Source organism: Falco rusticolus, chromosome 8 (assembly GCF_015220075.1).
Source record: "Falco rusticolus isolate bFalRus1 chromosome 8, bFalRus1.pri, whole genome shotgun sequence".
Lineage (NCBI taxonomy): Eukaryota > Metazoa > Chordata > Aves > Falconiformes > Falconidae > Falco > Falco rusticolus.
Window position 1 is genome coordinate 38,662,467 of NC_051194.1, and position 141,806 is coordinate 38,804,272.

The window sequence follows — 141,806 nt, forward strand, 5'->3', positions numbered from 1 at the left end:
ATTTCCTCTTCAGGGCACCCCCAGCCTCCCGTGCGCCAGCCCCAGACCTCCCGGAGCCTGATGCCCTCTCCCTGTGGGGCAGCCCCCCTTCTCCCCTCCGGGGCAGCCCCGACCCCCGCGGGGGGGCGGGCGCGGGGGCGGCTCTAGGACCCGGCGGCGCCGCGGCGCGCCCGGCCCCGCTCCGCTCCGCGCCGCGCCGTGCCGCGCCGTGCCGTGCCGTGCCGTGCTGTGCCGTGCCGCGCCGTGCCGTTCGGCTCCGCGCCGCGCCGCCGGGAGGCCGAGCGGCGTGTCCACCTGCCGGCCCCGCCGCCCGTCAGTCCCGCCATGGCGCTCGGCGCGGTCGGTCACGGCGGCGCGGCGCGGGCCGCCTGGCCGCGGCTGCTGGTGGCGGCGGCGGCGGCGGCGCTGGCGCTGGCGGGGCCGGCGCTGCCCGAGGTGCTGTTCCGCTGCCCGCCCTGCACGGCGGAGCGCCTGGCCGCCTGCCCCCCGGCCGCCCGCCCGCCCTGCCCCGAGCTGGTGCGGGAGCCGGGCTGCGGCTGCTGCCCGGTGTGCGCCCGCCTGGAGGCCGAGGCGTGCGGTGTCTACACGCCGCGCTGCGCCGCCGGCTTGCGCTGCTACCCCGACCCCGGCGCCGAGCTGCCCCTGCAAGCCCTGGTGCAGGGGCAGGGCACCTGCGCCCGCCGCCGCGACACGGCCGAGTACGGCGCCAGCGCCGAGCGCCCCGCAGGTGAGAGCGCCCGGCACCGCGCCGCCGGCACCGGGGAGCGCGGGCCGGGCGGGGGGCTCGCGCAGCCGCGCGCGGAGGACGGGGCAGCGCGCGCCCTGCGAGCGAGGGAGCGGACGCCGCGCACCGGGAGCGGGCGGCGGCGCCGGGGTGCTGGGCGCCGCGCTCCGGGCACCGGGGACCCTCTGCATTGCGCACCGGCCGTGCGGCACTGGCACCGGGCACCGCGCTCCCGGGACCGAGCGCCGGGGCAGCGGAGCGCCGGCACGTCCCGGGGACAAAAGGGTCCTGAAGGGTGGCCTAAAGGGGGTGCCGCCGGGGCAGAGGGACCCCTCGAGAGGGCAGGGAAGGGGGATTCCGGCGGGAAAGGAGGGAGAGGGCGTCCGGGGAGGGACAGAGGGGGCAGGAATGAGAGGGGCGCTGGAGGGGGGAGGAAGGACCGTGAGCGCATCCCTGGGCGTGAGGGGGAATGGGGATTTGGGGGGTACATCTGCCCCGGGGGTCGGAGGGGTTTCCTGCTGGCACGGGGCAGGAAGCCCAGGGGTGGGGTGTCACAGGGGGAATGCAGGGACTGTCCGGGGCGGGGGCAGGGCAGGGTGGAGGTTGGGGACTCGTAGAGAAGAAAACCCACGGGGGAAGCTAAGGGTGAAGTTTGGGGGGGATGCAGCTGAAGGGAGGGGGAGCTCTTCGGGGAGCAGAGGGAGGTGGAGGTTCGCATTTGGGTTTGGCGCCGGACTGAAATTACCCCGGAGGGTGACGGATGCCCCAAAGACACGGGGAGAGGCGGTGCGGGAGGACCGTGTGCTGCCTGGTGGGAAGGGGGTGGCTGGGGGACTGCGGGGGCCCTGCTGTGCCGGGAGCCCGCTCCCTGTGGCTGCTTTCCCGGCAGAGCCCACCCTGGAGTTGGGGTGGCCGCTGCCGGCTGCCGTGGGGGTCCTGGCCCCCTCTGGTCCCCCTGGTCCGGGCACTGGGTCCTGGGGGAAGAGGAGAGTCCCCCGAGGGCACAGCCCCGAGGACGGGGATGCAAACAGGCTCCTGACCTGTTGCTGCGCCTGCTGTGGGAGGCAGCGCTCCAGGGGGTGCCGATACAGCAGAGATTGGTTTATTGATGCCTCCTCTCCCTTGCGATCCGCCGCAAGCTCTTTCCCTTTTCGTGGCATGTTGAAAATTGCCGAATCAGGTCTGGGAGTAGAAACCAGCACTTTCTCCTTTGAAATCACCCCTCCTTGGCTCCTGCCTCCTTGCTGGTTTTGCTTCCTTGGCTATGACTGGGGCTCTGACCCTGTTTGCATAACTAGTTCAGCAGCACGACTTTGAATTCCTTCCCTTCCCTCTTGTTGAGGCTTTATTTAAAAGCGCTCTGAACCGGGCTGTACCTCTTGGCTTCACTCACCGAGAAGGATGCGAGTGCAGCTGGGTACCTGCGCATGCTGCTACACTTGAGGGGGAGAGATGGAGAGAGGGGAGTGAAATAACAACAGCAGCAGGGAAAACTTCAGACGTTGCAAGGTGCTGCTTCTGTGCACCCAGGCTGCCATGCTGTGGTCCCCACTCCTGCCCCCCTCCTTTGCCCAGCTGCGAAGGGCTGTGGAGAGCCGGGAGTCTGGAGAACACGTTGATGTGAAATCTTGCTTGACTACGGAATATGGGTGTCAAGGGAATGAATTTTACACTCTCCAGAAGAAGCCAAGGGCGTTCAGATTTAAGGAATCTGGCGCTGACTTCCAGGCTTATGCTTTTACAAGAAGTTGGGGGGGGGGGGGGCACGGAGAGCATTGCAGTGATGGGCTGAAAGGTGATTTTCTGAATTAATGCTGCTTTTATGGACTTCATTTCAGAATTATGTTACTTCACTGGGTATTTTGCTTGATTTTATTATCTTTATTCCTTTACAATGGATGTTATTTATTTGTATCTCTGTGTGTGATACACACACATAAATAGCAAGTTTAAGAACATTTTAATGTATTAGGTGCTCTGTAATGTCCATAGGGGGTGAATAATAATACTAGCACAACCTTAACGAGCGTGATGTGAAACATGCAGCTGGAATATTCACAGTTGAGCATGTCTTGGCAGAGGAGCTTGGACATCCAGAAAAGGGTTTGCTGTCTTCAGATTACAAAACTTTTAACAGGTTGTTGTACCCATTAGAAAAAACAAAACAAAACAAATCAAAACACCAAAGCAACCGAACCCACAACAAAAACAAAATCCAAATCTGCCAGCTTCGCTTGATACTCTTCTGTTCAGACTCACATCCTCGCTTCCATCTGTAGGGTGCCTGCAAAACATGTACGAGGGAGAGTTTGCTTTTCTTTTAAAGCAGTGACAGGGAAAGCAGTCTGGCACCCAAAAGAGCAGGGATTGGAATTTGCTTTCAAATGCTGATGTTGAGCTAGTTTCAAGAGTGCCCGAGAGCAGTTTTTTGCCTGCAAAAGGCAGGTGTTGAGGCTTTTTTTTTTTTTTAAATGTACTTAAAGGTATTTGCCCATTTTCCCCTTTCCAACTTGAAAAGGCTCTTTTGGCTAATTCAGGACTGGAATGCAGAGCTCGTGCTATTTCTGAATTAAGAGGTTGGCAATTTTTTTTGTCCCTGATGAGAGGCAGAAGGATTGCCCAAATGAAACAAGGAATAAAACTCTGCAAATTCTCCTGCTGTGGCTCCAGCATTGTTTAGTCTTCCACATAGGTCTGTAAAGCCAATCCTGAAATGGTTGTAGATGGAAAGTAACATAAACCACCATGTAGCTAGGAAGCAGGGGATGTTGCTCATTGCACAAGAGGCTTTGGGTATTTTGAAGATGTTGGGAATGTTGGAACAAAATAGCAGCAGTCTGTGGAAATCAGTCTGAGAACTTCTACCCCCTCCCCGGGGAGAGGAGTGCAGGAACTCCCACCGGTGGTGGGAGCGAGGTGGAGGCTCAGCACCTCCAGGGATCAGGGCCTCTGGAATAGTTTTGATGCCACTGGACCACGCTCCTTTACAGTTTATTTCAGGTCATTGCGTAACAAGCTTTACGTACTGCTGGCTGGAACTGCCTGAACTGGGGACAGAGGGTTGTTACTGTGCATGCAGAGCTCGCAGAGTTCATGCCAATCTCGAGTGTGTTTATTCTTTCAGCCCCTCAGCGAGATTGGCATGCTGTTTTGCAGATGGACTAAATGATGTGCCCGAGGTCGACCAGGACACAGGGAGCAGGGTGAGGGATGTCTGTGCATGGTGTTAGCAGTCTGCATCCTGGCAGATAATGTCCCAGTCCCTGAGAGCCATCTTCTCTCCAAGCAGATCTGAATGGGTCCTGGAGACACAGTGTGCTTTGAGAGGTGTTGAAACATCAGGTACCGTTAGGGTCTCTCAACCTCTCCAGTCTCAGCTGGAGGGTGGGGATGCTGCCTTCTGCTGTGGCTATCATGAACTGGAATCGGGGGCCTTGCATGGTCTTGTCCAGCTCTCAGCTGCCATGTCCTTCTCCCTTCCTTCTGCTGGGTTTACTCTAACCTTGTGTCAGAGTAGGCTGGTTCAGGAGCTAATCCTGCAGAAAGCCAGCCCCAGGAAACAAGTCAACGGTTTTCTGTCAGATCATTGACCTGAACTGGCTCAGAGTGCAGCAGGGTGCCGGTGCTGTTCCAAGGTGGGAACTTATGCTAGGAGGTGGAGCAGAGCAGACCTGAGCGGTCAGCAAATGTCCTAAATTGTCTTGCCCAAATTATGAGCATAGCTCATAACATCTATTTTCTCCTAATGGAGACAAGGCCCTTGGAATAAAACTTGTTCCACTCTGAAAAAAAGGTTCCTGAGCGACTGCTCAGAGCTGACCAGTTAAGGGAATTTTTTTCCCTTTTGCCAGTGCAGTTCAGTTGGGTTTGTAGTATTGTTTTATTTTGTTGTTGAGATATTTGTGCTAATTCAGTGGTATCTGCCTCAGAACCCACTGCTGGCTATTAAGTCCTGCCTTGGAATCTCACTTCTTTATTAAAACAAATGTGGTTTTTTTTTAATTCCTTGCCAGTGCAAAGTAACCTTTCCAAATGGAAAGAGAGCTGTGCAAAGAATGTGGCTCCAGGCAAACTTGAACTTGCAGGGCTGGGTTTGCCTCATTCACCTGGTCAGGGACTCCGCTTTGAACTCCCATGATAAAAAAACAGCGTCAAAATAGTTAACTGTTAAAAACACAGCTTGCTTTAGCATCCAACTAAAATCCTTATTTGGGTAGCCCCAAATGCCACACATCCTTCCTTATGGGTCAAATGTCAAAACCTCCATTTCCCCTTGGCAGGCAGCTGCTAAAAGACAGTTTAATGTATTGCTGCAAAACACAGAAGACTCTGAGGTTGGAGGTAGCATAATATAAGTGGAATTTTAACAGCAACTTGAAAACCATGCCAGTAATGCTATGAGTGCATTTTTCATGTCCACTGAATTGCCAGGAAGACTTCTGCTTTCCTCCTGCTTTTGTAAGGAAATAAAGCATCCATCATGATCTGCATGTGCACGCGTGTATCTGTCCTTCTGCCCCCACAACTTCTGACCCTGTCAGTCAAGTTGACCAGATCTAACAGAGCAGTTAACGTTCTGAGGGGGCTGTGTGGCTAAAAAGTGGGCGAAGGGTAGAGGAGAGCCAGGCTATGAGTGTCCCCCTTGTCCTGTGTGAGATGCCTTTTGAGGCAAAAGCACACGACCAAGAGGGAGGTTATTTACAAGTGCTGCAACCAGGCATTCAGCCTGGCTTATGGAAGCTTGGACATTGCTAGGCACCAGCGGAGCCAACGGCAAGAACCAGATCCACAGGAGTGTGTTTATAGGTCCACGGCCACTGCAGCGGCTCTGCCCAGCATAAACTGAATGTCTGCAGAGCTCCTTGCCTTGGAAGAAATTATTAAAAGTGAAATGCAATTAATAATAATAACAGCTCTAAGGATGATATGTGAGTGAAAAAACCACACAGCTCATCTGTCCTCACTGCCTCTGGGGCTCTGCCAGTAGGTGGGCCAGGTCTCCAAGCAATTTTGCGGCAGCTGTGTCGGGTTAAGAGCTAACCTGGTCGGGCCCTGGGCTGGCTGTCGTCTTTAACTATTGAGACAATAAATAGCACCTTGTGGAGCAGCTTCTTGAAAATAATGCTACCCCCTGCTCCAGTCCCACTAGTGTCTGCTGTGGTGGGGTTGATGGTGGTGTGAAAATGGTGGTTTGGAGGGAGGGGGAAGCTTGGGAAGATTTCAAGGCTCTGGCCCAAAGGAGAAATGTGTTTTCATGCCGTCCCTTGGCAAATGATCCGTTTCCTTCTTGCCCTTCGCAGTTGTTTCCTTTCCTCTGGGTTTCAGGCTCATTCTCGCTGAGCATGGTATTTGTCAAGCGAACAGCAAGAAGCCCTGTCTGTGAGAAAGTCCATCTCGTTTGTTTTATCCACATCCAGGAATTGAGCCGAGGTAAACAATTCAGGAGGCAAAACAGTGAAAACTGGAATGTGAGAGGTATGTTTGTGTATGGCTCTGTACGAGACCTGGCTGCAGCGTTAGTTGAGGTTAATTTATCTGCCCGATGGGCAGCTGTTGCTGTTACCTACAAATGCACCTGGATTTGTGAAGCCAGGGTTTCACCCCAGTGGCCAGCAGCACTTCTGGACCTGCTTTTCCTGGTTGCGTGTTCAGCACCAAGGAGCTAGGAGAAAGAGCTGTTTCCCTGGTGACTTTTGGACTGGGCAATTCCAGCTTTCTCAGCATTGTTTTATCTGCCTTCCCCCCTGGTGCTGATTCCTGCAGGGAGGATCTTTTGCTCTAGGCAGACAGAGTAAGAGGAAGGCTAAGGTAAAATGCAAAGATGCTTTTAAAGCATTTCTGTTACCAGAGGAGGGCTGAGCTTTGTGGTGGTTTCCAGGTGTAAGAATTCCTGTTTTCTTTTCTTGAATCAGGATAAAATATATAATTTTGATCCAGTGGCTGCTTAGCAGACGCCTTCCATATCAGAGGGTGCCAAGCTGTTGGCCATTGCATGCGCTTCACTATTGCTTCCACCCTTCTTCAGCCCTGGCTCCTCCTTGGGGAGGTGCTGCCTGAATGAGTGTGCGTGTGACTGCTTTTGAGGGTGTCCTTTAGCAGCGCATACCGAACACAGTGGACTTGGCTTTCCCTTGTCCTTGCTGACTGTTTGCATTTGCCAGAAGAGGCAGGTTTGGCCTCGGTGGAAGAGTGAGCGAGGCTTTACCCGATGGCATTAGCCTTGTGGGGAAAGCTGTGTTAGTGCCCTGTGTCTGTCTAGGGGAGGGAGTTGCCTTGTCTCCCTTTGCTGTGTACCACGCAACAGCATGCTGCCTCATGGGTGCTGAGTGTGCTATGGGGTTTGGAGACTAACCATGGTGCATGGGCCTGGTGTGGACTTCAGAGAGAAGGAAAGATCCTTGCTGGGGGTCCTGATGTGCAGCTTATTCTTAGCTGTGTTTCATCCCTGCTGAGCTGATTTCGTGGCAGTTACGCCCAACTCCCCCCCCCCCCCCCCGGTCCTGGCGCAGATCCTTGTGCTCCATCATACAGGTCTTGGTCCTCGTCTGGACCCTGGGTGAGCCATGATAGGGAGTTAACCCAGCGAGACCTTCACTTTTCTGGAAGCATGAGTTTTCTGCCAGTTTAGCAGATTGCAAGTCCAGTCTTACTATCATTTCCACAAAGATAAACTACCTTCAGCAGACTGAGTCTGACTGAAACATCTTTGCCTACTTTCAGCAGTCATTGCCAGCAAGCTGGGAGGTGTTTCTCATTCACGAACTGGCCAAGCATGACCTCATTAGACGTGCGAGTTGACACCTAATTATGAGGGAACGTGATGGGGTGGCTTTCCTAGGCAAAGGCTTAAGAGAAAGGGGTTTGTGCAATTATCAGAGCTTTGCTGCAGCCCAGCATTTGACAGCTTGTTGTAACTGCGTTATTGATTGTCTTCTGTTCAGCGTTCTGCCCTACACGTAATTTAGCTGGATACCAGTGGGAAGATAAAAGTCTCTTGCTGCATCAGCTTATGGTAGAAATACATTTTTTTAGAAAGGAAAGGGTCAGTAATCTCTTGCCTTTTACAGACCAGAATACTGGGAAACATCAGGTCACTTTTATAAGCCTTAAACTATCCTTTGACATTGCAGCTTTTATTCTGAAGAAAGCTGCACTGTGCCTCTTGGCTGGTAAGGGAACAAGTTCACTGCCTGGTGCTCCTGTAGTCAAAGATCCCATTAATTCTGCCGGCCGCAAGGAACGATTTCTTGGTAGTTCATTCTGGACTGTAATTGAGAGTGACACAAAGCACTGCTGGGAATTGGACCGTGTTGAAATCCCAGCTTTTCCTTACAATTTTCTGCAGACAAACTAGCTCAGGTGGGATGAGGGGATTTCTAATGCTCTGCCCTTGAAATTAATAATGTTTCCAATACCTTACTGGCTGGAAGCAATTTTAGAGAGGAGTTTTTGTGCCTCCTTGCAGCTTGTCCTTGTAGCCAGGTGATGCAGGATGCCTACAACAGTGACATGCTGTTGCAGTCACTTGCACGGCATCATCTATGGGAGGGACATGTAGTCCTATAATGTCTGGAAAATTCATGAAGCTTTTGCAGTATTTTTGCTCAAGACCACAGCAAGATTTCCATGTAAGAACTTGCTTTTCAGACCTCAGCCAGGGTAACCTGTTGTCAGCATTTCTGGCTAGCTGGAGAAGACCTAGTCCACGCTAATAGACTTCTCTTGGCTTGGTGAGAAAGTTGTCTGATAACCTTCCCATATTTTCCTCTTGCTGTTTTAAAACTGGAAAAGGGTGGGTGCCAGATGTCCACGTCCCAGGAGTGCTCGCTGTTCAGTCTGGGGGAAGTGGTGGGTGAGTTGTTGAAGGTGTCTTTGCAGGTTTGGGTGTCCTCCAAGACCTTTTTGTACCTCCAAAGATCAGGTGTATGTGTCCCAGTGTGAGGTGTCTCCTGCAGGGTAGGGAGTGCCCTTGTATTTTAGAAGTTCCAAATTTTGCTCTTGAGGGGAGCAGGACAGATCTTGAGTGGCTGCAGTGAAGGCAGAAGAGTAGAAACAGTGAAACTGGATAGAATCTGACCTTTATTTGCATTTGGAAAGTTGCTCAGGGGTCATTTTCTGTATGAATCCAGGAGATTTTGTCTGTGGTGCTCAGCGCGCCGTTCGGCTGCAAGCTGAGCTGGGGGGAGACGCAGGGTTTGCGACCGGCACGATGGCAGCCCTCCCACACAGCCCATGTGGAAACGCTCGTCTCCCGTTGCTTTCAGCGGGTGAGTGGCTCGCCTCCATCTGGTGCTGTTTCATCTGGCACTTCAAAAGCAAGCAGAAATGGGGAGAGGAACTCAGGTTTAGCAAAGAGGAATGGCATGAGGAGGAGGAGGAGGAGCAGGAGGGGCGACCGGCATGGGGCTCCATCCTGCCGCGCTGTTGGAGCCCAGAGCTGGTGCTGGTGCTCGGCCTTGCAGCCCTGGCAGGGATGTGTAGCTACAGAGGCTGTGGGTAATCCAGGGCAGCTGGCTCAGGGGCTCCTCGGGACGCCTGGTGTGTGTCCTGTGGGTCCTGGCTGCCGGGGGCGTTCGGTGTGGAGGTTGTAGGGTCAGAGTGGTTGGCCACCATGGTGTTGCTGTTCCCAGTGAAGCTAACCTAAGAGTTCCAGGGTTTTCCGTGACTGTTGTTTGTACCTCCTGGTCCCCCTCACTCACTCCACAGTGCCTGTGCTAAAGACAAATTCCAGTTATATTGGTGAATTATGTCCTGCTTCTTGGGGACAGTTGTCAGGGGTGCTGCAATCCACCCTCCACGTGGTAGCTGCTTTGCTCTTCTAGGTTTGCAGCTGAACCAGCGTGAGGAAAATGCTGAACAATAACATTATAACAAGTCTTACCACTGCTTTCTGAAGGCTTGAAGAACTGCTCCAGACTCCATCCCAGGCTCTGAAAAGGCACCTCTTAGTCCAGCTGGTCAAGGACAATGTTCTTGTGCTGGAACCTTCTTGCACTCTGCACTGCTGAGCTCCAACAGCTGTTCTTTTTCTAGCATAGTACCCACCACTAATCAAGGGCCATGAGTCTGATACAATCCCTGATGTGCAGAGGGCACTGTCCTTTCTTCTGAACGTCATATGAACCAGGTTGATATAATGGCAGGGAAATCACTGCTGCACCATCTTGATCTGACTGTGGTGTGAATGGACAGGTAAATCATCTGCCGTGATGGAAACTGGGATGAGGAGCCCTAAAGCAGTGACTGGCTGTGGTAGGGGACCTCTTCCTTTGGCCATGGTGAACAGTGCTGCCTCCATGGCTTGTGCACAGGTGGTTTTGGGAGGATTTTCGGTTAGACTGTTAGAAATCCAAGTTGTTACAGACAGTCCATTACATAGGACGTTTGGGGCAAAGGTCTGGAATTCTAGTGGTCTTCAGGGAATATTGCCATTCCTGGGACTGGATGGTGGGACAGCACTAGAGGTACTATTTAGAGGCTAATGCTCTGATCCATCCCTGAATTTAAAGACCAGTCCAGAACTGGGAGGGAGAAATGAGTCTATGGCAAAATGGTGTCTTCTTACAGTAACAGGTCAGCCCTCTGTGGGTATGCTGAGTAATTCTGTTGTTGTTGATTTTAGTGGCTAAAATAAGTTTATTCCATGCTTTTTTTTCCTGCCAGGCCCCACAGACCTGTCACCCCCATCTTGCAGGGAGCGAGACAGATTCCATTAATTCTTGTGCATTATTGAGGGATTTCAGTCCATGAGGTTCTGGCCTGGAATTTCTCTGTGGAGGAGCCTGGCTTCCCACTGCCTGCAGAAGGGACCTGAAAAGCTCAGCTTCATAGCATGCCCAGCTGGGTGGTGGGAATAGAACTTCTGATGTCTCCAGGACAAATTCGGTACCCTGCTCCCTCAGGGCACCTGTCACTGAAAGCATGGCCAAGGCTAGGCAGGTAGAAATGGTTGGTCCACAGACCTTTGAATAATGCTGAAACGGCTGATTCAGGCTGATTTTGGAGGTCTAGGAAGGTCTAGACCTCTGTGCACATGACTGGGGCATGCTTGGTCTGGGGGCACTGGGAAGAATTTGGCACGGAGCCCTCTGACGCAACTCTCTTGTTTAGTAAAACCCGGGCTGTGGGAGTCGGTGTGAGGAAATAACAACATCCACTTTGGTTTCTGGATCTGGAGTCTCTGTCCCAGGGGCCGGTGGGGTGTTGCAGAAGGCCACAGGAATCCTGCTCATGACCACAGCCAGATTAATAGCCATTTTGGCAGCTTTTCAGGAGTGAGGAATTTGGCCACTTTCACAATAATGGCTAGAAATTCCACATGAAATAATTAGTTTTATTACAGGACATGTCCTTCCTGCTCCTCCAGGGCTGCCTGAAACACTGAACTCATTACATGAAGAAATGAATACAGTACTAAAAATAAGATCTGGTATCCCAAGCCTTTGTGAGGAAACACTCAGAGTGTACCAACATCCTCTACCAGACGTGCTTCCCAGGCTGTGGCTTTTGGCCAGATGAGATCTAAACCAAGTTGGAGATCAACTGCAGCCACTGAAACACCCCAGCCTGCTCCGTGAGGGTGCCTTCTCTCAGCCTCTTGGCCCCTGCTCAGATTTAGCCATTCATCTAGGCTTCTTAATTACCTCCATGGTTTCAGTTTGATGCAGTGTTCAGGTCTGAACCTTGGTTGTCGTGCAGTGGAGGCTGCAAACCTTCAGCCTCCTCTCGCCATAGGCTGGGTTTCTGTAGCACTGTTCCTGTCTTGCAAGGACACCCTTTGCTTCTGTGGCAGTAAAATGCAAAGAAATACCCTTGAGAAAGGGTGCTCTGCATTTGAGTTTTGGTCAAGGGTATGCCATAAAAATGACAGCATGGGACTTTGAAAAGGTCTGCTCGAGTGTAGTCAGAATAACATTAGACTGAGTAAATATTCTGGGAGCCCAGAGCTCATAACTTTCCCTTGCTTACTTTTGCAGGGAGTCAGCCTGTAGAAACTTATCGGTTCTCACATGGCTTTTAAACAAAGGTTGACCATGGACTCAGTGTGCTTTTATTTTAATCCCTTTTTAGAAGTGCTGATGTTGTCTTGACATTTGCCTGCTGGTAAGGGGCAGGTGTGCAAAATGCACACTGCTTGACGGTCGTTCCACTGTTTGCTTTATGAATATTGCTTCAGATACTTGTGTTTGGACAGGGGGTTCTCCTTTTGAGTCCAGCCCCTCCTTTCTGCTCAACCCCACCTTTGTGAACCAGGGCTTGCCTTATTTGCTTTTTTCCCCCCCTTGTTTTTGATGAAGTGAGTTCAACATGGCAAAGCAGACTGGGGAAGTGGTAAAGTTCCTGCAGGTCCCACTGCACAAAGCATGGTTTGGTTGGTGCTCAGCCCTCCTGAGAATCGTGGTCTTCATCCTGCAGGGACTAAGGCCAGATGAGCTGACAAAGGGCTGATTTTCAGCGTTGACAAAGTATGCCTGGTAAAAAAGAGGAAAAAAATGATAATTAAGAGATAGATTCTTCTCATCTCAGACAACTGGAAAGCTTCTGTCTTTCTAGTAATGTTTGTTACTGATTTCAGTCATTGCTTTACTCCATCTTTGTGTTTATTTTTTTTATCAGGCCAGTTTTGAGGATTTGTTACCTTAACCCCTGGCCATTAGGCTGGTCCTTCATGTGCTGAAACTGACCTTTGCAAATTCAGACCATGCTGAAAGTGCTTGGGCAGTGCAGATATGACCAGGCAGCAGACCAACCTGGCCAAAGGTCCATCAAGCCCATAATCTTGCCTTCGGTGGTAGTCAGCAGTGCACAAATTTGGAATTTATGAAGAGTATGGAGTGAGCCTTGCAAGGTGGTAACAGTGCTGTGGAAACCCATCATGCTGCTGACGCCACTGAGCCTGCGATTAAGGGATTTCTAGAGCACAGACCTGTCTGCTGGCTGCTCACAGAGGTACCTTCTTTGTTGGGTGAGGTGCCCTCCTGAGTTCTAGAAGTGAGGCTTCAAGTGCTGGAGGAGGCAAACAAACCCTCAGCTGTGTACATCACTGCGGTGTGTTGAAGCTTTGGGATAGGAAGATCCGCACGTACGAGACCAATTTGGGATTGCTCTTACAAATCCAGTTTGCTACCTGTTCACACCTCCTGGCGCCTCATGTATCCAGGAGCAACAGCCATGATGAGAAGGCAGGTCCCATTACTTGGGCTGTGCCCAGTGGAAGCACAGCCTTGCCCAGATCAGGTTTTTCCCTGAGTTATGTGCTAGGAGAGTTCAGCCTCCAGGTTGTGATTGCTGGCACTGTCCTGTCCCCTGGAGCTGATCAACCCTAGCAGAGCTGAAATGTGTCTCAGCTGACCTGAAAAACTGCTTATGATTGAAATGTGGTGGCCCCCTATAAATATTTAACTAAGCCTGTGTTTGTTTTTTTTTCCCTAGTTCTTCTCTTTTCTTTTTCCCAGACTGTGGGGATAGTCAACTGAATGCATATCCCCTTCATTGCATCCCATGATGAAGCAGCATTTTTCACAGTGAAATTATGCATCTTGCTGTCTCCCATCATCATTACCCATGTTCAAGACTGACATTGAGCTCAGTGTTGAGTTTGTGAATGCTCTAGTGGGAGGGTTTACAACCCGCTGTGGGCTGCCCACTGCCATGTATATCATAAGAAACTCTGTAGAGTTGCCATATAAACTATATCCTAAGAAGCTCTGTAGAGTGTGCAGTAAGCTTTTGCAGCTCTCTTGAAGCAGTGAACTCCCATCAGATTTACGAAACATTTTAATGGGGGAAGTTCCCAAAATTTTGTCCACGAGAGTTGTGGATGGGTGGGACTTCAGGCTGTGTGTCAGAAAAGTGTCTGCAGTGCAAGGCTGGAATTAGTGCAGTAACATGGCAAAGAAGGTTCCTCTGTGAGCTGCTGGCAAACTGGGCTGTGCTTTGGAAATCCCTGAAATTGTGGGCTGAGCAGTGTCATCAGCATGACCTGAGCTGGGATGACTGCCTGAAGCTGGTACCTGGGGCTTGTTGTGCAAGGTGTGCAGCCTGCCCTGTACTGGAGTAATGCCGAGCTAGGTTGCTCTCGTCTCTTTCCAACCGTGTAAGCATGCATGGTGCCTGGAGGGCATGTAGCCACAGCCTGGCAACAGCTGGGACATGCTAGATCAGATTCTGACCCTGTGATGGAGTTGGGGAGTTCGGTGGGAGGTGCTGGCTTCGTTGCAGGAGCAATGCCATGAGGTAGGGTCACTCACCGTTGCAGCTCAACACGGAGCAAATGCAATCTCCCCATTGTGGTGGTGGTGAATGGCTGCATTTCAGAGCCAGAGACATGGTGTTGGTTCCCCTCTGCTGCAAAGCCGGCCTTGCACAGCGCAGGGCTGGTGCAGTGCGATGCAGTGTTGCCATCCTGTCCTGGTTTGCGTGTCAGAGAGCAGGGCTTTGCTGTTTTCTGCTGGTGTGTCAGACCCTGAGCCAGGGTTGCAGGTTTGCTTTTTTCCCACCTAGGCGCATGCATCTGTTTTAAGGCAGCCAAAGTGCACGTCGGGCAAGACTGAACCTCCCCGAACCCTCCCAGCTTCCCAAGGAGCCGGTGTGGGGACCTTGGAGCAGGTTTAGACACCAACTTTTGGGCAAACATATGTTGCAATGATGCCTGGAGGGACTTCTGTCCCGGGGGCTTTCCTGTAGAGAGACATACCCGGGAAGCAGCAATAGCAAGTGACTAAATGTCACGGTTACATTCTTGCCATCTGAAAAGAGCTCCCTATTTTCTTTTGGCTGTGAAAATTAACTTCCCTTTTCTCCTCCCCGAGCGGGCGAGCTGGCTCCCGGTGGCCGTGCCCTCGTGGCGGATACACAGGACAGTCCAGGTCAGGCTGAAAGGAAAACCCTCCTACTGGGGGCTTTTCACTGTTGTGCTCCTTTCTAAAGAAAATGTGCAGGGCTTTTCCTGGCCCTTGTGAAGGCCAAGATGCAGGTCTGTAGCTGGAATAGGGTAAGACTGGCCTCATTTGGGAGCTCTTCTGGGTTTTGAGCTGCTCTCTTCCCTCACACATCCCCTGTGCTGCTGTCTGAGCTGTGTGGGATGGGGGCTGGCATCCAGCTTTCTGTTATCCGTGTGATTAACCTCATCCCTCCCTGACTGTGGTTCTGCTGCCCCCAGGCACAGCCTGGCCATGGACACCTGCATTTGGCCCCTGCTGCACTGTAAAAGCCCTACCTGGAAGTTAAGGAAACTGAGGCAGGTACCACTGTGTCCATTCTTCTCGGGGGCTACTTATCCTTTTGTCCTGGAAGACTCAGTGATGGGATTGTATCTCAGGAGAGCAAGTTTCTTAGACTGAGCAGCTTGCTAGTTGCTCCAGTGATGAACACTACAGAAAACGTGATGGTGCCACGCGTCACCTAGTTTGAAGATGCCAAGGTGAGGAAAATATTGAAAAGGCTCCAAAGCAAAATTCCCTGGTATATTTCTGAGTTTATTTTAATACTCTTTCCAATACCAGAAGCCTGGACTTTTGTGGGATGGGAGCCCGACAGGTAAGGAATGATCCAGCAGCTGCTGCACCTAGGAAAAATCAAGAGCTTGCTCCTGATTTGCAAAAGGCTCTGGGATCTCCTTGGAGCCAAGAAGAGGATATGCACCAGTATACCCATGCTGACCATGTGCATTCAGACCAGCTTGTTCATCCCAGCCCCTCTTGCCTTCTTGCTTTGCTGCTCTTTTTTTCCCTAGAGCCCTGTACCTTCTTCCCATTGCATTTTTTTGATCAGCAAGGTTTTTTTTTTCCTGCTATAAAGTGCTGCTCTCTCTTTCTTCCTCTTGTTTTCTCTTGGTGCATTTCTGCCAGCCTCACCTTCTCTCCCCATGCCTGCTCTCAGATTTGAGTATTTTCAGCAGGTGCTAGCAGGCTCATTTTGACATGTCTGGCTCGGTGAAGACCTGTTGAAACCTGCTGTTGCTCCAGAGAGAGGAGCTGTCGGGGGCTACCCCGCCGGGGTGGGAGGGTCAGGTGCAGAGCTCTGCATGAGCACGTCTGGGAGCTGTGGAGGTGACACACTGGGTTTGGAGTACAATGGAGTCCACATGTTCGTTCCTGCTTGGGGCTGATAATTTCAGTTTGGCTGCCAAATCATAAAAAAAAAAAAAAAAGAGAGAGAGAAAAAAAAGGAAAAAGCAAAATCTAAGGTTTTGTTCAGGTAACTGAAATATTGGTGTTTCTCCTTGGGAGCACAAAAGAATCTCAAAAGAAGCTTGCAAAGATGTTGAGGGAGACCAGCCTCAAAAAAATGTTTACCATTTGAGCATCTTTAAAGAAAGCAAAGGGAATGAACTGAGAGCCAGACTCAAAAGTGGCCCCAAAGAGCATGCCACCAGTTTACCCAGTGACACAGGATGTGCAAAAAGTGGCCCCAAACTCTTCCTTTGCCTGAGACATGAATACAGACTGTCTGGGCTCCCATACTGCAACACTTGGGTCTCATGAAACGTTGATATTCCAGTTGGCATAAGCAGCTGGTGGTTTTTGGGGGAGAGCCTGGAGGAGTCTAGTGATCCTGCTTGGCTTGGTGAGAAGCAGCTGCAGGAGCCCCAGGATCTCTGGCTCAGTGGGTGTGGAAGAGTTTAGTTCCAAATGGCCAGGCTCTTGGTGGCTTGTACTTTCATTGCTCTTCCAGTTCTTGCTGAAATTGTGCAGTTAACGAACCTCTTGGTGGAGCTGCTGGTATGTAGGCTCCCCTCCACACAACCGGCCCCAGTACCACAATCCGCTATTTCTTTTCCGTCTAAAATGACCAAAAAGAAGCCTTGGGTTTGACCATAAGCAGACCTTTTTGACTTGGTTGCTGTTATTGCTGTGATTAAACCCAAACAAAACCAAAACCTGGAACATTTTCTATGTGTCCAGTTTTATTTCCTTCTTTTTTCCAGGTCATCAGCCAAACCAAAAGGCCCCAAACAGACACCAGGTGTTTGCACTGTCTTGGTTTTCATGCAAACATGCAGTTGCTTTATAAAAACGTGTGCAAGAATTCGAACTACTTTGGGGTTTTCCTACTCACTCTTTCTCAAGGGCTTTGGAAAGAACTTCTCTTTTCTGTTGCAGCTGTACTGAGATGTTTTACTCCTGGTGCTCTCCCTCCAAGACAGGGCAAGGAGTGGTCATCAAGAAGCTATGGAGAGAGCAGTGTGACTGTGAACCCAAGTGGACTTTGGAGCAAAGCCCTACAATGAAGTTTTCCGGGAGGTGGGGGGGTGGGTTGTTGTTGACCCTCAGGAAGGGTTAATTGTCTGCACCTGCAGCCACCCCTTTTCTCCCCTCCTGCAAAATGAACAGTTTTCCTGGAAGCCCATCCCAAAGCTGGGGATGGTGTCTTGCTGTCACATAAAGCAGTGCAAATCCATTGCCTGGACTACACCTGGACTGGTGCCAGTCCAATTTCCAGAGAGTTGGGGGGCGACTCTGCAAGGAAAGTTTTCCTAGGTTTCGGTAATTTGGGTGACCATCAGGGCATGCAGGCTGAGACATATGCGGACATTCACCTCTTAGCTCTTTTTTTTTTCCAGTGACCTGAGATGCTGTCTGTCTCTTCAGCATGCAAATTCCTCTCTGCTTTGCATCGCCCGCCCGTAATTCAAACCGGGGCAAATTGCTTTCCTCCTCTGCTGATATCCGTTTTCTGACTTAGCGTTTCTGCTGTCATTGAGTTTTGGCCTTCACCCTTTGGGGGCTGGCACCCACTGAACCCAGCTGAGAATGTGGCCCTTTGTGCCGGAGCTGTTTGCAGGAGCTGGGGAGCTTTGCCTTCCCTGCTGTGAGCCTTTTTGGCTGGCGAATGCATGCCCTTTTCTGGTGGGGAGGGATTTAGGGATGAGGAGGAGGTGAGAGCGCTCCTTGTGCTGGAAGAAAAATGATGAATGACTCTCTTGTGCTTCTGAACAAAACCAGGAAATCAGAGGGGGGGGTGTGTGTGAGCAAAAAAAGAGGAAATGAGAAACAGTACAGAGGCCTCCCCCGCCTTCATGTAAGCAATCACTCCACAGCATCTGGAGTCCAGTAAAAGGGCCGTTCCCAGGAGACGTAGCACTCGCCAGCCACACAGATCTCCTTTATTGCAAACTCCTGGGGTGTGCACCCCCGCCTGCCCCGTGCTGGCTTGGAGGGTGGCCCTGCACCCAAAAACAGCTTAACAAGGGCAAACCAAAGCTCAGTTTCCATGGCCGTCGGCACCGGAGACGCACATGTCTGGCTTAGCTGGCAGGTCATGGTCTGGAGCCGGCCCGAGGATATGGTTGCACTGCTGTCGAACCAGCCGGAGCACCCGGCACGGTGTTTGTGCTGGCGTGCTGCCTTGCAGCGGCGGCGCTGACGGTACCTGGCCAGCGTCGCGTTACAGCAGCGCAGACGATGCGGTGATACCCTGTCTGGCATGAAACCTGCTGGAGTGAAGTCGCCCCTCCTGCTCTCTCCCCCGAAGTTGTTTTGGACACAGTAGAAGCAGCAGGGATGAGCGCAGAGCAGGTCACTGGCCGTCGTGGTTTGGGTCTGATTTTAAGCACCCTCAGGACGGAGTTAGTATCTCAAGAAACCCTGACATAAGCTATTTATTTGATGCAGGAATACATAACTCTGGTGGGGTGGGAGGTGATGGCACTCCAGGACAAGCCATGGCCAATGAGGTCTGTATGAGGAGAGTGGTCCAGCCAAGCTTGGCTGTGGCTTGTTCTGATGTAGCCACATCCACCTCCATCCCTGTGAGGTGTTCCGAGCACACTGCAGTCCGGTGGCACAGTTTGAAGCGCCTTTGCTGCTGGTTAAAATATGTGTCTGGTAGGGACCTTAGCAGGCCAGACATCCTCAGTGTAATCTCGCTGGTGTTACTGATCCAGGCATTGTGGAAGGGGCTTGTCAGCAGTGGGGAAGCTATTCCTGAGCATAGCTTTAAAGTTGTAACACAGGTTTCAGAAGTAGAGACCCTGTGAGGAGAGTGGCTCTCACCTGTTTCCAGCTGCAGATGATCACAGCTGAAGCAGATGAGCATCTTAATTATCTCAGCCAAAACACCAGCTACTAGCTTGGTTGCAGCTCTTACAACTCTGTTGTCTCCATAAGTGTCACCTGAATTTAAATGTTGGGTGGGAGCAAGGTTGGCTGGCTGGCTCTTTCTCCTTCCCAGGGTGAGTAGAGCTGTTTTTCCCCTGGATGTAAGTCTCTTGGTGTGGTTTATCCTACTGTCCTCCAGTCTGAGAATGGTGAGTGTTTCTGAGATGGCATTTGGGTCTTGCTTGGGAATTTTCAATGTTCAGGGCTCTGTAGAAGAATTGCTAGTAACAGTAGTAATGCAGATACTATGGACCCACTGTGCTAATGGATGTTTTTATTTCTTATATTGAGAGACTATATCTTCAGCCAGGCTTTTAACGCAGTGCTTGCTCACCTGGTTGCATGACTCCACTTTCATCCTTACAAATCTGCAGGATTGAGTGTGTGTGTCCGAAAAATACATTTATTCTCCTGTGTGGGCATGAAGAGAAATTTTTCTGTTGTGAAAAGGTCAGTCTAAATCACCACCTTGAATATTTGCAGCTGCTTTTGAAGTCCCCTCTTGCCACCTTGTGAGCAGAAGAGGATCCTCATCCTGTTTCACAAATGCAGTGTGTCCTCAACGCGTATCTCTGCTTGGCATGTTCCCAAAGGAGCTTCTCCGTGAGGGACTGTGGGGAGAAATGTCTGGGCTTGTGGAAGGGGCTGTGAGCGCTCACGTGAAGGAAAGGCAGAAGCACCCTAATTGCAGAAGAGTCACAGACACCCTGCTGTGGGAAGAGACAGTGAATAAAATTTGGTTACATCCTTGCAAACTGGTATTTTCAGGTTTTCCATAACCAGTTAATGGTGGGGTTGGTGGTGATGCAAGGGATTTGGGCTGTTCATCTAGGGTAGCCTCCATGTAAATCTGCTGGATTCAAGAGGAAAAGCAACATTGCTCTTGAGTTTAATAGCAGCTCCCAGGGTTGCTGCATCTCTGGAGGAGTTTGCTAAGAGGGACAGTATTGCAAGAACTCTCAGCTCTTCTGTCCATACCCACTAGGGCAGCACCTTCCTGAGCTTACTCTGCCTCTCTGCTTGTGTCCTAGGCTCTGGGTGCTCTAGGAGGGTTGTAGGGAAACCAGAAAGTGCCTCCACTCTTCCCGCTGCCTGTGTGAACCACAGGGTCAGCTTTGGAGTGACCCCTGAATTGCACGCATCTGGGGGGAGTGATCGGAAAAGGCAGTCCTAAGCCCTGTCTGCAGGGTCTGAACTGTGCTGCTGTGGGCTTCTGAGCTGGAGAGTAATCGTGTGCCTGGCAGGTGGCAAGGCTAAGTTTTGTGTTTCATTTGATCGGGGACCGGCCTGGGAGCTGGATATCTTTTTTACCAGCAGTTATGTTAAAACATATGGGGAAAATGTAAGTCTTTGTCCTTGTGCCAGCAGTGCCCATAGGAGTCTGGTGAGGAGTGACCAGTCCCTAAAGGAGGGCAGCTTATGATTCATCCTATGCCCCCTTTTAGTTTTACACCAGCAATGCTTTAAAAGCAGGGTCCTTGGGTGGCCAGGGCAGGGGGGGTTACTGAGTCAGCACCTGTTGCTTCTGCTGTATCAGACCCTGGGCAGGGGCATGAAGTTTTGGGGAAAATCCAGAGTATTGCAGCCTCCTCCACTGGCTGCACCTGTGCAAGGGAGACCTCAGGCTCTCATTAGCATTTGAGCCTGGTGAGCTTACTTTCTTTGGAAGTCACTTGATTGGAAACCTCGGGCTGGTTGGCTGGATGACTGTTGTATTTTGGTCCTGAGCCCTTCAAATTAGCTGGGCCCACTCAAAGGGAGAGAAATCTTTGGTCTCATCTTCCTTGGGAAAAGCTCTTTAGGGAAGCCTGACTCCTTTGTGGTTTCCATAACACCACGCTGAGGTGTCTGTGCGTCCTGATGTCTTACTAATTTGCCAGTCATGATTTTTTTTGAGTTATTTTTAACAGGCGCATTGTGCAACTAATGGGCTTTTTATTGGTGGTAAACAAGCCAAGCTGCTAGGCAGAAATGCTGCTGAGGCTGGACTGGCAGGCGTGCCTGTCAGTACTGTAGAAATAACTTGTTTGCTTTTTTCCTTTTTAAAAAATTGAAAAAAGAACAAAACCCTGTGGCTCTACTGCAGCCTGATGTTACTGCTCCCACCAACCTCCCCCATGGAAGCGGCAGCACAGCAGCTGAGGTGCACGATCTGCGCCTCATGGACTGATTTCTGGGTCAAAACCTGCTCTCTGCTTTGGTTTAAGGGGCTGTAGCCTCTGGTGAGGAGGTAGTGGCTTTGCCCACCGTATTTGGATCATGCAGGGCCCACTTCTGCCCTGGCAAAAGGAGCTGCTTCCTACCAGGCTGTGGCCAGGATGCTTGGGGCTGAATGTGGTGGGGTCTTGGTGGGGGCTGCAGAAAACATCCTGTCTGTTATGATGCTTCTTACTTGATAAGCTCAAAACCAGCTGTGGGCACACAGCATTTCAAAACCCTCTTGGAATGGGAGCGATGTTGTATCAGAAACCCATATAATCAGGGGAAAAGCAGGTACCGCTGCGAAGCATGCGGCTGTTGCCTGAGCATGCCTGGTGATGCTCGGTGTGTGAGCCCTGGCCCGTCACCCCAGGCTGTGTGTGGGGCATGGGGGCTTGCACGGAGGTAGCAGCTACCCATGGGCTCAGCCTCTGTCCCTGCAGTATGTGTGCCACTGCTGTCCAGGCAGTGAAAAGTCCAGTCCAAGTGAAAAGTATCAAACTTGACTGGCCAAGAAAAGAGTGCTGACCTATTTTGGACACATTTATATTCAAGTTGCTTCTCTCTGTCTCTGAAAAAGCTGTCATGACTCCAATACTTTAAAAAAGAGTTTCCCCTCCCATAGCTTTTGTTTTTAACAGGATATAATCTAGAACTAACATCTGTATTTTCCAGTAGTTGGAATAATTGTCTTATCTTCTCTTTTCGTTTTCTTGCTGAAACAGCACTTTTGCAGAGCAAAGCCAGCTCTGAACTGTAATACAGCTAAACCTTCAGTTGCATTGCATCTTGGTTTCTACAGGTTCTCTTATTTTAAAGTCTTTGCTACACTTTGAAGTTTTCAGACCAAAATGGAAAAAAGTTGAAAATATGTTTCTGCTGTCTCTGATCATGAACAAAATGTCATCTAATGTAAGGTCACAAAAATTATGGAAAGCTGTTGGGTTTAGTTTCTGGGATTTTTAAAAGTATACTTTCCTTCTATAACTTACTGGCTATATGACTGCTGAAATCTTGGATCATTTCCTGAAAGGTCTTATGTTTGGGTTTTTTCTTTCTTGTTTTGACAGCTATGTTCTCTAGCTTTATGTGCTGCAGTTCATAGTTAATTTCTGATGTCTTTTAAATTGAAACTGTAATGTCTATGACAAAATTGTATCATTGGAATGATCGTAAAATTTGAACAGCTCAGACAGTGCAGCCATGTGCAGTAACCCTAGCTGGATACTTGTCATCCTGCATATTTTAGGACTTGCATTTCTTACTGTCTACAGTAGGAATGTAAGTCAGATACTTCACCAGCAGGAAAAAGAAAGGCAAGTGCTATGGTTCTGTTATCCATATGAATGAGTGATAGTTGTTTTAGTCTATTGTATTTCATTATTCCATGATTTTTCCTGCGTGAGTACATACAGGAATACTTGGCCATCAAAAGACCAGACTATGACCCCTGCAATACAAAATAATGTTTTTTTAATATATATATATATTTTACATGTGTATAAATAGTTGCAATGGACACCATGTCTTTGCTTTCAGTAGAGCAGTTCTAGGTGACCAATCACCCTAATGAGGAACATAACTTAGAGTAATGATGGGCTTCAGAAGAGACGCTTATTTTGTCTCCTGAGTACCTTCCATAAGCTGTAGCAGATGAGCAGTGCTGTTGACATTTCCTGGTCAAATCTGCTGGGGTGCTTCACATCAACAAGGAAATCAGGAGTTTACCAAATCCTTCCGGGATCTGCTGGATTAGGCATAATGGGAGGCTGGATGCCTAGGGACTCTCAGGAATTAATGATGTGTATATAGTCTGGATTAGTTTTATCTGTAGCAGGTTTAATGCAGTATACCTATTGAGAGTTGAAATGCTTTTTGTTCAAAGGAAGCAGAATTCTGCCTGCATATAAGGCGGCACACTCAAAGGAGGGATGCTCTGTATTAAGTTGGCGTGTTTAACACAGTTTAGCTACTCCACCGTGGAAGTGAATTCAGATTAAATTTTTCCTGTGTAAACAAGGCAGTTGCCAGATTTATTTGTGATGAATTGATGCAGTGAAGTGGATGTTGTAAAGAATGTCTGTCCTGAGCACAGGGAATGTTCCCGGAGCTGACATGAACTGTTGCTGGCTGGCAACACCAGCAGAGCTGGGGATGGAGAACACTTTGGGGAATGCCTTAGACCCTCCATTTCAGCACTTAGCCCTCATATATCCCATGCATGCTACATCAGGTCTCAAGCCACGGTTTTCCTGTACTTGCAGTACAGGAATGCAGCTCATGGAGAGGGTTTTTTCATTTTCCTTGAGTCCCCCAAAATTCAGTCCCTTGTACTTTGGCTTAGCTGTCTTCATGGTGCTAGTGGTCTTGTGCGCATGTGTGTTGGCTCTACACCTTGCATAACAGAAGGTCAGTAGGGGAAATTTTTGATAAAGTTACTGGGGAAAACTTCTGCTATTCTGGACTGTCAGTTTTCTGGAGAGGTTTGGATCTAGATCTGAGGCATGGGTGTTCTTTCCCTGTATTGCTGCCACCATATTTGTCTCTAATGAGGAAGACTGATTAAATTACAGTGCACCTCTGTTAGGGAGCTGCCATACTTGCACATTAAGTTTCATATTAGTTTCTATTTTTCATGTGGTGAGTAATCATGCTCACACATCCAGAGGGCTGAGGAAAGAGCAGCGCACAGCAATTGCTGGATATGCATTTCAAAATTCCCTGTGGAACGCTGTCTAATTAGATTTAATGAGCTGGCTGGTGAGCATGCACGTGCGTGTGTGCTTTCACCACCTCTCTAGCTAACAGGATCAGAAGTGCTCATGTGTGTTCGAGCACATGGGAGAGATGTTTTTTGCACTTGCAGAGAGCAGGTTTGAAGCAGACTTGTACCTGTGTTTGTCATGTCTGTGCTGTAATGAGAGACTCCGATTGTGGAGGTGAAGCATTTGATAATGCAGGTGGTAAATTGGAAGGGAGGCTTGCTGTGTTTTCAGCTGCTTAGGTGAGGAGGGATGGGAGCAGAGCATCTTTGATAGCTGATATCCCATCCTCTGTAACATACTTCAAAAAGCTACAGTAAGTCACGGTATGTGTGCCACCAAGCTATCAGGGGAAGGTTTTAATTTAACTGGAGACAAATGGTCCATGAGGCTGGGGTTTCAGTGGGTGAGGTGGGTAACAACCCTCAGGTTTGCACCTTGCTGCGTCTTGGTTCTGTTCCACTGGCTGGCTTCCCGTCCCTCCATTGCTGGAGACAGCCCTGAGTTGGCTGTGTGTAATTTGGCTTTTTTGGAGGGGTCACGGCCATGGGTCAGTGCCTCTGTTTCCAGGAAGGACCAGTCTAAGTAAAGAGCTCTCTGCTGGGAGGGTGGCCATTTTAATGAGGGGTTTCTCTTTGTGCTTTTTCTTTTTTTTTTTATTAATTAACCTTTGTTTTCTGTCAAGAAAGCTGTCCTGAGGCACAACTTAGCAAGGCAAACATGCCTGGACAAAGGGAGAATTAAGCCTGCACAGAGGGAGGGGAGAGGGTTACACCTCTAATTACTTTGTGTGCATGTAATTTTTTTTTTTTGCCCTCTAGTGATTGATGGGTCTTGAAAGGACTTGCCGGGATTGGTGTGTGATTCACTGGGCAGAGCGTGTTCTGGGCTGAAGCTGCGGGCTGTCTGGACCTGGATGCCAATGGCAGGCAGTGCCCCCGTGCTGGTGTTGCTCATGCCTGAGTCAGTGCTGGTGCAGCACAGCTGCTCCTGAGCTGGGGCTCAGGCTGTGCGTTTTGCTACTTGTGCCCCAGCTGAGCCAGACTGGAGGATGAAGAGGCTTGGTTCTGCCACGTGAGCACTGTCTTGAGTGGGGTGGGAGCATGTGGAGCAGCATCTCCTGGTAGTAGTGTGGGTGCTCAGAGCCATCCTGAGCAGATGTGAAGCACTGACCTGCAAAATTGCTTCTGCCAGCTAAGAGGCTAGAGAAGGAGGCAGTCCTGAACCCCTTCCATGCATCCATACTCCCAAATAGAGAGACAAGCAGGGAAAAAGGGATTGGTGCTGTCCCACCTTCCCAAGGAGCAGCAGCTTCCAAACCACCCAACCTGCCATCCTGTGACTTTCTCTGATCTCCATGCCTGGTCCTGGAGTTTATGGTAGATACCCAAGCTCTCCTGAGCAAAATGGGACCTGGGTTTGGCCAGGAGGGGAGTTAGGGCTCATGATCTTCTTGGGAGAAGCAAGAAGAGGGAAGAAGGGGAAGTGGGGTGGAGGTGAAACTTGGTGAATAAGCAGTTGTGGGGCTGGTGTTTAGGGAAGAGGAGGGGAAGCTGGGACTGCCTGGGAGGAGGAACTTGTGGAGTAGTAGGCTCCAGTCCTGGCCTTGAAGCCAGTGGATTAGGAGGACTTGTCAGGGTGCTGGGGGTCTGGTTTTGGGCAAACAGTGAAAATACGATGTGGAATTCAAGGATGGAACTCCAAAGCCAGTGCATTTGGCATCTAAAGATTCCACTGGAGGGAATGCATTTTAGCCTGATTTCTATAAAGGTGTTCCCTTTCCCACTAGTTTTTGGATCCATTGACCAACTCTGTGCAGGTGGGGTGGTGCAGAGGTCTGACCAGTGATTTCCTTCCTGAAAGTTTCCTGAAAATCTTTGGCTAGGTAGAGGAGGAAAAGCCCTGCCACTGCTCACTTGGAGAGGAAGGCTGTAGTGTGGGTTCAACTGGCATATTAGACATCAGGGCATCTACATGGGTGCCAGTGCCCAAGATGCACTCACGGGTAGCGCCGCTCCTGAGGTGGATGGCTCTCCCTTTGGGAAACAATGCACTTTAAGCACCAAAATCATGGTATCATTTCGGTTGGAAAAGACCCTTAAGATTGAGTTCAACTGTTAATCTAACACTGCCAAGTCCGCCACTAAACCGCGTCCCTGAGTGCCACATCTACACATCTTTTAAATACCTGCAGGGATGGTGACTCAGCCACCTCCCTGGGCAGCCTGTTCCAATGCTTGGCCAGCCTTTTGGTGAAGAAATTTTTCCTAATATCCAGTCTAAACCTGCACTGGCACAACTTGAGGCTGTTTCCTCTTGTCCTATCACTTGGAAGAAGAGGTTGACACCCACCACTCTACAACCTCCTTTCAGGTAGTTGTAGAGAGCAGTATGGTCTCCTGTCAGTTGAGGGGTGCCTTTACCCCCTTCTTCCACCTCCCAATTTCCTATTCTTACCAGGTGGAATGCTTTGGACACCCGCTCCTCCCCTCTTGGGGACTGCTGCCTTTGAGGAAGGGTCATTTTGGTGGTTGTTGCTGAGAGGATACTGTCAGCCCCAGGGGTCTGGGGTGGCTCTTGGTCCTGCAGGGTGTGGACCCTCCTGTGTATCTCAGTCGGTCCTGGTAGGAGACAGCATGCAGGGCAAAAATGGGCCTTTGGCCTGGGTCACTTTGGTTGCTTTTAGGATTGTATGGAAATACAGTGAGATCACTCTCACTTGGGGTGATGTGGCCAGAAGAGAGATTATTGCAGGGTTAAATTTTGCACATGGAATAAGCCTAACCCTGCCATGGCAGCTGGGAAATGCAGGGGAGGGGGCCCTTCCTTGTGCCGAATGGTTCCAGGTTTTCATCCTATAGCTCGAGAAGAGGGCTTACCCGCTACTGGGCATGCCACTCAATAACTTGAGTAGATCTTACTGTTGGGACTCTCCCCACACACCCCCACCCCCAGCTTTTCCAGCCTTCCCTTCTTTATTTAACCAATTCCTCTTTCCTGCTGGGAGGTCATCCCATGCTTTCTCTAAAACATTGAAATTTATTAAAATACTTGTCAGCAGATCTTTTCCTCCCCTCCTATGAATATGTCTTACATTGTTTTTGTTAACAAAAAATTGTCTCTAGCAAAAGGGAACGAACGTGTTTGCCATTTTGCGCAAATTTCTCTTCCAGTTGGGGGTGTGTGGGGAAATCAGTCTCCAGTGTCACCTGTTTGTTTGGTTCCCCCAGCTCTTTTCTGCTGATGAAGATCAGTTGCATCTTACAACTTGTGACAGGGTTATAAGAATTTTTGTTTTTAAACAACAAAACCACACAACTGTCTGGGGGTTCTTTTATTAAGCGGAGCTGAGGGACTGCAGCAAACTACCTCTTTTGCAGGAATCCCTTTTGACTTGAAAGGAATTATTCATGCAGTTACACAATCCATGTTGAATTTTCAATTTGTCACAGTTTTCCCCTGCCCCCTCCCTTTTGTCTGCCAGCCCAACTAGGCTCCTGCTGAGTCTCTACATTGACTGACATGCTTTAGGAAGAGTCCTAATGTGTAGGTGCAGTCCTGATCAGGCAGCCCTGCGTGCTCAGAGATCTCTGCTTGGAGCAAGTGGCTGCAGTGCAAAATGTGGGTCTAGAGTCTCTCCCAGTTAAAGGTTGTCCCTGCCAGGAGGGAAAGCCATAATTTTTCATCACAAATTCTTTTCTGAGAGGCTGTGGTTGCCTGGTGTCTCAGCTGCTCTTCTTGCATCTGTGTGGGAAAGCCGGTAGCATTTTCAAGCGGTTCACATTCCTTGCAGGAAGAAATCTCAGAGGACTGCGTGATCCTCTGCAGCTATAACCTGAACATGGTCCCAGCACAAAGGTTTTGGGAAAAGCCCTCTGTTCAGTAATAGTGGCTCAAATGGGTGGGCTGAGCTCACTGTTTTATTTTGCTCAAACAATTTCAGATGTGAGATGGTGTTCACTGCTTATCCTGATGTGGGAGAGCTGTGCCACCTGCAATAGCAACCTGAGATGCTGCTGGCACCTGTTAGATGTCAAGTAGGAGCCTACCTGTGCTACACATCTGACCTGTGCTGGGCTGACCCTGGCTGGGTGCTGGGAGCCCACCTCAGCTGCTCTGCCTGTCCCCTCCTCAGCTGGGCCCGGGAGGGAAAATACAGTGAAAGCTTTGTGGGTTGAGATAAGGACAGAGAGGTCCCTCTACAATTACAGTCACAGGCAAAACAGCCTCAACTTGGGGAAAGTAATTTATTACCAATCAAATCAGACTAGGATAATGTGAAATAAAACCGAATCTTAAACCACCTTCCCCCCTCCCCTCCCTCCCCCCGGGCACAGCCTCCCTCCCGGTGTCTCTCCTGGGGCCGGGGTCAGTCCCTCAGCCCTGGTCTCTGCCCCCCTTCCCCCTCGGGGGGGGCTCCTCACACCCTGCCCTGCCCCAGCCCGGGGTCCCCCCGCGGGGCGCAGCCCCTCAGGCACAGGCTGCTCCAGCCGGGGTCCCCCGCGGGGGCACAGGCCCTGCCAGCGACCCTGCCCCAGCCGGGGCTTCCCTTGGGCTGCGGGCACCCCCTGCCCCCGCGGGGCCCTGCCCGGGCTGCGGGGGGATCTGCTCCCCCGGTGCCCTCCATGGGCCGAGGGGACAGCCCGCCTCGCCGGGGGCTTCGCTGTGGCTGCCGGGGCATCTGCTCGGGCACACGGAGCCCCTCCTGCCCTCCTCCTCCATGGCCTTGCTGTCTGCAGAGTTGCTGCTCTCGCGCAATCTCCCTCCAGCCCCAACTGCTGTTACACAGGGGTTTCCCCATCATTAACTGTGTTACCCCAGAGGCGCTGCCATCACTGCTGATAGGCTTGGCCTTGGCCAGCGGCAGGTCTGTCTTGGAGCTGGCTGGCACGGGCTCCATCGCACATGGGAGAAACTTCTAGCAGCTTCTCACAGAAGCCACCCCTCTAGCCCCCCTGCTACCAAAACCTTGCCATGCAAACCCAATGCAGCATCAGTTTAAAATCATAGTTTGGCATGGGTTGTTGCTTCATCAGTTCCATGTAAAAATAATCCTCCACTTCCAAGGAACCTGCATGGGGTTTGAGCTTGTGTAGGCATGAGTATCAGCATCGTGCAGGGCAGGGGCTTCTCCTGTTGGTGCAAGCAGGGCCATTGAGCCCAAGCCTGCTCTGCCTCCAGCCGTGAAACAAAATGGCTTAGCCTCAATCGCCCCAGATGCCTGAATTTCTTATGAACTGACTAAAGTGGAAGCAAGGGGCTGGATGTGTTGAGCCTCCTGGGGACATGTGCAGTTGAGGCTCAACCTGCACACGCGGGTAGCTGCCATGGCTCAGCTTGTGGCCCAGGAGGCTGCTGAGCAGGGTGTGAGTGCCCTGTGCTGCCCCAAATGCGCTTGCACTAGTGCTGCTCTCAGGTCGGGGGGATCCTGTGCATGTGCACCCTGATGGGGTGGCAGGGAAGGCTCCTCCTGTGCCCTTGCTCTTGCTGCAGGGCCAATGGTTGCTAAGTGTGCAATAGTTGTCCTGAGGCAATGGTCAGTGTGGTTCCTGATAACCTTCGTGCCTGTGTGCTTCCCCCTGCTCTGGGATAGAGGGGGAGCTGTGGGATGGCCTCATGCTGAACAATCCGTGCAGTGGGCGATGCCCAGGCAGCACCAACGCACGTGTTGGCTCTGATTCACGGCGGTGGTGCAGATGTCTGTGGTATGTGGGCTGGAGCCAAACTGCTGTGAGACAGGGGTAACATGGATTATTATTTTCATTTTACTCCTTCCATTCAATACTTTGCAAGGATCAGTGGAAGGGACTGCAGATAACAAAGCTAGCTGTTGCCATTTATAAAAGTAATTTCTTTTGATTGCCTAAAAGCTCCAGCAGAGAAAATACTAAAAATTCACTTGTTCTTGTTTCCAGGGTGTTCATGCCTTGGAGATACACCAAGATGGTAGAATAGGAAGATGTAAGAGAGGGTATACATTTCCTGGGACTGTGGTCAGTAGTCTGAAGAACTGTTCACAGAAATGTAAAACAGAGCAGAATAAAGCCAGTCAGCCACTCCCTAGAGACCACTTTTGCTGCTCTCCCTTGGTACAGTACAGGCCTTGTACCTGACACCCTCATCTTTCCCTGTGCTGATTTCTGTTACTAATTTCTCTTGCTGCAACAAGTGTTAAAATCCCAGCTGCTAAGCAGCAGGCCTGGGCTGTGTTTCAACACCCCCCCCACCACCACCATCCCCCCTTTCCCAGGGGCTGTAGACGTGCCTGTGCTTGCATCCTCTGTGCTGTGTCCTCCATCCTGACACAGCTTTCTCCTTTCTCTCTCTTCTCCCTCTGCCTCCCGTTTTTGAAGGGTTGAGGTGGGAGATGTGATGCACAGTGGGGTTTTTAAAGGGGTATGCCTGAGGAGAGCACAAACCATGAGAATATTTGAATTGCTGACTAGTTTGATGGCCTCTTGGGTGATGTGGCACAGAAGCAAGTACTGCTCCTTGCTGGCACTGGCATTGGGAGGTCTCTCACCTGCAGCAGGTGCTCCTGAATTCCTCTGTTGCAGAGTGGCCAGCCCAGCCAGCTGGCAAGGTCCCCCTGACCTGCTGTATTTTGGTTGGGTCCTAAAATTGCTTTTAGTTAACTCAAACTTAATTCCTCCTGCTTAATCCAGCCCTGTCCCTGGGTTTCCTCCACATGGGATGTGCTGGACTCATGGAGATGTGGGAGCACCTCCAGGCCTGGACAGCGTTGGGAGTAAAACATCCCATCTCTGTGTGAGGCTGCCTATCTCTGCTCCTTCCCTGGGGTGCTGCCTTGCTGGCGTCGTGCATGCAGGGACCACGTTTCCTTGCCACAGCAGCTGGGGACAGGTGGTGAGCAAGCCTTGCCTGCAGGCTTTGCAAGGTGAACCACTGGCTTTCTGCTTCCCCACGGGCTGCTCCATTACATGTCCGTTCCTGCTTGTTCATGTTGCCTCCTGAGCCCCAGGGGTGGGGAGGGCAGGCAGGATCCCCTGCACTGCTCCAGGACCTGACGCTGAAGCTCTCGGCGTCTTCGCTTAGTGCAGACGAGTGTGTGCATGTGTTTTGTGAGGCTGGGTTCACTGTGCCTGTTCTTTGTCTCTCCCCCACCCGTTAAAATTCCCGAATCATACATTTTTGATCCCTGTCATGTGCATGCATACTTTGTGCATCCAGAGCACCTGCTACAGTCAAAATGCAGATCTTTTCCGCTGAACATCTCTGTGGTGTACCATGCCATATTAACTCTGCTGGGAGGGCATCTGGGTGTTAAAGTGCAAACATGGTCCTTGTTTAGCTCTTGCACTCAGTAAAGACTTCTCTTTCTTGTTTTAAAGCAATGTACTGCCTGTCCCATTTTGAGCCTGGCTTTCTTCCAAAGGAGCCTTGTGTGTGGGCACGTGTGGATTATCTTTGTCTCTATGGCTACCCTGAAAACTTTTGAACCAGAAAATTCACCAGAGGGAAGGAGCTCTAAAATACTGGTTTCCTACCGCTTTTATGAAAAGAGTTGCTGGATAGTGGGACTGCACCTTGTTCACCTCTCCTGATGGGTTTGTAGCAGAAACTCAGCCAGTATTAGACACTGGAGAACCAACAACCAAGCCCAGTCTCAGGAAAGAGCTACATTAAAAAACCCTTAAAAATCAAGCTTTAGTTAGTTCTGTCACTCAAGTGTATTAATATTAATTAGGTCATTTTACTAATTACCTGTTCATCTGTATGGAAGGGGCAATTGATAGCTTCCTGATGGGTCCCAGCTGGAAACTGTAGAACATAAGAAGCAGACCTTGAGAGTCATGTGTGGGCAAGAGGGGGTTGATCATCACCTCCAAGAGCTCTTGTTTGCTCGGGTTTTAAATAATTTTGGCAATTCCTAAGGTTTCATGTGGGATAGAGAAGTGCTCACTCTGATGAGGGTTAAACGTGCTTTTTAAGAGAGAATTAGTGCATGCAAGCTATTCACTGGTGCATACTTGCTAAAAGCTGCTGTCAACATTTTGAAAAGGTAGTAAGTAACAGCAGTTACAGGTATTGTCATTATTATGTTTTGGCTTTTTTCAGGCACCTCCCCAGTTGGGGATTTAAAGGTGTTTCTAATTAGTCAGTGTTTCTGGCTCTGGGAGATGACTTGCTGAGACTCCTGCCACAGGTGATATCTGTCTTCTGGGCCTTTCTGGAGCTTATCCTGGGGTGAGCATCGTCTCTGCTCCCCTTGTGAAGGTCACATGCTCTGCAGTGAGCATGGGAAGCTAAAGCAGAGGACTGGAAGGGGAGCCTTGTGGACCACCTTGAGTTACTCCATTTGCTGTAAGCATTAGGTCTCTTAGAGGGGAGACATTTATTAGAGACTCATTGGCTTTCTTGCATCATCAGTTGGATGTGCAAAGTCCTTTACTGTCTGGCACCAGGAATTCTTCCAGCCTCACCTTGACTCGGAGTATTTCCATGCTGGGCTGGACTTTGGGGATGGATTAATGCTCAGGAAGGAAAGACTTGGTGGTAAGCAAACATATAGTCTCTATCAATCTTTCTAGAGTGACTATGGGAATCAGGTCCTATGGGTGATTTTTTTTTTGGCATATTTTTAAATGTAAGTGGTGAAATCCCCCTTGTTTCAGTCTTTCTATTGCATGCCTGGTGTAATAATCTTTGAAGCCATTTAAATTATGTTACTAGTTTTGTGAAAATTGGCAGATGAGATCTTTTTAATACTATCAATTTGATGTCAGAGAACTGCATTGAAAGCATTCATTAGTGCTGGTCCCCTGGACAGCTGGCCTCCTTGGTTCTGCTCTCTGGAGGATCCACCAGTTCATTGTCATTTTGGGCAGAAGAGAGGCGAGAACTGGGCTCATCCTCCCCCAACCCAAGAGTTTTCCAGTAGAAATCCAGCAGTTGTTATTTTCTGGCTTGTCAAACCTTTTCTTTCTTATTCTCTGCATTCTCCCAATAGCTGCTGCTGCTTCTGTCCCTTTTGATGGGAGGCTGACATCTATCAGACCTTCCTGGTTCCTTCCTCAGCCCCCTGATCCCAGTTCCCTTTCTCCAGGTGTTTCTTGATCATGCAGCACAGCACAACTCTTGAGTTCAGACTGAGCTGCTACAGAAATTACTGTAGTCCCCAGAGGTTCATCCAGGTGGGATTCCTGATTATGGAATGGGTTTGAACTAGTGCTTATTTGGCATCAGAGCAGAAGGGAGGACAGGGTCACAAACTAATGTTGCTTTCAGAAGAGAGACAGCAAAGACTTGGTCCAAGATGCGGAAACATGGAGGGGAAACAAGGAGAAGAGGGAAGAGTGTCCTTCCCTGAAACAAGAGCTGTTTGCTTAAAGCAGGGATTCAAATAACATTGGATATAATTGATGTGGCATAAGTGGTGGAGACAAGGCAACAGAAACATGGAGGTAGCTGCCTCTGGACATCTGTACATGAATGAACAGCTGTCTCAGGAAGAAATTCATTTACCCTGGGAAGAAATTACTCTGGATGGGAGCTGGTTAGGGCAGGTTTACTTCAGCACAAGGTTGCATCTTGTAGCCTTTTTTCCCCTCCCGAAGGCCATCTGGGGATTTCCTGGCTGATCCTGCTCATGCTGCTTTCTCTGGGTGCTTGAGATCTCTAGTAGGTGCTTGTGAACAGCTGTGGTGGAAGAGCATAGATATGGCTTAGTTCATTAAGGGAAAATGGGTTCAGAGCAACTAAGGTGTTTTGGGGGGCATTAATCAGTGGAAGGCAAGGGCTGGGTTTTTTCTTTTCATTGCAGCAGCTTGCTTAAAGCACGATGGGATCTGGTGAGATAGGTAAATGGCTGCTATGTTCATGGAAGCAGTGAAATAAGATTCTCCACTGCCCTTGGCAAGGGTCCTTTGCCCTGCTGTGTTGCTTCAGCAAGGCACTCTCATCTTCCAGTCATTAGTCATCCTCTTGTTATTTCATTTTGTGGAAGATTATAACCAGCTGAGGAGACAGGACAACATGAGAGACCAGGCTGCTGTCTTATACTGCTGCATTGTTCCTTTGTCTCTGATTTGTCCTCCTTCCAAACCCATGGCCATCCAGACCATACAATGGAGAGCAGGCAAGAGCATTCTTTACAGTGGGAGGAGCAAACAGTTTGGATTTGTGCAAGTCAAGTTGCCTAATCCTGAAGTTACGCTATCCACTGTGGAAAAAACAAGGGCTGGAGTCCAGATCCTGGGACTCTATTCCCAGCTCTGCCACTGATGCCTGCATGATCTTGAGCAGATGACTCTCAGTTGCTCCAGCTTGCCCGATTGCCGCATGTAAGCATTGCGATGGTGCAGTGTTCATTTTGGAGAACTTAAAAACCTCAATGCATTCAAGGAGAGTGAAGGCTCTGAGCTGGAGGACTTCTCCGTAATGTGGCTGGTAACTGCAGCCAGGCCCCAGGAGATTCATCAGGAGCAGGTGGACTTCAGGGAGCTCAGCTTCAGGACCTGAACCTGAAGATCTGTATTAGCTAATCCAGTCATGAAGCAATGAGATTAGGGGTGCTCAGCTCTTCCCTTAAAGCCTGACTGGTTTTCTTTGATGAAGAAGTCTTTAGGAGACAAGATTATCTCTAAATGGGTTTGTTCAGCAAATTGTATGCTGGAAGTCTGTTGTCCTGAAGGGACCTCAGGTCAACGTGTTAATCTTAAGTGATAACAATAGCATTTGATAAGTGGCTCAGGTGTAGAATTAGATTTATCACTTCTAGGAGGCAGAATCTGACCTTTGCTCCTGGGGTCTTAGGGTTCATTCAGGACCAAACCTTGATTCCTCTGAAGCTGTTCACTGACTGGGAGCAACTTTTCTCCCTGTGAGTAAATAGCTCATTACTGCTTGACTTTTCTCAAGGGCAAGTTGGAGACTACTGTTGCCTCTTACGTGCCTAGGCTCACGTGTGTTTTGGCACGTACACCTCTTTGATATGAAAAATGACTGGGTTGAGAAAATGCAAATTGTTTCTGCAAAACTGCTGATTCTTGTATGGGAGAGGAAAAAAAAAAAGATGCACCCAAATCTTTCCTGAAAGTCTTGAGTTTGAGGAGTGTCCAGCCTCTGCCACATTTGGTAAACACAGTGTCTGGTGCCAAGCAAGAATAGAGTGGTTCAGCAGGTAACAAGGTGATGTGATTAGGTGGATTGTGTTTGGTGCTGTGGGGAAACAGCAGTGTCCCCCAGCCTGCTGGGTCGTTTGGTGGGAGCCATGTCAGGGGAAGCATCCAGAGGCAGCTGTCTCTCCTGGGCTTCTGCATGGGGTCAGCTTTGCTTAATCTGCATAGCCCAAGATAAAAAGCAAGTCGGATGCGCAGCTCGGGGTTAATGCCTGGGGTTGTCTCGGTTTGGGCAGCTGCAGTGCATGAGGGTTTTTTTTTTAATGAAAAGGCAATCTTTGGCATGAGGCAGGTGAGGTAATTAACCACAATCCTTTTCCTTTCAGATTTCACTATACAGCTCCAGCCTTTGCAGGGCTGAAGGGAGAAAGAAACCTGACTTTTTTCTTTCCCCCCTTTTCACTTTAACCTATATGTACAGAGATAATAGCATGCCAAAATAAAGTGGAATTATTTATGTGGCACTAAAAGCACAGCTGGTGTCAGAGCAAGGGACTTGCACATAAATACCTATTCAGTGTGGCTATATGGATGTCTTTGCCATAGTTACAAGGACTTCCTTCGATCCGCTGGCTTGATGCTAACAGTCATTTTGCCAAGGATGGGATTTTTTATGATCCCTTTTTTATAGATGTGTACTGCTGGAAAGAGTGATAAAATTACTTCTTCAAGGTCTTTTAAGGAGGGGGAAGCAGGGTAAGACCGCTTGAATCCAATTCTGTTGAATTCCAGTTCATGAACTTGGCCTTGAGATTGTTTATGGGACCTTCTTGGTATCAGGATTGACTTCCCTGAAGTCAGTTATATTGCCACCAGTGTAAACTGCCTTAAGCAGGCTATGGCCAGGGCCACGTTAGTTGCTTTCAAGGACCTTACTGTGAAATACTGCACAAAAAATTGGAGTGGGAGCAGGAACAAAGACAGTACTGAAAGCAAAGCTCTTTGGCCTCACAGTCAGTAACAAAATGGGCACTGGGACTTTCTTAGTTCACTAGAATCTAATTCATCCTCTTTCATTTGCATTTCCCCTCTTTTTGGATAACATTGGTTTTGATGAAGACACATGCCAGAGCCTGTGGCTTCCATGACAAGTCCATTCACAGTCCCTCACACTGAGACAACACTCCTGACTCCACCTCAAACAGACCAAAGATGAGAATACCAGCAAAAAAGACTTAAAAGATCTTCAGTGGAGGATTTTTATGGTGGTGTGTCCTCACACTGAGACAACACTCCTGACTCCACCTCAAACAGACCAAAGATGAGAATACCAGCAAAAAAGACTTAAAAGATCTTCAGTGGAGGATTTTTATGGTGGTGTGTTTTGTTTCTTCAATAGTATCCTCAGAAAGGAGGAGGGTCTGTGTGGCTGTGATCAGTAGTCAAGGGCCCCAAAGTTGGTGACACCACAAGCACTAGCATGTAGACTATGGGGACTGTAGTGGTGTTGTCCTAGCTGTAGTAGCCTAAAGACAGAGACAAGGCAAACTTTGTGGGGGCAGGTAACCAGGTAACCTCTCTTATTCAGCTGGTGGCCAAGCTTTCAGGTACATGAGTTGAAGTCTGGAACAGAGATGGCAGTCTTCAAAGCTATATTTAGTTTGAGAGCAAATACTACAAGTTTAATGAGGTAGGTTGTTGGAGAGAAGGGTAGTTAATACCTGCATGTAAGAGAGGTGTTAGCAAAAAAAAAAAAAAAAAAAAGGAAATTAAGGAAATTGAATCCTATGGGGAAGAAAGAGAGAACCTACCATCTGTTGAACATGGGATTAGCTGGGAAGAGGCAGGACAGCTACAGCAAGCAATAAAGCCAATCTCCCTGTTGAAACCAGGATTTCTAGTATTTAGCAGTTACAACTGCTTGTTTCCAAGCTTCAGGGTTTCTTATGGGCCACTTTGAGGATCACAGCTGAGGGATCAGAAACTGCCCAAATAAAGGGATGTGCCCTTTCATAGCATCAGTAGCTGAGCTGTTGGATTACTTTTCCAGAGGAATGCTATGAATGCTCAAAATTTCTGAGTGTAGAAGGGAGACTGGGGAAGTTACTGGGGGTTAAAATCCCCTCAAACAGTCACTGATCTCCCATCTACTTTTCTCTGCCGTAGGAGATGAGGCTGTTTGGACCTGTGGTCTGAGCTGATATGTTTTTTCCTGTGATGGACTGCTTGTTTTGAGAGACAACCTGGTGATAAGACCACTTTGACGATATTCACAAAATACCTTAGAAGACTGCAGTTCATCTAAGTACCTTGGGAAATAGCCATGGGAGGATAGATAGAGCCACAGACTGTGAAATGAGGGGTGGCAGGGGTTATGTGGACAGATCTCTCTGTACTGTTATTAGAAAGATAAACGTTACGAAAATAATATTGTTGTGGGAACTTAGGAATGTATCTTAATATCTAGGAATACACATTGGCAAACACGTTACATTAATAAGGTAAAACATAGATATTCCTGGATGTGATAGCCCAGATTTTTTTCATTAAATAGTAGCAGTACCAGCAAATGGAGGTGCTATTTTAGGTTTTGTTTTAGTAACTAGTGTTGATGTTACAGGAGGGCCTGGTTGTACAGAGGAATCTTGGACTTAGTGCTCATAAAATGGATTCCTTTTGAATTAAATGGAATCCTAAACAAAAGTAGGTCTGGAACTAGCATACTTGTCTTTGAAAGGACAAACTGAAAAATTAAAAAACCTGGTGGGTAAAGTCATCTGGGCAGAGACACATGAGAACCTGAGTGCAGAGCCTCTCTAATTCAGGGATGCAGAAACTGTCTGGACCAGGGATCCCAAGCAAAGGAGGAAAACATGGCAGGAAAGGGCTCCTTGCTGAAGCTAGTGAATAGCCACCTTAAAAAGGATAGTTGGGATTAAACGGAGAGTCTGTAAGGAATGGAAAAAAGGACTAATCGGCAAAAAAGGAATGTCTTAGAGGTCAGGAGGGGTAGGGATAAAATGAGAATTGCCAAAAGTCAAGCTGCGTTAGGCCTGGCAAAGGAAATTAAAACAAATAGCAACAGGTTTCTCAGCTATATAAATAAAAAGAGACTTGAAGCCGCTGTGCAGTGAGGACCAACTGGAGATTAAAGATGATCTAGGTATGGCTCCATTATTAACCAAACTTTGCTTCAGTGTTCAGTCCAGTTAGAGGGGATAAGAACATGAAAACCTTGAAAACTGAGGGGAAAACCCAAAAGTCTAAACATCAAAGTGACTGAAATCTGTCGGAGAGCAGAAGCCAGGAGCATTTGCCTCAGTTTCTGAAGGGACCAGGACAAAAAACCAAACCAAAACAAAAAAATCACTGTGTCATGTATAAAGATTTTTAGGTCATGGTGGGAAGTAGGAAACGGGAACCAGTATTTCAATCACCAGAGGTGGTGGAGGAGTGATTCAGATATATAACATTAATCCAGCCTTGGCCGTGGACAACACTGGCAGAGCTGGAGAACAGAGTAATAAATGACTTGAGGGTAAATGCCAAGCAGATGAAGCGAAGGTGGATCATGCCAGGCTGAGCTGATACTTTTGTCCAATATACTGCACTTTTCTGAAAAATCAGTTATCCGGTCTGTGTGGTCTCCCATAGAGCAGTAGATACAAACGCATGTGAGAAAATATTCCTTAAAATAGGGACAGAGGGACTCAGTTTGAGGATCGGTGAGGGAGTGACAGTTGCTTGTGTGTGGGTTGTAGGATTTGGCTGCAGAGGACACCAGGGGTAAGAACTGAGGTATACCTGGCTGTGGGTTTGCAGTGATGGCCCTGGTGGAAACCATAGGTGTGAAGGTGTTGAATACTCATGATTGTGCTGAGTTAGGTTCATTGTCATGGAGAGAAAGCTCAGGAAAACTCTTTAGGATAAGTGATGTATGTGGAGGGGTGACAGCATCAGGAATGGGTTAAAACAGAAGGTCACAGAGTGTTGGAATGGGTAGTAAAAGATCAGGTTGGAAAACTTGCTGAACGGGGCTTTTGCTAGCAAAATCTGTCACTGGACAGCTAAGAAAGTCCCAGGGTGAGGGTGGACTGCTACTGAGGTCCTGCTTTGCAAAAACTGCCCTATGTCCAGCGAGAGGTGTCTCACAGGGAAGGAAGCATTAAACCCTGTGAAAGCAGCTGGCAACCCCTTGGCCACAGTCATGAGCTGGAAAAAAAATGGATGTGGGCAGGCACAGGTGCAGGGACCAGCTCCAGGGGAGTGGGAGCATGTGCTATGGGGAGGGCTGGGCAGGGGAGGACTTGGCTGCTCCAGTGAGATACAGGAAGGAAACAAAAACAGGGAGGGGAAGGAGCAGCCTGAGCTGGAGAAGGGTGCTGGCATGAGAACAGCATACCATAACTCAGCCCTAATAATATCCTGTCTAGAAAACACAGCATCTTCTGCTGGCTGGAGTACTGTCCTTCTAGGGCATCTTTTCCAGGTGAAACCTTGAGGGCAGAGCACATGCTCTTCTGCTCCCAAGGAAAACTGGTGTGATGTGGCTGAATTAAAGTCCCATGTCGAGTGGCTCAGGAGGCCCTTGCACTAATCCTAGGGAGGATTTATTTTTTTCCTTAAACAAGAATTAAAAAATTTCTTTTTAGTTCTGTTCATAGGCCCAGCAGGTTTTGTCAGCGCACAGGGAAATAACGCTGACCTCGCAATGCTAATGTTCCTTCAGTATGGCAAAAGGGAAGTTTTGTCATGGGAGGGTGGTTGTTAAAAATCAGTATTTATCCACCAAATTGAGAATAAAATTGTGTTCTCAGAACTTGGGATCTGTTCAAAGTGCAGTTGGATCTAGGCTAAAGCAGTGTTCCTGTTTCACAGTAAGCTACTATAGTGAATTTTCGAAGGGAATGGAGATGTAGAGATTTTTTGCTGTCTTTGTTAATACTGTTCTCTAGGTGCAGGACCCCAGTCTGCCTGTCTGTTTTCTTTTTTTAAAATAGATTTTATTTTTAATTGTAGCATACTAAGCAGCATGACATACTCTGACCTAAGGCAGTTTTCGATGCATTTATTTATTTATGAGATTTTATTGCTCAGCATTTCAGGGTAACAGAAGCATCCTGTGTGTTTACTTTCTTTAGGCTCTTGAGTTTGCCCTGCAGCCAAGTCAAATGACTTCAGCTTTGGGGGGAACTGAAATGAGGAAATCTGTACTTTGTGACCTTAAACTTTCAATGAAAGGGGATTTGGGGAATGGAGAAATGGCAAGTGCTCAGAAAGGGAATATTTGCAATGGGGATATGGGGGAAGACTTTAAAACAAAGCCCTTGTACAATGCCAGTAATTAGATAATATGGTAAAGTTAGGAAGCCCTTGACAGAGAATTGGTTACTCAAGAGGAGGTATCAGGTATGTTGTCTGAGGCCAGCAGCCCCAACAGAAACAGGGAAAAGGATAGCTGGCATCTTTGACGCTTTAATTGCAAATGAAACAAAAGCTGGCAGCTGAGAAATTGAGAAGCATCACGTGCCTTTAAGATCTCCAGAAGGCTCTTCCCCAGCTTACAGTGGTCCTTTGTAAACTGCTGTGACTGATTTATTCCTGTGACTCAGTGAGGGTTGGATTTTAGGCATTTGCTTCTCCCAACCTCTGACCTCCTCCAGCATGGCCATACTGCCTTTGGGGCAGAGGAGCAAGATGCACTTCAGACTATTTATGGCTCATTCTACAGTTTCATTCTGGGAACATCCCAGGGAAGCTGATGGCTGTTTTGGTGCCAAATATTCATCAGCCTTCTGCCATTTTCCAGTTAATTTGTCTGGATGACTTCTCCCATGACTTCTCACATTTTCCACCACCTGATGCTCTATTAAGAGTTTGTTCCTTTGTCCGTCTCTGGGGCTGCTTCGTTGTGTCAACGCTGCCTTGTTTCCCGTCTGATTTAAGGATTTATGCTAACCTCATTAGTCGTGGCAGCTGATCAAGGCTGCTTTTGTAAGGAATCATCATCTGAAGACCTCTGTCCTATGCTCACCAGCTGCACAGTAGCAGGTCTGATCAGAGCACTGCCCTTTTCTTTGGCGGAGGCACTTGGTTTAGGGGTAAGCCCATGCGATATCAGGTCTTCTCCTAGGTGCATCCATCTCTGATGCTCCCAGGTTCATTTATCACAGCTCTAAGGCCAGAAGGGTGGTGTTCTGTCCTCAAACCTGCCTCCTGGTCCAGTTTAGACCACAGATTTTTGCTGTGTGACCTGCTGTTTTGACTACAGCGCTACAAAAGCCATTCACATTTGACTTCAAAATCACTCACAACAGGAGATGCTATTCACAATCCTTTTGTAACTGTGCTAGTGGCTAATTATTTGGATTGTCCATGTTTGCTTCATCCAGTAAATAGTCTTCAGCTCAGTAACAGTTGAGTATTTATAAGATTCTTTAATTCCTTTTTGGTCTTCATATACTTAACTGTAGGTGAAGTAAAATTTTCCCTGGCTGCTTTTTTTCCTTTCTAATATCTTATCTGAGCAATTTATCCTGCTTTCTTCTGTGGTGCTCCATTACAGTTGTACTCCAGGAATGAGTAAGAACCTTGTGGGGAAGTTTCTCAACAGGTTTTATTTGCTTTTGCTTTTCATTATTGATTAGCAGTTTCCATTCTCCTCTTCTCTTACACTTACTTAATAATAAATATTTATGCTGCCCCATCAATTTACATAGTATTCTGCAGACCTCCAAAGAGGCAGAGTGTTGCTCCACCGGTGTTTAGTCTTTCTCTGCATCTCCCATGCTGCTGTGGGGGCACTGGGAGCAGAGATGGTACAGCTTTGCTGGGGAGGACCCAAACACTGGAGGTGCTGGGTGCATTTTGCTCCTTTGGAGCTCCCTGGGAATGGAAGGACCTTCCTACTTCTCCTTCAAAGAGAGGGGAGGACATAGCTGCTGGTGATATTTATGTAGGGAAGTGGAAATACTCTGACAATTCACTTGGCATGTCTAGAAGAGGTGGCCCGTGCAGTGCATTATGCAGTCTGGTCTGTGTATGGAGACAATAAATTGCTGTCAAAAAGCCACTGATCTTCCATTCTTTGTGTGTTGGGGTGTTGCAAGATGAGACCCACTGATAAACTTTGTGGGGCTTGCTCAGCCTACTGCGTGTGATCCTCTTCTGCTGGGGCAGAGGACCCAGCTGCCTCCAGTGAACCTGGACCTACCAATTCTGCTGTCTCACCTGCTGTAACAAATCCTGCCTTTGAAGCTCTCTCCCTGCAGAATTTGCATTACAGTTCCTGTGAAGTGTTAAATGCCACCAGTAACTCTTCGCTACTGACTACAGACCCCTCCCTCCCGAGCTGCCTGTTTGCTGCTCCTCCAGGCACATGTTTTATGTGATGTAGGATGGAGTCATAGCTGTTGTAGCTTTAGGGGTGTCTCTGGTCTGGAAAAACTTGATGATGAACAGATCTGTGGTGGTGTAGGGACCAGCCCAGTGAGGCCAGTAGAAATGACATCAGCCCAAGGATTTTCTTACCTTAGTATTCAATAGGAAGAGTCAAATGCAAACATGATGATTGCAAGCACATATGGCTCTGGCTGTCCATCTTGAGGCCTGTTCAGTGAAAACTGGGCTTAACTGTTTGCCAAGAGCAACACGCTTTTCCCTTTAACCCTCAGCAAGCCTTCCAGCTTTAGCCCAGTCGACACCGTCATGGTTTATTTAGCAAGGCAAAGCACCGTGAGGCCGAGGGAGCAGTGTGAGAGGCCACAGCTGGGCCTTTGTGAAAGGCAGGTATGGGGCAAAGGAGAAAACAATTAGGAAAAAGCAAGTGTTCTGGTGTAGAGTTTTAGAGTAGGACTTGTAATGTTCAGTGGTAAATAGCTGGTTAATCAATGCCAGATTGTCTGTTGGACATCCTCTTAATTACTTCAGCCTGTGCCAGACACTGATATCCTTGAAACCCAAAAAATCCCATTAGAAGGTGCTTTCATTGGGGCTCAGCCAACATGCTTTGCAGGCTTTTGAGGAAGAGCAGCATGTGACCGAAGTGAGTGCGGAGGGGCTGGGGCCGTTGGGGCAGCAAAAGGGGTGGCACTGGAGGGGGCTCTGCCTGTGTTGGGGCACCCTGCATGGCTTGTCAGGAGCTTGCAATGAATCCCTCGCTCCAGGATGGCACCCCAGCTCTCCAGTTAGACAGGCAGCAGTAAGAGCTGCTGCTGCTGCTGTTTTCCATGTGCTTTGGCTTTGTTCCTGTGCCCTCAGCTTGTGCCAAGGCCTTCTGTATTTGTGAAAAGGCTGGGCATTTTTCTTTCTCTTTAAAGGAGAGGTGTCCTGGCTCCCAGCCCCTTGTGAGGGCTGCGGTTGATTTCAGAGGTGTGATGGAGGTGTGCATGGCACACAGCAGGTGCGTGTTGTTTTCTGAAGGTCACCCCTTGATTAAGGGGTCTTCAAACCCTGTCTCAACAGCATATGAAGACCTGCGCTTTGGCGTTTAGGTCTTTCTGCTGTCTTGTTCCAGTGGGCTGAGATGGAGAGCTATGAAATTATGAATGAGAGGGGAGAAATGAGAAGATCATTATTTTTCAGCTTAATTTGGCATCCCATGAAAAAGTCAAGCAGCACATCTGGGGGAGCAGGTAACACAATTGAATGATGGTAGTCATTGATGTAGGAAGTTGGAAATGCCCTTGATATAAATGGCTTCTAAAAGGAAGTATAGAAATTCATAGAGGGATGACTAGTTATGAAATATGAAGATCCATGTGCAGCCTCTGGCTCAGAAAGTCCCTATGCCACTGGTTTCCAGAAGCAGAAGCAAAGATCGGTCGTTACGCTCCTCCTAACATCTGCTGCTGACGACAGCTGTAGCTGCTTGGGGATCACAGAGATTGCAGCCTAGTGCTGGAGAAGCAGACTGGTGCTTTGGCAGGGAGACACGAAGAAGAGTCATGTGCTGGGGCCTCAAGATGTGTGCAGCTGGACAGGTCTGCTCTGCTCCTCCCTCAGCCTCTGTGTGGATGAGCCTCTGTGTCAAGGTCAGCTTGTGTTTTGGACTCGTGACTGGTTTGGTCTCTGTGCAAGGAGCTGCCATAGCCCGCTCCCTCCCTCCCTGGCAGGCCTTGCTGCAGATGCCCTCTACTGTCCCCTCTCCGTGGCCCTCAGCTGAAGAGGGATTAACAAGGGTATGGCAGTATCTAAATTCTCTGCCTTCCTCAACTTTGGAAGGTGGGGTGTCCTTATGAGGATGACTTGGGTTGGTCTTCCCATCGGTAAAGCCCAGCTGGGTTTGGTTGGAAAATCTAAAGAGGGATTTTTTGATATGAAAGATGTCTGTGCTTTGTGCATGTGAACCTTGCTGGAGGAAGGAAAGACAGGGAGAGGTTTAGAAATTGTGATTTGCTTACTGCCTTCCTCCCAAGGAATCCAGGAGAGCAGCCTTGTTAAATACGGCACTGTTTTGCTCTCCAGTGAAACAAGAGTGCCTGATTAACTCTCAAACCCACAACAGCACCCACTAACATTTTGGGATAGGAAGTACAGAACTTAATTACATTTTGACTCTCTTCCACTTCACTATTCAGATGTTTCTTCTACTGGACTTGAAGTCTTGTTGGACTGGGGCAGGAGGGACCAGGGGAGCTCATTCAGCTGCGGCTAGTACACCTGGCTTTTTGCTCACTTCAAGGGTGGGTTTTGTGTTTAGACATCTGAGAAAAGATATCAGGCAGTAGGTATAAAAGATAGTTGGACTCAACACTGTAGCATGAAATCAAACTGGAACACAGCACTGGGAAAGCTGACAATGCTTTGGGTATCTTACTCTCGTAGGAAGGGGGACAGGCAGGGCATCGACACCTGTTTCCTTTGGAAAAGTTGAAAGCCAGAGCTTACAAGGTGTGATGCTGGCTGAACAGGACTGCCTTGTGAGTGGGGGGCAGGAGAACATGTAGCTGACAGTCAGGGCAGCAGGTTTGGGAAGATGACTGGTGGAGCTGAGGAACATACCTGACGGGCTTGCAAAGTAAGCAGTGTAACTGAGGAGCTTGGTTCTGAGTGTCTGAAATGGGTTATGAGGATTGCTGCATTGCAGCCGTGATGTGTGGTGGTGTGGTCAGTCATCGCTTTTCCTCTAGCCACTTAGTCTGAAGCTGCAGTGGTCCTGGTTTCAGCAGGTCATCCTGCTTTTAGGAGGCATAAAGCTCCTGAGCTGCATGTGTGGGTTGCAGCCTGTGTTAACATCAACTAGCATAATGCATCCGCTGTGCGCTTGGCTACCTGCTGAGTGGTTCCAGCCTCAGTCTGCAGTGAGGAAAATACTGTCCAGGGCAGCGTTTTAAAGCCAGGTTTTGGAGACACTGCTGGTACTTGCTCATGCCAGATCATGGCCTGAAAGATGCTGGGTACAGGTCCCTGGGAGTATGCTGCAGCCCAGCAATGGTACCCCAGCTGCTTCCCACAGGAGGGACTGGTCCTGTTGTTCTCCCAATGGCTGGGAGGCACTCGGGGGCAAACAGCCAACTTTGCAGCCAGTACTCCTCTCTGTTTCCAGCTACTGTGTGCTTGGCTTCTCTTTTCACAGTGAAACACAAGCATATTCCAGCGCAGGAGCTGGCAAAGGGACTTGCAGGTAACTTTCTCTGTCTGGGGGAGTGGAGGACCTTTGAGCTTCCTGGAAGGGAATTCAAGTGTGTGCTGTGCATCGGATGCAGCTTTCCTGAGCTGGCCTTTTCTGTTGTTCAGGCCACCTGGAAGGATGTGTTAGAGGAGGCTTGCAGTGTGATTGTGAGTGGTAGCTGGCACTGGTGCAGGCTGTGCTGGGTGGATGGAGGGGGACGTGGGAGCTGTGTTTTGATTCTGCTTTTCCTGTTTGTTGTAACTTGGCAGAGGCAAAGTTTCAGAGACTGCAGGGGCAGCAAGATCCTTTTTATTTCTTTCTTTTCTCCCTGGCATGTACTGTGACACCTTCTGCCAGTAACTCTGATTTTTTTTATTTTTTTTCCAGGGGGGACAGAGGCAGAGTGGGAGGGGAGGATTGGTGTGTCAAGGCTCTGCAGCTTTGGAGCACATAAACCAGAATATTTAGGTTTGGGCTTATTGTCTAGAGGGGAGACTTTTGTAAAAGCAGTCTCCAGTGTGCAAGCAACTGTCACAGGGGCTTTTGACCCTGCTTCAGGTGGAATTTCAGGGGAAAAATTTTTCAAAGGAAGAAGAAAATGAAACCCGAACTGCGCAAAACTGTCTCCCCAAGGCCTGTTCAGAAAATGGAGATAAAGCAGTAGTAAAGTCAAGTGCTCAATTAAGCCAGATGTACGTGCTTTAAAGCGCTAACAGATGTGGCAACAGTGGCTCTGAAGAACTGGAGTTTATGGACAGAGTGCAGTGGAGACGGGTGTGTATGCCCATTGCTTCCCGATGGGGAATGGCACAGCAGTGCTTTTGTTCTGGGGCCTTTGAAGGCCCTCAGAGAGTAAGTGGGTGCTCAGGGCTGATGCTTCCCACTGTCTCCTCAGCTCCTTCCTTTGCCCCTAGGATGGCTGTGCTTACGGTGCTTTTCAGTTGTGGTGGCCTGTTAGAGAGCAATGAGGGTGGATTGGTTATAGCATCCCAGGGCAATTTTTCTAGTGACAGCCTCCCACCTTGATGCTCCCAGGAGGTTGTAGTGGCTACCTTGATGTGTTCCTTCCCCAGACCCTATAACTGGGGAGTTACATGCCCTTAAATAACTGCCACATACCATTTTGAAAATTTGGGTGTTCAAAAGTGCAGCAGAAAGCAGTGAGATGCTTTTGGCTGTAAGCAGATGGATAAAGGCCAGGTAAAACCTGTTATTCGCATGCTGTACAATACCTGCAACTTACAGTGTGAGTAATACTTGCCTGCAGAGCAACCGGCTGAATTTTGCCTGGGGAGGCTCAACTGGACCAGGTTTAGACCATGTGCAGAGTTGGTTTGGAGAAGGACTTAAACACCAGCATGTCACAAGCCAGCTGAAGCTGTCCAGTGCTTTGGGGTAAACTCTTATGTTAACGCCAATCCTTCTTGAAGCCAGGGGATTCCCTGGCATTTTCTTGCAGAAGCTCAGTGTTCTAACAATTTGGCTTAACACAGACATGGATGGTTTACTCTAACTTGGGGACCACCTCCACGTGTCTTCCAAGCCTTTAGGTGGTAGCCAGACCCTCCAACCAGGAAAAGGGTGCTGCGTAGATCAGGTGCACAGCAAACACACCAGGGCATTTGGTGCCGAGTATGCTGGCTGGATGTATGTGAAATGTTTTCTGGAGCTGTTCAAACAGCAAGCTGACTATCACACGGTCAAGCTTCCCTTCCAGTGGTTCAGCTGGCTTATCACATCTGTCTCCATCTCTGTGTTTTGTGGTGGTCTGGTTTTTAGGTTTTGTAATGCCTTCCTCCTCCTTGGGAATGCAGCTGACTGATGTTCCCCTTTCTTTTCTTCCTTCCTGTACCACAGTTTTATGACTCTTTCTTCCTGCCTTTTGCTCAGTGGGAGTCTGCATACTCCTGAGGCTGGAGCTTGGGCAGCTTCATGGGTGGCCCAAAATACAGTCGTTTGCAAACAAAGTGAGATCCAGCCCCTTTTTCTATAAAGGCAAGAGACCAAAGCAATGACAGCAGAGCGAAGCAGCAGGCTGCCTTGCACTGCTTCCCTCCCACCTGTGTGGGAGGAAACTTCCCCTTTTAAGGCCAAGTGACATTGATCTGGTCATGCTGTAGGCTCTGGAGGCTGGAAGTCGCTGAAGGACCATACAGGTAACTTGCATTACTTCCATATGCATGGTCATAGTATGCCACAAATAGTTATTACAGGTCAGCCAATCTGCAGTAAATTGCCTCCTTCTGGTAGCCTGTCCATGAGTCTCAGCCCTTCATGGCGTTACCGCATGTGTGCGTTTCATTCAGCAGTGGGACAAATCTGCAAATCTGAATTTTAGCAAAACTTTATTTCAGTAGCAGTGTTGTATCAATAAAGACTTCATGCCTGAGTGGCAGTTGCCTTATTTCAGTAAATGCACACAGTAAGAGAAATAGTAAGTGTGCATAATAAACACACATGCAAGAACAGTCCCTTCTCATGGTGTACTCTAACATGAAGGTTCAAATTGAGCTCTGCCCTTACCTTACCTGGGAGAAGCATAAAACAAGGGTTAAAGAAATCCAGCAAAGAGACTGCAAAACTGAATGAAATATTGCCCCAAGGACAGACGAACAAAGTGTTTTGACATAACCTGAAACAACTGCAATGATGTTTAGCTTGAACATTAAATGAGAAAAACCCATGATCTGTGAACAGCTCAACTCGGGTCTTAAATGTGGGATATGGCAACTCGGTAATAGCCCCCATAAGAAGGGATAGGTAATAATGTCTGTGAGTGATCTGTGTAGACAACTGGGAGGTGCTGGTGGACAGAGGAGACTCAACTAAATTACAGTGGGTGATACTGCCCCTTTCCACCTACAGTTCAGTACTCTGGTTTTATTTTGAGGCGCTTGTGCTTTGTGCCTGGGGAATGCAGGTTCCTGGGGAAAAAGCAGATGCAGGGTTGGCTTTGAGGGCTGGTGCTTGGCTAAGGGTCTGCATGGGGAAAGCAGGTTCAGCAGGCGTTGAGGTGGGCTCTGGCACAGTTTCTGAGGAGGAGGTGGGAAGGAATTACTGTAATAATAGCGAGTGAGTTTTGAAAAAGGCAGACTTTGAAGAAATGTGCAATGAGATTTGGGTGGGTGGTGAGGGGAGCCCTGGACTGAGCTGCTGTCTGGAAAATCGACTGTGGAAAAGTGAGATGTTATTTGAAAACTGGTAATACAAATGACTGAAGTTCATTCCATTTGCATGCAATAGTCATAATAACTGAAGAAGCCAATGTGGCTGAGAAGGGAGTGGAGCAATACCGGAGATAGGCGAGAGACAGCTCTCGCAGGCTGGGTGGGGCACTGCTCTGACCTTTTTGGGGTTTTAAGTCTTTTTTACTTGTAGTATTTTTTTCCTCCTGATTTTGAACCTTCTCCACCTTACTGCAGGGCAGAAGGTCAGACTTTGGCTGCTCTGCATGCAGCCTTCCCAGAAGGCATGCAGAAATACTCTGCTGTAGGCTTGTCTGGTCATGCCCTGTCCAGAGCTGCTTCCCCACCAGCCGTTGATTTTGGGGGGGTTCTGAACAAGCACTAAAGGGCACACTTGGGCTTCCAGAGCCAGTGTACATCTTTCTGGTGAGCTAAGCAATCCTCGAGGAGCCAGAACAGGCGGAGGGCTTTGCCAGAAACAACGCCTAGACTATCTGCCCTAGCTTCTTATATGATAAAGACCACAGAATTTCCCTCTGTCACCTCTCCTTGGAGCAACATGTCTTCGGCTAAAGCACCCTAGCTAAAAGGCATATAACCTGGGTTTGAAGACATTGATGGACAGATGTGGGCACTTTCTTCAGTAGCATATCTTTCCTTCATGCAGGTTCAAATTGATTTTTGACAGTCTGTCTGACTTGGTGTTTGCTTGTCACTGCCTGCACCTAGAAAGGTTATCATCTTAAAATAGCAGAAGAGTCTGAAGAGGTCCTGTATATTATACTTTTTCCAAAAATACATGAGGCAGAAGTGTTTAGTGTGAATTCAGAGAAGAGTTTCTTGTTTGTGGTTGTGCGTCCATCAGATCATCAGCCCTTTCTGGCAGGTTGCAAAGCACCATACCTGGGAGTCAGCCTTTTAAAGAATCGCAGCTCCTGTAACTCTGCGAGCCTCTGGCTGTCCTGCAGGAAAGAGAGGCGCAGCATCCCGATGCCAAACAAGAGATAATCTAGATAGCAAGTAACATGCAGGCACCCTCACAGAGGCTGTGGTAAGGAAAGCTCTTTTGTGCTTGCATGGTCTGGACTGTGGGATGCAAAAGCACCAGTTGGCTTGGACTCAGGGTTAGAGATGAGCCTGTGTGTCCTAACATGAAGTGGGGAAATCAGGGTAATTCAAACACTAGTAAAACGTGTAGGAAACAAGGTGGTTTTGTGGTCTGACTTCATTCTGGAAGTTCATAGGAACTGAGGATTTAAGAGCTAAGCTTATACTAGAAGTCAGTGCAGGCATTTTGGGGTGGCTGGGGTACTGAAGACCACACAGATGCATCTGAATGACCAGGAAAGGAGGGCAGAGGCCTGGCCTGGGAAGGTTAATAGCTTGTTTTAGTCAGGCAGAAGCCCCTAATGACTAAGTAGTAGCTGCTCTGGGGATTTTACAGATGGGGTCAAGGTCAAATCGGGAAGCTGAGGTGCAATTAATTTAAGCTTGGAAGTGCTTTCAAGTTAATTCATCTGGTTCTGCTAGGAAGGTTGCAGCTTTGTGGAGGGCTAATTGGAGAAGTGTGTTGAAAGGGCACAGTTGGGCTGCTGAAAGAGATGCGGTTCACTAAGAAGGGGCAATGCTTTTATGGTGGCAGGGAGCTTGGAGAGCCTCACTCGGGAAAACCGTCCAAACTTGTTAAGGTCTTTCCCCTGAGCAAGCTGCCTTCACACATGTTGAAGTTAAGCACACATGCAAAACCACTGTTACCAACCCCAAGATGAGACCCTGTGGCTCCTCAGCCTCAGCTTTTAGGTGAGTCCATGCAAGTCGCTGCTGTAGATGCACATTGGGATCTCAGCAGCCCCACAGTTGGGGGAAGAAGTAGGTGAAAGTAAACTAGGATTGGAAATGTAAGTTGGGTAAATGAGGGGGTTTGATGTGTTCCCCTGCATTTTTGAGGGACCTGAACAGCATTTTTCCTTATTCTTGGCACGCAGTGGACAGCTAGCACTGGAGGGAACGGGATGTTGCAAACCACTCTTGCAGGCTTGCTGTTGGCAGGAGGAGGGCTGGAACAGACCTTCCCCAGCAGTGGTTTGTCCTCTGCTGGGTCCACACAAAGTGGGCTGGTGAGGTGCTACATGGCCCATCAGTCAAATTGTTTGGAAAGAAAGCTAACAAAACAAACCCTGCTATTTTATCTCTTTTCAGCCCAGCCACATATTTCCATGAAATGCTGGAAACTTACTATTTTTGAGAATTGTGTTCCTGTTTTGAGATGTAGTTGGCATTTGCTGACGTGTTTGTAGATATATTGGGAGGTGGAGGGGGAGGAGGACTAATAGGGAGACAGGCAGTCATGCAAACACACGCATATGCAGAATTACATAGAGGCAGTCTGTGTTATTGCACAAGTCCTGTATCCTTGGGAAACCAGTGTACAAACATGATTTAAAAAAAAAATAAATAAAATCAACCCCCCCAAAAAAACAAACCTAACACCAAAACTGTTTAAAGAAAAACCCAGGGGAAGGGACATGTCAGTCCCTCTTCTTCCCTCATCTGACATCAGCTCCATTTCAGTATCGCTTCTGTGCTTTCTCCAGGTTGCCAGAGGAGTTTGTGTGCGATGGGGCACAGGTGCGCCCCATAGGGCACTATACAGTGAGTAAGAGGTTTTCCTCTGGCTCAGAACCCTAGGTGGTTGGAGGAGGGAAAGTTGCTCTCTCCAGCCACCAGGAATGGGCAGAGAAAAGAGAGTGAATCAGGCTGCTGAAAGCTGTGCTGCCCTGAGTCAATGTCCCCGGCACTTTGGAGGAGCATAAAGCATTTCCTGCAGGATGCCTGAGCCAAAGGAAGGCACTGGGTGCCCCTTGGATCACCCCTCGTGCCAGCCACTCAGGGCAGGGAGAGGAGCTTGCTAAGCAACCCCTGGCCAGAACATGCCGTTCCCTCCCTAGTCCTGCCCTCCCTGCTGGTAGAGATGGGCTGAAAAGATCTCACGGCAAAAATAAAGGGTGTTTGCAGAGCCCCAAGGCTCTCAACCCCAGGGGATCTCAGAGTGCTTTGTGGACAGCTTATCACAAGGGGTAAAACAAGCTTTTGGAGACTGATGCAGGAATTTTCTGGCTGTGGTATGAAATTGCCTCACTGTTACTGAGCAAGTTGTCATGATGAAATAACCCTGGAAAGTGCAGGCAGGCAGAGGATCCGGAGAACCTGCCCTGAAGGAGCTCCTTGGCAGGTGGAGAGATGCTCCAAGCTGATCTTCATCTCTGTCTCCCATGGGAGCCCGTGGCTCTGAGAGGTCTGGGAGGCCAGCTTTCCTGCCAGCCTTCCTAAAAGCTGGGTGGCATGGTCACTCCTGAGCTGCCGAGGCACCCTGGCTGTGTGTCCTTTGCAACCAACTCAAGTGTTCAAACATCCATGTGTTGCCTGTGCAGAACTGAGTGAGGCTAGGCAGAACAGGCTGTGGGCTGGGGCAGGGGGACCAGGGAGAGGTATGGGAGGGTCCCTGTAGTTGAATCCAGAAAGGGATTATGTATGACTCCTCCCCAGTTTGGCCCATCAGTGGCTATTAAACTCAGTCTAGATGCAACCTTTGGCTCCTGAACTGGTGACCGCTAGAAGAGCTGCGGAGGGATTGCTCTGTAATTGTGTCTTTTCTTATGCTCCTCCCCTGAGCATCCACGGTTGGCCTGTGTGAGAGATGTTCTGAGGCAAGGGGACTTCTCTGCTCTACACCCCTTCTGCATTCTTTCCCCTCCCATTACCCCCTCTCCTACTTGACCCATTGTCGTGCTTCTGTGGCATTTCCTAGCTGCGGGTTTTTTGGGTGTTTTTGGTGCGAAGTGAAGAGTGAAACTTGAGCAGCTGCTTTGTTTTCATCTGCCCCTGGAGAGGTGCATCCAGCCCAGCTTGATTACGCCTGGGGCCAGACCACATGCCGGTGCCCCCACGTTTCCCCTCCGCTGCCAGCTGAGTGCTGACAGATGCTGTGTCGTGGCTCAATGCAGTTTGGCAGCAGCAGTCAGCAAACCCTGGGTCCTTTTTGGGGTAGGATGGGCCAGAGGGCCTGGGGGGGACTTTGTTCTTGGCAACTCCTGTTGTGAGGAAATTGCAACGCTGGTATAATCCCTGCTGGCAAATTTTTCGAGGTATCCGAGCTCCAGGTCAACAACACCCACACCAGAACTATTGCACAGGAACCTTTGCCCAGGGCTCTCCTAGAAATGCTTTGCAGACTCATGAGGCAGAGGTCCCTGGGGCTGCAGTCAAGGTTTGTCTGCTCCTTGTCCACCGTCCTGCAAATAATTCTCTGGCCATGGCTGTTGTGTACGTTAAAGGTCAGGTTTAAAGGCCCTGTCTGCTCTCAGGCTGAGGACAAGTGCTGGGTTCCTGGCAGCTGAGGACAGGCAACTCTGCTCCTTAAAATAAAAAGTGGCAGGCAAAACCCATAACAGGCGCTTAAATCAATCCTGAAACGGTAGAACGCGCAGTGACAAGAAGTTAAAAGTAAAAGCTAGATGAGGCAGACAACACTGCTCCGGGTTAAAAATCACTCTCTGGATGCTGCATTCCTGCGGCCCCAAGTGTGTGCACTCCTCTGCAGTGCCAGGGCAGGAGCGCAGGCTCCTGGGTTTGCTCATCGATTACCTGCGTAGCTTTGGGCAACACTCTTAAATTTTTTCATGCCTTTGTTTTTTTACAGATGAATACATCTCTCTCCAGGGTAATTAATGAATGCAAAGCCCTTTGATGTCTTCAAAGGGAGCGTGCTGGCCAACAGAGGCTGCAGTCACTGTGGGAGGAAGATGTAAGCCCAGTCCAACAGCCGGGACCTGAGGATAGCAGGGCTCCAGGCAGGGTGTTGAAGGCCACTTGGGTGAAACTTTTGTGGGTCTGGGACCTTAATCAGCACTTATGCAAACACGCCGGGCAGATAAGCAAATGCATGTGAAGCCCTGGGCAAGCTGTCGTCAAAGGAAAGCAAGTGCAGAGAGAGAGCAGTGCTGGAGAGGGCGGCTGTGGTCCTTGGCATGGTGTGTTCTCCCCGTGATACAGGCTGGCCCTCTCGTGCTAAGTGAGTGCTACTGACTCGATCCCATCCTGCAGCCCAGATACACTTTGTGGCTCTTCAAAGGGATAAAGATGTATTTTTAACTTCAGGCAGCTGCCTTTTTCTGTGTGGTGCTTTTTCTTTTTGTAGTTCTGGAAGTGGCAGGTTGTTTTTAAGTCCCTCTGTTTCTCAGCTGTCTCAGCAGAGGTGCCTAGAGGTCTCAAACCAGATTCCCCAAAATTTCAGTGCTGGAAATTGGTAGCCGCTTTTGAAAATGCTGGCAAGACTGTGTAGCTCCCTACAGATGTTAGCTGATGGCCATCTGAACACGCTTTCACCTCAGCCAAGTCCTCGCCCCATTGAGGCCAATGGGAATTTTCCTTGAAAAAGGCCATAAAGAACACATTTTCTTGGCGTGGACAGAGGTGTTTCATGGGCTCCACATCAGTGTTCAGGAGAACTTCAGCTATCTGCTTTGATTCCTGCCACACTTGTTCCACCCTACACAAAGCTCTTTACCTTTTGATCCAAAATAGCACAGGAGATGTTTTCCACATGCCATAGGAAAATGGAAGAACTATAAAACATAATTGTTTTGGAGTTCGGCACTGCTTCGTTCACAGATATATTTAGTGAATTGAAATTGGTCAGTGAAAGGGCGTTTGCCAGGATGACAAACAGATTAGGGTTGTATATCTGAGGCAATTGCATACCTGCCCATCCCGTGCTGGTTGAGTTGGTGGGTGGCTTAATTGTTTCACTTATAGTCATAAGCAAGCACGCACAACTCACTCTTGGGCAGCATTAAAAAGCATTATCTGGCTCTAAAAGGTATTGTTTGGTTCACAGCATGCTCTGTGTTCTCCTGACCTCTTGTCATTACTACCCAGCCCATCTGCTCTTTGAAATGTGGTCCATCACACCTGATTCTCAGCCTCCTCTCACGCATGCAGCTTGTCTGTGAAGGCAGTGCTAGTGCTTGGCACATGGGGCCAACCTTTTCTGTCCCATTTCCCTTCCCCAATGACTGAGCCATCTCTGCAAGGCCCAGGTCAGGAGAGCTCCTCCTTAAAAGCAGCGCCAGATTTCAGAGAGGGAGAAGCTGTGATGGGGCTCTGGTATCAGCCCCAGATGGATCAGTCCAGCTTGGCAGCAGGGTGAAGGTATGGCTTGCCGTGGAAAGGTTGGCCTTAGAGAGGAGAGCTTGCGGTTGATAGCAGCTAGACCTCCCTGGCCTCTGCTCTAGGCTTACTCCTGTGATGGTGCCCAGGGAGCCAAGACCAATCTCTCCTGTCCCTGGGTGTGTTCATGCACATGGGCTTGCACACTCTGCTCCCATCAGTGGTTTTCTTTGGGCTGGTATTTGTTAGCATTGGAAAGTGAGAAAAATGAGTGAAAATATTATCAGAAGCAGGTTTTGTGAATGAATCAGCCGACAAGAGGCTTACCAGCTTGCCTTCATTTACTAGTGCAGTGCTTATTTGGGCAGTTGTCTATATATTTTAGTTGGAGGCAGGAAGTCGCGAGAATCCATTGGGGAAGGCACTGCTTCTAGTTTGCTGCTTTTCTGTCAGTTTGTACCATTGGTTTTCTGAATGAAACAGGGGACTGCAGCGTGTCTGAGATGCTGTGCTTGTTCTTCTGCCGTTCTTAACAGCTTGGTGGGATGCCGAGGAGAAGAGCACAAAAGACATTGGAGGGCTAAGACCCTCCCAAGTAGCTCGTTGAGGATCAGAGCCTGGCCAGCCTTGCCCATCTCTTGCACGGTGCTTTTTCATTTGATCCTGTCTGAAGGGCGGCCTCATGGCCTTCTCTCTTCTCACTATGTGTTTCTAATTAACAGGGAGACTGGTGTATAAACAGAAGATTCCTGCTCAAAATATTCCTTGTCCGGCTCCTAGGATGACAGCCAGACGGCAATCACCAGGCAGCAGCCCAGACTTTGAGCTTGCCCATCTGGCTATCAAACCTGGTCCCAGTTCTCATCTGGAACCAGTATTGAGGAAAGTCATGGACTTTGCCAGATTGGTTTTGCTCTGTGTTTGCTTTTCAGTTGCTACCTAAGCAGCTAAAAACCTGCAGACCAAACACATTCGGTATTTCTGGGAAGTGGGATGATCCCAGTATTGGGAGATACGAGGCCAAAATGGTGAGGCAGTTCAAAAGGGTATTGGACAAATCCGTTGAGGGATGGGTCTGTTGGTGGCTTTTAAATCCTGTGGGTCAGATGCAGTCTCCAGCCATGAAAGTGCTTTTACTGCTGATCTGCAGCACAGATTGGGAATGGTTCTTCTGACATGTGTCCCCAAGCAGCTGCTGGTGGTCTCTTGTGGATGGCATGCTGGGCTGGGGTGGCTCTTTGATCCAGCCCACTTGGGCATCCTCTTGCCGTCAGTCTGCAGGCAGCCATCCATTTGCTGAGTAAGTTCAGATGAAACTCTTCTTGCAGTTCCTCCTGTGTGAGCTTGGGGTTGCAACACCTGAAAAGAGTTTGGAAAGCTGTGGTAGAAATAAATACTTGCTGTTACTGTCATGGCAGTAGAGCTACGCCCTGACAAAACATCACAATGCATCTTCTGAAAAAAAGGAAATGTTAAAATCTATTAATTCTCTGTGTGCTTGGTCTTTCAAGAAGTAGAAGAGATCCATACATTAAACACTGTTACATGAGCTAAAGCATTACTTGCCCTTCATCATGCACAATTTGATGTGATTTCTTTTGTTTCTATGTAAGTGCCTGAGTTTTAGATTGTAGATGCCGGAGAGAATGCTGATGTTGGTAGGCTAGATGCTATAAGTTCCTCTTTGGCATATGCTAAAAGACATTTCATGTTTGTCACCACTGTAGGACCAGAATGGCCTGGTCTGTCACTGGTGTGGGACCTGTGGAGCTGCTGAAGAGCTCCTATATGCAGATAGATCTAGAAACATACCTAGCCTGGGTTATTGTGCTGAGAGGTGATGTGCGTGCATGGGTTGAATCATAGTTTGGGCTGGAAAAGATCTCTGGAGGTCTTGGTCCAAGCCCTTGCTTAAAGCAGGGCCAGCTTCCATGTTAGATCCAGCTACAGTGTTAGACATGCTTGCTCAGCCAGATCAGACCAGGCACCAAGGAGACATCAGGTGTGTCACCTTCTGGACTTCTGGAACGAGCAGGAGGAACTAAGATCTGTCCTCGTTGCCACTGCAAGGTCCAAAGGGACTGCTGTCTGCAGCATCGTGACTGTTGTGTCCTACTTTGGCAAGGATAGCTTTCAGGAGTGGCACCCAGTGAACTGGAATATACACAAAGTGGTGTGGAGGAGGTGGGAAAAGTACAGTGTTTATTCCCAGATTTCTGCTAACTGACTTTGAAATGACTGAATTAGCTGGGGGTCTGTGGCTTGCAGTAGTGGCAGAGTTGGACCCATGACATATGGGGCTGTTCCACGGTCAGTAGAAGTGCCTAAGTGCAGCACTAGGTAGAAGCTAAATGAGTAATGCACTGTATGACAAATTATGTGAAAGACGATACGGCAGGGACAATCACTGAAATGGCAGGTTCTCCAAGGGAAATTAGGGTGGCCATAAAACAGAGGCAAGGTATTTCTGAAAGCAGGCCTGAGAATTTATTTTAGCACACTAATATTGACTAAGTATTCCTGGAGATACTCTGGGGGATGATAGATGGACTCAAGGTATTGTTACTAATCACTGTGGTTTTAGGTTTTGGAGCCGAAGTACACTTGGCATCGCTAACCCAACTGGACTTCTGATGGGAAAATTACATTCTCCGGGAAGTAATTTAGAAGGTCAAATTAAACCCAGAAAGAACTTCTCCAGCAGCTATTTCCCCTGTTCTCTAAACTGTCTTTTAGTGTGGTAATAACTCCAGAATGAAAGGATCTATTCTCACCTTCCAGATGAAAGAGCTAATGCAGTTTAAAATTTTTGCATGCAAAGATTTTATGGCTTGGTAACCAGCCACGCTTGAAAGCGATCCAGGACAGGATGAATACGTGAGAGAGTGCCTGGCTGATCCTGACCCTTTCCTTGTCTGCCCTGTCTCCTGCAGATAATGGCGATGACCGGTCCGAGAGCATCCTTGCCGAGAACCATGTGGATGGCACCACGGGCATCCTAAGCGGAGCTGGCGGGAGGAAGCCCATGAAGACAGGCATGAAGGAGCTGGCAGTTATGAGGGAGAAGGTGAACGAGCAGCAGCGGCAGATGGGCAAAGTCGGCAAGCCCCATCACAACCATGAGGACTCGAAGAAGTCGCGGCTGTCGACGGGCAGGGTGAGGGGGCAAAGGGGCATGGGAGCTAATGGGGGCAGCTGTAGGCTTGCCAGGAAATGCTGAATGTCAAGCTGTAGTGACATCTGCAACAAACTGTCTTAAAAAAACCAACACAACAACAAACCTAAAGAGAAAGAAAAAAGGGGGGTGAGGGTAAGAGGAAAAAAAAAAAGGAAAAGCAAATGTTTGTTTTTGGCCTGAAGCTGGGGCCGAGCACACTATCTGATGAACTTTGATGTGCTGGCGAGGAGGCGTTATTTTCATTGCAGCTTCACCTCCTGACAGCAGGGCTGGGGAAGGGGGGTCCCGCTGGCTTGACACCTACCTCCGCAGGGGTGCGAGCGTGCCCTTTGCCTGCGGACTGGCTTTCTCACACCCTTTTTACCTAAGCAAGTGCCAGGGATGGCCTAAGGGGATTTGGGGACGGGGGACATGTCTGCCTGCTGCAGGGCAGCCCCAGTCCAGGGTGAGGCGTGGTCCCGAGGCCCCCGAGGGTGGACTGTGGGGCTGTCACATAGCTGGAAGAGTTCCTGGAGTCCTGCCTGTGCCCTTCTTCCTTGTCCGTGTTGCTCTGCCCTCCAGTCCTTGGCCGTGGTTTCCCTCTAGTGGGAAGCTTGGTCATGGCAACTGGATGGGATGGGGATGGAAAGGTACCTCAGAAGGTCTGTAATACGTATATCTCCATGAACGTATAGGGTATTTATATACGGTAGCGCAGGGACAGAAAGGGGATTTAAAAGAAAGTCCTCGTCCCCTCCAAGGACCAGGCAAAGCAGAGGTTCAAAGTAAGGTGCCGGCAATGTCATCTTAGAGAGCTCCCATGCCGCTGCAGCTCCTTTGGAAAAAAAAAACAAACCCAAACAACCAACAACTGCAAAAGGAGAGGTGTGGACTCGCTCCAGCTCACATCAGGTGCAATTCAGCCAGACTGCCTTGGTTGGGAGCCCTGGCTTGGGGCTGCTGTGCAGCAAAAGGGATGCCTCCAGAGGCTGCCTTTGCCGGGTGGTGTTGTTCCCAGGGCTTCGCCTCCACTCCCATGGGGTCTCACATGCTTTGAGTTGCACTTCTGGGTGTGGGATCTGGGCTATGCTCATGGAAACCCTCCTGGCCTGTCTGGATTAGATTAGTCCTGTTTCACATCACTTGTAATCACCAGTGGGACCCATGGGAGCATCTCTGCGGCTTCTCCTCCTCAAGGGGTGTCCTGTTGGGTCTTGGCCATGTGAGGCACATGGGAGAGATGTGCCTGTCTCCCTGTGTGGACCTCCACACATCGGCATGTGCAGGTGTGCAGCACTCTGATTTTCTGATTAACTTCAGGTTAAGTCTGCAGTGGGACCCGGTGGCAAAGCTGTGTCATGAGGAGGTGTACACAGGTGTTCATTCCTACTTGTCCAAAGTGTTGACATTGAATTGTCTCATTGTGCTGATTATTTTTGGTTTTGTTGTCTGCTTTCTTGGCTCTTTTCAGACCCCTTGTCAGCAGGAGCTAGATCAGGTTCTGGAACGCATCTCCACTATGCGGCTGCCGGACGAGCGAGGTCCCTTGGAGCACCTCTACTCCCTCCACATCCCCAACTGTGACAAGCATGGCTTGTACAATCTCAAACAGGTAGGTGGGGAGAGCCAGAGCCCTGGGGCTGGCTGCACTCCCAGCAGCAGTGCTCAGCTCAGCATGCGTCCCCACCATGTGCAGCTTGGGGCTGGGCTGATAGCTGCACACGTGGTGTGAGGTGTGGGGTAAACAGCAAGTATTGCACATGGCATGGACAGGTTTAGTAACACCTAGGTGCATCTGCAGCCACGGGCTAGGAAGAAGAGATGTGAGACTCGCATCCACTTGTGGCTGCAGGCAGCCCAGAGATGGAGAATCTGTTTAGTTCAGAGCCCCTTCTTCTCTGCAAGAGCTGCTTATCTGTCCAGGTCTATTTTCATGTGCTTTGAGCCAGGTCTTGTCCTGCTTGGGCCCCCACTACAGGGGGAAAGCCGAGAGGCCTTGAATGCTGGCCAGTCTTGCAGACAAAACAGAAAGCACTTCTCCTGTTTTTAGCGCACTTTACTAGTTTTCCTTTGCAAATCAAGGCTGGGCCCACAGCTCCAGGAGGCGTTCCTTCTAAGCAAGGTGGGGGTTGGGGTGCCGCATGCTTCTGAAAGTATTTGTGGGACTCAGAAGGACTCAAATGACTTAAAGTGTGTCTGAATTCTGATTTCTTTGCTTTATTCATGCAAAACCAGCAGGTGTCAGTGGCTAATGGGGGAAAAAATGCCAGGAAAAATCTCTTGGGCAGCAAAACACCAGCTTGTCCAGGGTTGACTAGCAGCCATGTGTGAATAGTACCTGGATATGAGCGCCCTTTATAGCTCTTTGGAGGGGACCCCAGAAAACCTGCTGTTTTCATGGCTAAGTGTTTTCTTAGGGCTACTTCTACCAATTGATCAGGAGCATTAAAAAAAGTAGGATGCTCTGAGATATAATCTCCCTCTGTCCCTTCTCTCTTCCCTGTCCTGCCTGGACCCTCACCCTCTGCCTCTCCCTGAAGAGCCCCATGGGCTGGCTGGATCCCCCAGCATGAGCACACTTGGAAGGGATGGATGGAGCAGAGCTGGCAAATTCCCTGTAAGGAGATGTGTCTGGGGAACGAGCCTGGGCAATGCAGCAATACATCGTGTGCTACAAAAGAAAAGACAGTTTCTGCTGCTCCTTCTGCCTGGGAAACAAGTCATCCTGCACTGAAGGGTGCAGATGAGTTACATGCTAGTCACTGCTGCAGAAAAAGAGAGGAGACAAACATTGCTTTCTCTTATCCCCACACCCTTGCCCTGGTTAAGGGCAAACAAGGCAAATGTGAAATGATACCCATTTCCCTCCATCTGGATTTCCAGAGCTGAGCATCAGCTCCTTTTCATTTGCTAGAAAGCAGATGCCAGCAAAAGCATTCCCAGTTGCTCCCACCTCCTGTGGGCCAGTGCATGGGTGGAGCGTGCCTGGATGCACTCTTCTGGATCCTCTCTTTTTGTGCTTTTTATTCCCATGAACAAGGCTGCATTTTGACCTCAGTCCAGCTGCAGAAAATGGCTTGAATTCAGCTTTACAGAGTGCACGCAGAGGCTGGTCTGATGGAGTAACCTCTGTATCTCCTACTACACCCTATTCAGAGATGTACGCTGGGGATGGAGGTCTGAGCATCAGGTTCAAAGTGCCTGTGCCCTTCCAGGCCAAGAGGTGGATGATAACCATTAGGGCAAGAAACTTGTCTCTAACCAGGCTGGGTGGGGACAGAGTCCAGGTCCAGATGCACCATAGTCCCTGGCTCTGTTCTGGGACAGAGTGAAACCCTGTTTGGAAAAATGTTTGTGTCTGGCTGTGGGGGCCTTGCGCTCATGTGCCAGTTTGTTTAGCCCAGTCTGCAGGTGAGAAGAAGCTTACGCAGTTCCTCTGTCAGCCTGTCTCATCCCTCTTGACTCTGGATGCTTTTCATCCACAGTTGGCAGAGCGCAATGCATCTCTGGGATAGTTAGGTGTTCTTGTGGTTCGTTAAAATTGGCTTCTTGGTCCCTGGCACAGCCCCTGCAGGAAGAAGTCCAGCCCTCAGCCTGGACTGCTGGACGAGTGCTGCTGGTGCAGTACAAACCCTTGGGTGTTCAAGTGCAGCATCCATGAATCTTGCCTAAATTCAAACTAGTGCCAGATCACTGGAGAAGCTGCAGCTCTGCCTGTGTTTGGGCTCTCTACTGTTGGGGCTGGGGAGGGGGTTGTTTTGTCCCCCCATTTCCTCCTTTGACACCTGCCCTGTCCCTCTCCATGCAGTGCAAGATGTCGGTGAACGGGCAGCGTGGCGAGTGTTGGTGCGTGGACCCCATCCACGGGAAGGTGATTCAGGGTGCACCCACCATCCGTGGGGACCCTGAGTGCCACCTCTTCTATACAGCCCACGAGCAGGAGGACCGGGGAGCACATGCCCTGCGGAGCCAGTAGAGAGACGCTATCCTGCTCATTGGAGGCAGCTTGCCGTGGCCCCAGTGCTGGATTTTACATGGGTTTCAGCGTGTCTCTTTAGGCTCTGGAAGAGACTGGGGTTGGGTCCTGAGTGCTGCCCTCCTTCCCCTGCTGCCCAGCTCCTGGGGAGGGGAGGGATACTGGGAGGGGAAGGGCGGTGGGGGGTGGGTGGGGGGGTTGCAAGGAGAAGGGACTGCTTTCTTATAGTCTTTCACCCAGTGTAAGCCAGAGAACTGGTCTTTTTTGCTCCTCGCCCCGCGGCCCTGCCCTCCCTGCTGCTTTGCGGCATCTTCCCACACCCTCCAGCACAGAGCGCTTGTGCTCCCCAACACCTCCCAGGGGGAAAAAAACCCTTGCCATGGGTGGGAGTGGGACAAAAAACAAAGAAATTTCCCCACCCTTTCCCTCTCTTTCCCTCCCTTCCCCAAGACCAAAGACTGTAAATACTGTGTCGCCTGCCTCTTGCGTCCTGCCGGTCCCCTGTGCCCCAGCCTGGCCTTCGGTCCTGGCATGGGATGCGGTGTGGGAGGGAGGGAAGGAGGAAAGCCCCTGGCTTCCCAGCTGGAACATGGCAGCATGGTTGGGATGCATCCCCCAAGGAGGCATCAGTGAGGGAAAGGGCTAAAGATGAGGTAGCTTCCCCCCTGCCCAAAATACCCCTGGGTGCTTCCCTTCCTGGTGCTGGGGCACAGCCAGCCCCACAGGGACCTGGCTTCAGCCAGTGGTCCAGGAGGATGGGGCCTTTGGGTGACGGTGAAGCTAAGCGCTTGTTTTTCTGGGGGATTTGAAGAGCTATTGCCCAGTATTTCTTTAGGATCAGCTTATGCTGAGGGAGCTAAAGTGAACTTGCTGGGGCTGGGTGGAAGGATGCCTGTGTAGATTTAGGATAACAAGCCAGGGAGTCTCTCTTTCTCTCCCTCTCATTCATTTTTTCTTTGTTTCTAGATAGGAAAAAACCCATCTAAAACCTGCACTCCCAAGCAGCTGCCCTTGTCCCTCCATTTTTGCTTGGGACTGGAGTGAGCATCTGCTATTCAGCACACACTTCTTGGTGTTTGGTTTTTTGGTTTTTTTTGTTGGTTTTTTTTTTTTAAAGTAAATTACAGTATATATCTTGCTTTGTAAAGACCCTGACACACACGCACCCCTCTGCCCACACACACATTTGTATAGATGAAATCCAAGTGATTCCAAGTGCTCTGAGAGGTTTTGAGCTGGACATGCCACTCTGAGGAGAGATGTGTCTCTGCTGTTATTTCACCTGTTGATTTCTTTCTGTACAGAACACACCGATGCTGAGAATAAATAACTTCCCCGTCGCCTAAGGAAGGAGAATTTATTATTTTCTTCCCTTTTTTCAACCCCCCCTTTTTTTTTAATATGAATACCAATTGCAGAGTAAATGCAAAAATTCTCTCCTTACAGTAAAAGTCTTAGGCTTCCCTTAAATGCAATCAAGGTGGGGTGGGGGAGGGAGATAAAGCATCTCCCAATTTCAGGCAAATCCTTCTAAGCAGCAAACATCCTTCAGATCCTAGGGCCTCCACATGGTTAGGTTGAATATGGCTGAGGAAAGGGGTTCCTTGGTGAGTATGGGTGCTGGCGGGGGACACCTTGTGCCTGCATGGTGGGGGCCAGGCAGCAGAGCTACTTGACCATGACCTGCAGGGACAGGACTAGCCTCTGGTGGCACAACCCAGAAACACCAAATGGTAGTGGAGAAACACCGCAGCTGGGGTCCACACTGCTGATACCTCCTCATCTGGGGACTTGAATCTGGAGAAGGAAAAGCAAAAAGCCAAATGGCTTCTGGAGGAAGGAGAGCACTGAGGTTTATTGCTTTTTTCCCTGCCTTGGCCTCACATTTCAGATCCCAAGTGTGAAGGGCACAGGTGGTCTCTGTAAATTCAGCCCCTCATGACTTTGAAGGGGTTTGGATGTGGCAGTGGAGGAGACAGGGAAAGGACCTGCTTTGGCAAGTCAGGGGTGGGAGTGCATGCATGTGAATGTGTATGAGAGGGAGCAAGAGTACACAAGAGAGAGAAAACATACCTCCATGCAAAGCCAAGTAACTGTAAAAGTGATGCTGCCTGTTTTCTGTTAACATCCGAGGGTGTTCTGCTTTTTCATGTAAACCTTGCACACGCTGGCTGTCATCTGCAGTTTGTACTTTGTTTTGTTTGTTTAGGAATCAGGAAGTTTTCTTTTGTGTTTTTCTTTTTCTCTTTTGGAAAAGCTCAGCTGCATAAAGTTGGAATAAATTAAATGGGATGCCAGAAAAATGCCATCTTCCCCCTCCCTGCTCCCCTCTGTTCATAGGACACATTTCATTGCCTGATGCATCACATGCAAATTTGAGCTTGTTCTGCTTTTGTCCAGGGAGTGTTGTGAACGCTGGGATGATAAGCAGAAGTGGAACTTGGGCCTTTCATCGTTACTGGTCCTAGTTGTGTGAACAGGGAGGAACTGGTGTCGCTTGTCTGCTGGCCTGCTGTGTTCCTGCTCCAGATGTGCTACCTTGTGAGCCTGCAAAACGCAGCTGTGCCCTCAAGTCAGCATCCGGTCAGCATGTGTGCAGAGACCATCTCCTCACCTGACGGCAGCTAAATTTGTCAGAAAAGGGTGTTTGTGTCCCGCTTTGCTAGGTGGAGAGGTGGCACTGTGAATGCCCTGTCTGACATGATGCTTGTGGAGCTTCCTGAGCTGCCGAGGGGCTGTGTGATAGTGGTGGTTTCCTGCTCCTTGAGCAGGGGAGCAGCTTTGCAAAGGAAGGTCCCTCCTACCCAGCGTAGGGACCTGAAGGGCCTTGGCAGATGCTTGGGCAAAGGCTACAAGGACAAGTGAGCTCTGTTTTTTCCAGCTTCCCAACCTTGGTATTTCAGGGGCTGCTTGAGTTGGCAGCTGTACCCAGCTATGCTGTTTATCAGCTGGTAGATGGGCCTGTTCCCCATGAATTATCTGGGCTCCTTTAGGTGTCCCGCTATGGTTTGGTCTCCACTGTACCCCATTAAAGAGTTCCTCTGCTGAGCAGGATGATGCATGGATTTCCATGGAGGACCTTCCAAGGACTGTCCCCTTTGCTTGTGCAAGGAGAGCAAATTTTGAACGGGCTGAAAAGCCACTTTAGTGTTTCCATGGAAGTCTTTCCCCAGAGCGGGCCGCTGGAAGGTGCAGGAGGCCTGGGCTGTGTGTGAGGCCTGGCATTGGCAGAGCTGCTCCGCACACGGGCCGTGGAGCGCGTCCCTTGAATGTTCTGCACTTTCTACTAAGGTGAGAGGTGCGGCCAAAGGGAGCGTGACAGCACAGCTCGTGGCTTGGGGCACCGTGGGGAGGCAAAGCATAACAACACAAAAAAAACCCACCCAAACCCATGCTGTTCAATTAAAGTTGCAGCACTGGAGAGGGCCCCATGTGGTCCTGCCAGCCCATATGCAGGTGGCTGTGGTTTCCCTTTGACCTCCTCAAAGGAAGGCAAAACCACCGGGCAGTTCCCTGTCTGTTTTTTCCTACCCCATGACAGGACTCTGAGTGGGACCGATGTGTGCCAAGGGGCTGGGCAGTGGTGGGGAGCACCAGGAAGTTGCGTGGGGACAGGAGGCGGTGAGTGCATGAGGCTGCAGGGGAGCGAGAGAGGGCAGGCGGGATGAGGGGGTGGGTAAGGCTGGAGAACGTGGGAGAAGGAACAAAATTAACATTTAATGCCATCCTGTTTTGTGTCGCTGGGGAGAACCGAAGGCAGCTCAGGAGATGCAAGGAGAGGGACGGGGGTGCCAAGTAGCACTGTGGGGCACAAGGGTGCTCCAAGCCAGGTGCTGCCCAGGGAGGGCTGAAGGTGGCAGAAATGCCTGAGCCCAGTCCAGCCATGCCTGGGGGCCACCATATCGTTCAAGGGCTGCAGGGGAACAGGAGCCCTTAGCCCAGCAAAGGCAGCTTGCAGCTGTCCAGGCACCTTACAGAGAGGCAGAGGGACAGCAGTAAGGCAAAAGGAGCAAAGAGCTCCTGGTTAGGTTTCCCCAGGGCTGCAGTGTAGCCTTAAAGACTGCATGTATGTCACTGCTTGGATCCTGGCTCTGGTGTTTTGTCTGGGCCAGCTTTGTGCCTCCTGTGCTCTGGGTAATCAGGTGTGATCAAGCACTGGGACCTGGCCAGCTGCACGTAGGGTCATAGCTGAAACCTCAGCAGCTCTGGTGTACACACACAAAACTATCTACACTGTCAAACTACAATTTTACTATAGCTTAAAAATTATACACTAGTATAATACAAATAATAATACTTAATATAAAGACCATAATTAGTGTAAGACTGTATGACTCTATTTATGTACAGCTGTAGCTATCTACATACGTGTATGTAGCCATAGCTTGTGGGTAAGGGTATGATTTATTAGCCCATCAGCTGGGGGCAGGGAGGGAGAGCACTAACATTTTGGGTGGAAAGCCCATTTTCAGTGACTGTGTGGCTGAAAGCAGCAGCAATGCCTCCCTGCCCAGCTGTGCAGGCAGGGTGCACACCACAGGCAGGGCGCGCAGCATGGGCAGGATCGGCATGCCGCCTGGTGCCACCTGCGGACCCCAGTGGCTCCAGCACCTGGGGGCTGGGCTGGGGTGGGGCTGTGCCCAGGAGGAGTGGGCCCAGCCTTGCGGGGTGGCATGGCAGGGCAGTGTGGTGCAGACCTCCACTACCTTGCTAACTTGGGGCAGCAGGTTTGGCCCCAGTTGTGCTAATGGGGTGAGAAGAGCAGCAGGCACCGGGTGGCTGTGCCAGCCCTGGGTGGTGCAAATAGGCTGGGGGATACATGTTAGCAAACCCTTGGCAACCCATGAGTCCCTACTGGGGGCCAAAGGGAACAATTTCCCCACACCCTACTCTGGGAACATGAAGTGATGCTGGCAGCCACGCGAATGGCAGGGATGGGGCACACAGGAGGAGGGAGATGTGAGGAGTGAGCACGAGGGTGAAGGGTGATGCCTGCGTGGGCAGAGGGTGGGCTCTGTGTGTGTGTGTCAGATCCGGCACTGGGGAGGACACAGGGCAGTGAGAAGGGCCGCCATGAGGTGTCTGAGGACCACTGTCTGTCTGGGCTGCCTCAGGGATGGCACATGGATGCTCCTGCGCTCTGGGGTAAATCTTCCAGCTGCCTGGAGAGGTCTGAGGCTCAAATATCACGTCTGTTTCCAAACTGTAGGGCTGAGTTTGGGATATCGTCTAGGAGCTTAGCATCACTAGCTGCCAGGCCCTCTCCCCTTATAAGATGGCTGAATGCATTTGCTTGGCCCCACTGGCACATCCACACAAAGAAATTTCAAAAAAAAATAGGGCAGCTCTGCTTTAAGGATGCTCTAAACTCAAACCTGCAATTTTACCACTGACCTAGTGATTGTTCCAGTATCAAAATCTCTCCTAAACCATTGCCACCATGCTACTCCATGCCCTGTACCTTCCTCAGCACCCCTGTGGAGCTGGCTGATCCCCCCAGGGGTGCAGCGCAGCTGGCCAGAGGATGCTTGGGGCCGGAGCAGCTCACTGGCAGGCCCTGGCACACAGATGCTCCATGAGGGTCAGGCACAAGCTAACTGAATGCATAACTTTATTAAATAAATGCTTTGTCATGAGAAAAGACAAAGATCAAAGAGTAACATAAATTATAAGTTGAATAAATAGTATACAGCAATCTTCACTTTTTAATAAAATGTGAGATTTTTTTTAAGTACAAAATGCTAAACAGAGCATTAAGCTCTTCTTCCATTGTCAGTTTTTCACAAACTGTTTTGTTTTTTTTCCCCACCAGTAAGATTATGAGTATTTCTTGTTTACTGAAAAAAAAACCCAAAACAATAAAAACAAAACAAAATGAAACAACAGAGCTACCGTATGTATGTAAAGCTATAAAAAGCTACCGTAAAATGTGTAGTGAGTATTGCTTAAAGATAAAAACCAGGCAGGAAACTCGGAATCTGGTGTGTTTTATCAACTGTGTTACAATGGTGGGTAACGTGCATGGTGATGTCTGTCCCAGTGGCAGTGGCGGGGGGCTGGCGGGGCTGGGGAGGGGGGCACAGTCGGCAGGGCTCCTAGCCAGGGCCAGGATAGCAGTCTGGAAGCAAGGTGAACTGTCAGTCGTTAAATATACAATGCTCCGTTCGGGAAAAAAATAAATCATCATCAACAACAAAAACTCCAACAGCAAAAAAGAGATTTCATGGGGAAGGGGGAGAAAAAGAGAAGGGGGAGAGAGCAGAGAAATAGTGCAAAATGCTCTTGTACTAGTGGTTTTCAAAGTCCACTGCAGTACAGACAAGGGGTAGCCCAGCTGCTGAGTGCCACTCCCCAGGGAGATGTGGCGGAAGGGCTGTCCTGACCCCTGCGCCATCCTTGTCCTCTCCTTCCCAGCTTGCATCCTGGATACTGACACAGCTTTGATGCAAGTACTGTGGCCAGAGACCCCCAGGCCTCACACCTCCCCTTGATGCATGAATCACCAGCATCGCCCCATGTGCCTCAACCCCCCACCTTCCCCAGCTCCCACATCTGCCCCTTTTGGTTTTCCCACCCTAAATGGAAAGAAGTGCTGCTGGGTGCTGAAAATGGGAGCACCTCGTCACTGCCACTCCAGGAGGTGGCCAACACCTCCTGAAGCTGCTCTCACCCCCAGCCTGACTCAGGCTCTAACCCCGGTCCTAAATATTAGTGCAGCCTGCAAACAGCCTCGTCCTGCCGGGGATCTGTGAGGGAGTGGGCAGCCAGGGGGTTGCTCGGTGCCCCATCCCGGGAGCCAAGCTGGTCTGTGGGGTGAGGGTGGTGCAACCCCCTCCTTGCATCCTCCTCCCCCCAGGTTGGTGGGGACAGGACAGGCAGTGCCACCCCACCACTGGATGCGTAGGGGGAGGGGAGGCTGTGTGGGATGAATTTTGGTGCTCTGGTCTCCCAGGGCCATGGCTGAAACTCGCTTTGTAGGGAAAGGTTGGGGATGCCCCCTGTGTCCCCCTCCCAGTATCATCATGGTGGCCATGTCATGAAACCATCACTGGGCCCTGTGAGCAGACCCTCACCGTGCAAAAGCATCAGCCCCGAAAGGCAAGGTCCATGGGGAGCTGCTGTCCCTCTGCCCACTCCCATCCTGCCCTGGTAGCATGTCTCTTTTCCCTGCAGCCAAAGGCTTTCAAGTTTTGGGAAGTTAAACAACAAAATAAACAACAAACAAAAAAGCAAGAAATAGGAAGAGAGAAGAAGGGAAGGGTCTTGGGGAAGGTGGTACTGGCCTATAACAGGAGGTTTTGCACAGGGATTGGCAAGTGGCGGAGACGGGAACAGTGTCGACAATGGCGACCAGTGGCCCCTGGGGTTAGCATGAGCGCCTCTCCTCCTGCCTCTGCACCCCATTCTTCACCTTCACCACACCATTAACCCACCACCCTGGTCAAACTGACCCTGCCCCATCAGCCCTGCAAAGCCCAGAGGGGTCCCTCCCTTGGCCCCAGCACACACCATGCTCCCCTTCAGCAACATGGGGGTCACCCTGCTCCAGCATTTTTTTTTTTTGTGGGGCAGATCTGCATTTGGTGGCACCCTCTGTTCTTTTCAGTAAGGAAAGAAGCCTTGTCCCCAGTTCCAAACATGCTCCACTGGGTCTCTGTGGAAGTCCATTGGCAAAACTTTCCCCCACCCTAACTCCGAGGGAAATAATGGCAGGGTGTCCAGTCCTGCCCTCGATCAGGGTAAGTGTCCCGGTGGGAGGCTATGAGGGTGCCCAATCAGTGATGAAAAGGAGCCTCCGCCAGACCCCCTTGGCATCGAATTCCCCTTGTCTCATCTCGCTGGCAGGGACCTGGTGGTGCTGTGGACCCCCTTTCCTCTCTGTCCAAGTCCGGGATGCTCAACAGGGCTTTGGGGGTGCAGAAACCTTCCCCCGGAGATCAGCTGTGTCCTTTGGCCAGCACCAGCTGCCAGCTCCAGCCATGGAAGTGGGCTGCGGTCCCTGGTGGGTGCATGTTTGCCCACTGGGACCACAGCACTCAGACCCCACAGCTCGCTTTCCTTCCTTCCCTTTGTTGCAGGATCTCCTCCTCCCAGTGCCAACATCGCGGAGACCCTTGTCATGAGGAAGCAAGAGGCAACAGTCCCAAAATTGAATGTAAAAATTTAAAACAACAAAATAAGTCGGGAAGGCAGCTGAGGTCTGTTCCAGCATGCCTGATGCAGTGGGTCTCCATGGTGCAGTGGCTGCTGTCAATCAACAAGGAGCTGGGTCCCAGGTTAAAGGTGAAGGCCCATCACAGGATTTTGCTGCAAGGTGGTGGGAATCAGCCGTGGCAATATGAGTAGTATCCTCAATGCAAAAGAATGGAGACAGGCATTTTTCTACCCACAGGGAAGGCTATAAACCAGCCTTAACAAAAATCCAAGATAAAGCAAAGTGTAGGTTTCTTTGTTTGGTTTTTTGGTGGTTTTTCTTTTTTTTTCCCTGGAGCAAACCACTTTTTGGCTGTGAAAGAAAAAAAACGAACAAAAAATCTCCATAGTTGGTCTTCCTTGTGGTGCTGAAGGGTGGGAAGAGTTTTGGCCCCGATCCCCCTGTCCTCACGTAGGGATGCTTCAGTCTGGATGCTGATGGAATATCTGTAGAGTTGGCTCAGATGCAGCCCTTGGCATTGGCTGGGCCCTGATCCTGCAGGCACCGATGCTCCTCCATAACCCTGCTCCTGTTAGTCCAGCAGGTTATTATTATTTTTTGGGAAGGGGCAGTATCTCTCCCCCTGATTACACTTAAGCCTTCCAGACTGCAGGTGTTGAAGCAAAGTTTTGCAAGGAGAAAAAGCCACATCCGTGCACACACATGCTTGCACATGTGCACACAGGTGACAAATGCTTCCACACCTGGACGGATAACGGTCAAAGTTGTGCTTGTCCAAAAAGATTTATGACCTTCCATTCAAGAGGAACCAGATGGAGAAAGACATCTTTCCTTTTAGGATGATTTCCTTTTGAAGTCCATGGATATTTTTTGGGGGTATTCATGCTGTTGCAGGAGCTGTGTTTCCCTGCCTATCTCATCTCCAGACATGAGGCCAGCAGTCCCACACCTCCTCCTGACATGTCAAAGTCTGCCTGAATCTGGGGTGGTTGTTTGAGATGGAAATCAAATTGACTTGAGTGAGTGCCAGTGATGTGGGGAGAAGACTCCAGGGCACCACAGTGAGGAGGGGGAACAGTGGTGGCTGCAAGGTTTTATCTCAAGACCCTTTAGAAAACAACTAGCTAACCACCCCCCCCCCCCCCCCCCCCCCCCAAAAAAAAAAAAAATTAACCTGCCCAAAACCCGTACTGGAAAATCACCAACTTGGAGAGCTTCCTACATTGGGGTGGCCTCTGCTTGTGGCAGGGGGGCGTGGGCAGTGTTGGGGAGAGGCGCAGGATGGTGGAGCGGCTGCAGCTGGTTTATTCTGGCTCTGTCCTTTCCTTGCTGAGTCCTTGTTGTCATGAGGCTGCTGTAGATTCCGAGTCCTCAGTTTCTTCAGGGTTTGTTTTTTTCTTTCTTTTTCTTTTCTTTTTGTGTTCTTTTCTTTTCTCTTCTTTTCTTTTCCTTTCTTTACTCCTTTCTTTCCCTTTCTCTTTTTTCCCTTTTCCTTCCTTTCTCTTTTTTCTTTTCCTTTCTTTCTTTCTTCTTACATGAGATGAAAGGAATCGGAGTCCCGGGGCACAGGGAGGTGCAGAGGGGAGGGTGAAAGGGAGCCTGGGTAGGTAGTGATGGGGTGGAGGGAGGGGATGCAATTTCACTCCACGTTGCTGCTGTCGAATGCATGGCACTGCAGGTCTCCACTCAGGTAGTCAGTCCCTGGCAGCTTCATGCCGTATTTGTCCACACACCAACACAACCCACGCTTCCGGCCTCGGGAGGGCTTGCACTGGGGAGACATGCAAGGGCAGATATCAAGAGCTGGCCACCAGACGCCGTGCGGCTCCCTCACACTGGGGATCAGGATCAGCCATGCACTTTGCCCCTTTCACCCCAGCAATGCAATTCCCTGGGTAGGACTTAGCTCCTGGTCTCTGCTTTCAGCACATCTCCATCCCCGCTGGTACCCCAGCCTCGGGTTCTCTGACTTTTCCTCCCTCACCAGCTCCTCTCAGGAAGATGCTCACTTCAGGAGGGATGGCACTTGAACCCATCAGCAAGGCCACCCACCACCGCATGTGCCTGGAGATGCTCACAGCAACCTACCCACCAGCTCATCAGAGGAAAAATCTCCATCCTTCCCATCCAGGGCAGTGGCAGAGAAAAGCCTCCCTGGGTGGGGAGCATCCCTCCACAGGGCTCTTACCTGCTTCCTCTTGTAGAACCCCTTTCGGTCGCAGTTGGGGAGGTGGACAGCACGGGGGACCATCCGCTGGCTGCTCTTGAGCTCCTGCAGAGATGCCTCCATGTGCCTGCGGCAGGGGCCCTGCAAGCAGGGAGAAGATGGAGTGTGAGAAGGGGAGCACCTCACAGCTGCAAATGCCCCCAGGTCTCCTGCTCCTTCTCCACCAGCACCCGCTCCCTAGGGGGCCAAAGCCCTCCCACAGCCCCCTGCCCATGGGAGCCCCACAGAGGGAAGGTGAAGGCACCCACGAGCTCAAACTCTTGCCGGAGCTCAGGGATGACGACGCGGGGGTGTGCTGTGTTCTCGGCCATGCCCACAAACTTGGCCAGGGTCAGCTTCTTCCGGCGGTCCTTCTTCAGGGCCTCAGCTTTGAGCTCGGAGAGGCGCCCATGCTTGGGCCGGTAGGCCTTGGGTGGGTAGGTTTCCTCTGTCATTTCTGACGTGGTTGGCTCCTCATGCTCTCGGGACTCCCGTTCTGGAAGACAAGGGGTACCAAACCATCAGGTCTCCATGAGCTGACTGGGGCTTGCTTTTGCGTAGAAAGCCTCCTGCCTGACCCCAGAAGACATCTTTGCAACAGACAGGATGGGAACAAATGACCAAAGAAATCCCTTTCCCAGCTGCTGCTACAGCTCTGGCTTTATCCCACTGTGTGGGACTTGACATGGATTTTGTGTGACCCTCAAGCTCAGGATAGGAAGGTGTACAGAGGAGTTGGGGGTCTAGCATGGACTCCTACATACAAAGCCATCATCAATGCAGTGTGTCAGTGGAAAAAGCCTGGTAGGAGGGTTATCCCATACCCAGAAAGGACCAGATGACACACAAAATGTGGCAGAGAAGCCCCTCTTTAGCCATGGTGAGAGGATTAAGTGACAAATTCACACCCTAACCTGCCTTGCAGTTGCAAGAATAAAAGCCAGGGATGCTCAAAGATGAGACAACTCCAGAGTTAAGGTCAATCACATAGCAAAGCCATCATGCAGCTGGGCAGACACTTCAGCAGCAATGCCAAAGACGTGGCTGACAAGTGCTGGGATCTCCAGGGTCCTCAGCTTGCAGCCCCAAGCTCATGGGACTGAACCAGCCCCCATCCACTGGCACGCACCAAGCAGCCAGCAAAGCCCAGGGTAACACTGCCAAGTGGTGCTCCTGACTGTAGCTGCAACCGATGGTACCAATGGCAAAAGAGAGCATGTTTAGGTTCTGTCCACAGCAGTTGCCTTCCCATAGACCCCCCAGATCGCCCCAGCATGACCTGTGCCAGCAGGATGCAGTCAGGAGCCCTGTGCAGTTATATATAGGAGCAATCTGGTGACAATCTAAACTTAGATGACTTGTGACATTTAGTACAGCCACCAGAGTGAAAAAGGGTTATTTCTGGACTAAATTTGAATAGAGTTTAAAGCTTCTGAGGCCCTCAGTCTCCCAGCCCCTGGTTCCCAGCAGCCCTGTGCCGATACCAGCTTTGTGCTGAGGCTGATGGATGAGCAGGGGAAGGAAAAGCGTCAGACCAGCTGAAATCCCTCCCTGCATGGTGTCTCCCATGACTTCGATGCCGGTGAACCTGGCTCATCCCCTCCTGCAGCCCTATAGTGAAGACAGCAGGACACCAGTTTTACCCCTCCTTGCAACATCACTGCTGGGACAAAATTAAAAAGCTCAGCATGAAAATAAGAGTGGATAACCTGCCCCCAACAAGGCAACAGGAGTCACCCTGCAGGCCAGCAGCTCCCTGGAGCCCAGGTGCAGCCCCAGGGGGGAGGAGGGAGCCTCTGCCCCACTGGGCTGCCCAGGGGTGCCTGGGGGACACCCAGCAAGGGGTGACAGATGCACTTCTCAGCAGCAGAAGGCAGCACCAGTCAGTCACACACAGCCCAGCCAGAGGTCTTGGAGGTGGCCCAGGGAACAAGTTGGTCACTGGGCCCACAAACCTGCCATGGCTACTGGTCTCTTCATCCTCCTTGCCAAAGTGAATCTGCCTTCTCCCAGCAAAACTGAAGAGTTTTCCATAGCCACTTATTTATTAAAGCAGCCCCTTTTTTTTCTCTTTCCGAAAGAACAGCACTGGATCAGCATCCCAGACTCAGCGGCCTCCTAACTGCCCATGGCAACATAAGTGACCCCATGCACCATCCTCAGGGCTCACACTTCTCCCTAGGACAGCATCCTCTTGCCGTTTTGCCCCATGCTTGGGTTCTGTTTCTTGCTGCAGGACTCAAAGGCCCCCACAGGTTGGGGGGTCCTCTATTATACGGGGATGATGGACAAGGAATAGGGAAAAGACTAATTAAATTGGGAATGATCTTGTCCCCCACTAAATGACACTGTACAAGGTGTAGTAGAAGAGCATCCTTTGCCACAAAATGTTGCAGCAATCTAAGGTCTGACAGGAGACAGGACGAATCCGCTGTGACTAAGCCCTTCCACAGCAATGAAACACACTGTCATCTGTTCCAGGAATCACCTCCAGCACCCACTGCCAGGGCATCTCCCTGGGCTGCCCTATGGTGATTAAGGGCAGGGGAGGATTCACACTGGTGCAGGCAACCCTGCAATAACACAAGAGGGGCACAGCTCATTACCTCTGCAATAACAAATAAGAGAGGCACAACTACCTGGGTAAATCTAAAATAACAAACAAATGGGACAAGGCAGTGAGGACTCAGTCAGAAAAAACAGCACAGGGTGTCCAGTTCCCAGTTCTCACACTGCAATGGGTGTTTGCAGCAGCTCATCCTGCTCGTATGGTCAGCAGCTTCCTGCAAGCTGCCAGCAAGCCAAAGCGAGCTGGGGACTAACGTGGAGCCCTTTCAGCAGGGAAGATGGGAGCCACAGGAGCCCGGTGCTCTGCAGAGGGAGCTGAGGGCTGGCATGCACCAAAAGCTGCCTAGCTCCCAGTCCAAGTTCAATGCTTCCTGCAGGGCTAAAAAAGTACCTGGAACTGACACCCTTCACCCTCCCTGGCACACATGGGCCACCCCTCAAGTAGCAATACAACAAGGGATGGCTGTGGTGGGACTTCTCCATCTGCTGCTCAGCAGTGGTGTTTAGTTTGGGGGTTTATTTCCCAGTGAGAACCCTGTGGATGCATTGGAGAGATCCCTTTCTTCCACGTTCTGAATTTTTTTACAGCCCAATTTCCTTCAGCAACAAGGCTGAAGCAGTCCCTGCTCATGCACCTAACTATGTTCCCTAATTTGATATTAACAAGCTAGTTTTGACAAACTGAAGGGCAGAGGTCTCTGACACACAAACTCCTGACAAGCTCTGGGCAGGTGGTAAGAGACCTTCCCAGTGCCAACAGGAGAGGGAAAGGCAGAGCTGGGGCTGGCAGCACCCGTGCAGTCCCCCCCCCCAAGCCCCTTCACCTCCTGGCTGGCTCATCCACGTCAACCTGCAGCTGCTCACTGCAGCTGGGACCAGACACCCACATCAGCATCCCCAGAGCCCCTGCACCCGCCTGCCCATCCTCACCCACCACCTCATTCATTAACCTCCGTCTGACACCCTGGGCTGGCTTGTGGCAGACAGCACTGGCACCGCTGTGCCTCTGCTCCCAAGGAGACGCTGGCAGAAGCAATGCCCAGTTTTCCTGAATGAGCCCTAATTATGCCTGTCTGAGACTCAGGAAGAAGGCTGGAGTTCCTCCTCCCTTGCTGTCAGGATCTGGCCTGCTGCACGGCCCCTTCCCGCACACTTCCATCTGCCTTGCCAACCCGGCGACTGGGTTTCAGGCAGGCGGCTGTTTGCAGAGGCAGAGCGTGCTACACCTCAGTGTTTCAGCTGCAGGCACAAGGCATAGGCAGGAAGGCCCTGCTCACCATCTCTGCAGCTGGGGAACAGTGGGAAGCAGGAGGTGGGTGGCTCTCAGATCTCTATCCCTTCTCCCCGCTCCTCAGTAGGAGGTGACCTCCAAAAGGAGATCCCAGGCTTACTGACCATGCAGAAGAATGACAATGCTGGCCAAGCTGAGGATGCCTGGCTAGCCTGGAGATGCAGCCTGGGTGTAGCTGCCTCAAGGGGATGTTGACCCTACAGCCAAAGCAGGAGACTGAACTCAACTCAGAGCCACTCCATGGCTTTGTGTCTGGTCTGACGCTGTGGTGCCCATGGAAGACCCAGGGAAAGATGAGCAAGCATCTGGAGATGTTCCTGACACAGGTCAGGCCAGAAGGACTGCGCTGTTTATGTCCTAATCCACGCAGCTTCCATGAGCCCTGGGAGGCAAAAAATACCCACAGCAGAGCATAGGCTATCCTTTGCCCTGGGGCTGAGGGCACAGAGCCCTCTCCCTGCTGTGGGCTGGCCACAGGGAGCTCCCTAGTAGAAGCCATTTCCAACCCTTTCACCCTGCCCCTACAGAAGGGACTTGGAGTACCAAAATACCAGGCAGTTTTTGGGAAGCTGCAAATTGCTCCTGTCTGGCTGCCTGCTGCCATCCTCAACAGATACCACCCAGAGCAGCCCATGCACCTTCCTGCACCTGGGCCAAAACCCAGCTGGGTTCTTCTGTGCTTCAGATGTTTTGGACACGTGTGAAGTCCCCACAGGGTGTGTGTGTGTGTGTGTTCACATGTGGGTGCAGGGCGTGTGGGAACACCACCTCCCTGCCTGCTGACATTAGAGAGCAGAGCAGGAAGCTTTTTCCAAATAGCTAGGAGGCTTGAATTTTTGTAACATATTTTCATCAGTTTCTGGCAGAAAGGTAGGAAAAGTATCTATTGACTGCTGCTGCTAATGATCCGTGCTCATTGTATCCACAGCCCACTGCTAGAGGACTTGCTGTTCCATCCAAAAACTCCCAAAAAAGCCACGTGCATCTAAGAAGGAAAAGCACAACCACAGCAGAACCTTGCTAAACAGCCCTCTTGATTATCATGATTACTATTTACAGCATGAGCATTAACATAATACACCACTTAAGCAGGAAGGTGTTGGAGGAAGATTTAACGGGAATCTCATTTAAACCTCTAGCACAGGAACAACAGCAACTGTCACTGGTAGAGACCTTGAGAAGTTGCCCAGTCCTTCCTCTGGCCCCAAACTTGGCCATCTCTCTTCAGAGGTGCTCATTACAAGATGGAAATTAAGGCTTGTATTACCCAGGGCTGAAACATCGCTGGTTCCACAGCAGCGTCTCCCACTGAACAGTGTGCTGCAACAGTGCACAATGTCTGTGCTCTCCACTGGAGGAGGATCTACCCCCAGAATGAAGTACCACCTCCCAGTATGCCCATGAAGGGAATATCTTCAGCTGCAGGACTTCAGGAGTGACCCCCTCCACCCTGCTTTTCCAGTGGGCTCCCTGTGATTTTGGGCCCCGGTGGCAGCTATCTTTGGAGTACCCCAGTTTCTGTCCCATCACTGCTTACAAGATGGTATTTTCCAAATCTTGCTGCCTGATTTCTGACACTTTGGCTTTCTTTTTTTGGGGAGGCACATTTTGGGATAAGATACCTAGGCAGCTGGTGCTGGTCATGGAGAAAAGGGAAAAAAATTACGGGAGAGGTTGGGGAGGGATTTTTTCTGCAGTTCCCATCAATCGGGACCCAGAAGTGCTAATCAGAGCCAGATCCGGACACTCCTTCCAAGCTTTACCCATAAAAAGAGCTACCCAGCACAAACAGCTGCAGACTCCCTATCTACGGCAGCTCCATTATCTGCCCAGCCCCACGCTGGCTGCTTACATCTTCATGCTGGACTTTACACTCACATGCAGGCAAAGGCAATGATTGCTGAAATCAATGTTTGTCTCCTTCCCTGTACCGGCTGGAGGGATGTGATCCTCCCATTTCTCCTTCCTCCCACTCCTTTACAGTACTGGTTCTTGCTGGAAAATGTAAAGCAGCTTCCCTGGGCTCTCTGTGGCTAGGAGAGGATAAACATCGGTGCTGGCCCTGAATACAACTTTTGCACTTCCAAATCATGTTAGAGTTGTACCTATTTTCCTTCAGATGGGGTCTTATACAGGAAGTCTATGCTCGGGTCCCTGGCTGGTAAAATCCCCCATTGTGCCTTTCCCCCAGCTGCCCTCCCCACTTGTCCCCACTCCAAAGGAGGTGACATGCCTGATCTATGCTGAAACCTCCTGGAATGAGCAGACAAGTTCCTCTCCAGCCTGGACTTGCACCTTTGACGATGACAGGAAAATAAAAATCCCTCCCTCCTGATCAGCACACAGGAACAGCCACTGTGTATGCAGTCTTGAAATGCAGGCAGGGAAGGGATAATGCAGATGGGGAAGGGATGCAGAGCAAGAAGGGTCATCTCATCTCGCACCCTTTGGCAGCTGGAAAGTGCAACTGAGCAAAAGCATTCCTGAGATCTCTGGGGGCTGCCTGGATTAGCCCATACAGAAGGGAGCTTTCACTGCCCTAATGAAGACCAGCTCATTAAGGTTCCCATCACAGGCACAACCCCAGCAGCATGGTGGCAAATGACTCCCAGCCCTGCGTGCAGCCCCGCAGGGGTGGGCAGTGGAGCCAGCTCAGGCGTTATGCCTGGGGTTGGGGTCACTGCTCCGGACCACCGCCCCGGTGAAGTCAGGCATCAGATCCAGGCGGCCATCCAGCCTGAGGCTGTCTGGCATCCACTGGAGGAGGAGCAGCCAGGGCTGGGGATGCAGGCTCCAGCCGGTCCCTCTGCTAGACCAGGGCGTTGACTGCTGGAGAGCCAGCTGCAATGTGCCTTGGACTTTTGATGAACTTTTGTGCTTTGGTGGGGACTTGGCAGCAGGCCGGCATGGCCAGTCTGGTGGGAACTGTCAAGGGAGCACACTGGTGATGCTCACAGGTGATGAGAGACTGGGAGGAGACACCACACACTAAAAAGGACAGAAAAAGAGCAGCCCTCCTTGGACTGCCACCCTACCTTCCCCAAGTCTTAGCAATGTACAACAGGCATTTATGACAGATCTTGTCAACTAATGCCCGTCCACTAACACAGAGGTGTTAGGGCTTCGCTGGCTGGCTAAACTCCAAGTCCAAGTCACTGCATTGACACTGCACCCTCCAAATTTTGACCAGCCCCATCATCTGGCTTGGATGCTGATTTTAGGGTGGAACAATGCATCTCGGGGGGCTCCAGTCTCTCCTCCTGTGACTCCAATAGTCACACTTAGGCCTCCAAAGGACTGAAGTTAATAAAGGTAAATCCCACCACCTCTTCAGTGCTGGTCCTCTCACAGCCTGTGATGCAGCTCTCTTGGGTGGCAGTTTTACAGGCACAGGAGCAGTGGTAAGAAAAACCAGACCCTATTTCCTTCACTGGGAATTAGGTACTCCAACAGCTGCCAGAAGCAGCAAATCACTTTTGTGATTTGCAGAGTGTGGAAGGAAGTCTTTAGCAGTCTAAGCATTGTCAAAGCACCCATAGAAACGCCCATTCTGCCCCACCATGCCCAGTCCCCTACCAAAGACATATGACCAGAGTCCAAATAGTCCATGGCCCAAAAGCCATACAAGCTTTTGGAAGAGAGCTCTGGGGTATTCCAATGCCTTATATCCCTGTTACAGCATGATAAAAGTTGCTGGAACCTTATTCTCTTGTCTCAGAGATACCCTTTAAGAGAAGGATAAGTATCAGTAGGACCAAGCTCAGAGAACAGATGGAAAAGCGGCCACAGGGCTGGAAGGACTCAGCCTTAGGTTAAGGCTTATCTCCATTTTATTAAGCCAAGAGCTGGGAGAATGCATGGGAACAGCTCAGGAATATCTGGAAAGCCTCAGAGAGCAGGGATGGATGGCAGAGGGATGTGCTATACTGTGTCTTTTTTTTTTTTTAAAGTTACTGTTTGGGCTTTGCTGAACTACCCTGGAAGACCAGTTCTTTCTCAGGAGATTACTGTCTCCTCAGCAGAAACCTGTGTATGTAGATTGTGCTGCATCAGCCAGGGCTCACTTACAGAGCGTGAATATCAGGTGCTTGGGATGCCCCCAGGTTCACAGAGGATTCATGGGAAAGGGAGATCATCATCCTGATGACCTTGGTGTCCTCATACAGAGCTGGATGGGGGAGAAATGCGGCTCAGCATGTGGGAAAGGAGCTCTCAAGGGAACCAGTTCATGTTTTGGTCTGCTCTGAAAGCACAGGGCCTATCTGTAGGAACAGATCTCTGGGTCAGCACCACTTCTCCACAGTGCCAGCAAGTGCCACGGAGGTGGAGAGGTACAGCTATGGGAACTGGAAATGTAAAGAAGGATCTGTGTTGCTGTGTGCCAAATGATACTTCCCTGAGCTGCCCTTCCTTGCTGCAGCCACAAAATAAAACTCCCTGGGAGCAACTCTTTAGAGCAAGGAGAAAAGCAGGTTTAGATATGGGGAGCTCCATGATGTAAGGGCCTTCCCTACACGTTGCTAGCTGTTAGTTCAGCAGACTACAAGGATCCATGCTGTTCTGGAAGACCCAAGCTTGGGCACTAGCTAGTGGGCTGGGCTGTTCTCGCCTGGTATGTACAAGCAAGGATTTGGGCTCACTGAGAGGTGCTGCCTTTGATCTACCTCTTTCTCTCCAGAGAGCTCCCAGATCAGGCTACAATCAGTTCTCAATACAGGCTTGGGAATTTGCAATGTATATACAAGACACACCAAGTCCAGGTGAGAGTCTGGGTCAACAGGCAGCATGGACAGAGACTTTGGATTCACAGTGACAACCATTTCTGTGCAAGAGAGAACCCAAAATGTCTAACCAGTAAATAGTAGGGAAATCTTCCAGTTTCTCCCTCTGGTAAGATGATGAACAAACATCCGTACATTTCAATTAAATGATGCCATTGTGCACCATCTTGCAAAATTGCAGGCACCCTGTTTCTAGATAGCTGCTTGTATCAGCCTGACCTTTCCTGAACAAAGTTATCTTCCAGGGAACTGAACTGGCAAGTGGAGGGGAAGGAATTATTTCAGAATGAGATTTACATCAAGAAGCTCCTGTTGCTGAGGCACTGATGATAGGAAGATAAAACATATTTCCTTCACATCATCTGGAGACTGCAGATGTTCCTCATTCCATATGCTGAAACTGCAGAAGAAGCTGAGAGCTGAATTGAAGAATGACCCAGAGAAATCTAAATAAACCAGCTTTCAACATCATAGTGACCAAGGCATATTTTTCCTTCCTGGAAAGGATGAAATCATTCAGTCTTTCTTAGTCTTGCATCTCTTCCAACAAATCCACCCTAGTGGCAGATTCCATTGGTTGTAATAAAGGCGGCAAAAACCCCGCCAGGCTGCCAAGGAACTAAGAGCAGAAAAGAGCAAAGAAGGAAAACTCAGGGAAGGCCTAAGAAAAGCCATTAAGATTTATGCTAAACTCTTTGGTCTGCTTACGGATGAAGGTGGGTTTTGCCTTTTGATCAGGGTTTTGAACCTGATTTAGTCTCATATTGAGAAGAAGCTTTTAACAAATGGACTGCTGGAACTGAATCTGAACACTACTCCCACTGGAGGCTGGCTGGTGGTCTCCATCAAAAGATCCATCCCCACTTAGGTTATTGAGGGCATCCACCAGCCTCAACAGCAGCCAGTAACCAGAAAGGCCACGAAAACCAAACCCTTTGCTTGACCCAAAAAGAGGTGAAGGCCTATCAGGTGGAGTCTGGAGATGCACCTGTGTCAGGTGCTACATGAGAACTAGTCTAACACCACAAGTATTTCAGGTGTGCAGCTGTGATTACAACCTCCAGCCTAGCCTGGATTAATTTCTAGGCCTTAGGCCCGACTTCACAGCTCTGCCCTAAACCAGATGGAAAATATCTGTGAGATCACCCATTGCTCATCTCTGTGTCAGCACCAGATGACACGTTGTTACGTGTACCGTCCAACCTGACTTTTACAAGCTCCAAGCAACGAAATCTCCACCTCTGCCCTCAGGACTCCCTTCTACTTTCTTAATAGCTCCTTCTATCAGAAAGCCTTCGCCTGGAGTAGACCTAGCTATTATTTAATCTCTCAGTCCACTTAAGTTGTACCACAAAAAAGTAACAGGTTTGATGTTCACGTTCTGACAATATTGATAAGCAGAAACTTGCCCAGGCTTGATCCTGAATGGGTAACTCTTGCCTTTCCTAGCCATTTCCCTCCCTGCACTGCATACATTAACCAATTCCCTTTGGTCCAACACAACACAAAAAATGCTTTTCAATGTTACAAAAATATCATGGGTCCCTTGATGGAGCAAAGGGTACAGACCTCCATTTTGGGGTCTGAAACTCCAAGAAAGAGAACTGATCACTCTTTGCCACAGGTCCAGAGCCCTTCTGCAATGATAAAAACCCTCTTGCACTTCGTTGTTTTCCCTGCGACCTCAAGCCACCTCTGCTGTTACAAAACCAAATAACTGAAGACTGAAATGGTTATGAAACAATGTGGTAAAACGTCACCCATTTCTGCTATTGCTTCAGGAAACTTTGCATTTAGACATTATTAAAATATATTAACATATATGCGGCTGTGGCAGCACCGTAATTGACTGATGGACAGATATAAGACATGCTGCCCCTTCCTAATAAAGCTTCTTCTTTTCCAGCATCTCCTTTAAATTAAAAAGTGAAAGCCAGGTTCCATAGCTATTCATTGGCTTATTTAATTAGTAGATTTGCATCATCAGTCCAATGCATAACAACCGATTCCTTAAGCATGAATAATAAATAGGTCTGTTGATTCAATTGTCTCCTAAGGATGAATCCCATCTGAATTTGGAAAAAGAAAATATTTCTACTGGTTTTCTACTAAAAGAATTATTACTGTTGGCCAACTTTGCCTTCAAAGTTATCACTAAGATACATTGCCTCCCCTGGTTAGCTAGGGGATTACTTCCTTAAGTATCTGTCAGGATTACCTTCTTGCCCTTAAATAGCAACCAGACCAGTTACCTCCATCAACATAACAATTACCTCCATCAGTCAGCCAGCTGTATCCATCCAACAAGCAAACAAACTAAACTGCAATAACAGCCCTCAAGGCAGGCAGCTGCTAAGAGCTTTCCAATTCTACCAAGCCAACACTGTCTTCAGCTTTGGCCTCACAGTCCTTTGAGGACTGAGGCTGCTGACTCCCACAGAGGGGATTACGTGCCTGAAAGCCTATGATGCCCTGAGCCAAGAGGAAAGGTGCTCAGCATCTTGCAGGATCAACCCCTGACAAGGTAATAGGGAACGATGTGCCAGTTTGCTGTAGGAGGTATTGATCTCCCATTCCCGCATTCTGCATGAAAGAGGCAGTACCACTGGGGTGGAGGGTTGGGAAAAAATTTTCATAGGAATAATAGGAAAAATAGGGGTCTGGAGAATGATGGCAATCATGAGAGCAATGCTTTATGCATACACACATAAGAAATGCCCACTGACTCCATGGGCATAAATTTAAGATGCCTCCTCAAGGTTTAGCCTGTTGACCAGAATCTTTCTCCAGCCAGGGAAGGTTTGGACCTTCCTGCAGGCATAGGGTAAGACAGGTGTGGTCTCCCAGCCAGAAGCTGATGGTTAAAAGATGTGGGCTGATGGGCAGTTAGCACACGTCCTGGAAACATCATAAGTAGACAGGAGACCCACCAAAACATGCTGGAAAATGGCTTTCTTGAGAGCAAATTTGCCTGCATCAGAGCACTGAGAGTCCCAAAATTCTGCTAATACATTATGCTGGCTTCTGCTGGGATTAACTGTGAGCTGTGGATTGACATAAACAGTCAGGGGTCCCCTCAGATCACTAGCATCAAAGAGCCACCTCAAAAACAGTATCTTGCTGAGAGTTGTCTTGGCTACACAGCTGAAGGAATAGGGAGTGTCTTGTGGGGGCTGAGTGGCGAGGGGATGGGGGACGTCACTCCTTCATCACCAGATGTGACATGACCCTTCCAGGATGGGCTGAGGCATCAAGCATGACCCATGCCCAGTGACCTCGGACAGGCAGCCCCGGGGCCCAGGAGCGCTGGCACAGCTGCCACCCTGCTCTGTGACCCACTGGCAGCCTGCACATCACCTTGGGGTGACCCAGTGTGGAGACCTTTGCTAAATGGACCTGGCGGGCCCACATCTTAGGGGATCCCAGCATGGGGGGCCAGATATCCCTCTCCTCCTTGCCAGCAGAGCCTCCTCACGCTTTTGGCTACACCTGTCCTGAGGATAAACAGATAATATCTTTTTGCCTGTAAAAAATCTCCTTACAAATGACTAGGTGGTTATTATGCTGGCTGCCAGTGAGTTCACCCAGGCCAAACTCTTTGGATCATTTTTGACCTCTGCATGAACCATGTCTTCAGGTCCTGCTGCTTCCTCCTCCTCAATGCTGGAGGTTGTTTCTCCTGCTCTCAGCTTGCCACATCTCAGCAAACTTGCCATCTTTTCCCAATTCAGTTCTTCTTTCCTGCTTTCCCAAAGGCCAGCTGTGGCTGCCTGGGCAAAGAGAAGTTTATAGGGTCTCAGCGCCCTCAGTGGCCCCAGTACCATCTCCTCCACCAATGCTACCAGGCACCACTGCCCCCCCCACATGTCCTCCAGACCTGGCATGGGGCTGGAGCTGGACTTGCTGCCCTCTGCAAGCTGCAACCTATCCGCACTTTCACTGGGATATCTCTTGGGGTATTTAACTAATGTAGATCTAGTCTATCCAGAAAACACAACCCACCTCCAAGCAAGGGGGTTGAGTTCAGATCCACACAGCTGGCTGGGAGGAGTATCTTGGGTCTATCTCCTTCCTTGCTTCCCGTTGTTTGATATGCTCACCTGCTGCATCTCATTTCTCAGCCCTCAGTGGGAGGATAGGGTAGGCCAGTCTGCACGCCAATATCTGATCTTGTTGGCAAAATACCGATGTGCCAGTCATAAGCAGAACCACTGCACCTAAGAGAGGTTTGTGTGTGCTGCCTGGAAACCATTCTGCTGCAGAGACAAAAATGTGTGTGTGTGTGCGCGCACACACATTAAATGTTCGCGCGGGTGTGCATGGGCATGTGAACACAGGTACATGTGTGCGTACCTTCACTTGCATATCTTTCCTGTGCATATTAGCCCTACTGCTCTGCAGCCCACATCGAGGGGCGCATGTGTTGCAGCCAAATTCTCCATTTATGTCTGACATTGAATTTGCACTACTAAGTGCTTGGTAAAAAAACAGGCAGGATTTGCTGTGCCATGGGCCCTTTTATCTACCCTGTAACTTAGCATGGGTGAAACGAGCAGCAACTGTTCTTAGTCACTTGCTTTGCTGAGCAGAGGAGAACAAGCCCCAGAGGGGCTGAGGTTCCTGCCTTCCTTCCCAGACTGCTCCCAGGCTTTCCAGTTTGGGTGAAGAACGCTGGGAACTGCCAGTGCTGTAACAACTCCAGCAGCTGCTCCTGCATCTGCAACGTTTTCTGACCCAGCATGAGTAAAACTTCCAGTGGACGTTAGGAGGAAGCAGAGCACCATGCTCTGTGCGAGGCAGCACCCGCTTGCTGCATCTCCTCCTCTCCTTCCTCCCCAGCTGCCGCGACACACGTGTGCCAAACTGTGCGACAAAAGAACCCGGGGGCTCTCTTGAAGCTGGCACAAAATGCACTGAGGCTCTCCTACCCCCTTCTTCCGAGCCTGAGGGGACACCTCACCCTGCATTCATGCAAATGCTTCCGGTCGCACACAACTCTGCTCACGCTGCTGACGCTGACCTGCCAAAACCGTGACGGTCAATTGGGCACAGGATGCTGGTGCTTAAATATTGACGCGAGAGGAAACGCAGCCTTTCTGCAGCATCCCCCAGGTTTGTGGAAGCTCTCATTTAAGGCCAGCCTCTGTTCTCTGCTGCAGCAGTGCCGGCTCTGGAGGGGTGCCCTTCGTTCACCTGGAGGGGGTCCAGGCTGACAGTGCTGTGTGGGAGCTTGGGACCAGCTCTATCACTCATGCACGCACGCACACACAGAGCCACGTCTTTTCTCCAGTGAACTCTGCTGGCACCCGACAGGAATTTCATTTGGATCAACTACTTAATATTCTCCCTCCTTCCTTAGAAACCAGGCTGCTGAAAAATCTTTCCAGCCAAGGCCCCTCCTTTCCTGTTTGAACCACCCCATCCCTCCCTCCCCCGTACACACACACACCACAGAAACCCAGCTCTCTTGCTGGCATCTGATAGATTTCACCCTCGTTTTTTTAAAAAAATATATAGTTATTACTGTTGAAACTTCAGATCAAAAGAGAAATGGAGATTTTCCTGTTCCAGATCTGAGGCTTTGCAGGCCTGTTGCTACTAGCTTTTTGCCTTGACTGCTCAAGAGCTGCTTTACACAAAGAACCTGCTGCTTGCACCAGCCGGGTCCCTCCCTGAGCGACACATGTTCACAAGCCAGTGTGTCCCAAGTGCCCTGCTCCCACGACCCCTGCCCTAACCCTCACCCTTACCCTGGACCTCATCATGGGGCTGCCCACCTGTCCCATCGCTTGCCCCTGAAACCCCACATGCCTGAACAGGGAGCAGAAGAGCACAGGAAGGAGAAAAATGGTGGTGGGGAATATGTCAGAGAGGGATAAAGGACTGCACCGAACACAAGCTGCAGGAAACTTGGGCTCTGCAGCACTCCTCCTCCGCCTACTTCCAGCTGACGCAGCAAAGACGATTTTCTTAGGGCTAATACTATAACACGTCCCCCCGTCCCCCCCCTTTCCCCTCCTGGTTATCGTTGGCTCACGGTTTCGCAAGGAAACTTGCCAAGTCTTGCTCGCTTTCTAGAAAGAGAGCAGGAATGAGAAAGGAGAAGGAAATATTTGACAACCTTTGTTTTTCCATGAGCCTTTCTAGGGCAGCAGGCTCCAATCTGTACCCTTCGCTCCCCAGTGCTCAGCCTGACCCTGCTGTCTCAGCAGGAGGAAGTCTGGCGGGAGCACGGGGGAGAAAAATGGAAAGACGTGGTGCAGTTCAAAGGAAACCTAAACAAAACAGAGAAAACCCAGAATCCTGCAGCCTGTGCCATAAATGAAGCTCATTCATGTTTTTTTACCAGGAACAGTCAATTACAGCAGTGATGTTTGGCTTTCGGTAAAGGACAGTGTCTGACTGTTGTGCCAGGAAGGACTACAGGGACTGTCCTGTCAGTACCTACACATCCATCTACTTAAAATGAGCCTTACCAAAGCCCTTTAATCCCACACTTGCTTTCATTTCTAACTTCTCAGCAAACCAGGAGCACACTCTGCCCAGTAGCTCCAGCATTTCCCAGTACCACTGTGCCCAGCTTCCAGAAGAGGAAACTGAGGCACGGTACCCAGGAGCATCTTGTCCCCAGGCAAAACATCTGGTCTACAGGAGAGCCAAGCCTGGCCTCCCAGGCTTGGGTTCTTGCAATACCACTTGTTGCATCTCCACATCGACTATAAGGAGGAAAGCATCTGCGATTTTAAACTTGGCCAGCGCAAGAGCAGAAATAGATGGAAATGCAGTTTGATCTAGTCCTCGCCGCTGTCACATAGTTTATTTTGCAGAGTGCCGATTCTTTCCCAGTGGTTCGCAGCTCAGGGCCAATTTTGGTCATTGATAGATGGGAGGGCCAGGCCAGCTTCCCCAGCTCACGGTCCCTGCACTGCTGGCCAAACTGGCAGAGGCCAGAAAGTTCAAGTCAAACTTCATTTCTTTCCTTGCCCCGTTGCTTAGAAACACGCCTATGAAAATATACTTTGTTCTCACATGCTACCAGTTGAATGCCAAGAGTTTTTCCCTTCTCCCATCCTCAGGAATTCCTGATTTATTTTTTATTTCTTTTTTGCAATCTCACATATCTCAAGAGGAGCCTGCCTGTCTCCTGTGACTTCTCGCAGCAGCCTTTCCGATCCAGGCTCATCTCCTGGCTGTGAACAAAACCCGTCAAAAAGAGCCCCCTGTGGCACTTGGGGAGTCCAAACTGGAAGTGCAGGTAGTGCCAGGGGGTTGGTTTTGCAACAGACCTGCAACGTCTTTCCTGTCCCTCTCCTTCTCAATTCAGTAGGTGTTCCCCATCCCAAGAAAACCAAAAGCACTGATATTACAAAGGGACTGGCCAAAGTTTTCATGCAAAGCACCTGTTAAAGGACCAGTTTCCCTGGGAAGAGCGAGGCAGGTGGAACAAAAGGACATTCACAATTGGAGCCAAGTGCCAAAGCTTTTTCGGGTGCCTTCTGTCTGCATGGTGCACCCTCGCCACAGGCCCAAGGATTGGCCCCACTCTCTCAGCCACTGTTGGGTTTCAGCTGCATAGCTTTGCCTTCCTGACCACACCACCTGCCCCGGCCGTGCACACATACACACGCAGAGTAAATAAACACTGAGCATGATGAGCTCTGGGATGCTTCACATAGCTCGTCTGCCAGTGGGTTATTGCCCAGCTTCCTAGGCTCCACGGCAGGAATGCTGCTCCTGGCTTCGCCCTGCACTCCCCACACAGGTCCCCTCCCAGCCCTCACCCCCTGAAGCTCCCCTTCAGAAAACCAAGCTCAGCTTTGCTGTTTCTGGCAGATTTTAAGGGAGTTTGGACATTCGTTGTCATTTGAGGGAGGGGGGAACTTATACACAGAATTTGGTTTTGCTCTGAAGGATGGAGCATAGCAACACAACCACTGCCTGCAAGCAGCGAAGGGGAAAAAAATAAAAGCATCAAGATTTATTAGGTGCTAGAAAGGAGAAACGGATTCCCATTGTGTGGGTATAAGCAGAAGCTTGCTAACTTTCATGGACCAAAAAAAGTGGGGGGCATGTTTCTGGGTTTTTTTTGCCAAGTGATTGCCCAGTCCCCCAGACTGGCAGACACCCTCCCCTTCACGCCATGGCAGAAATACAGATGTAATTGGAGAAGTATAGGGAAAGTATCCTTGCACAAGCTACAGGATCCAGAAACGAGAGTTAAGCATGTGCCAAAGTGAAGGAGCGCTTTCTTTCGTGCTTTTGTCACGTGCAAGGTGCAAACATTTCAGAAGCTTGTCTTTGCACTGGTGCTACCATGCCAGCCTTCATGCTTGCTTTTAACCTATTCTTTCAGATTATTAGCAATACAATCATTATTTTTTGCAATTGTAAATTCCCTGTCCCTAACGCACCTGCTCTCTTCACCTCCCTGCACTAAAACCCATTGCCCAACAAAGAAGTCCAGCAGCAGGCAGCCAGGAGGGGCAGGCTGCAACGATGGCAAGGAGAAAGCGGGAGGCTGAGCAACAAACCTGGGGATAGCTGAGGATTTTGGGAATGGGGCAGATGGTTGCAAGGAGGTGCCCTGCCGTCCCCTGCGTCTCAAGCTGCAGAGGTCAGCTTGGGCCCCAGAGCAAGGTGGAGGATATGGTGAAAGAAAGGGGTCAGGGAGAGCGTGAAGACGGAGATGCAGGAAAGATGTAAAGGATGCAACTGGGGAAGGACTGGGATGCAGCTGTGACTAAGAAGGTGCAGCTGTGACTCAGAAGGTGCATCTGGGAGGTGGGGGAAGAAAAGGTTTCCACTGTGTATGGGACAATCCAGAGGTGATGATGGAAGGGGGGGTGGGGGAGGCTGTGAGATGATGCAACAGGCGGTTGGCCTAAGGCATGGATGGAAAGAAGGATGAGAAAAGTGGCAGGGGGCATGGAAGAACAGCTAGGGGGTTGGAAGAGTACCCGCAAAGGTGGAAAAGCAACTAGGGGGTGGAAGAGCAGCTGGAAAGGCGGAAACGTAGCTGGAAAGGGGATGGCAAAGCAGCCAGGGGAAGTGGTAGTGGTGAAGCACCTGAAAAAGATGGAAAAGCAACCAAGGGCTTGGAAAAGATGTTGGTGGAGGGGGTGTGGAGGGGAAGGAACAGGGAAATAGCTGGAAAGATGGAAAAGCAGCCGGGGTGCATATACGTGTGTGTGAGAGAGAAAAATCATGCAAAAGGATGTAAAAGTAGCCAGAAAGATCGAAAAGCAGCTGCTGGTGGTGGAGACGAATGGAAGAGCAGCAGAGAAGGCAAAAGAGCACACGGCGGGGGAGGGGGGATGGAAGAGCAGCTGGGGAGGGTGGGGATGGAAAAGCAGCCGGGAAGACAGAGAAGCAAGTAGGGGCATGGAAGAGCACCTGGGAAGATGGAAAAGAGGCTGGAAGGATGGGAAAGCAGCCGGGGAGGGCAGGGAAGAGCAGCCAGTGGGAGGGAGTAGAAAAGCAAGCGGCAAGATGGAAAGGCAGCCGGAAAGGAGGAAAAGCAAGCGGAGGGGCATGGAAGAGCACCCGGAAAGAGGGAAAATGCGGCCGGGAGACGGTGGCGGGCTGGAAAAAGTAGGCGCAAAGATGGAAGAGGCGCCGGCAAAGCGGAAAAGCGTGAGGGAAAGATGAGGATGGGAGAAGCTGGGGTCACTCACCGGCCTTGGCTTGCTCGCGGTAGCTCTTCTCGCTGAGGCAGACGGCGGTGCCGTGGAGCAGGGCGTGCAGCGGCTTCTCCTCGCCCTGGCGCGGGAGGCAGCGCAGCCCGCGGGCGCAGCGCTCGGTGTAGACGCCGCAGGGCTGCCCGGCGGGCAGGGCGCAGGTGAGGCAGCAGCCGCAGCCGGGCTCCTTCACCAGCTCGCAGCCCAGCGGCGGCGGCGGGCAGAGCGACAGCGCCTTGCCGTCGCAGGGCTCGCACTGCACGAAGGAGCCCAGGCACCGCGACAGCCCCGGGCAGGCGCCCAGCAGCACCAGGAGCCGCAGCAGCATCGCGGCGGGGATGCTGCGGGACGGGGCGCGGGGGGCTGCCGCCGGCGGGGCGGGGGGGGGCGGGCGGGCTGCGCTTGTTTTCCGCTTGCCCCTTCGGGGGCAAAAAAAAAAAAAAAAGAAAAAAAAAAAGAAAGAAAAATCAAAAAGGAAAAGGGGCGGAGAGCGCAGCTCCTGTTTGCAGACGCCCCACTCTGGGGTTTATTCTCGGGGTGCGAGACCCTCCTGCTTTTCTTTTGGCTTTGGGAGAAGGGGAGCGTCTAGGTTTGCTTTTTGGCTTTTTTGATTTTTTGTTGTTGTTGTTATTTGCTTTTGCTTTTTCTCGCCTCGAAAGGGGGAATTCTCGCTGCGATCCGCGGGAGCGCAAAAAGAGAGGGGGAGGGAAGGAGGGGGGAAAGGGAGAAAAGCCTGCAGGGGTTGCACAGCCTACAGGTTGCAGGGGGAGGCGTGGGGAGCAGGGGGGTTCGGGGAGGTGGGACGGCGATTTCACACACACGCGCGCACGTACACACACACACACACACACTTCCCAAAGGGCTGGGAGGAGGCAGGTTGAGAAGGGAGCAAAGTTCCTTGAAAACCAGTGTCCTGCTATTAATGCATCAAAGCAGTCAAGACGGGGGGTAAAAAAAAAACCAACACAAAAAACACCGCAGGAGAAGGAAGAGGGGATGCAAAGCTCCCCTTCCCCCTATCTTCTTCTGCAGGAGGAGAAAAAGTCTCTCCCGACGCAGTGAGCTGCTGTGAAGCTTGGAATGAAGCAAAGCTGTGTTTCGATCGGCTCTGTTCAACCCTCCCGCTTTCCTCTTCCAAGATTTGCAAAGGCAAAAAAAGCGGAAAAAAATAAAAAACCCGCCAAAAAAAGTCAAAAAAGAAATAAAAGAAAAAAGGAGAAGTTTTCGGCAAAGTTGGAGTGTTTTGTTGCAAAGTCTGCAGAGGAGCGGTATAAAACAGGGGGAAGGGGAAAAAAAAAAAAAAAGAAAAGAGAGGAAAAAAAAATCCACTTTGTAGATCTCCCAACACTTTTCCCCTGGAGAAGTTTCTAAAGAGACTGAATACTGCAGAACAGGCTGTCTTTTAAATAGACTGCCTCTGGCTGCCTGCCAGCCCCTAGCTGCAATTTGAGATCCCAATGACACCTCAGCTTGACTAGGTGCCAGCAGCCAGGGCCCTATCAGTGCGCACTCGAGGCGGTGGGGGTTGGGTGCACAGCTTCTGACTTCTGGGCTTCAAACCCCGGGTAGTGATCAAGTATAATATTATGAGGAGAGACAAGGGGAGGAGGAGGGGGATGGGGAGAGGGAAGTTCAGATCTTCATGGTTTAAGAAAAAAAAAGAAAAAAAAAAAGGGGTGGGGGAAAAAGTGGTTGCAATTGGGTTGCACGGAGCCTGGGCTGCAGGCAGCCTGGGAGGGAAAGGTTAGGGCTCTGTCTCAGTTTGGGGAGGAAAGGGAGGATTGAGTTAGCAGGGCCTGATCCTGCATGCTGTACCCTGTGATGGTGGTGCAGGGACCCCCATCGGCTGCCTGGGTAGCTGGCGAGCTGGGGACTCTCAGAGGGGGCAGCTGGTGCACACATCTACCCATAAGCACCAAAGGTGAGTGCAGGAGGGAGATGGCTGGGTGCACGCCAGGGAGCCACTCTCCAGCCCTGGTCCAGGAAGGAGCCTTTGTGTGTGCAGTGTGCCCACCCGCCCTGCCCTGCCCTGCCCCTCTGCCCCTGGGCGAGGTGTAAAAATGCAGTGAGGCTTTACCCAGTGCTGGGGTGCACCTCTGACACACCAAACAGCAAGGGTTAATGCAGCCGGACAGTGAGCTGGAGGGAGGGCTGGGCTGCTTGTAAGAACTTTGTTAGATTCCTCTTTGGAAAAGTTCGCTGTTGCTTAGGGCATGCCAGAAAACAAGGGGAATTTTGCCATGTGAAGTCCAATTTGCACGTTTTAGCTCATTCTTCTGCCTCTTGCCCTGCACAAAGTGGGGAGTGAGAATTAAAAAAAACCCAACAACCAAAACCGCTTTGCAATGCTCATCCTCTGTCCTGGACAGCTTGGGGTTTGTTCTTTTGTTCCACCGCTGCATTCCTAAGGGTTACAGCTCTCCGGCCGTGGTCCTTTGCACTTGCCTGCCTTAGTGCTCATTCATTGCCAGGAGCGTGGGGAAGGGAATCTCCACAACGGCAGTGTGCAGACCCGTGGCCCGCCCGGGCAGCTGTGCACCGCGCTGTTTCACCTGGAGCAGCAGGATGAGCTGAGCCCGGCAGGAATGGCTGAGCCAAGGGGCGGGAGTTCGCGCAGGACCGCAAGCCCACGGTTATCTAGGGGAATGGGAAATTAAAAGGGAGCAGCCAGTTCTGGGTGAGGGTTACGCGCGATTCGAGTCAACCCCCCTTCCACATATGCACACACTCCTCCAAAGCCTCATATTCCCCAGGTTTTCTTTTAGATCAGTCATATATGCAGCTGCATTGCATGGATTTTGCCACTAGAATGCACCCTTATCTATGGTAAGAGGACGGATTGTTGCTTAAAAGCATTAACTCCTTCTTCTCCAAAATTTCCAAGCTTAAAGCTTTTTTTTTGCACCTCTCAGGTGTTCCTTGTTTTACTGCCTTCCTACCATGCCATGTGGACTATATCGCAAAAATCAACTCCCTTCTGTTCTTCCCCCCTCCACCCTTCAAAGACAGAAGCATTTCTAAACCCTTCAGAAAAGACAGAAGCATTTCTAAGGTTCTTTTTTTTGTTTGTTTGTTTTTCTTTTTGTATGTTTGGTTTTTTGGGGAGGGTGGGGTGGGCTTTTCTTTCTATCAAGTGGTTTTCCAGAGGTTTTAATTAATACTACCTGATTCTTTGCTTAGATCACAGTGAACTGCAAAAAAATAGGCACCCTTAAGTTAAGAGAAGCAACCCTTTAGGATTTTATCTAGAAGTGTTTTAAAATGGTTTCTCCAGTTGACACTTAGTACTTTTACAGCATATTAATTGCATCCCGCAGCTGATTTTTATGAGACTCTGCCACTGATGTGAATGGGTGCTTTGTAGACGAGAGCACCAGGCAGAGAGTGAGCACTGTTCACCTGGAGATCTGGAAGCACTTTGTGAGAGGGCTTAGGGCAGGAGAGAATTTGCTTGCCTTGTTCTCTCCTCCACCCTTTAAGGAATAGCATGCTTTGTATATTAATACCTGGTACAGAGACAGCGAGAGCATCTAGAGGGGTGCAGGAGAGGTTTCATTCCCACTGCAACCTGTGAGACACAAAATGGTGAGGCATGTAGAGAAATGCCTCCATCAAGCCCAGCTGCAAGCCCTGGCATAGGAGGCTTGGGCACGGCTGGAATGCCATGGGGCAGAGATCCTACAAGGGATCCCTAGGGAAGCTGCTCTAATTTAGGGCTGTCCGGGAAATTTTTCCTGGGTTTTGAAAGCAGGCCAAAAACAGGTGTGAAGCTGTCTTGCAGCCACCCTCATTTCACTCCTATGCTGTGTCACAAGGACATTCATCCACAGAAGTGTGCCTGGAAAATCAGTCATATCCTTACCCAGAAGATGACAAGACTTTAGCGGTGAGATGTGCCCTGATGGCAGGTTTTCTCCCACGTTAAGAAGGTAGTCTCAGCCATGAGGATCTTGGGGCTACCACCCATATTGAACCGCTGAGCCCAGCAGCTGGGATGAAATTGCTAATGACCACTTGGTGTGTACCATCCAAGCTCCTCACAAGGGCTGTCTTTTTGGCATCTTTTGCTGACACCAAAAAACCCCACCACCCTGGGAAAGTAAGACAACAACCGGGCAATGCGCAGCGTACGGCTGGTTGTGAGCTGTAGGAGAGCCTGCAGCTAACAGATCACATTTCTCCTGGCTTGTGCTCTTTCAAGGGAGATCACAATCATGTTTTATGTTTATAAGACATGCTTTCTTATTTTGGGGGAGTGAACAGAGAGCATTCAGAGGAAATCAAGGTTTCTATTAGCATCTTCTAATATACTCCATTGCTATAGGCTCCATGTGTTACATATGGCTCTGTTGCAAAGAGAGAAATAATTATTTGGAAAGTTGCTGTTCTTTACATCTCAGATACATCACACTTCATTACGATCTTCTCTTTAATGTGCAAAAGCACTGACTTTCCTGGGTATGATAAAGAAGATGGAACATATGCTTTAATGAGTTTGGGCTAATCTGTGTGTTTTGGAGGCACTTAGAACATCAAACAAGTTCAGGCAATCTAGAAAGATTGAGAGCTGAATCACAGATATGAGAGTGAGATTTTTTTTCTTCTCCCTCCAAAACCACCGTCCAGTTTGTGTAGACCTGAATCTCATTAGCAAAATAATGCTTATACAGGAGACCGTATTCTATTTTTTTTTTCATATGCATGTATTATAAAACACCAACAGGTTGTGAAATCAGGCGGCTGAAGCATCATTATGGAAAACAGCCAATATTTCATCCTTGGAGGGAAAAAAAGTGGAAGTGATGGGGCAAGTCTGAGACAGAAATGCAGGAAGGAAAGATGAGCAACAGCAGGTGGTGCAGATATTGACATGATATTTCACTTTGCATGGAGACTGGGTTGAGTGTCAGAAGTAAAATGCAAATTCTTCCCAAGATGTTTGCCCTTCCCTTGGACAGTGCCTTCTTACTTTGGATGATAACCCCAACAATTGTTCACAGCTTCATGCTGGGAGCCCCTTTCCAGCAGGAGCAAGCGGTGAGTGTAGTAGAGCTAGCGAGGGCTAGGTGGCATACTGGATACGTTGGTGAGTCACCTCTAAGGACTTCCTTCCACATCCAGCAAAGGCTAGGCTGAATGAAATTATCTCCTTGCAAGCAGCTTTCTGTGTCATTAAAAAAACAAAGCGACTGATGCTTCCAGTGAAGACAGCATCAATGTTTTGCTTTCTAACATGCCTCATGGGGGTATCAATTTTAAACCGCATGTAGAAATGGAGTCTCCCCTCAACAGATCAGTGCCTGGGTGTTCTGCAGGGCTGTGTTGGCTCTGTTTCACATTATCAAGGCTCGGCTGCCAAGATTTCCAGCAGTGACTGGTGACTGGTGTGCCTCCATCTCCTCGTGGCCCACCTGAGTTAGCTTGCAAGGTGGGGGGGATTTGGTAAGTGAGGAACATCAGATCTTGAGCATCAGGAGGTCCTCAGAGTCTTTTACAAGGACTGAAGCATAAAGGCTGCACTGGATGTTTAAATGATAGAGGCAGGAGTGGCTCAGGGGACAAATTCCCCTTGCCTGACCACAGATTAAATTCATTTCTTCTGCTGGGAGGGATAAGACAGACATGTCATCATGAGCAGACAACAAAGATTCCCCTTCACACCTTCCTAGCCAGTGTGGAGAGTAGAGGTCATGCATTGCTGATGGCTCTCGAATGATGTGAGAGCGATCCCTGAGCGCAGAGTGAGCAGCTCAGTGTCCCGTCCAGCACACATATGGAGTGCAGGAACCAGTGGGTGCTGCAAGTCTCCCACCGCCTCCCAACCACATCTGCCATGAGCATGGGCCTGTGTATGGGGTCATGCTTCCCTGGGCCATCGGGAAAGTGCAGTCTGGGTGATCAAAGTGACTTCAGTTTTCCCTATCTGCACAACAGGGCTGATGGGACTTCTGTATCTCGAAGGGGACTTGGTGGGTTTAAAGGACTGCCTTTAAAAGTGGTTGGAGATCTTGCTGAGGTGCTCTGCAAGCTGGAAATATCCCTGTGATTTGCTCACTTTCCACCTCCACTTTCCTCGGCTCCATGCTGCCCACATTGGTTTTTTGTTATTAATTGTTTTAGATTCAGACAATGCCTCTCCTTTGGCCTCAGGGAGGCACACTGACTGAATCACTAAGACACTTTAACACACATCTGCTGAGGCAGCAAAAAAGAGTATCTCTCTTTTTTTTCCTCTCTCTTTCTCTGCCTCTCCAGTATCACAGTCAAAAGGTGACCAAGACACAAAGTAGATCTGGAATTAGCTGAAAAGGGAAAGTGCTCCCAGCTGAAGTGCAGAAAACACCTGCATCTAATAAAAACAAATGAGAAACATCATCAATAACCAGAAGAAAAAATGGTGTAAATAAAAGGAAGAGTATAAAGTCAGATGGTCTCTGGGAAACTTGAACAGATGCCCCAGCCTGCTGTCTTCTGGAGGTATTGTCTAATTATTTACCTTGCAGTGCAATAAAATGCAGGGGGTTGCTGTGTCTCTCTAGCAGTAGACTAAGAAGCTTTAGAAACTTTGCTGTGCAGATGGGTGCCATGGTGATGAGTGACTCAGAAATACAATAGATTGTTGCTGTGGCAGGAGAGGGGCATCTCCTGGAAGATGCAGTTGTCCTCAGAAGGATGCTCCTTTCTGTTCTTGTAAGGTCTTGCAGGTTCTGCTGTGAACATTAGGATAATGACTTTGGATAGAAAATATGCTTGGAGTTGACTGAAAATCCAGAGGTCCTTTACAGGGTGTGCTGGGTGTGATGTGGGGATGCCCTTTGCCTCTGTGATCACGTACCTGCTGCCTGGCCCCGTGAACTGGCAGTAAACCAGAGCTTTACCTGGAAGAGATGACTCCTGACTGTGACCATCACCTCCCTCCAAGTCTGCTGTGCACATTCATACCTGAACCTTTGCATAGTGCCTGAGGAATTGGCATGAAAATAATCTCTTGGGCCCTGCTCATTTTATTTTTTCTTTTTTCATCTTTCAACCACTCTGGATTCCCTCCTGCTCTGTGCATGAGCCAAGATGGATTTGGGCTTTTCATCTTCTTTTACATTGCCACGTGTCTGGAAATTTTCTTGTCTGAATCAAGATCACCACCAGGAACACACCAAAACCCCTCTCCAAAGGGCAGGGAGGTGTAATTTTCATGGAGAGCCCCATGGAGGGGTGTCTGGCTGCACCACTGACAAGCATGGTTTATGGGTGGTTTCGAGACTTTCTAGAGATGAGGTGACATGATCTCTACAGCCTGACTCTGAAGAGTGCTCAGAAATCAGGCGCTCTCTTCAGCTGAGGTACCACAGAAGTTCCCAGGGACATGCAAACTACTGTGGGATGTGGGGATGGGGAGAACTGGCTGTTCCCATTTATAGCCCTTTTGACTAGGGAAAACTCTCCTTTCTCCTTCTTTTAATGATCACACCTTGATTTCTTGCAAAGCTTTCTCCTGGTGGGATGCCTGTGTACAGCCTCCTTCATTAAATACCCACAATAAGTAAAGAGTAAAGCGGTCGTATCATTCAAAGGACAGTTAAGATTCTCATCAGTCAAATCCAGGCTGCAGTGTAGACCCTCAGCTTTCCTGCTGTGAAAGGAAAATATCCTGTCTCCATCCCGTCCCAGGCACATCCGTGGAGCTTCCTCCCTGAAGGTCTGTAGAGTACTGTAAGGTCACGAATACGTGTAGTGTTTCGGGGTCCTGCTGAGACACTGGGGACAACAGGTTCTGTGATGGGGATGCAGGCTCATGCAAGACTGGATGGAGACGGACCCAAACCAGACGGGCCGTCAAACACTGCTGGGATACATCCTCTTCTTAGCTGCCAGTAACTGGCCTGGATGTGGGCTCATGATTACATCCCTGAAGTAATTCTTTGGACTTCCCCTTACCCCCACTCTATAATTATTCATAGTTATTTTCTAATGGCTGCCCTGCCACTTGTTTTCTTTCTGGCTTTCTTCTTTCTTCCCAGTAATGAAAACACATCAGTGGCCTTTCTCCAAGAACAGTTATTAAAGCAATCACCCCTGCCTATCCCCCCTCCCCTCATTTAAAGCCTATCAAGCTCCATTGGATTTGTGGCCAGAGTCTGCATCAAATTACTATTTTGGGGTTGCCAAAAAAAGCACAACCAGAAAGTTTGGAGGGGAGGAGGGGAAGAAGAAGAGAGAGAGGTTATAATCTTCCCAGATCACTATTAATTACATTTACAATAATTATACTTTTCTGGACTGTTACACTGCTGACAAGCAGGAGAATCAGCTCTTGCAGAGGAACCTGTGTGCGCATTTCAGCCTTTGCTTTTCCTCTAGAACAAGTCCTTTGTGACTCACAGCTGCTGCTGGGACACCTCCACCCCCAGTGGGATGGAAAGGAAAATGTGCATGTGCAATGAGGGCAGATGGCTTCAACCCCTCTATGGCGGAGCTTGCTCCTGCAACTGGGTCCTGGCTCGGCTTGCCAGTTTGCCGTCTCCTCTGAGGCCAAATTTCAGTGCCATGTTTCGTTAGCTCAGTGCCCTAACACTCCGGAGCTCATCAGAGGCGGGGTGCAGGGCTGGAGGTGACTGTCTGAAGCTGTAACTCAAGGCAAAGAAGAATGAAGGGATGCTGTCTCCTGGCCATGGGCTGAGCTGTGCCTCGTTCAGATCTGAGATTGTGCCCTTGTGTGGATGGGTCTAATGGATAGATGCAGCGATCTGGAGCAGCCCCTGCAAGTCAGACTGTTCCTGATTTATCCAGAGGGGTGTAGCAATTAGGGAAGAGAGCAGAGATCTCAAAAGGTGCTTGGCTGTCCTCCAACCAGCCCCTTCTTCTGGTGTCTCTTTCTGAATCTCTGAATCTCTTGCAGTGCTGAGATCCCTGACAAGTCTCTCCCTTGCATCGTGGCACATGTTATTAACTCCTCTCATTTCTTGACATTGCCTGCTTGAAACTCCCTCTCCTATCCTAAGCCAGAGGTGTGGGGACCCAAACGCTCATCAGAAGGAAAACCTCAAAGGCATTAAAATAACACATTTTGTCATTGACCCAGTTATCTGCATGTTCAGAGCTGTCTCACTTCAGACCCATCAAAAGTTTTGGATCCCACATATTCTCACCTGTAATGTGATATATTTTATGCCTTATACAAAATGCCCTCCATAAAACTGCATATCACGCAGACCACTCAGTGAAAAGCAGAAACACCCACTTACCAGTGGGGAAACATTTTTATACAACATCTACTTCATCTCCAGCCTGTGAATCCTGATCCTCAAGGGTAAGCTAAAATAATACCAACTCTTGAACTAAAATTCATAACTCTCCTGGCTGTGACAAATCATAGTCTCAACAAGAGGTATTTGTTTTATGGCATATTACAGCTTCTCTTACAATTTACCTGTCCCCCAGGATCCTAAAGGCAACAATAATCTGTCTGTCCATTCACAACCAACAGCCTTCCCGCCCCCTCTTTTCCATCCTCCTCCTCTGCTCTCCAGTTGTCAGCTCCCTCAACATTAGACAAACATAATCATCGCAGCAGAGAGCCACGGGTGGTGTTTTTCAGCCAGGGACAGATCTCCCTGGCCCTCCTGGGAGATGGTGTGCGATGGTGGTCCCCCTTGTCCCGCTTGTGCAGTAGTAGCAAAAGTACGTAGAGTGAGAGCTGCAGGGCCTCGCTACCATTCTGCTGCCCTAACTCCCCTTGCCTCACTGGTGAGGGGAGGCATTTTCACCCTGTGAACACAACATCCTTTCTCTTGCACTTTGTCTTCCCTAGGAAGCATCCTGACTCCCATTTCTGCCCTGCTCAGCCCTCCTGGTGGAACAGAGCATTGCTCACAGATGACCCAGCAAGAGACCTTGCCACCCTCTGATGAACAGCTCTGGGACACAATGGTCCATAGGGTTGAGACTGGCCCATAAAACCTATCATTTCACTCAAAAGAAATAACAAAAAAGTGGTATGAAAGCATATGCATAAAAGAGGTAGCTGAAATAGGATCAGATGCAATCCAGGAGGTGGTGAGGGAAAACAGAGTCTGTTCCCAGTACAGAAATAGTGGGGCAACTTACAACTGTCTCTTGGGCTTCCAGACTCAAAGCGCACATCAAAGGCCTGAACTTGATCCAAACCATCATTTCTTTTTTTCTTGACCCCCTCCCCTTTTTTTTTGGAGGGGGGAATCTCCACAGCCCCATGTGAACCGAGTTTCACAACCTGGGGCAGGCATGTAGCTTTCCCTGGAATCTTCCTATTTTCCTTTCACAGCCACGCCGTGGTTGGCTAAGAGAGAGGGAGAGGGAAAGGCGGACCCACTTGTGGCTTGCGTTGGTGCTAAAATCCTCAGAAAAAAATGTTGGAAAGTCAAGCAGAGCACACAGGTCTCTCAGCAGGAGCCAGAACCCTCATGGGTCTGTGCTGGGAAATGGTTATAATTCTTGTGCTTTTGCAGCCTGGGGAAATGTGACTCAACATGCTCAAGCCAGTGGGTGACATCTTTGTGTTGTGATGCATGTAACAGCATCAGGAATTAATTCAGTATTCCCCCCACACATCAGGCTGACAGGGACTCACTCAGACCGGAGGCATGCTGTGGCACACGTGACATCGCATCTTTGAAGGCACTTCTTGCAACGGTCTCAGGGAAATGCCAGCCAACTGTGTGCCGCTTGGCAAGAGAGTAATGGGAACAGGGCAAGGAAGCCAAGCCCTCCTATGAAAGGAAATTTCAGGAAGAGCTTCTCCATAGCTGTGGGTTTCACGTTCCACTGGGACCCATGGACCTTTGGTCACCATCCCTCTGTCTGGAGCAAGTGTGGTATAAATGATGCCTTAAGACACTGGGCTTCCTCTAGGGCAGTTAAGTTTTACAGTTTAGATGGGAGCCTGGGGTGGAACCAGTGTGTGCAAAATAGGCAACAGAGGGTTAAGGGCTTGAGAAATGTGGATGAACTTGACAGGGTAGAAGTAGAGGACCTAGTGCAATGAAGAGCAAGCAATTTACAATAGAGTTAGGAAAAGGAGCAGAGATCTCCCTCTTCTGCAGCATAAGAAAGCTGGAGAGCCCTTTCCTGGTGTTAAAATGTCACATTAAGAAATAGCACAGTAACCAAGCATCCTGGCAATGATGCCAACTCTGCCAACATTCATATATCAGAGTGATGGGTTCTTCCTCAGGACAAGAACTTCATCTGCGAACAAAAACCTATGCACAAATTTAGGCCAAAGGAAAAAAACTTACGCCTCCCACTTGCCTTCATTTTTATGGCCCATTTGCACTCTTTTTCCGGAGTTTTCAGCAGCCTCTTCAATCTTCCTGCAGAAATCCCTCAGGGCAGCCCGATCCAATATAAACTTTACTGTAGCAGCTTTCCCAGGTGACTGGCTCCTGTAGCTATTCTCTCTGCCCTAGCTCTGCCTGAAGCCACTACTTGTTGCCAGATCCTCGATTCTTTTCTGAGGTCTCCAAGTCTGTGAATAGCACATTGCCTGATTTCCCATCTCTTCCTTGAAGACCTTCTTGTCTGCCTCTTAAAATCTCATCTTTTCAAAGTGCAGGCAAAGTTATCAGACCTTGCACTGTATGCATCACAGTCCACTGAAACCTTCCTAAATCTGAACATATTTCAGGTGCAGTGGTGCAAGGTGTTAGAGGGGTCACAGTGAGAGTTCTGTAAGACCTTCATCTCCATCCTTCCACCATCTCATCCTCAGCTTTACCTACACTCTTCCAAATCAATGTGATAGCCTGTACACCCTAAATAGCTATGCTTGCAGACTCCATCCCACCTCTCTTTACACATCTAAAAGCTGGTTGTCTGGTTGAAGCTAGTTGTTGAGCTCTTTCATGGTTAAAGATAGGTGCAAAGGATCAGAGAAGTCCCCAGACCTAAGAGTTTTGGTGGGTGTTGAGAAATCCTGTTCTTTTCAGGGTCAATTGACTGAGCTGTGACTGCTCCAGTGCTCACAGGGCTAATGCCTTCAGTCCTTCCTTCAAAACAGCCTGGCTTTCATGCCTTGGACTCTGCTGCTTTTCCAGCAGGCTCAGGAGCCCCTTGGCTGACAGCCACCTGCTTTTCCAGGACCAGGCAGGGGCAGACGGCTGCACTCACCCTGGTACAGCTGCAGCCTGCACGGGATGTCTTAGGTTCAGTCATGCCTGCATCCGTTCCAGCTGGTGGACGAGCCAGAAAGGCTGCTCTTTTAGCTGAAAGGGTGGCTGGAGAGTGGCCTTAGACAAAGTTTGGACTCAGGACTTCTGTTCCTGGAGCTGCCTGGATACAGTTTTGACTGAGCATGATGTATGTGGCTGCTGAGTTGCCATCCCTAACCTTTTTTCCCTCTACCATAACCAATTTCCATAGGCATTGTGAGGCCAGCTCTAAAAAAAGCCAAACCAACCAACCAAACAAAAAATAATCCCAACAAACCTCTGCCGAGGAAAAAGATTAGTTAAGAAACTACATTTCCTGTACATCAAATGGCTGAAGATATACAGGTTTCCCAGTTTCCAGGGCATTGTAAAATGAAACACAATAGGAAGGGGAATGAGATTAATGGGAAAAATGTCACAGTCTGCTCTCAGCCAGAGCAGCGCACCAGAAAGGATGGGGCTGTGCCAGTGAAGGTATGATCAGGATTTGGCCTTGAATCTGTTCAGTGAGGACATTACCAGAGTACCAGATTACACAGCCTGGTTCTTTGAAACAAATCCTGCTAAAGTAGAAAGGATTTGTTAGGAGGCTGCAAGGTCAGGAAAGCAAGATTATTGGTTTAGCAGCCTTCTGCTGTACTGGAGACCCCAGGCGATGGCAAGCACAGCTCTGTCCAGCATTTCACATCTTTTGCTTTGTCATTTGAAAACTTGTAAAAAGGAGAATGAGACATTCTCCTTTCTTTCTCTTCAATATTTGCAGTTGGAGTAATTCTTACACTGTACTTTTTTTTTTCTCCCTCAGAAAACAAGTGCTTCAATGGCCTTATTTTCTAAATAAACTGAACATGCCCACACAAGTGCACCCACGAATATTAGCAGCCCAGAGCGCATGACCACAACAACGAACCATTTTGTAGCGCAGTCTTCATGAATATCCTGTTCAGACCAGCCAAGCCCCCTGTTCATAAACAGCTCTATAGTTTCTGTTAACCAGCAGCCCTCCAGTAATGATCTGTTCTGTTCAGCCCCATACCCTTTGGTGACCTCCCAATAAAAGACTCCACTATCGCTGCACAACTTGGCCACAATTAATCAGTGTAGCTCAGGGCTTGCAAATTACTTTCACCCTTGCCAGCCATTACTTTCGAGTGACCCTACAATAACAAATCGAGAACCACTGCTGGCGAAATAGTTTGGTATTTTTATTTTTTTGCAAATACCTCAGAAAAGCTCTCTAAATATTTTTTTGTTTTTAGCCATTTCAGAAGTTAAAACTTATGGCCAGAACTTTGATTCACATGAACATAAAGAAATAGTAATTTGGAGGAAAAGGCAGAGATCACTTTTAGTAGGTTAATTGCCTAATCACGAAAAAGAAGGAACACCCAGTGTCAGTCTGGGGGATCCAAGCCCTGTGGCACAGCATAGATGACATCTATGTGATGCATTCTGTGTGTCCCCCATGCCCCCCAAAGAGGAGGATGACACCCATCTTATGCCTGGGCATGTCCCAAGGCTTAGAAGATGCTATGACAGCTGTGAAAAGGAGTGTATTAGCAGTTACATACTGCAGACAGTCACATGCTGGTACTTGAGCCTCTGTCTTCTTTAATTTGCTTGTGCAAGTGCAGCCACAGCCTCTGGTTTGTGCTCCCCTGCTTTCTCAGGTGGCTTTGCTGGTGGCTAATGCTGTGGCTAAGTCACCTTTTCCTATAGCAGGTATTTAATTTCTCCCCTTTATCTGGTTGCCAGTTTTCATGAAAACTGTAGAAATGTTACATCTTGGAGGACCCTGCAGTGCTGTCAGATTGGGTTGAAATGGACCAGTGGGTTATAAAGCTATTGCAAAGTCATGGGGACACAGAAATGCCCATGCCCCTAAGCGTAAATATGACTAAGCACCGTTCAGTCTGTGGTGTCTGGTGTCACAGCGCTGTGGTGGCATTTTCACTGTGTCCTTCGTAAGCCTCTGCTGAAGTCACAGTCTGGAATTTGCTCTGTTTCACCTTGTTTTAGCACCTGGGGTTGAAATGAATTTTAAAAGCAGAGGGAAGCACAAAGAGCTGGCACACAGTGGGGTCCTGGCTCTGATCTCTCCAGAGCCACTGACTCACTCTGTGATCTTCAGCAAGGCTGTTGACCTGCCTGTGCTTTGCGCTACACAGCTGGAAAATTGAGTGAAAAAAAAAAAAGAAAAAGAAAAAGAAAAGAAAAAGCAATGGGAACTTCACTCAGAAGAGCAGATGCAAAGATTTTCTGGATAAACAAATCATCCAAGCCTGGCACTCCAGCGCTGCTCCCCACACAACCCCCCCCCTCCCCCAAGTCCTCCTCTCTCCTTTGTACCTTGTAGTTCAAGCAAGAAGCAGTTTAAAGTGGAAAGTCTGGGGCTGTTTTCTTACATGATCTGGATCCTCCTTTAACTGTGAAAATGTTCAAAGTGAAAACTTGACCTGGCAACAGTTTCTGAATGACCCCGCTTTGGCTGTGAAATCCACTTCAGCTTTGCAAGAGCAGATTTTCATAGTCTTCCCTGGTGGGGGAACCAAAAGATGATGATGATGATGATTATTATTATTATTTAAAAAGAGGAAACTTTATGCAGACTGTGTGTTATGCTTTCTCCCAGCAATCAAAGTCAAATCAGCAGTTCTGTTCTCACTGTTCCCCACTCACTTTATATCACCCAGAAAAACAAATCCCTTCCCCACTCTCTCACTGCAGATACTCCACACAGCAAAGGACAGAAGCACAAGCGGACAGCATGACATTTTTGCCATTGCAGCCATGTACAGTAAAGCTTCACGTCTAGGCAAAGTGATCCTGTAGCTTAAAGTTGCTGATTATAATTGCTTAACAGAGGTGTGACAAATGCTAACTCCTAATTCAAAGGAGTAGGGATTCTTGGGAACCCTAAGCTATCCAGGACTCCCAGATCCAAGTTCCTTATACGACAAGCCATGGCACTGGAGATGAACACTTCCATGCCTTAACTTCAAGCTCAAAAGTGGCCAATGACACCGCTGGTGAAGATTTGATAACTGCTCTCTGGCTTGGTAGTGAGTGCAGGATCAGAAGCTGTGGCTGAACATCTGGGGCTCAGCTGGAGCTAACTTGATCCTTCTCAAGTACCCGATGCCAGAAGCCCTCTGTTGATCACTGCAATAACTTGCTGCAGGCCATTTTTGCCAGCACCAACCATGTACTGGTTGAGAAAGAGCATTTGTATTTGCTGAAAAGGCTTCACTGTGTGGCAGCGGTTGCTTGCATGTGCAACCAATACGCCTCACACCTCGGCGACACCCACAAGTGCACACAGCACAGGACACTAGGATTTATGTGTCTGTACACTCTTTCAAAGTTGAGCCTTAGGTGACAACTAATTCTGAACACTGTGTTAAAAAAAGCAACAGGTATGCAAAAAGGGCTAATCCTAACCTGAAAAAATGCTTCACTGTCTCCTGGTCTGACCCCTGGAACCGAAAGCCAGGTCTCTGATATTGCCTTTCCCCATGGCCACAGGCAAGTCTTAGCCTCAACTTCTTAGCCTTACACACTGAGCATAAGAAACATTTCTTCTTAGTTGGCCAGCTGATACCTGTGTTTCCTAGGCTTGGCCTGGGGAATAACATGTTCCAGGGCCATTCTCAATAAGGATTGTGGCAGTGGCTACCACAGCATGGAGGAGGGAAGGGAAGAGAATTTATTTATGAGCCAAGCTGAGCTGACTTGTGCCAGGCAGACTGTGGAGTACGGTGCCTGATCTCTTAGTTACAAGGATATATGTGGCCTGTGTTTCCAGAATTGTAAATGAGACATCACATCATCAGGGTTGAGAGAGTAACACACTGAGGAAAGGGAGACAGGCCAAGGACATATTACAGTATTATCTTATTATTCCTTTACACTCTCTTTCAATCAAACTGTGCTCCCCATCCACCATTTTACACATGATTATGGGCTCTCTGGGGGCAGAGACCATCTTTTAGCTGCATTTGTGCAGCCGCTGAAACAATGAGGTCATGTCCTTGATGAGGATTTCTGCACACTAGGGTTGCTAATGATGCCTGGATGCTCACGGGAAGGGCAAAGGAGCACTCCCCTGCTGAGATGCTGCTTGACAGCATAGTCAAAAGTCTATTTGCTTGTCTCACTCGTTCCAAGTTGGCAGGGGTTTGGTCATGGCTATCTAAGGGATACCTGCATGATATTTTGCAACCAGACAGTTCATTCCTCTGCCAAAGATGTTCCTATAATGGGAAATGCTCACCAATAGCCTCACTTGCATAAGAATTGCCCCTGCAACCAGGTTTTGTGCCTATGTGTAATTGAAACGTGAGGTCTAGGGAGTATTGTCAGAAGTCTCTTTAAGTCAATTTTTATTAGGTGTTGGATGTCCAAGTTGAGGGTTATTTTCCCTCTTAAAGGGTAATGTAGGAAAGAATCACACCATCAGCTCAGCCCTCCCATGAACTGCAGGCAAACTCCGTCCACAAGGGGAATGGAGGTGGTGGGATGAGCCACACTAGATTACAGAGTGTGGCCAGATGTGCTGAGGAGTTGATGAAACCTGTTCCTTGCTACAGGTTTGACATGAGTGAGGGGACTGCTGTAGCTGATCCTCCTGTGGAGCTGGAGCTCGCTGTTGCTTTGAAATCTCCTCCTCCTCCTCCTTGCTCGCTTGCTGTGGGAGGCACGGCTCCACCACTGCAACATCGATGGCTTTTGGGGCACTCTCTTTGCTCTCCCCACACTTCCAAGCAAGCATTTCTTCTGCAACATTTCCAGTGTCCACTGTTGTCTTTCTGTTCATCTGGATGTTGTACTATAGCTTTTCCTTCTGCCCAACGTTTGCCCCGTCACTGTGGTCCAGGCTGCCTCAACCAGAGAAGCCAAGGTGGGGTCAGGAGGGAGGGAAGCAGAGGGAGATGGAAGTTGTAGTGGCCTCAAAGGGCCATTCAAAGGCACCCAGGAGAAGTCACTTCTCTGTGTGCCCATGCTTTACCGCCATGGGCAGACAATGATGCAGAAGTTCCCACGGGGAGATGTAAGCTGCTCTGAGCTCAAGCTTTCCTATGCATCACCCCCAGCAGAGTGGAGCAGAGCAGAACAGTGCATGGATGTTACGTAGCTCTGAGAAGCAGGTGATAAAAATGGGTCATTACGCATTACCCTGTGGCACATACTATGCTTATTCACCCCTGGTACTCAGGGACTTGGCAGAGGGGGTGAGCTGGTAGGAGAAACATAGCCATCCCTGCTCTAAATCCACTTGCATCCTTGTCCTGTGGATTGGAGACTTCTTGGGTCACATTTCTGTACACGCTGTGTCACCCTGCTGCCCTGAGCAGATAGGGTAAGATCCTTGAAAAGCTACCAGTGTGTTTGACCGTACAGCTACAGACTGCCCAGCAGGCCAAGCAAATAGAGGCACTAATGAAAGCCTCATCCACCAGCCCTCCAGTTCTGCCTGGTAACTTCTTACAAAACCCCTTGAAATCAAAGAGAAAGAAATCAGGCAGCCCCTGCCCAAGACAAGCCCCAGTGACTAGATAGAAAGGAACAATCCCCAATTAGCAGACAGTGCAGAGCCATCTGTGCTTATACATAATCCGCTGGATGTGGACCATGTGAGGAGAGGAGAGCCTGGTGTCAGCTTCTTGTAAAACCTACTGTGATGGCAGGACAAGGGGAAAAACATCTGGGATGTTTATGGCACGATAAGGGTGGCCAGTCCCATGTGGGCAGCATCATGTCAGGCAAAGCAGGAAGGGTGGGGGGGAAGGAGGCGGTGGGAAAATTTAGGAGATGTATTGGTGTGTTAATGACTGTGGCAGGGTTATTTGCTCAGCTGAGAACTGGAGAAGCTGTCACATTTGTTACATCACATGTGACCAGGATGGTAGAGTGGGGAATGAGAAGTCCATTTAAACTATAGCAGACAGTAACTCAGGGTTATATCCAGGATGGAGCAGGTGGGAGTAGTCTCCCTTGTGAGCAGTCCTGCAGTTCAGTGCTTCTCTTTTCCTTTCCCTGAGAAAAAGAAAACCTGGTTGAAGGGGGCTTTGGCTTCTGTTTTGGACAGAGTTGGATATTTTACCCGCTTTATCTAAACCAGTCCACATTTTACAGTGTCTCTTCCTGTAGCAGCATTTCCCCATCACTAATCAGAGTTTTGTTTTGATTTTTGTTGTTGTTGCACAGATCTGGTTTTGCTTTTCCCAGAGGGAGAAATAAATGCATACTATTGTATTGATGAAGAGGTGAAGTTTGCACTGCATCCAGATGTGCCTGTGTGTTATGTTTCTGTCTAGCATTATCTTTCAGGTTTTGACCCCAGTGGTGCAAAGTAGAATTCCTCAGCAAACAGCACACTTCGGCAGAGGGACAGAGAGAGCAGTAACCCAGGCAAATGATGCTTCTCTACATCAAGCATTGGGTGATTGCATGGGACAACTCCAGATTTTGATACTTTTTATTTCCAGTAGTGCCTGGAGTTTTGGCCCATTGCAGCCTTCTGCACTTACATTGATTTTGGTGCTGGCTCCTAAGTTGCCCTTCCAGCAATCAGATCTCCTCCTGCCTGAGGTCACACTCAGGGCTGAGTGGTAATACCACACTCACATGTTTTTCAAGGGCTGGAATGAACTGTAGAGGTGGTTGAACCTGGGAACAATGTCCTGTTATGCATAGAAACACTTGGGCTGATTTTTGATACACCCACTTTGTGCAGCTGAGAAGCTGTCAGACAGTCCATGCTTAGTTGCCTGCAGTGCAGAGGGGCATTTATGGGACCGCAATGGAGTATGCAAAGCTGTGGGAGGTTGGTTCTCTTGCTGAGAGCACCATTTGAGGCTAAAGCCCATAAAGTGACCAAAGATTGTCATCTTTTTTTAGTACGAGATACACATCCAGCCAGGAAAAGGTAGTAGCTGCCAACTCTGCCATTTTGCTAAGCTGTTTACATCTTCCAGCTGGCTGTTAGCTCTCACAGTCATGTTGTTCTCCAAGCTCAGCTAGATTAGTTGTCTTAGGAGACCCAGCATCAGCTGCTTTATTGTAACACAAACTTGCGACAAGTAATTAATTTTCTCTTGCTGTAATTGCTAGTAATAAAACAACATTTCCACCCATCAGAAGGTCTCAGTGCAAGATGCAGGCACTCTTGGGTGCAATTGTAGTAGCCCATCGGAGGAGGACCTAGTGCTTGAGACTTGACGTGCACCTGGATTTTGGTGATGCCAAAACCAGCACATGATAACATAGAAAGATGGGAGTTGACATCTCTTAGCAAAGACTTGTAAAGAAACGGGCCGTGGCTCCTAGCAGAGGCAATTTCAAACAGATCTCTAGCTGTACAGGAGCCAACTCTCCCCAGATTGTCAGTCCTCTTTTCATACCCCATCTGATGTCCATTTTTCTGCTGGGTTTCTGTGCTGCGCTTAGGCTCGGTGAGTTCCCCCAACCATGCGGAGCTGAGTGATTTAGCAGCATGTGCATGTAGTTTGTAGTTTTTAAGTTGCAAGATTTGTAAGCTATTACAGACAGAAAGGCCCAGCCAAATCTTGCTGCCTGACTGAGCTATCAGCATCTCTAGATGTGCAGGAGAGGCCATCCTTCCTGCATGTTTATTTGTAACACAAGGGAAAAGAAAGAAGCGTAGTAAAGCTTAGTACCACATAACTTACTGAAGAGTGACAGCTAACCTGCATTTTAGCTAAGACATTCAACAGTAAAATGAAATCGCTTTCACACACTCTCCAGGATTCCTTCTACAGGATCTTGGACACATGGATTTGATGGACAATGAGTTTTGCTGAAGCCCATTACAAATAAGGAAGAAATGTAATGAGGCTCCAAGGAAGTCTTGAGTGTTTGTGAGAAGGTTCGTATTACAAAAGAATCCTGCAAAAGGTATCCCTATATGAGCTCAGTATTTCTCCACCAAAATGTTTGTCTGTGCCCCTCCTGTAAGGTGGCCAGCTGAACAGGTCCATAGTGGATGTTAAGAGATGAACAAGGGGAAGCTGGCTGAGAATAAGACTCCTGAAAAGAGGAGTGACTCCAGAATGAAGGATCAGGCTACTGGGACAAGGACTGTGCTCATTTTACTCTGGTAACCCCACTTCAAAATCCAGACTTGCTGTTAATTTTAACTCTTGCTAGTCATAAGTATGGGGTTTTAAATTTGTCTTTCCATAGTATCTAGAGAAACTGACATAGTACTTTCTGCCTTTTTTTTTCCTGCAGACAGAAAAACTATGCTAATGCAGAGATGTATTTCTGGTGTGTTATCAGCCAAGCATGACAGTGGAAATGTCTGTGTTTTGCTATCTGCTTTACTCTCCCACTACCAGGAGCAGTCTGTGACCTGAGTGTGCTACTGCCAGACCAGGGGGCTCAGTGCCTCCGGTTGCTGGTAGTCAGCATGACACCTGACCATTAATCATGACCATTCCTTGGGCTGAGGTTCAGGCTCAAGATCCTTCTGCTGGAAAAAAAAGCCCTGCATCTCGCTCCAAAGACCATCACCTGATTTTCCTCACCACCAGCTAACTCAAACAAATCCTTGCATTTCCTCCTTCTGAGCTCTTGTGAGCTGGGGTGTGCAGCTCTGTGCCATCTCTCCAAACTAGCTGCAACAGGGACACAGCCTGCTTTCATTTCCTAGGTCCAAAAGCCAAGCTCCACTGGAGGAGGAAAGCAATGTGGGCAGACAACAAGACCAGCATCTCAGTGCTGCCATCCACACAAGCACTGCAGGTGAAGTGCAAAATGCTACTACAGACCTACCTTCAGGCTGGGGAATTCAGATCCAAGCTGCTCTTTCATATGTCCCTCCCCTTCCTTCTCTTTTGTCAGCTTATAAAGAGCAAAATCAGGGCTCACACACCTCATGCAAGGCTGTAGTGTCTACTTTCAGCTGCCACTCACAGGGTGGGTTTGTGTTCAGGGTGTCTGCCCTGGCTTGAGGTGGAGGCACACCCTCCTGAAGACATGATGGGACTAGTGGGCTGCACCTGGGACTGTAACTAGTCACAGTCGGATGGGTTTCTGCTTTCAGACCAGCCTGCTCCAGCCAGCTACATGCATCCTCTAGGCAATTTTAATGTTCCTGGAAAGTCCTCCCAAAAACAATCACGTCATCCAGATCAGCTGAACATGTGGCCCACTGAACAGCTGCCAAAATCAGATCCATGCGCCTTTGAGAGGTGCTAGGGGAATTGCAGAGACCAAAAGGCGTCATGTTGAACTCAGAGAGCAAGACGCTGTCTTTGGACAAGCTTGTCGATGAGTCTGCCCTTGGCAGAAGCCACCAAGCCCATTTGGAGAGGAACACTGCTCCATGTTGCGGGTGAGTGCCTTGGGCAGCTCCTCTGCCTGGTTGCTTTTCCATTTGCTTTTGCTTTTAGTACTCAGGCGCTCGAAGAAATGCTGGCCACTCAAGCCCAGTCTCCCCAGAATAGTGCAAGCTCTGCTGAGACCACCCAGTGGAGGGGCTGGATGTGAGGGAGCCCCTCTCCTGCTGGGCTTGGTTACCAGAGTTCATCTCATGCTTATTCTGTTAATGCCATGCTGAGAACAATGGGACCTCAATCCCTGCTTTGGATCTTAAAATAATGAATAATAGCATCATCAGCTGAGGCAATCAGGCCATATTTGGGGAGGATGCACTCTTTCCTTCTAGGAAATGAGCCTGTGGTGCAGTTCAGCCCCAGTGGGCAGCCTGAATGTGAAACCTGTGTGACAATAATGTGTTGAAGACGACCATCCCCATTCTGCCTTTCCTCTGCACTATACCTGCTGCATTGCCCTTGACATTCATGAAATTTTTTTCAATTACCAAGAATATCAGTGACCCTCAAGGATATTTTGGAGGATGTATCATTCCTACCTTCTTACAAACAACAAAACTAAACCCAGAGTTTCCCCTAGTTGCTTTACCAAACAGGCTTTTCCTTGCTGATTCCTGAGAAATGTGGTGGTATGTTGCCATTGAAGTCTTAAAAGAAGTGCATGAAAAACAACATGACCCTGTATCCTTGCAAAGGACTTACCTGATAACAATCTTCTCCTGTTGCTCATTTGTCAGACTTACAAGCCAAAGGAATGTTAGAAAAGGGGAGAAGGGATGAGATGTCAAATCTCTGGTCTCCCCCTGCCAACCTCCCTTTCTACCTAACATCTGCCAACACAGGGCTGGATGCAGAAAAAATAGAGGCTATGCCTGCCAGATGGCTGATGGATAATGGCACCATTGTAAAAATTGGCCAGAGCAGCTCAGACAGCAGCCTTGCCACCCATCACAGCATGGGACAAGGGCTCAGATGGCTGTCATTCATCTCCAGCCATAAAGGAGATTCCCTCCAAGACCCAAAAGACCTCATCCTGCCAGGTGGAAAGCTCTCTGAAATCTCCTGATTTAAGTAGGAGTGGAGGGCTGCTTGGCATCTCTCAGGAACAAACATTAATCCTTCGGGTTTCTTGTTGTGGGATGTCAGGAAAGGCATAGCTCTGACTTTGCCAGGGCAGGCTGTTGCAGAGAGAAAGTGCTGAGATACCTCCTATAAGTTCTTCTCCAGGGCTGTCAGCCCTGATACATTCCTAGCTTTTTTTTTTTTTGTTTTGTTTTTTTTTTTGTTTTTTTTTTTTAATCTTCTATCTCTTCTGCTCATTTGTGCTTTTTTTGGATTGCTGTCAAGGAGGAAGGTTTTTATATTGGTTGAATTTATACCTCAGTGACTCAGCACTGGGCTTAACCAGAAACTCAGTTGCCTCAAGGAGATATGGATGGAAGCAACAATCACAATTGTGTGTGTATGTGTGTTGGCAGGGGGCAACTTCTCCCCCAACCTCAGCTATTCACACACTTTGATTTAAGAAAGCCTGAAGAAAGCTTTCTTGCTTCCTCCTTACTTGTGCCGGGCAGAAGCAGGACCAGGCATTGTGCTCTGACATGCTGAGCTGTTTTCTTCCTTCGTGCTCAGCAGCTTTTCTCCTGCTGTAGTCGAGGAGGTCTCAGAGCACAGCACTCCCAGCCGGTTTGTAACTCTGAAATGCGTCAGTTGATCGCTATCTTGTCTCACATACCTGTCTAGTACAGGCCATGTGTGGAGTGTTAGCTCTGCAAAAGGGGCTGGAGCACTGGAGAAGAACGGCTGAGGAGCTGAGCTTCAAATCTTTCACTGCAAAGGTCCCTGCTCACTGGTCACAGCTGTCATACATTAGCAGTACCCGTGCAGGGGGATGCAGAGCTGCCTATGGGCACCAAGGTGGGAACTCATGGGGTGGGCACCAAATGGAACTGGGGGGGGCTGGGTCAGAACCAGCCACAGGAGGCAGTTCCTCCTGTGGCGTGTAGTCGATCTGTCACATGCATGGCCAGAAGATGTCATGGATGGAGTAAAGCTTCCAGGGGATACTGGATGAGTTCATGAAGAACAAATTCACTGAGGATTACTCAATATGCAGAGACTAAACATGTGTAGGTAGTCCTTGGGGAAACGGCATATATACTTGTCCTGTTCTTACTGTCCCCCAGGCTGCAGGGCTAGATGTACATGTGGTCAGACCCAGCTCAGCTGCCCTCATGTCCTTTTATGATCTTGCTCCTTGGCAGCTGTCTTAAGCTGAACATTGCTTGGGATGGGCCACAGACCCTAAGTACGCCCTTCCTGGAACTGCCATGAATGTTCATCGCGAATACCAAATACTTCCCTCTCAGTCTTCCTTAAGAGAATGAAGGGAGAAATGTTACTTGATGATAAGCCAAGATGTTTATGCACAGCTGCTGGTCCACAAAACAACGTTGCTTAAGAGCTAAATGCTCTCCCATGGTTCTTCACGTGCAAAGTGTGTGCAGTAAAGCCTGCTTTCCTGCTATAGGCTACATGGCACTGGGTGACCATACAGCCTCACTACCTTCTTGACATTTTGTTCCTACCAGACTAGATGTGGCCAGTGTCCTGTCACCTGCATCTAATTCAGAGCCTTCTGCTTCACAGTAGGTGTGGAGGAAGGCACAAACGAATAAGCTTACCCTGGCTCATTTACTGGACCTGGCACTGCCATGCAAAGACACCGCATGGATTGTCAGAGGTGCAGGGAGAACATCCAGGGGACACAGCAAGGGTTTTATGGGATGGGAAGTGTGACCTGCCTCAAGCAAGCGTCTGGAGCGACTCATCTGTAAGGTTACTGGAGTGGCAGCTAGAAGATGCTTCTGGCAGTACCTCCAGGTGTACCCTGACTGTTAGCTGGGAAGTTAGTATTAAAATGATCTCCTTTTAGTACTTTCAGGCATTTCTGAGCTTCTTCCTCCTGTTCTGTAATCCCACATAAGGTTGAACTGTAATCACTTGGAAATGGAGAGGCCAAAGAGCCCCTTCCAGTGCACCAGAGGAAGCAGGCTGGTGTTTCTGCTCCCACAGAGGATCTTTGTTGTCTCCGTGCTCTGGAGGAAACCCACAAGGCTGAACCTTTTGCATAAGGTTTCACATTTGGCAAATGAGGCTGTGGTGGGATCGTGGCTTTATGACCACATGAAGTGACACAGGGTGGGAAAGTCCCCAGAACTCGCACCAAGAGCAGAAGAGAAAGATGTAGAAAGAAGACTGCTGTGGTGGTGACATGAAACAAGAACTACCAACACAGTGATAGGCTGTGAGGGGTAAAATATCACACTGGGAGCAACAAAATCACTCTGCTGTCCCATAGGGGTCTGGCAGAGCTTTGCTGGAGAGGGAATGACCCAGCAGGTTAGAGAAACAGGATAAAATGAAGGAATTAATCCAGCGAGTGGTATGGCTAATGCTACATAGGAGGCCAGTCTCAAGATGGGGTTGAACTCATCTCATTTTAAGCTGTCTAGTATTTAGGTATTTGTCACAGCAAGCTGCATAGATCCCAGTTTGGGAAATGAAGAAAGATGTGTATCTCTAAAGAATATTCATCCCAGCCTGTCCCAGAGGTGGAGGATACTCCTGGTTGGAAATGCCTACTTCTTTTCATTAACTGAATAATCTAGACAACTACTTAATTTAGGCACCTAATTTACAAATGTTAAAGTTGGTGGGATGAACATCAGTGTAGATAAGAATGAGTCCTTCCAGCCTTCTTCACCTGATTCATTACATATATATTCTGCACAAGACGCAAAAGGTTTTTTGGTTTTTTTTTTCACCATGTGAGTAACAACAAGAAGCACATGACAAGACTGCAGAGGACCCCAAGGCCTTTGTACTGTATTGTAGAGAAAAGAATTACCAGTGTGGACTATTTTCTTATTTCCTTTGCAACTAACAGAAGAAGAAACAGATTTCCAAGAATTCTGGTTTTAATATAAATGTGTTGGCATCTTTTTGGAGATGACAGAGCCTTTTATGACACTGAGATTTTAAAGGCAGCTTGCATATACAACGATCTCACCACAAACTACTTTTGTATAACTTCTACAGCATGTATCAGGCTCCTCTGAATAAAAATCACCATTTTCTCTGTGTAAATGTTCCTTGTATTAGTGACGGGGATCACTGTGGGGTCAGGAGCAACTGAGGGCAATTAGTTTGCTTAATGTAGCACGGCTAGATAGAGCTTCAGTCTTTGGTCTAAAACACTTTTCAGGGAAGGGCAGAGAGAGTCACCCCCAGGGTACACAGGCTGAAGCCAATGTCATAGAGATTGAATTAATCTGAAGGAAGAACAGTCTCTGGAATGAAGAAACTAAGGCTTCAAGGATGAAGGTAGGATGAGTCAGTTGCTGGTCTGGAACTGGAAATCACAACTGCTGCTTTGCAGTCACTGTGGTGGCTGGGGCAGTCCTGTCACAGAATCACAGAATGGTCAGGGTTAGAAGGGACCTCTGGAAATCATCTAGTCCAACCCCCTGCTAAAGCACGTTCTCCTAGGGCAGGTTGTACAGAATCATGTTCAGGCAAGTTTTGAACATCTCCAGAGAAGGAGACTCCACAGCCTCTCTGGGCAGCCTGTCCCAGTGCTCTGTCACCCTCAAGGTAAAGTAGTTCTTCCTCATATTCAGATGGAACTTCCTGAGTTTCAGCTTGTGCCTGTTGCCCCTTGTCCTGTGGCTGGGCACCACTGAAAAGAGCCTGGGCCTGTCCTCCCGACATTCACCATTCAGATATTTGTAGATGTTGATAAAATCCCCTCTCAGTCTTCTCCAGGCTAAACAGGCCCAGTTCCCTCAGCCTTTTCTCATAAGGGAGGTGCTCCAGTCCTCTCATCATCTTCATAGCTCTCCACTGGACCCTTTCCAGTAGTTCCCTGTCTCTCTTGAACCGGGGAGCCCAGAACTGGACACAGCGCTCCAGATGTGGCCTCACCAGGGCAGAGCAGAGGGGCAGGGTCACCTCCCTCCACCTGCTGGCCATGGTTCTCCTCATGCACCCCAGGATCCCACCTCGTTGCTACCCTGCATGTTCTGACAACATGCCTATAACCCTCCCAAGTGGTCTGTCCCTTTTTCCTCATCTGTTAACTCCTTTTTTTTCTGTTTGAGGTTTGCCAGAAGCTCCTTGCTCATCCATGCAGGCCTCCTGCCCTATGTCCACTGGCTGTTCTTCAAACTGGGTCATTGACTCAGCAACAACCTGAGGCAGGTGCCAAAATTTAAATCTTATGAGTAACCCAAGGGGTTCACATGAAGATGTTACAAGAGCAGCTCGTGTATTTCAAACTAGGCATGTGCTTCTGAAAGAGGTGAAAGTCCCTCATTCTGGGAGTATGAGGAGGGCATTAGGGATTGCCATGTTTCAGTCATGGTTTTATATTCCTTTCCTATATTTTATTTGTTAATGATCTACATCAGAGGGCTCCTTTCTAAGTCTTTTCTATGTGGAAACTTTTCCATGTTTCTGCTCTGGATCTTTTTTGTTTATGTTATAAATTTTCTGAGGGCTGGTGATTCAAACTATGTTTGAGGTCAGGGAGTGACACTGTGTACACAATGGCATTTTAGCACTTTCAGTCATGTTTTCTAGCTTCTTCCTAAGAGCAATGTCGTCCCAGTTGGCCACCAAGTCCTTGAGGCTACAAAGGAATTTGGCACAAGACTCGGGGAACAACTCTCTGAATTTCCCTTTAGAGGTGTTCTTTTCTAAGCACACCTCATTTCTGTCTCACTGAGAAGCCAGTTTGCTTTCACCGAGATCTGCAGAACTTTTTACAGTTTCCTTAGGGATTTACATATATAATATATAAAAAATGTGACTATAGGTAGGATAGAAGGTGGTATGGAACAACACTGCCTAAGTATTTCTGTTGCAGAAAGAAGGATGGTCTGTCAATCTCAAACCACAAATGGAATTCAGGAAGAAGAATGCAATTTCTCTGCAGTAATTCAGCCAGAAAACCAAGGCTAATGAGTTTTTTCCCTCTAAATGCAGGCTGAAATCCTCCGCTGCACAGACTGATGTGGTCTTCGCTTAAGTCCTGCATCCTCAGGGTGCTATCAGGCAGAGGCAGGGTGTGCATTTCCTCACACTTCATGAAAAAATAGAGAAGATAAAAGAATGTTTTATCATATTCACTGCATGTATATCCTTATAGCACCTGATTGCTTCTTGACCATTTCAGGGTAGCCAAAGGAATTAAAGAAGACTGATTCTTCCAGTAGAATACTTGAACACTTTTGGGCCTCACACACAGAAGAATCTCCTGAGACTTTCTTTTCTGGCAGATGTGGATGTCCTAAGCTCTAAGAATCTCACTGGGGAAAAGAGTGCTCCTAATTATCTTCCACTCCAGTACAATCTGGCTTCAAAGAGGTCCATTGCTCTTTGCAGGGTGGAGTAGAACTCTGGAGGTGGGGAGCAGCCTTTTTCCCACTTGCTTTTTTGCAGGGATATATGCAACTCTCTTAGGAACACTGTGCTCTGACTCAGGCAGATGAAGTGGTGGTGTCTCTGAGGAGCTGTGATGAGGTATCATCAGGGACAGAAGATACTGACACAGAATGTTTTAAATGCAACCAGTCTGTATGACTTAAACAAAAAACATCATTCACACTCACACACATCCAATTGGCAAAGCCTGCCAATACCCATTGAACAACCAATATAGTTGGATCCTTTCTCAACCACTGAAAACATACCAATAAGAAAAGAACGTCATTTCTTGTGTTAGCCTGAAAACACATGAGTTTTTAGAGGGACTATTAGTATCCTGAACATATGGCAACTCCTTGCATTGCCTGGGGAAGCTCTTGGCTTTCCAGTAGAAAAGCTGTTAAACCAGTAATGGGAGACTGAGCATATCAGGTGTTTATGAGTCTCCCATCTGTAGGCCAGACAGAAACATCTCATACTGAGTGTTTTGCAGTATCATCAACCCTCTGCAGAACTGTCTGGTTGACCCCAGGTACATGATGGACTTGGCAAGAAACAAGAAAGAAATAAGTATGGCAGGGGGGAAGGGGAGAGGTGAAGATAGGAAGATAGGTGCAAAAGGAAAAGATATAAGGTGAGGAATGTAAATAAGCCTATTCAAATATCACAGAACTGACATCATTACATTTCTTCACCCAAGTCCTTCACTCTTAAACTGATAAACTAATTGGAGAGATGCATTTTACAACTCCTTCAGCCTGCTGCATTAAAATCCATTTTTTCAGCTGGTCTGGTCAAATTCTGAGGACTCCAACCATGTTTTGAAGGGAAAATGTTAGTTCATGGTATGATCAACTGCATGACTGGGGGGGGACCCAATTTTTGCTGGTGAATGAAATAAACAGCAAGGTCTTTTTTTGTTTGTTTGTTTTGTTTGTTTGTTTGTTTTAAAAAAAAATATCTTCTTTTTGGCTTAGGCCAGTGCTGAACTTCCCACCCTTTGCAATGCTGTCAGCCTGAACCATACAGACATCTGGTATGCAAACAGATTGCAGCCCAGGCAAATTTTATCTTGTAGTTAAGTTTGTCAGTCTCTCCATCTTGCTTGCTTCCTTTCTCTTGTTCTTTCTTCCTTGATTGCTTTCTCTCTTCCTCTCACACTCCTTATTTCTTATTTCTTGCTTCTATTCTGCTGTCTCCAGCACCTGTCTTTGTAATAAATCAATGGTTCAGCCACCTTCAATTCATCCCAGAGGGAAAGAATTGGAAGGTTACAGCGTGATGATCCCCGCCCCCAGCTAACAGCTAGACTCATAAAGCATGTTCTCATTAAAGCATTTCACTTTTTATGATGGAAACCAATCCATCACAGTCAGCCATGGAGTCTTAAATACATTTTCATTTCTGCTAAAAAGGCACTGACCATGACAGTCTATGGTTAATATATTCTCAACACACTTCATGATCTTTAAGTGGCAGGGATGTTTACAACAGTTCATGAAATCACTGGCAGCTGTAAATACCACACAAGGTTCTCACTCTTTTCTGGTTACTGAAACAATGATTCTGGGTGGAACAGATATGTAGATCCAATGGGTTTTAATTATTTTGGACAGAACTGGCCTGAAATTATACAGTAGGAGGACAGTTCAGAGCCCCCCTTCACATTTCATTTTCTTTCACACTTCATTTGTGTGTCACAGCTCTACTAAAAAGAGAGGTGATGTGGGCAATCAAAGGCCTCTTTTTATTGAACTGTAGCTCCAGTGCCAACACTAGTGCCTTTTAAAGACCATTTCCAGGAAAAAAGGAATCACTTGTGACTGCTTCCCAGCCTGCTTTCCCCCATCTTATTCTTTAAAGAACATTTTCCCAGCCTCAGCTTTTCCACAGAACAATATTTTTGTCTTTGAAAGTGAGGAAGAGGATAAATGCATCACATTTAAAATGCTTGCTGTGAATGGGCTTTATTTATACTCACTGGTGTTCATGAAGTTAATTCATAACCCAGCACTAGATTATTCAATAAACTATATAAGCAAAAGATAGCCCTCTGTAAGAGAGGGGATAGAAAAATGAATACAGAGATGCTGAACAATGACAACAATGAAACATAATGATCAGGTGTCTCAGGATATAGAGATCTAACAAGTGCCAAGACTGCCTTCCCACGTAATAAAGAAGGGAACTTCTAAAGATGGATTTCAAAGAAGATAACATTGTAACTTTGTAGATATTCATACTGGATTCCTTTAAAGCATCTGGGAACAAAATATGAAAGGAGTTGTCTTAAAATGTAAAAAAAAGTTTTATATAGAAGTTGATCCTCTTTCATAATTTTTTTTTTATACACCCCCCACCCCCACCCCCCTCCCTCAATTAATTTTAAGCCATGATTGCTGTCAGGCTCACGGCTGGCCCTCCCGTGTGCCCAGTGTATCATTGCATTTTCGGCTTGGCCATGCATTCCAGCTGAGCTGGGGAATGGCAAGAGCTGGGTGGTGTGCACAGTGCGACCAAGAGAAATACGGATTTTATCAGCCTTCCAGATCTTCAAAGTACGGCATGAACTGAGTTTGATGCTGATGATTGGTTTGGGCGCAAGTCTGAATCACCATTAGCAGGGTTCCTGACTGGAACTGAGGAAAATTGGTGAAATGTGAGTGTTCAGAAATGATTGTTAATGGAAGAGGAAGAGCAGATGGTACCAAGAGAGACTCCATGGCCTTGGGATGACTGCTTAAGAGATCAGGAGCACAAATCATAGAGTCATAGAAGCATAGAATAATTTATATTGGAAAAGACCTTCAAGATCATAAAGTCCAACTGTTAACTCAGGGCTGCCAAGTCCACCACTACACCATGTGCCTAAGCACTGCATCTCAGCGTTATTTAAACACCTCCAGGGATGGTGATTCCACTGTAGAATCGTAGAATCTGTTACATTGGAAAAAGCCTTTAAAATTGTTGATTCCAATCTTTAACCTAACACCATCAAGTCCACACTAAACCACATCCCTAAGTGCCATGTCTACATGTCTTTTAAATACCTGCAGGGATGGTGACTCAGCCACCTCCCTGGGCAGCCTGTTCAAATGCTTGACCACTGTTTTGGTGAAGAAATTTTTCCTAATATCCAATCTAAATCTCCCCTGGAGCAACTTGACACTATTTCTTCCTGTCCTGTCAGTTGTTATCTGGGAGAAGAGACTGACACACACCTTGCTACAACCTCCTTACAGGTAGTTGTAGAGAGCAATAAGGTTTCCTCCAAGACTCCTTTTCTCCAGGCTAAACAACCTTATTCTCTCAGCTGCTCCTCATAAGACTTGTGCTCTAGACACCTCACCAGCTTTGTTGCCCTTCTCTGGACACATTCCAGCACCTCAATGTTTTCCTCAACAAGAAGAAGTGCCAGGTCATGCACTTGGGCCACAACAACCCCACACAATGCTACAAGCTTGGGGAAGAGCAGCTGGAAAGCTGCCTGGTGGAAAAAGGACCTGGGGGTGCTGGTTGACAGCCAGCTGAACATGAGCCAGCAGTGTGCCCAGGTGCCCAAGAAGGCCAACAGCATCCTGGCTTGCAGCCAAAACAGTGTGGCCAGCAGGACTAGGGAGGTGATGGTTCCCCTGTACTTGGCACTGGTGAGGCTGTACCTCAAATACTGTGTTCAGTTTTGGGCCCCTCACTACAAGAAAGACATTGAAGTGCTGGAGCGTGTCCAGAGAAGGGCAATGAAGCTCGTGAAGGCTCTGGAGCACAAGTCATATGAGGAGCAGCTGAGGGAAGTGGGGTTGTTTAGCTTGGAGAAAAGGAGGCTTGGGAGAGACCTTATAGCTCTCTACAGCTACCTGTAAGGAGGTTGTAGCAAGGTGGATGCCGGTCTCTTCTGCCAGATAACAAGCAATAAGACAAAAGTAAATAACCTCAAGTTGCTCCAGGGGAGGTTTAGATTGGATATTAGGAAAAATTTCTTCACTGAAAGGGTTGTCAAGCATTGGAACAGGCTGCCCAGGGAAGTGGTTGAGTCACTGTCCCTGGAGGCATTTAAAAAAATGCATAGGGATATGGTTCAGTGGTGGACTTGTTCATGTTAGCTTAATGGTTGGACTCGATGATCTTAAGGGTCTTTTCCAGCCTAAATGATTCTAAATGATCTAATCCAAAGAGGGTGAGCAAGACTAGCACAGATCTGCCTTTTCTTCTAAGTTGTCACTTTTATTGATTGCAACAGCAGAAGAGCTAACTTTTGGTCATGGAGACTGAACTTTATTTGCTCTTCTTTTTGCTGAGGTTCCAAGCTGAGGTCTTGTTGCCAGTGGGTGGAGTGATGAAACATACACTGCATCTACTATGGCTAAGCAGAGGACCTCCATTTCCAGGGCTGTCAAGTGAACATTCTTCACACTACAGAGAGCACTTTATAAATGCAAAAAAGTAAGTGAAATGTGATCTTGCTGGAATGGGGATGTATCCAAAAGAACTGTGCTTTGGGTTGTACAGCCTTCACAAGGAGTCAGAACAAATATCCAGACTTCAATGCAAGACCAATCAGAGTTGCTCAGTCCCTGTGGAGATGAGATGTAGAACTGGAGAATGTAAACAGATGGGGAGACATTTTGATGCATTTCTGAAAAGGCGAATGACTTTTGTGCTGCTATATTTTAGGGTTAGCTCCATCTCTTTATCAAAAATATGATGCAAAAAGCAATAGTCAGTTCGTTTTCATTTCTCAATCTGTTTGGAGAGCAAAAGGCACAATCATCTAGTAGATGAGGTAACAACAGTGCCTAACAACTGTTGGGAAAGAACTGGAGTGATTAAGACACTGAAGAAAAAGGAAAGAATCCTCAAGAGTGTAAGAGTCTCAAGGTAATCACTATGATAGACCGAAATAGCATGTATTTATTTATTATTGCAGGCAGGTTGATTAGTATATGAGAGATTCCAGCACAGCCTCATCCAGCTGGAATATAGAATGCAAATGATGAGTATCCAATTAACCCTGTATGGATAAAACGATTTCACAGAAACAAGAAACTATAGGATACAAAATAGGTGGAACTTCAGCTTCCTAGTCTTGTCCCCCCTTTTTCTGCAGGGGAGAACCACACTGTGAAAAAGGTAAGGCTGGAGCAATGAAAGGCTGAAATTTTCTCAGCATCTGTGAAGCTGACTTCTGTGGGTGCACAGATCACGTGCCAACAGCCAAGAGCATCTCTACAGCTAAGGGTATTGAAATAGCAAGGTTCGTTGTTCAAGGATATCTCAACCAATTTCAACTAACCAGCGTGGCCTGCTCAGACCACTGTTATGGATAGCAATAAACAAGAGGACACTGTGTCTCATCAGTCTCATGGGTATAACTTTCTGCTTACAGCTGTATTTGGCAAAGGCCTGTACGTGGTTATGGACTTTGAGTCAGTGGCTGGGCTTGGACAGAAGCCTCCTGGCTTACAGTCCTGCGCTCTAACCAGCTAATCTCCCAGCCCAAAGGAAATTGTGGTGTCCCTGTGGGCCCTTGGTAAGACACCACAGCTTTGTTTGTTGAGTGCTTAGCTTTTGATGGGGATATTTGAAAGTTTCACAGATGGCAGTCAATGACTCTCCCCTTTTTCTACCTGGAGGCTGCCAAAGGATGGCAGCAGAGGCAGACATTAGAGGGACATCAGGATGTGAATAGAAGGGGTATGTGCAATAGAAGAAGTGGTAGAATTACTTCTTCTGTGAAAGAAAAGCATGTGATCCTGGAAAACAAACTATCTAGAATACAATATTTTCTGCAGTTTGGTGCTGCTAAAAAATGCTGCACTGGCATCTCTGCAACATGATACTCCAAAGCAAGAATCTGGTTTATTACATCTGCGGCCAGTAGGACTTCGTGGTGGTGGAGTAGACATCCTCAGCTATGGCTGAGTGCTTAGTTTCCATGTCCCTTCTGTCCTAGGATGGCAGTCAGCAATAATTACTTCAGTGGTTTCTACCCTGCAATTCATAACCTCTAGGGACTATACACAGCTCCACAAATTCGTTCCATGCAAGCCCCTTTTAGCAGGATGATGACTTCTAGTCTCTGCTGAACTGGATGTAGATTCACATGGGAAAGCTAGAGAAAAAACACCAGTTCATTGGAGTAGCAAGTGCCAAGCCAGCTTTCTGTAATGAGCCTCCTACTTTTGGAGACAATCCTGAACTGACAGAGAAACAAACATAATGATTGATCTGAGACATATGATCTGATGAACTACCAGCCACCAAATCTAGACAGGAGAGGAAAACTGATCACTGATAACAACTGTTATACACAGGAGTGTTAAGAATGTCTCCTGATGACACAAGAAGATGGGCTTGTGTCCTTTAAATCTGTCTCAAATTCCTGTTACCTAAGCATGCTTTTCTGCAGAACAAGAGAAGAGGCACTTTCTTTTTGTTTTCTTGTTTAACAGAGCTTCTGTGCCTGACATAATCTTTACACTTGCCTCTCCAGTTAAGACTCTTTTTTCTTTTCCTTCCCTGGTGTTTGCATGAACTTGGTGAACCCTCATCACGTGTGGCAGTGTTTATATTTGCACAGGCTGTTCTGCGTGTCTCTGTTTGTGTTGCCACCACATCTATATGGCTTGGCAGCAGCCCCACGGCTGTGTTTCAGCTGCATATAAATCAGCTTCCCTTCATCCTCTTGTGTTTCCATCTGTCTGTCTTCCGTGATTGCTCTGAAATGTTACAGGGCATGGGGGTTAGCCCATGGCTGAACCTTCAAACAAAGATGGTACAAAATCAAGTATGGAGGTGTGGGGTGTTTATGTTTTTGAAGGGAGAGAAGAGGCCTCAAAACAGGGACTAACCCCTGATAATGTAGTTTTCAAGTCTGTTCTTTCCCAGAGAAATTGGTGCAGAAGATCTGAGGTCACCACTGGACTGTGGAGCAAATAACCGCTTAGACTTTAATTATACGAAGATTTTCGCTTCCTCACTCAAATTTAATTTCTGCTCTTTCATTAGTTATCATCTCTAATTTCGTTAGCTATAATATCATTAGTTCACCTCTTTCATTGGAGAAAGAGATGTGAAATGGGTCCAAAGACTGGTGGCATGGGGAAATGGAGGTACTTGGTCATCCAGGGAAAAGGGTGTCGGGCAGAAACTGTAGACCTTGATACTCTCCATTTACAAAGACATTTCTACAGAGATGTCCTCTCAGACAGAGTTCACAAAGGGGTTAATCACATATGCAGCTGACTGAATTGCTCTGAACCCTGGAAATAAACTAGCTTACAGTGTCCACGCTTATCTTTTGGCTATGTCTCTTCTCTCACTGAATGGATACTCCAGGGGAACAGAAAAAGGAGCATGTCGCCCTTTGGCCATTGGCATTAACTGGGCAATGCAACAGAGATTACAAGGACTAAATGGGGAGACTATACCTCTCTCAAATATTAGAATTGCCTATTTAAAGAAAACTGAGAAATACTAACAGGACAAAATAGATAGGAGATGAACAAGACCCTCCTGTTGTCTTGGTGTACTTCTGTCAGGTGTCATATCTAAAAAGCAACATTTTCTCACCGTATTTGTATTGGTTTGGTATTCTGGCTTCCTCCTGAGCATAAAACTGAAAACAGGCTCTTCTCTTTTGCATTTAAGTGCTAGGAGGGCTTTGCAGGGACACTCTATCTCTAGAAGAAAGAAAGTACCAACAACCTGTCTCAGAAACATTGCAGACTAAGTGAGAATAATAGTGAATAAACATAAAATGGCTTCCCAAACCACCTATATTCTACTACACAAAGGAGATAATGTATCCTTACCTAGGAGAAATTGATTAAAAATCACCTATGACTGTGGGTTGGTATGTCTTTCCAGCCTCCTCTCAAACTCAGAGATGTTTGGGCTTAGTGCTCTAGTTTTGCTTAGCTCTCTGGCTCCAAATTTGAAATCTTCAAAAGTTATGTAACGTTGGATCTAATGCTTAATTTTAATAGATTCCAGAGAATGGTGGGTAATGCCTGTTTTGCTACACAGATAAATCCTTAGTAATAAGATTTACCCTATTACTACATCTGTCTAGTAGTGCTTTGTTACTAAATCTTTGTTGGTGTGGGAGTGGCTGTGATTTCATTTTTGATGGGAGTAACTGATTCACAAATTTAGAAAAGGCAGATATCCCTGTGACGTGAACATTCTTTCCTGTTGCTCTTCTAGCTAAAAGAGAGAATCTCTAGACTGTTTTTCAACATTGCTGATGTCAAGTGATGAGTAGATATCATTAAAAATCAGACTTTCAAGAAACCTTGGACAGTATCTATCCATGGCAATCTCATAGTATCAGAATGGTTTCAATGTTCATCAGAGTATTTCCATGAAAGTTCCTAGGATGCTAGGGAAAGCACTGACTGACCACAGAAAACAGATATGAGAAAGGCCAGTGACAGCATGCATTTTTTTTTTTTTTTTAGGGAAAAGATATTAAGGATCCAGCTGAGAACTATACTGACATATCTATATTTACATAACTTTTTAAAAAAACCCTGACGGTAAATTTTAAGTCTGTGTTGTCCAGTCTGGAAAACAGTGCAAATACAGGACATGACTGGTGGTACAGGGCTAGATCCATTTGGATTCAGCATTTAGAGAGCAGAAGAGAAGCAATCAGGTGTCAAAAGACAACAGTAGGTTAGATCACAATGAGGAGACATCCTTCCCACCCATTGGGAACTTCTTTGCTCCTTAGAATGAGATGCAGCTGTTCATGCCTTAGGACAGAAAAAAAGAAAAGATCGATCTGGACACAAATCCCTGGCAGAGACTGGTGAGGATAGAAGTCTGGAGAGTAACAGAGCTGCACTATAGCCAGGTTGGAGGTTGGGGGAAACATCCCCTATGAAAGGGATCCAGAGATCACTACTGAGGTGCTGAGATTGAAGATTTTGCCAGGGGTGGGAAAAAACCAGTGGTTCATGCCCCTCAGGCTAACTCCAAGAGCCTCACTCATGCCTGAGAGCATTAGTCTGTGTGCAGAGTTTTTTCAGCTGGAGATGTGTTTATGGCTTTGACTTTTTCATGTTCGTGCACTTTATAAAGCCACGATCATATTTTATTGGGCTTTTATAAAAAGGCCGCTTAGGTCTAGCAAAATTCCAGCTTAACAGAAGAGGTCGAGATAAAGAGACAAGCAAGCAGGGAGAGACAAGAAAAGGAGCTTGTGACGAGTAAATACAGAAGGGCAGGCTGAGGGTAAAACAGATATGAATGCCCCAGAGAACTTCTTGGGCAGAGCTGAAGACGAGTCAAAGCATGTATCTGATTTAGACAACTTAAATTTATCCATCAGACTAAAGGCAAATGTACAGCTTGATTAACCCCTCAAAACTCACTCAACTAGCCCCTGCTTGGACCTGAAGCAGGATGCAATACCAATCCACCATGCCAGCTATCCCACTAGAGGCATCTTGTTAGCATTGCTGTGGCTGAGAAACAGGAGGGAGGTGCAATGCAACTAAAGGTCACAGGGAAGAAAATCCATTTCCCTTTCTATCCAACCCAGGGAATTCAGTACTGCAGAAAATTGCTGAAACACCTTCCGAAACAGGAGAGGTTCTAACAAGAGAGGCTATTCCTCTGCATTTAGATATCACTAATGGTATAGGTAGTGTCCCTAGTGAGATACACTGTCATAGGGGAGGGAGTGTACATTACTATCCACTATGCTTAGAGAAGACTTTCCCCTCTCCTGCAGAATCTGGCAACAGATATTAGATTCCTTCTCCTTCATTTTGAGGTCCTATAGCCGAAATTTAAAGGAGATGTGCAGTTCTCTAAAACAGTCCTTCTAGTTAGCAGTGACTCTGAAGGTATCCTTCAACTCACATCAAGACTGCTGGTGGGGTGTGGGTGCATCCCACATCAGCAGCAGATGACCTTGTACCCAGGAAGAGAAACACCAGAGCAGCCAGGTCACTGATGCCAGACTCTAGAAAACTAAATTTGCTCTTATAGTGGGCCATACAGAAACCACACCATTGCATATATCTGCCTTGAACAATTCCCAAGCCCCTGGAACAAACGTGACTCCTTTGCAAAAGAGCAAGCAAAAAACTGCCAAAACAACCAAACAAACCTAAAAGCTACAATTTGCAACACGTCAAAAAACAGGAGACATCTGGAATGTAATTTTTGTTACTTGTCCTTCCTATAGCAGGAAATGTTAGATGAAATGTTCTGGTCCTCCAGAGAAGTGGGGCATGCTTTGTATGAAAGGCAGACCCTCCAGCCCCCTCATGATCCCCAAGCCTTCAGTGCTGGGATCAGCACAAGGAAGGATGCCAGAGAAAAAGTATGAGATTACCTCTCAGAAAAACCCTTTGGCCTGAATCACTGACATCTTTGATTTAAACAGTAATTTAAAACACGCATGATGAGAAGTCAGGGAAGGGATCCAGGAAGGCCTGGGGTCCAGCCAACCTGGCGTGTCTGCCAATTTGCTGTTCAGAAGGTAGGTTTGCTAGGAAGGGACAGGATCATGGCTGAAACCTGTCATTGCCTCAGCTAGGGCACAAGACCCTTATTCAGAAACGATCAGTGGTTGGCTGTGCCAGCACTGCTTTGCTGGATGCCTATAGCTCTGCTTAGATGCTCTGAAGCAGTGTATAGAAGGATCTGGGGAAAATCCTACCATACTCTCTCCCGCTGATTGGAAAGCCCAGCTAATGTGTGGCCCAGGCATTCTTCTCCAGGCTGCTAAGCCAATGGTAGATTCGGTGATGCAGGTTGAGGGTGAGGAGGCATGCAGCAGAAGGGAACCGAGGAAATCTGGATGAAGGAAAGGACATAAAGGACATGTATCTCAGGTGGCTTCTTTCCACTCTTCTGTGTCTCCCAGACCTCTGGTTTTCCTCAACAACACTGCTGGTACCTGTCTCTTGCCATGAGGAGACAGAAGAGAGCAGGGTAAATCCATTAACTGATGTGTCCTAATTGCTTGATCTGAAACAAAGCATGTGACTTTAGATAAAGGTTTCCTGGGTGGAACGCTATGCGAAATTGACTCAGGCCCATCACCAGTGGGAGCCCAGATTTAGAAAAATCAGTGGTTTCACTTTGATGAAGGGAGAGGTGAGGTCTGATCCATCTCTGAGTCCAGACTCTGTGGCTCTGGTCCACTGTGAGTCTCTGGTGACTAACTGCCTGTTGGGGTTAGATGTCAGTAGGTTGTTCTCACACAAATTATCTTCTTCCCCACTAAGCAATTTCAGGTTCTGTCCTGATATTGATTGTGTCACTTTTTCTCTCTCTCCTGGGTCTGGTTCAGGTTGGAAACTCATTTCTTGGAGAGGGCAGATAGACAAGGAGGCTTCTCTGACTTTGAAACAAATTCTGTATGATCATGACTCGATGATCATAAATCCTTCAGGGCCTGAAACCTAACAAGGGAATAAAGGAGGAAGCTCTGTGTCTCTTAGATCAAAGGGAGAAAAAAAGGTTGAGATGTAAAGGAGACAAAACATGCTGCAGGGTATGTGAAAATCAGAGCTCCCATGCAGCTTGCTGAAGACTGCCAAAATAGGGTTCTCCACAGCCATCCTATACCTACGCAACATAGCGATGGGAGCGTTTTTAGATAAGATCAGCCCCAGAGAGAGCATGCCTGGCTCTGTTTCTTCCAGCAGAGCAATATGGAAACCCAGTGCTGGGAAACCATTTTTCTGTGCCAGGAAGGAGGCAGGGAGTTGTGTGCAACCATTTGGGAGCCTCCGCTCCCATGCATCCTCCCGCTTGCTCAAACCCTGCCAGGACAGCAAAGGAGGAATTGATTTATGTGCAGTAAGTCAAATAAATAGATAAAAAAATAAATAAATTATGCCCTTCCTTTCTTGCTTAGCTAAAGAAAGAGGGAGGGACTGGAATAAAATTCAGGAGGAAGTCATCTGCAGGTGTGCAGAGCTGGGCATTGAGTGCTGACAGCACTGCTAAACACGATATTTATTCCCTAGGAGAGAATTTCAGACTGCTTTTTGTGAGACCTGTCACTCACTCTCTCCTGCTCTCGCTAGTGAAATCTCTCTGCTGCGTGAGCTCACCAGGGTCAAACAGTATTGGATGGGTCCAGCTTGAGTTTCCACAGTGTTCTAGTTCTCATTTTGATGAGTTTGCTCCTGAAAGGATTCAGATTCACTGCAGAAAGATATCCCCTTGGCTGAATGCAGCCCACTGGCAGTCAATTTGCTTTCTCATTTGTCTGTGCCAGTGGCACTCCAGATCCCAAGCGTTTTGTCAAATGTCCTCTGCAAATGTCAGTCTGAATGTCCACCCAGCTGAGCAGGCTCTTCAAGTGTGGTCAGTGGCAAATTGCCTGGGGAAAGAGCATAGGAAAGAAAGTTACAGCGCCATCCATTCTTTAGCTGGGACTTTCCAGCTCCTGTTAATCAGCTCCTTAAAGAGCTTGCCGAGAAGGCTTCCCTGTAGACCATTGTGTTTAATAGGCACCATCCCCAGTGAATCCTCCTCTTTCTTGCTTCTGGCATCCTCAGCATTCAGTGGCAAATAAACTTCTTATGGAAAGTGAATGTAATGTGAGAAAATACTACTATGCTTTCCAGCAGCAACTTTGAGCTTCCCCAGAGTGACCCTCCTGTTTGGGAGCTGGTCTCCCACAACCATGTACCATTCCTTCCTCCTTTGTCATGTCCTCAGCTGCCCACACACGTGCAAAAACGCAGAGAACAGGTCTGTAACGCATGATTTGTTCTCACAAAATCTCTCCAAATAAAATAAGCAGAGATCTAGTGATTGCATTAGCCTAACTACTCCTGGGAATTCAGGAGGGAGCTCAGTGTCCAGAATTGGCCTGTGGACCCAAACATGACAGCAGAGAGGGTCTTTCTTTGCCACTCTCCCCAGGCATTCAGGTCCCACTCTATTCAAACACAAATGCCCTTTTCCTCGCTGCACCACCAGTAGCAGAACTAAGCTGTCCAAGTGAACAGCTGCTTTTCACTCTGTCACATAAGTTGCTCAAGTGACGTTTTGACAGAGGTAAATTCACCTTGTCCTGCTACCAGGCTCCCACAGAAGGTAAAGCAAGGTCTGGGAATGGAGAAGAGTCAGGGTCAGGAGATTTCCATATACCAGCTAGTTCAGTTTAACGCAATGACCAATAGCAAACTGCAGCTGGAATAAAACTGAGGGTAGCTCTAGTTGCTTTAACACCTCTTATGGGGGCCACACAGGCTTCCCTAGCCTTCAGAGAAAGGAGAAAAAATATTCTGTACTGTCTGTTCTTATGCCAGCATTTTCCTGTCTTCTCCCAGAGCAGCAGACTTGTTGCTCTTTAATCCCAGTGTAGCATAGGAGCTAAGACTAAGGATTCCTGTACCTGGAAAGGTTCCAGAATTGCCGCAAGAGCAAAAGAATAATTAAAAAAATGCAAAAAAAAAAAAAAAAAAAAGGATACAAAAGCTGGAGATAAAAAGTGTGGATTGAACAGAGACATACAGGTTCAGCTACCTGTACCTCTCTTTGTCTCACACTATTACCTTGACCCCACTCTCTTTGTCTCACACTATTACCTTGATCCCCCTCTCTTTGCTAATATCTCTTTCCCTCATACCCCGGAGGCTGATTGCTCTTTCCTCGAATTGTTTAAACAACTGACATGGAGATGTTAAATCAAGAACAAGTGTTTCCCACCTGTGTGCAGCTGAAACCGTGCACTACAATTTCAGACCTGAAGAAGGGCCGGTGAGCCTGAAGGTGCATCTGTTTTTCTAACTCTCCTAGTTAGTCTAAGGAGAGATATTCCCTCTATTTGAAAAACCCACTTCTAATAAAAATAATTCATGCTACCTCTGAGTGAAACCTCAAAACGTCCAAATTCTCTGGAAGTGGGTTTCTGACCTTTCGATGTGAAAGATGAGCTGGCACATTTCCCTGGGAAACCTTGCTTTCAGGCAGATAGTTTGACAAAGTCAACCTGTTCCCGCAGAACCTCTCCAATCTGGCTGGTGGTGTTTCCAGCCAAAACCCTACTCCTGTCCCGCTCCAGCCCTCTCCATTACAGCCGGAGAAGAAAGCATTAGTGAAACAGAAGGATCCCTTCTTGCTTTCAGAGTGGAAATAAAACCATTATTAGCCTATTTACAGAGGATCTTCATGTGAAGGCTCAGGCCAACATCAAATGCCAAACAGGCCTGGGGTTAGCTTTTCTAAGCAGCAACAAAGCTATAAACGTGGCCCTAAAAGAAAAGGGGGGGCAGGGTAGGGTGGGGTGGGGTGGGGAGAAAAAGAAAAGAGAGAGAGAAAGAAAAGAAGGCAGATTGGGGCGGGGGGTGGGGGGAGGGGGGGGGAGAGGGAAGGCAGGTGCTATTTCAGCAGAGTTCCCGACTCAGCAACTTTCTTTCAAAGCTTTCCAGTACCACTGTTTGCTGAGTTACCCTGGGCTCAGCTGCAAGGCAGGGCAGAAAGTACATGTACGGGTCATTATTGCTGGGCTGGCTCTGAATGGCTTCTAACCATGTTTGGATGCTGTTGCATTGTCTGAGCCTCCTGGCACGCTCCCAAGGGGGCTTCTTGTTTGCTCTGCCACATCTGTGTGAAATTCTGGCATATCTCAGCCTGAGAAATATGGTTTGCCGTGTCATAGCAACCACTTTTTCTTCATCTGACAGGCAAGGCAAGGTTATGGAGGCCTGGAAGTGCTTCTTGCAGATCTGGTTGCAATAGATAGAAAGCTCCTGAGGCTACTGATCGCATGTATAACCTGTGATATTTTTTTTTTCTGGCTTGCCATTTCCCACCCTATCATGCCTTAAATCACCGTACTTGTGGCAGTGGGTTGGTTCAGAAGTCTTGATGAGACCTTCAAACCTGCTCTTAAAACTTCAGAGATGTCCAGCGTGGACCTGTGTTGCTGAGCTGAAAAATGAAAAGGCATTGCAGCTCCCCAGATCAAAACCATCTTGGGTACTAGGGGATCTCGACAGAAATTTGCCTTTCTGTTCCTGTGGTAAGCATATTAAGTTATCTAAGGGAGACCTGCTAAGCATGTCTGTCCTTTCTCCTGAGGAGGGGTGTGAGGTGGAAGGTGCTGCATATGCTTCTCCAGCAACCCTTTATTGGAGCAATATGGGCAGAGCCACCAAATTTGTCCTTGACCGTCTTCAGTGCAATCTGCAGTGAAGGAAAGATCCCAAAGCTCTGACCAGAAGATAGATGGGGATTTTAGTTAATCACTGCCATCGTGAATGAGTCAAGGAATCCTCTACCTTTGGGCTGGGCAGTGTTGCTAATTAGCATGTAGTCACCAGTATGAAATGTGCTTGCTGGGTCTCCTAGCGGAAGCCACGCGAATTGGTCCTTTCTCAGTTGCTCCATGCCCTGTGCCATGTAACTACAGCCAAGGAGAGGAGGCCAGGTTCTCCTGCCAGTGGTCCAGCCTGCGACACTGCTATCCTGCGGTGTCAGCAGGAATGTAAATGTTTGGCAAAGACAAAGGGAATGAAGCCACCTGAATCTTTTCCCCTGGAAAGGAGCCTGGCAGGAACCACAGGAATGTTCCTCGAAGCAAACAGTACCAAAGAGAAACTGAAAACGATGAAATCCTTGACACCACTGCCTGCCTTCAGGCTTGGGTTGCTGCAAAGAAGGCATTGCAGGGGTTATGAAAGGAAAGCTGAGCACCCATGAGGGGCATCTCTGAATGTTGGTACTGTTGGGATGGGTGAGTGATTTCCCTCAGTGGAAGCCCCTAGCCTTCCTGAAGAGACCAGTTGCTAAAAGTGACTTTCCTTCGCTCTCCTGCAGGTGCACAAATGATGGCTGAGCGATACGGATTTGAACAGTAGTAGGCTGATCTGAGAGCAGAGCATTTGTTGTATAACTGACAAGTAGGTCAGAGCCAGGTTATCCCCAAGAAACAGACTTGGCTTGGCAAAGAAGAACGAGTATTTGTAGGGCTGTTAAAAACTTGTGCTTCCCCAAAGAAAAGCATTAGCAAACAGAGGAGTAACAGCAGTGGATCCAATTAAAAACACATGCCAAGGCGAAAAAAAAGAAAGAAAAAAGAAAACAGAGTTTTTTCAAAATGTTTTAAAAATATACAGTGGGAGAATCCAGATTTGTTTGCCATAAATGAGGAGGCAATCATGGTGCAACACAGGTGTCCGGGCCCGGAGGGAAGGCAGGGGAGAGGGCAGCCAGGCAGCAAAGAGAATAATTGCAAACTCCATTGAGGGTATCGTCACTTATTTCGGGGTATGAGTCCAGCTTTGCTATGAGGACTCCATTTGGAGGCATGCCATGGAGGAAACTCTGAGGAAATATTGGCTGTCACTACCCACAAGGGTAGGAGGAATGGGAGTCTCTTCCCAGTTCTGACACCAACCTGCAGGGTAGAGCGTACCCCAGTAAACCAGTGCCTCAGTTTCCCCACTGAGATTCTCCCCTGACAATAATGCTCCTGATCAACTTTGTCAGATGTTCTGAGAGCTCTGTAGGGAAAGCAAACATAAAAGTAGGAAAGATACATTGTTGAATATGCTAAAATAGCTACCTAGTTTTCAGATCTTCTTTTATGAAATTCCTTGCTCAAGAAGCACCACCCTCTGATCTGATCATCCCAAGGACTGCAAAGGCACCAGACAGTCAGTCATGGCTACAAATGTGCCCACTGAGGAGCGATGCTTTTATGCATTTTTTAAAAAATTGCAAAAGCTTCCCAAACCAAGTCCAAACCAGATCATACTCCAATGACTTGGCACAACACAGACTCAATGAATTTTAAGGTGTGGGTTGTTTGGTTTGCATCCTTTTTCTTCTGTGTTATGTCATGCTTCCCTATCAAAAAATGTTGTTTCAGAATGAAATGATAACTATCTGGGAGCAAGGACTCCTGATGTCCTGGTGCCTCCTGCTGAATCATCACCATAACATACCTTCCGAGCTTGGCTGGGGCTTCCATAAATTCTTCTTCTTTCTGCCAAGGGTTTCAAGGAAACTGACTGAACCCTAGGTTACTTAGGTGGGGTCTGTGTCTGGGACAACCCAATTAAATGGCAAGTCCACTGCTAAGAGAGGGGGTCTCACTGCTGTCCTTGAGATGGCGTACACAGGTTCTGAAATAGTCTTCTAAGTGAAGAAAATTAAGATGAAATGGTAGTTGTTCTGAGAACAAATATGGCAGTGTCTGTGAGATGAGAGTTAGAAATGGGTAAGTGTTGACTGGGCTCTCTTAGCATGAAATAGACAAAATCTTAGAGTCTTCGTTGGCCTGATGCAATAAAAAGGTGAATGCAGAGAAAGAGGAGGAAGAAGAGGATTTTGCATGGGAAAAAAAATCTGCCTATCCCTTGGATGCAATAAAGGACTTACCCAACTTGACTTTAGCTCTCTGTGATGTGGAGGTTACCATCTGAACTAGTCTCTCCAGCCACATTTAGGGAGGAGAAATGGGGACTTTCAGATACAATTCACCTGTATGAATGTAGACAGTTACTTTTGGATGTGATGCTCCATGCCCACATCTCCGCTGACTCCAGTGATTACATCCCAGTGGGCTGTAGAGAACACTTAACGTGATTAATTGAGATGGGGCTGTCAGCACCATGTCAGATGAGTCCCATTCAAATTCTGTCAGTCCTTGGGCTGACAGCCAATGCCAGCCCCCCACCAGCTGGGATTGCAGCTTAGGACAGAACTGTGATGGAGCTGCAGGATCCCCTGCATTGCAATCAGGGCAGAGCTGCAGCAGGGACGGAGGGAGAGGGGTATGCCCAGAAAAGGAGCCGAGCATGACCCAAGCCTCTGCTTGCCGGCGCTGTCATCAGAGAAAAGCTGTGATTCTGAGCCAGAAGGAATTTCTGGGGGCTGCATGTAGCTTGGGGTAGGGCAGTGCTCTGAGGTGAGCTGTGAATGAAAGGGGAATAAACTGGTTATGCCCTAGGGATTAGGTGTCTTGCAAATGAGCTGGTTAAGATTTTTTTTTCTTCTGAACTTACCTGACATCAGCCACTCTCAAGATACTTGCAAGGTACTTGGCTAGGAAAAGTGCAGGTGTGTTCCAATGCAGCTGTGCCTATCCTGCTCAGTTAGGGGCTTGGAAAGGTTATTACCTCTTCCAAGAAGAAAGCCGTTTGCTCTGGGATAGGAGAGATTGATGGAATTGAGGAGGGGTTTGACCTAGAGGGCTCGTATGGTCAAAGCTGAGCCAGGAGCCAACAGTATTGAGGGTTTTCCAAGATCCTGACTCAGCTTTTGACCTTTGGCAGATCATTGACCCGAGTCAGAGCAGCTGGAAAGTCAAATAAAACTTAGTCTGGCAGGAAAAGTAAAGATGCTGCATTGAGCTGATCTGTCATCCTTCTGTATTTGGGCAAATTTTGGTTTAAAGATACACACACCCTGAACTGACATGCCTTCCTTAGGGAATTATGTGACTTTGGACCAGCCCCTCTGTTGATACACTGGACTGACATAAGGAAGGAATGGGAGATGAAACGAACTGTGGTTAGCTCTGTGTTCAAGACATACGTAATTTAATAAAGCAGAAATCTTGAAGGATTTGTTTTTTAACTATCCAGTTAAGATTTCTCATGGGGAGGTAGAAGAAATTCTGAAGAGAAGTTGCAAAAAATAATTTAGCCTTGTTTCTTTTAACTAGGTTTTAGAAAGGAATGTTCTGTTAAGGACGGATGGGGCTGGAGGAGCAGTAGCAGGAATAAAGCAAGGGCAGGCATTCTGTGCCTGGTGTTATTGCTGATTTTTTAGGTGGATTGGGGCAGGATGCCCAGTCTCTTCCTGTTCCCATACTCCAGCTGTAAAATAAGGCAACCATACTTGCTTGGAAAAGCGTTGACTGTCCATTCACATATATGTTGTAAAATAATCCAGCTAATCCATGTAGTCCAATCATGTGGCTGCCCTGAGGCTATTGCAAAAGGAATCAAAAGCTCCAAAAATGGAAGGAAATAATTTCTTTTCTCCTAATTTTCTTCTCTCAAGCACTGCACAAACAAGAATGAAAATTAGGCCTTCCTACAGCCGTATTTCCTTCACTGTTTTCCAGCTTTAAGTGAAGGTTTGCATCAGCTGTTATTTGATTCACTCCCTTGCCTTGGATTATACAGGAATATCAGGTATAGAAAGACATCTGTGGTCTCGAACACTTCTGAGTTCTCCTTTTTGCTGCTCCTCATATCAAGTCCAGTGGTGTTAAATGTGAGAAGTTATGTCTGTCTGAAAACCAAGATAACTCTTAATTTGTGTTGATCATCTACAAGGCTGTGGAATGGGACTCAGAGTTACTCAGCAGAACTGTGCTGAAGAGTAAAGATATAGTGTTTCTAATTAAGAGGTCTGATAGTAAAAGAAGATTCATGGAAGAGATGGGAAATTAACAGAAAAATGCTGGTCTAAGAATTTTGAGGGCATTGACTCAGAGACAGACATCTCCAGGCTTTCTTGATTTCATCAGGGTCCCTAAGCACCTGGTACTCATTAGGAAGCCCTGAAAGCAAGTGTTTGGCCCATAAATGTGGGACTGCCTTCCCTTCTTCACTGACCCTTTAAACAGTTAACTGTGCTCTATATCTTCCCTGCAGCAGAAGCAATTCCCAGACATTGAAGCATTTTCATTGCAAAACACAGCTTGGGATTCTGGACTCGGTTATTTGTTTGGAAGATGTAGACAAAATGAAAAGTGTAGCAAACTCATACCAGATTGGATCCACTTCAGAAGCTGCCAAACAGCTGCCAGTGCTGTCGGGTCAGAAGAGCTTGCCAGGCTGTTCCCTGGGGCAGGGGGTAGGTTTTAATGGGTGAACTTGGGATCTGGAGATGAACTGTACAGCTAGCCTGGAAAAAGAATATGCTGTCTACTGCATTTTCCCACCCACAAGTATATAAACATGCCCCCTACTCCTGTTTCCAGGCTGAAATGCAGCTGATCTAGAGCACATCCACAGCAAAAATGCTACTGGGCAATTAGCAGCTGCTGCAGCATCGCTTCAGACAAAAGAATATATGCAAGTTAGGGACTTAAGGAAGAAAAAGAAAAAAGAATAGAAAGAAAGAAAAGTTTGTGCAATGCCACATAGCTCAATGCTCTGCTAAAGAATACACAGTTCTCAACCTCTGGGTCACCTCTTTCAGTCTTACTCTGCTTAGAAACACTGGAGAGTGAGTGCAAGCTGCTGCCTGATAGTCTGGGAAGAAGGAAGGTCTTACTAGCCTAGGTGAATGGGCTTACCAGCTCACTAAAATGGTAAGGTAGATGTTTACTGTAAAAGTAAACTTTTGAAAGCATGTGCAATGTCTGGTCAGTTGGGGGTCTTCAGCTAGAGCATGGGACTTTTCTCTTGCTTCTGTCTTAAAAAAAAACTTAAAAAAATCCCTACAAAACAAACCAAAACAAAAAAGCCAACCAAACAAGCAAGATCTCTGGCTCAGGCAGTTTGGCATTTTTCACCAGCCTGAAATGAGTTAAAAAGAAAGAAAATACCAAACAAGTTGAGTGCGATATTGAGGTTCAAAACTCTTTGCAAAGAAATACAAAAAAGAGGGGACCTTTATTTGCTGGATTTAGATCTGGAAGGATTTTTGTTTTATTGTTAATACATACAAAAGACAGGGAAACATCTTCCTCTCTTCAGGGACGTAGGGGAGCTCACCTTGTAAATCTGCCAATTTGGAAAGGTACAAACCCTTCCATATGTTGTTAGTCAGATATGTCAACTTCCCCTGATCTCACATTTGTGTGAAAGGGAGCTCTCCCTCCGTTATCAGAGATTAAGCAGAGACAACAGAAAAGAAATCCAACAAAAATGAGATTAAGTTGGTAAACTACAGCGCAGACGGTGTTGGAAAGAACTTCCTCTGGGGTTGCTTGAAATTTTCCATCAGAATATTTTTCAGTGGAAAATTTGCCTTTCAATAAAAGCAAAATTGTTTTGTGTTAAGACCAATCTCTCAACGAGGCTTCAGAGTGTGGCGGGAGTCCTGGAGATTCAGCTGGAAAATCTTCGGACAGTGTCTCCTAGAGGCTGTCATTGCAAAGCTTTGTGACCCCATCCTGGTCTAGCATGGCAGCTGGGCTTGCCATGTGAAGTGTGTTTCTCACAAAGCATTGTGGTGTTACAGCTTCCATGGTGCATAACATTGTCTCAGCAAGAGAGGAGACCACGCTGCACCATGAGAGATGTGGGCAAGCCAGGAACGTCAGCTCACAGGGAAGGACAGGGAGACAAAGCATACTAGCTACAGGTCCCACGGGGGAACATTTCTGAACTGAAATGAAGAGCTCTTGGCCAAACATTTTCATTGTTTGGTGAAATCACAACATTTTCCATGGGAAAATAAAACAAACCCACAATAGTCATAATAATAACAACGACAATAATAATATTATTATTATTAATAACAACAATAACAACAACAATGCCTAACCCTGCTTTATCCAGTCAGGGTTTGAAAAACCCCAAGGACTGAGTTTCTATTAAGAGAAACCTTCCAGGAATGCACAGAAATTGAGAGTGGAAACCACATATTGCTTGGGACTAATCAGACCATTAGACTAGGACCACAGGAGAGGTCAGGGAAGCCCATCCATGTGTGGTTCAGGCTTGGATTGGATTAGCAATTATCAAGCAATGTCAAACCACATAAGGCAGGGGCAGCCAAAAGCTTACAGTGGACAAGTCAATATATGTGTGTTTAAGGCAGAGACGTATGGTGGTTCTAACAAAGCCCAGCACAAAGAATGAGATAGTAAGTGTCTTTATAGTAGAATAACTCATACTGATCTGGCTCCTTTTAGATGCTGCTGTCTCTGAGAGACTTTCTCCTCTTTCTAGCCCCAGCAAGTCCTTGTTAAGCTACCTATTTCAAAGGCTGAACAGGTCTTGAGCATGAACAGTTAACACTGCAAGTCCTCAGCAAGGCAAGAGTGACCAAGAGAGAGGGATTTGTGTCTCTGAATTGTGAAGAGATACAATACCCTCCTTGCACTCATGCTCAGTGTCAAGTTTCTGTTGAATAGCATCCGATACCTCCCATTTTCCATAGGCAAATTAACCAAACAACAGACAGACAATAGAGACAAATTGGCTAAGTCAGTGAACATGTTCAATGGGAATGAACTGGCCATGGGAGGGAGGGGAAATGTTGAGGAAGAGTTTACAAGTAAGTGATCCTTCCTTGGTTTACTTACCTGTGTTCCAAGTAAGCTTAGGAACAGACAAATGAAGGCAGTGCCCTGGGAATTCTTCACAAGAGATTATATTTTCTGTGACCGTTTACACCTGTACTGTGTCATTTCAGTCTCCTTGGGTGGAGTCTGTATTGTGGTGTATTTTCCTTCAGCACCAGTAAATAATCACTTTCCTTTTAGGCTGTTACTTGTGGTGCTGAAGGAAAAGACTTTCTTTCCCTCTTTCTCCCTTTCTATTCTAAGAAGAGAAAGCAAAGCAGACCAATTAGTGTTGAGTGTCAGTGTCAAGATGAAAGGGTCCCTACCAAAACTCAACTGAAACAAAGCTTTGCTAAAAGTTGTGTTATGCTCAGGCCTGATTCTAAGACATAGCAGTTATGCCAAGAGTGATACCTTTAACTCTTCTCCCACAGAAGAAACATGTTAAGTGTCTCCTGGAAGGTTATTCTCAAGGGACTTAGCCTTATGAATTACAAAAGAGAAGGTTAATGTTAGGCATTTCAAAAGGCTTTCCAACCCGCCTATCAGAAGAAGGAAAAGCATGCCCTTGATAGTATAAACTCGGAAAAAGGGTGGGAATGGAGCCAAATCATAGGGAAGAGTAAATATATATTTATGCCTTTAGTATGCTACAAGTTTTTGGTATTTTGTTATTTGCTGGCTGGTGATGTTGAGATTCATTAGCGATGGACGTGATAGACATATCTGAAAGAAAGGGATTAATGTAGTCAACATATAGACAAATCTATTCCATGTGAGATACAACCAGAGACCTTGAGATCTTGATATTTTTTGATATGAGGTAATATTCATAAGAAAGTTCATCATTGCAGAGGTCCCTAACTGCACTAAGTCAGGATCTCAAAGATAAAAGGGAAGCCAAAAAAAGTACTAACAGGTATTAAAGCAGAAAGCCCTCATCTCCATCT

At 48.4% G+C, this 141,806-nt stretch overlaps 2 protein-coding genes and 2 long non-coding RNA genes across 4 annotated transcripts; 2 read left to right on the forward strand and 2 right to left on the reverse strand.

Moving 5' to 3' along the window:
* The first annotated feature begins 216 nt into the window (after window positions 1-216).
* On the forward strand, window positions 217-67,872 carry IGFBP2 (insulin like growth factor binding protein 2). Its single transcript, XM_037397982.1, has 4 exons — window positions 217-727; window positions 57,766-57,989; window positions 59,461-59,601; window positions 61,798-67,872. Exons 1-4 carry the CDS (start codon window positions 325-327, stop codon window positions 61,963-61,965), a joined length of 936 nt encoding a protein of 311 aa, XP_037253879.1. The 5' UTR covers window positions 217-324; the 3' UTR covers window positions 61,966-67,872.
* Window positions 11,356-28,681, reverse strand: LOC119152550. Its single transcript, XR_005105804.1, has 3 exons — window positions 28,603-28,681; window positions 17,764-17,768; window positions 11,356-11,367 (listed from the first exon to the last, which is right to left on the reverse strand). It is a non-coding gene; the product is annotated as an uncharacterized LOC119152550 (long non-coding RNA).
* IGFBP5 (insulin like growth factor binding protein 5) lies at window positions 67,560-91,157 on the reverse strand. Its single transcript, XM_037397983.1, has 4 exons — window positions 90,641-91,157; window positions 72,596-72,822; window positions 72,309-72,428; window positions 67,560-71,891 (listed from the first exon to the last, which is right to left on the reverse strand). The coding sequence occupies exons 1-4, from the start codon at window positions 90,969-90,971 to the stop codon at window positions 71,760-71,762; spliced, it is 810 nt and encodes a 269-aa protein (XP_037253880.1). The 5' UTR covers window positions 90,972-91,157; the 3' UTR covers window positions 67,560-71,759.
* Window positions 90,309-91,967, forward strand: LOC119152549. The gene is made up of 2 exons (XR_005105803.1): window positions 90,309-90,557; window positions 91,676-91,967. It is a non-coding gene; the product is annotated as an uncharacterized LOC119152549 (long non-coding RNA).
* Window positions 91,968-141,806: the final 49,839 nt, after the last annotated feature.

Bases quoted from the DNA above. Each gene is read 5' to 3' on its own strand.
- IGFBP5 (XM_037397983.1), bottom strand. From the start codon at position 90,971: ATGCTGCTGCGGCTCCTGGTGCTGCTGGGCGCCTGCCCGGGGCTGTCG. The intron at 72,823-90,640 runs GTGAGTGACCCC...CTTGTCTTCCAG, and splicing joins CCGCGAGCAAGCCAAGGCCG to AACGGGAGTCCCGAGAGCAT. The intron at 71,892-72,308 runs GTAAGAGCCCTG...ATGTCTCCCCAG, and splicing joins GGTTCTACAAGAGGAAGCAG to TGCAAGCCCTCCCGAGGCCG.
- IGFBP2 (XM_037397982.1), top strand. From the start codon at position 325: ATGGCGCTCGGCGCGGTCGGTCACGGCGGCGCGGCGCGGGCCGCCTGG. The intron at 728-57,765 runs GTGAGAGCGCCC...TGTCTCCTGCAG, and splicing joins CAGCGCCGAGCGCCCCGCAG to ATAATGGCGATGACCGGTCC. The intron at 59,602-61,797 runs GTAGGTGGGGAG...CTCTCCATGCAG, and splicing joins GCTTGTACAATCTCAAACAG to TGCAAGATGTCGGTGAACGG.